Source organism: Sturnus vulgaris, chromosome 11 (genome assembly GCF_052056855.1).
Source record: "Sturnus vulgaris isolate bStuVul1 chromosome 11, bStuVul1.hap1, whole genome shotgun sequence".
NCBI classification, from domain to species: Eukaryota; Metazoa; Chordata; class Aves; order Passeriformes; family Sturnidae; genus Sturnus; species Sturnus vulgaris.
Window position 1 is genome coordinate 21,319,476 of NC_142253.1, and position 139,866 is coordinate 21,459,341.

The window sequence follows — 139,866 nt, forward strand, 5'->3', positions numbered from 1 at the left end:
CGGATGACCTTAGAGCAACAGAGTTCCATTTCCCAGCAGTGGATCCCATAAAAGCAGTTCTCGGCCTGTGGGGTCAGCAGGGACACGCTACTCACCCCTGTGATGGGAGCCGGGCTTGCCTGCTGGAACCAGCACAGGAGCTGGAGAAATGCTCCCTGCAGACACACCTGTAACTCAACAGCCACAGAAGCTTCTGTCATCTCTGCTGCTCTGCACGGGCAGCCCTGAGCTGCAGGAGCAGTGAGGGGGAATTGCACAGGGCGAGGGCACACACGCGCACGGCTCTGTCCTGGCACCTGCAGCCATGCCCCCCCGGTCGAGCTTTGGGCTCTGAGCTGGCAGCTTCCCCAGGGGGAAAGGTCTTCACCTACCCTCGCCATCTCCCCGAGGCTCATCCAGGAATGTGGGTTGGGAAGCCAGATCACCTTCACCAACAGGTTCATCTGCAAAGGAAGCAGGACAGAGCAGCTCCCAGCACTGCAGGAGATCCTCAGGCTGCCTGGGACCTGCGAGGAGGCGTGCAAAGCACAGCCCCGGGGCATAGTCCTGGGCCCTTCCCTTCCCTCTCTGCTCTTCTCCATGGCTGCAGAGAGCACATGGAAGGAGACAGTGGCATTGCACGTGGCAAGAGGATGTACAGTTAAATGCTCCTTCCTCCCACTGACTGTGATCCTGTGGGATCATCAGGGCTCCAGAAGGGAGCAGGGCAATGTTTCCAGAAACCATCAACCTTGATTTGATCTTAAGGGAAATGGCACATGTATGAGCTCTTGCCACAGTGACACTGCTTATTCTATCCGGAAAGGGCCATTGAGAACTTGCCTCCAGCATTCTCCGCGAATTTTAAGCCAGATTCCACCAGGGCTTCCAGGTAATCCAGGTCACGATCCCAGTCTAGAAGGGAGCACAGGTCAGAAGCATTTCCGTGGTGTGTTGGGATTCCCTTCTGCCTTAGGGAACTGGGCAGTGCAAGGGGCTCGGGTAAGGGTGTGGGAGCCAGATGTGAATGGACATGGCCAACACTGGGTGTTCTCTCCCTCCCACAGAGGAAAGCCTCCCTAAAGCTTTATGGAAAACCATCCCCAAGGCTTCGTGGGGAGAAGGGAGCGCTGTCCTGGGAAAGGGGAGCCAGGCGGCCGGCTCACCTGCTCCCTTCCCTCGCCATGGAGCTGCCTGGGCAGCCCTGGGAGGGAGGGCCACTGCCAGGAGGAGCAGGAGGAAGAGGCGCAGAGCAAGGGCCATGGTGCCTTGCCCTGTGCCAGTCCCGCAGCTCTTGCTGCCGCCGCTGTCCTGACGCCGCTGTCCCGACGCCGCTGTCCCAATGTCAGCACCTCTGCCGCCGCCGCCGCCGCCGCTGCTGCTGCTGCTGCCGCAACGGTTGTGCTCAAGGACTGACTGCTCGGTGGCTGTGGTGCTGTGCAACCACGGGTCTCTGGGACCTCTGTGACCTCAGAGCCTGCTGTGACCTCAGCCTGCTGTCAGCCCAGAGCCTGCTGTGACCTCATGGCCTTAGCTGTGCCCCCAGAGCGTACCCCCATCTGTACGAATGGGCTGCCCTGACTGTAAATGGTTTGCTTCATCAAAGGCCATTGCTTAGCAAAACCTTTTGTTTTGCCTGCTGACACTGCTGGTCAGGCTGTGTCCCTGGAGATGCTCCTGATGGCTTCCTGTAGCAATGGGGAGCAAAGAGACACCTACCCCCTTATGCGTCCCACAGAGATCACTTTATTATAGAAATCACCCCCCTTTTATACCTTTCATCTCAGTGAGACAAAACCAAAACTTTAGAGAAGATGGGCACCCATTGGCTGGCTCAGCTTCAGTCCGCCCATGCGTCTTTTTCCCCAGTCTGCTCCCCATTCATACGCTGTCCACACGTTCCTCCTCATTCCTGCCTCTCACTTCTCAGCCAACTTCCAGCCGTCCAGCCTGCAGCTGAGCCTTCCCCACAGGGATTTCTGCTGAACATAACCCTTAGCAACTTGAACAATTACAATCCCATATCCCACAGCTTCCCTCTTTTCCTGGGCATGCTGCTGGCGGAGGTCCAGGCGCAGATGATGCCACTGAAGGAGATGTGCCCTCAGCCCAGGGATGCTCAGCATGGGCTCCCCCAGCCCCTCGGGGCCCCGCTGCTGGTCACAGCAGCCCCTGCCTGGCTCCTGCCTGCCCGCACCGTGGGCATCCATGGCTGCTCCTGGACATGGAGCTCAGCCAGTGCTGCTGCCGTGTGGGCTTTGCTGGTGGTACTACTCGGACACTGGGGTGACAGCTCCATCGCTCCATCTCTTTATTGGAACAGAAGAATGGGCCATCACCTACCCCTGGGGGGGGGGGTGAGGGGGGGTTCACCTTCAGTGTTGTTTAGAGGGTAGGGCCAGGGGGCTTAGGGGGCTGGGTTGATGCTGGGGTCTCTAGAAGAACATGGGAATGAGCTGGGACGGGGCAGAGGGAGATCAAAAAAGGGAGTGAAGGCAGCTTGGGGATACCCATGGGGAGAAGAGATGGCAGGGGGATCTAGAGGGTCACAGGAGGTTCCCTCATAGATGGCCATTTTGGGGTCTTCTTCTCAGAGCTCCTGTAAGGGCTGCCCAGGAGCCCTCTGCTGGAGGAGCTGCTCCATTGGTCCGAGCGCCAGGTGTAGCCTCCAGCTTTCATCTGCTGTCCAGAGGCGCTCCTGTGGAGAGAGGAGTGTCTGAGGCCCCAGCTGCCGCTGGCACACAGGGACCCTCCTGCACAGCAGGGCCCAGAGCTGGCAAGGCTCCCCAGCACGGCTGGAGCTGCTGGCACACCTTGGCCCAGCTGGACAGCTGCCCCTCAAGGCCCCGGCCAGCAGGGGATGGCTCTGGGCAGGGTCCCTGGCCAGGAGCGGGCCCCAGAGCGCGTCTGCCTTCCAAGGGCAATCTGGTCCCTGCTCTTTCTCCTCCCCGCCTTGCTTTGCCTCTGCCCGCTGCTCCTGGGGCTGCTCTTGGCCCCGCAGCCTCAGTGGGAGCCAGCACTGGCTGCAGCCCCAGTGGGCTCCCCTGGACAAGGCCCAGCAATGAAGAGGCCAATGAAAGCACCGGGCAGCAGCAGAACCCTCAGCAGAGTTATGTGGACAACCACTGACCAGCCACAATTCTACAGCAACTCACTGAGAATGGTTCCTGTCTACAAGCAGCCATCCAATGAAGCTGTCTGAGGGGAAGAGCAACAAAACACTCACCGTTTTCTCTTCCAGCAATACCAGATTCCAACAGAGCACAACATGAAGATGAGTGCCCCAGCAGCCACGATGGCCATTAACTCAAGTAAACAGCGTGTTCCGTGACAGACACCGCTTCCAATGCCCTTCTGGGAATCGGGAACACGTGTTGAGGTGCCGGCTGCATCTGTGAGAGCAATGGGGAGCGTGAGCCCGGGCTCTGCTCCACTGCTGAGCTGGCAGCTCGCTGGACACGGCCAGGATGTTGTCTGCTTCCCCCAGAGCTGGGGCCTGCAGGCACCTTGGCACCCCTTGGCACAGGCTGTGCCACCCAACAAAGCCCAGAGGGCCGGGAGGAGAGCCCGGGGATGGCGCAGCTGCTTGGGCAGTCGCTCCTTCCAGGGAGCCGGGCCCACCCATCCCTGAGCAGCCAGTGCCAGCCCCGACCCTGCCTGCCCCGTGACAGCTCCCCCAGCCCAAGGGGACAGAGTCAGGGCCTGTCAGGACACAGGGCAGCCCCTGCCCAGCCGGGAGTCAGGGCTGGCTGTAGCCCTGGGCTCACAACAGGGCTCCCGCTCGGGGCTGCTCCTGTGCCTTGGGCCTCTGGGCACTCAGGGCAGCTGTGGGAGGAGCTGCAGTGGGAGGGACCTTGGTGCACGAGTCCCATTTCCCAGGGGCTGGGAAGGAACGAGCTCCGGAGGCCTCGAAGCCGAGGCGCCTCCAGCTTTGGCTGCTGCCGGGCCGTGCAAGGGCAGGCTCTGGGGGAAGAGCTGCTGCCACACAGCCCTGCCCAGGGCTGAGCCTGGCACAGCAATTACCTCCTGTGCATGTGCCCGTGCCTGGCATCGCCTTTCTTCTTGACGCAGAGGCTGCCGATGAGTGACTGCTTCCACTGGGAAATGCTGCCTTCCACAGAAGCTCTATGTCCAGGTCTTACGGAGAAAGGAAGAGAGATAGTTGGATCAGATGGAACTGTTCCCTATTTGGGTGCTGGCATCTTCAGGAGGCAATACTTGTCAACAATATGGACAAGGCTCAGGAAAAGGCCCAGGCTCTTGGGGCAGTGACAGGGCTCTCTCTTGTCCAAATCACCACCTCTCCTGATCTACCCTGAGACCAGGAAATTGCAGGGGATCTCAGGGTGTGCAAGGCCCATGGGGCACTTTGGGCTCCCAGTCAGCTGATGTCAAAGGCCTTCCTGCAGAGGCTGGGGAGAAACTGCAGCCAGGCCGGGCTGTGAAAAAGCCCCGCAGGGCGTGACAGCAGCAGTGGGGCAGCGAGGCTGCCATGGATCCCTTCCCTCTTCGCCGGGTATAGTGTGTCCAGATGTGGAAAGAAAGACCCGGGCTGCTGAATCTCAAAAAAAGGCTGAAGGAAGTGCTCCCACCTTGTCTTCTCTGCATCATTTGTTTCAGTATTTTCTGCATGTCTTCTGATGGTTCTTGGGATTTCTTGTCTGCTCTGTCCGGGATCTTTCCCGTCGGAGGACCTTAGAGCAACAGAGTTCCATTTCCCAGCAGTGGATCCCACAAAAGCAGTGCTCGGCCTGTGGGGTCAGCAGGGACACACTACTCACCCCTGCGATGGGAGCCGGGCTTGCCTGCTGGAACCAGCACAGGAGCTGGAGAAATGCTCCCTGCAGACACACCTGTAACTCAACAGCCACAGAAGCTTCTGTCATCTCTGCTGCTCTGCACGGGCAGCCCTGAGCTGCAGGAGCAGTGAGGGGGAATTGCACAGGGCGAGGGCACACACGCGCACCGCTCTGTCCTGGCACCTGCAGCCATGCCCCCCGGGCCGAGCTTTGGGCTCTGAGCTGGCAGCTCCCCCAGGGGGAAAGGTCTTCACCTACCCTCGCCATCTCCCCGAGGCTCATCCAGGAATGTGGGTTGGGAAGCCAGATCACCTTCACCAACAGGTTCATCTGCAAAGGAAGCAGGACAGAGCAGCTCTCAGCACTGCAGGAGGTCCTCAGGCTGCCTGGGGCCAGGCAAAGGCACAAGCACAAGGCACAGCCCCAGGCCCTTCTCTTCTCTCTCTGCTCTTCTCCGTGGCTGCACAAAGCACATGGAAGGAGACAGTGGCATTGCACATGGGAAGAAGATTTAACAGCTAAATCCTTCTTTCTCCCACTGACAGCCGTCCTGTGGGATCATCAGGGCTCCAGAAAGAAGGAGGTCAAGGTTTCCAGAAACCATCAGCCTTCAGAGGAACTTAAGCAAAGTGGCACATGAGCGGGCTTCTGCCACCTTGACACTGATTATTCTGTCAGTAAAGGGACACTGAGAATTTGCCTCCGGCATCTGGGAAAGTCTTCAAACCTCCATTCACCAGCAATTCCCAATAATGCATGCCCTGATCCCCATCTGGAAGGGAGCACAGATCAGAAGCATTTCCATGGTGTCCTGGGATCCCCTTCTGCCTTAGGGATCTGGGCACTGCAAGGGGGTTGGGAAAGGCTGTGGGGGCCAGATGTGAATGGACGTGGCCAAAGCTGCAGAGGGGCATGGGGAGCTCTGGGCTGGCTCTGGTCACTCTGCACACTCTTTCCACGTCCTGTGCAACATCCCTGAAGCGCTGTGCCCGCACTGCCAAGCAGCAGAGAGGGCAGCTGAAGGCTCAGCAGGGCTCAGGCCCAGAGGCACAGCAATTACCTCCTGCGACTGTGCCTGGCATCGCCTCCCTTCCTGTAGAAGAGGCTGGAACAGAACCACTGCTTCCTCTGGGAAAACCTTCCTTCTGCACAGCCTCTACTTTCATTTCTGGAGAAAGGAAAAGGGAGCGCTGGATGAGGTGGAGGCATTCCCCACTGGGGAGGTGGCACCTTCAGGAGATGGTGAAAGATATGGTTCAGGATCAGGAAAATGGCCAGGCTCTTGGAGCTGGGCCAGAGCACTCCCTCACTGAAACACCCGCCCTGCTGATCTACCCCAAGACCGGGAAATTGCAGGGGATTTCAGAGTGTGCATGGCCAGTGGGGCATTTTGGGCTCCCAGTCAGCTGATGCCAAAGGCCTTCCTGCAGAGGCTGGGGAGAAGCTGCAGCCAGGCCAAGCAGGGAAACAGCCCTGCAGGGTGTGAGAGCTGCAGCGAGGCAGCCAGGCTGCCATGGATCCCTTCCCGCTGTGCCAGGTATGGCGTGTCCAGATGTGCAGAGAAAGCCCCTGGGTTGTGAGTCTCAGGAGGAGGCTGAGGGAAATGGAACCCCCTTGTTTTCCCTGCAGCACCTCTTTCAGCATTTGCCTCATGACTTCTAATGGCTCCAGGGTTTTCCTGTCTGCCATGTGTTTGCTGTTTTCTGTTGGAGGACCTTAACAGAAAGTAGTTCCATTTCCCAGGAGTGGATCCCACAAAAGCAGTGCTCAGCCTGTGGGGTCAGCAGTGACGCACTACTCACCCCTATGACGGGAGCTGAGCTTGTGAGCGACATCCAGGCCAGGAGCTGAAGAAGCCCTCCCTGCAGACACACCCGTAACTGAAAAGCCAAAGAAACTTCAGTCACCTGGTTCTTGGCAGCCTGTCAATAATTATTTCTTGGTGGGACAGTGAGAACTTACCTGCAGGAGGTCCAGAGGGCTTCAGAACAACTTCATAGCGCCACGTCATGGGAGGAGCCTTGCCAGCAACCCCATCTAGAAGCAAACCAAGATGAGAAGAGTTTCCATTGTGCACCAGGCCTGGCTGTGGCCCTGGGCTCACGGCAGGCCTCCTGCTCAGGGCTGCTCCTGTGCCTTGGGCCTCTGGGCACTCAGGGCAGCTGTGGGAGCAGCCGCAGCGGGAGGGACCTTGGTGCACGAGTCCCATTTCCCAGGGGCTGGGAAGGAACGAGCTCCGGAGGCCTCGAAGCCGAGGTGCCTCCAGCTGTGGCTGCTGCCGGGCCGTGCAAGGGCAGGCTCTGGGGGAAGAGCTGCTGCCACACAGCCCTGCCCAGGGCTGAGCCCGGCACCGCAATTAGGAGTTTCGGCATTTTGGGCTCCCAGTCAGCTGATGCCAAAAGCCTTCCTGCAGAGGCTCGGGAGAAGCTGCAGCCAGGCCAGGCTGGGAAACAGCCCTGCAGGGCGGGTCAGCAGCAGCGGGGCAGCCAGGCTGCCATGGATCCCTTCCCGCTGTGCCGGGCACAGCATGTGCTGATGTGCAGAGAAAGCTCCCAGATGCTTCAACTCAGGAAAAGGCTGAGGCAAGTACACGCACCATGTCTTCTCTGCATCATTTGTTTCAGTATATTCCGCACGCCTTCTGATGATTCTTGGGATTTCTTGTCTGCTCTGTCCGGGATCTTTCCCGTCGGATGACCTTAGAGCAACAGAGTTCCATTTCCCAGCAGTGGATCCCATAAAAGCAGTGCTCGGCCTGTGGGGTCAGCAGGGACACGCTACTCACCCCTGTGATGGGAGCCGGGCTTGCCTGCTGGAACCAGCACAGGAGCTGGAGAAATGCTCCCTGCAGACACACCTGTAACTCAACAGCCACAGAAGCTTCTGTCATCTCTGCTGCTCTGCACGGGCAGCCCTGAGCTGCAGGAGCAGTGAGGGGGAATTGCACAGGGCGAGGGCACACACGCGCACGGCTCTGTCCTGGCACCTGCAGCCATGCCCCCCCGGTCGAGCTTTGGGCTCTGAGCTGGCAGCTTCCCCAGGGGGAAAGGTCTTCACCTACCCTCGCCATCTCCCCGAGGCTCATCCAGGAATGTGGGTTGGGAAGCCAGATCACCTTCACCAACAGGTTCATCTGCAAAGGAAGCAGGACAGAGCAGCTCCCAGCACTGCAGGAGATCCTCAGGCTGCCTGGGACCTGCGAGGAGGCGTGCAAAGCACAGCCCCGGGGCATAGTCCTGGGCCCTTCCCTTCCCTCTCTGCTCTTCTCCATGGCTGCAGAGAGCACATGGAAGGAGACAGTGGCATTGCACGTGGCAAGAGGATGTACAGTTAAATGCTCCTTCCTCCCACTGACTGTGATCCTGTGGGATCATCAGGGCTCCAGAAGGGAGCAGGGCAATGTTTCCAGAAACCATCAACCTTGATTTGATCTTAAGGGAAATGGCACATGTATGAGCTCTTGCCACAGTGACACTGCTTATTCTATCCGGAAAGGGCCATTGAGAACTTGCCTCCAGCATTCTCCGCGAATTTTAAGCCAGATTCCACCAGGGCTTCCAGGTAATCCAGGTCACGATCCCAGTCTAGAAGGGAGCACAGGTCAGAAGCATTTCCGTGGTGTGTTGGGATTCCCTTCTGCCTTAGGGAACTGGGCAGTGCAAGGGGCTCGGGTAAGGGTGTGGGAGCCAGATGTGAATGGACATGGCCAACACTGGGTGTTCTCTCCCTCCCACAGAGGAAAGCCTCCCTAAAGCTTTATGGAAAACCATCCCCAAGGCTTCGTGGGGAGAAGGGAGCGCTGTCCTGGGAAAGGGGAGCCAGGCGGCCGGCTCACCTGCTCCCTTCCCTCGCCATGGAGCTGCCTGGGCAGCCCTGGGAGGGAGGGCCACTGCCAGGAGGAGCAGGAGGAAGAGGCGCAGAGCAAGGGCCATGGTGCCTTGCCCTGTGCCAGTCCCGCAGCTCTTGCTGCCGCCGCTGTCCTGACGCCGCTGTCCCGACGCCGCTGTCCCAATGTCAGCACCTCTGCCGCCGCCGCCGCCGCCGCTGCTGCTGCTGCTGCTGCCGCAACGGTTGTGCTCAAGGACTGACTGCTCGGTGGCTGTGGTGCTGTGCAACCACGGGTCTCTGGGACCTCTGTGACCTCAGAGCCTGCTGTGACCTCAGCCTGCTGTCAGCCCAGAGCCTGCTGTGACCTCATGGCCTTAGCTGTGCCCCCAGAGCGTACCCCCATCTGTACGAATGGGCTGCCCTGACTGTAAATGGTTTGCTTCATCAAAGGCCATTGCTTAGCAAAACCTTTTGTTTTGCCTGCTGACACTGCTGGTCAGGCTGTGTCCCTGGAGATGCTCCTGATGGCTTCCTGTAGCAATGGGGAGCAAAGAGACACCTACCCCCTTATGCGTCCCACAGAGATCACTTTATTATAGAAATCACCCCCCTTTTATACCTTTCATCTCAATGAGACAAAACCAAAACTTTAGAGAAGATGGGCACCCATTGGCTGGCTCAGCTTCAGTCCGCCCATGCGTCTTTTTCCCCAGTCTGCTCCCCATTCATACGCTGTCCACACGTTCCTCCTCATTCCTGCCTCTCACTTCTCAGCCAACTTCCAGCCGTCCAGCCTGCAGCTGAGCCTTCCCCACAGGGATTTCTGCTGAACATAACCCTTAGCAACTTGAACAATTACAATCCCATATCCCACAGCTTCCCTCTTTTCCTGGGCATGCTGCTGGCGGAGGTCCAGGCGCAGATGATGCCACTGAAGGAGATGTGCCCTCAGCCCAGGGATGCTCAGCATGGGCTCCCCCAGCCCCTCGGGGCCCCGCTGCTGGTCACAGCAGCCCCTGCCTGGCTCCTGCCTGCCCGCACCGTGGGCATCCATGGCTGCTCCTGGACATGGAGCTCAGCCAGTGCTGCTGCCGTGTGGGCTTTGCTGGTGGTACTACTCGGACACTGGGGTGACAGCTCCATCGCTCCATCTCTTTATTGGAACAGAAGAATGGGCCATCACCTACCCCTGGGGGGGGGGGGTGAGGGGGGGTTCACCTTCAGTGTTGTTTAGAGGGTAGGGCCAGGGGGCTTAGGGGGCTGGGTTGATGCTGGGGTCTCTAGAAGAACATGGGAATGAGCTGGGACGGGGCAGAGGGAGATCAAAAAAGGGAGTGAAGGCAGCTTGGGGATACCCATGGGGAGAAGAGATGGCAGGGGGATCTAGAGGGTCACAGGAGGTTCCCTCATAGATGGCCATTTTGGGGTCTTCTTCTCAGAGCTCCTGTAAGGGCTGCCCAGGAGCCCTCTGCTGGAGGAGCTGCTCCATTGGTCCGAGCGCCAGGTGTAGCCTCCAGCTTTCATCTGCTGTCCAGAGGCGCTCCTGTGGAGAGAGGAGTGTCTGAGGCCCCAGCTGCCGCTGGCACACAGGGACCCTCCTGCACAGCAGGGCCCAGAGCTGGCAAGGCTCCCCAGCACGGCTGGAGCTGCTGGCACACCTTGGCCCAGCTGGACAGCTGCCCCTCAAGGCCCCGGCCAGCAGGGGATGGCTCTGGGCAGGGTCCCTGGCCAGGAGCGGGCCCCAGAGCGCGTCTGCCTTCCAAGGGCAATCTGGTCCCTGCTCTTTCTCCTCCCCGCCTTGCTTTGCCTCTGCCCGCTGCTCCTGGGGCTGCTCTTGGCCCCGCAGCCTCAGTGGGAGCCAGCACTGGCTGCAGCCCCAGTGGGCTCCCCTGGACAAGGCCCAGCAATGAAGAGGCCAATGAAAGCACCGGGCAGCAGCAGAACCCTCAGCAGAGTTATGTGGACAACCACTGACCAGCCACAATTCTACAGCAACTCACTGAGAATGGTTCCTGTCTACAAGCAGCCATCCAATGAAGCTGTCTGAGGGGAAGAGCAACAAAACACTCACCGTTTTCTCTTCCAGCAATACCAGATTCCAACAGAGCACAACATGAAGATGAGTGCCCCAGCAGCCACGATGGCCATTAACTCAAGTAAGCAGCGTGTTCCGTGACAGACACCGCTTCCAATGCCCTTCTGGGAATCGGGAACACGTGTTGAGGTGCCGGCTGCATCTGTGAGAGCAATGGGGAGCGTGAGCCCGGGCTCTGCTCCACTGCTGAGCTGGCAGCTCGCTGGACACGGCCAGGATGTTGTCTGCTTCCCCCAGAGCTGGGGCCTGCAGGCACCTTGGCACCCCTTGGCACAGGCTGTGCCACCCAACAAAGCCCAGAGGGCCGGGAGGAGAGCCCGGGGATGGCGCAGCTGCTTGGGCAGTCGCTCCTTCCAGGGAGCCGGGCCCACCCATCCCTGAGCAGCCAGTGCCAGCCCCGACCCTGCCTGCCCCGTGACAGCTCCCCCAGCCCAAGGGGACAGAGTCAGGGCCTGTCAGGACACAGGGCAGCCCCTGCCCAGCCGGGAGTCAGGGCTGGCTGTAGCCCTGGGCTCACAACAGGGCTCCCGCTCGGGGCTGCTCCTGTGCCTTGGGCCTCTGGGCACTCAGGGCAGCTGTGGGAGGAGCTGCAGTGGGAGGGACCTTGGTGCACGAGTCCCATTTCCCAGGGGCTGGGAAGGAACGAGCTCCGGAGGCCTCGAAGCCGAGGCGCCTCCAGCTTTGGCTGCTGCCGGGCCGTGCAAGGGCAGGCTCTGGGGGAAGAGCTGCTGCCACACAGCCCTGCCCAGGGCTGAGCCTGGCACAGCAATTACCTCCTGTGCATGTGCCCGTGCCTGGCATCGCCTTTCTTCTTGACGCAGAGGCTGCCGATGAGTGACTGCTTCCACTGGGAAATGCTGCCTTCCACAGAAGCTCTATGTCCAGGTCTTACGGAGAAAGGAAGAGAGATAGTTGGATCAGATGGAACTGTTCCCTATTTGGGTGCTGGCATCTTCAGGAGGCAATACTTGTCAACAATATGGACAAGGCTCAGGAAAAGGCCCAGGCTCTTGGGGCAGTGACAGGGCTCTCTCTTGTCCAAATCACCACCTCTCCTGATCTACCCTGAGACCAGGAAATTGCAGGGGATCTCAGGGTGTGCAAGGCCCATGGGGCACTTTGGGCTCCCAGTCAGCTGATGTCAAAGGCCTTCCTGCAGAGGCTGGGGAGAAACTGCAGCCAGGCCGGGCTGTGAAAAAGCCCCGCAGGGCGTGACAGCAGCAGTGGGGCAGCGAGGCTGCCATGGATCCCTTCCCTCTTCGCCGGGTATAGTGTGTCCAGATGTGGAAAGAAAGACCCGGGCTGCTGAATCTCAAAAAAAGGCTGAAGGAAGTGCTCCCACCTTGTCTTCTCTGCATCATTTGTTTCAGTATTTTCTGCATGTCTTCTGATGGTTCTTGGGATTTCTTGTCTGCTCTGTCCGGGATCTTTCCCGTCGGAGGACCTTAGAGCAACAGAGTTCCATTTCCCAGCAGTGGATCCCACAAAAGCAGTGCTCGGCCTGTGGGGTCAGCAGGGACACACTACTCACCCCTGCGATGGGAGCCGGGCTTGCCTGCTGGAACCAGCACAGGAGCTGGAGAAATGCTCCCTGCAGACACACCTGTAACTCAACAGCCACAGAAGCTTCTGTCATCTCTGCTGCTCTGCACGGGCAGCCCTGAGCTGCAGGAGCAGTGAGGGGGAATTGCACAGGGCGAGGGCACACACGCGCACCGCTCTGTCCTGGCACCTGCAGCCATGCCCCCCGGGCCGAGCTTTGGGCTCTGAGCTGGCAGCTCCCCCAGGGGGAAAGGTCTTCACCTACCCTCGCCATCTCCCCGAGGCTCATCCAGGAATGTGGGTTGGGAAGCCAGATCACCTTCACCAACAGGTTCATCTGCAAAGGAAGCAGGACAGAGCAGCTCTCAGCACTGCAGGAGGTCCTCAGGCTGCCTGGGGCCAGGCAAAGGCACAAGCACAAGGCACAGCCCCAGGCCCTTCTCTTCTCTCTCTGCTCTTCTCCGTGGCTGCACAAAGCACATGGAAGGAGACAGTGGCATTGCACATGGGAAGAAGATTTAACAGCTAAATCCTTCTTTCTCCCACTGACAGCCGTCCTGTGGGATCATCAGGGCTCCAGAAAGAAGGAGGTCAAGGTTTCCAGAAACCATCAGCCTTCAGAGGAACTTAAGCAAAGTGGCACATGAGCGGGCTTCTGCCACCTTGACACTGATTATTCTGTCAGTAAAGGGACACTGAGAATTTGCCTCCGGCATCTGGGAAAGTCTTCAAACCTCCATTCACCAGCAATTCCCAATAATGCATGCCCTGATCCCCATCTGGAAGGGAGCACAGATCAGAAGCATTTCCATGGTGTACTGGGATCCCCTTCTGCCTTAGGGATCTGGGCACTGCAAGGGGGTTGGGAAAGGCTGTGGGGGCCAGATGTGAATGGACGTGGCCAAAGCTGCAGAGGGGCATGGGGAGCTCTGGGCTGGCTCTGGTCACTCTGCACACTCTTTCCACGTCCTGTGCAACATCCCTGAAGCGCTGTGCCCGCACTGCCAAGCAGCAGAGAGGGCAGCTGAAGGCTCAGCAGGGCTCAGGCCCAGAGGCACAGCAATTACCTCCTGCGACTGTGCCTGGCATCGCCTCCCTTCCTGTAGAAGAGGCTGGAACAGAACCACTGCTTCCTCTGGGAAAACCTTCCTTCTGCACAGCCTCTACTTTCATTTCTGGAGAAAGGAAAAGGGAGCGCTGGATGAGGTGGAGGCATTCCCCACTGGGGAGGTGGCACCTTCAGGAGATGGTGAAAGATATGGTTCAGGATCAGGAAAATGGCCAGGCTCTTGGAGCTGGGCCAGAGCACTCCCTCACTGAAACACCCGCCCTGCTGATCTACCCCAAGACTGGGAAATTGCAGGGGATTTCAGAGTGTGCATGGCCAGTGGGGCATTTTGGGCTCCCAGTCAGCTGATGCCAAAGGCCTTCCTGCAGAGGCTGGGGAGAAGCTGCAGCCAGGCCAAGCAGGGAAACAGCCCTGCAGGGTGTGAGAGCTGCAGCGAGGCAGCCAGGCTGCCATGGATCCCTTCCCGCTGTGCCAGGTATGGCGTGTCCAGATGTGCAGAGAAAGCCCCTGGGTTGTGAGTCTCAGGAGGAGGCTGAGGGAAATGGAACCCCCTTGTTTTCCCTGCAGCATCTCTTTCAGCATTTGCCTCATGACTTCTAATGGCTCCAGGGTTTTCCTGTCTGCCATGTGTTTGCTGTTTTCTGTTGGAGGACCTTAACAGAAAGTAGTTCCATTTCCCAGGAGTGGATCCCACAAAAGCAGTGCTCAGCCTGTGGGATCAGCAGTGACGCACTACTCACCCCTATGACGGGAGCTGAGCTTGTGAGCGACATCCAGGCCAGGAGCTGAAGAAGCCCTCCCTGCAGACACACCCGTAACTGAAAAGCCAAAGAAACTTCAGTCACCTGGTTCTTGGCAGCCTGTCAATAATTATTTCTTGGTGGGACAGTGAGAACTTACCTGCAGGAGGTCCAGAGGGCTTCAGAACAACTTCATAGCGCCACGTCATGGGAGGAGCCTTGCCAGCAACCCCATCTAGAAGCAAACCAAGATGAGAAGAGTTTCCATTGTGCACCAGGCCTGGCTGTGGCCCTGGGCTCACGGCAGGCCTCCTGCTCGGGGCTGCTCCTGTGCCTTGGGCCTCTGGGCACTCAGGGCAGCTGTGGGAGCAGCCGCAGTGGGAGGGACCTTGGTGCACGAGTCCCATTTCCCAGGGGCTGGGAAGGAACGAGCTCCGGAGGCCTCGAAGCCGAGGTGCCTCCAGCTGTGGCTGCTGCCGGGCCGTGCAAGGGCAGGCTCTGGGGGAAGAGCTGCTGCCACACAGCCCTGCCCAGGGCTGAGCCCGGCACCGCAATTAGGAGTTTCGGCATTTTGGGCTCCCAGTCAGCTGATGCCAAAGGCCTTCCTGCAGAGGCTGGGGAGAAGCTGCAGCCAGGCCAGGCTGGGAAACAGCCCTGCAGGGCGGGTCAGCAGCAGCGGGGCAGCCAGGCTGCCATGGATCCCTTCCCGCTGTGCCGGGCACAGCATGTGCTGATGTGCAGAGAAAGCTCCCAGATGCTTCAACTCAGGAAAAGGCTGAGGCAAGTACACGCACCATGTCTTCTCTGCATCATTTGTTTCAGTATATTCCGCACGCCTTCTGATGATTCTTGGGATTTCTTGTCTGCTCTGTCCGGGATCTTTCCCGTCGGAGGACCTTAGAGCAACAGAGTTCCATTTCCCAGCAGTGGATCCCATAAAAGCAGTGCTCGGCCTGTGGGGTCAGCAGGGACACACTACTCACCCCTGTGATGGGAGCCGGGCTTGCCTGCTGGAACCAGCACAGGAGCTGGAGAAATGCTCCCTGCAGACACACCTGTAACTCAACAGCCACAGAAGCTTCTGTCATCTCTGCTGCTCTGCACGGGCAGCCCTGAGCTGCAGGAGCAGTGAGGGGGAATTGCACAGGGCGAGGGCACACACACGCACCGCTCTGTCCTGGCACCTGCAGCCATGCCCCCCCGGTCGAGCTTTGGGCTCTGAGCTGGCAGCTTCCCCGGGGGAAAGGTCTTCACCTACCCTCGCCATCTCCCCGAGGCTCATCCAGGAATGTGGGTTGGGAAGCCAGATCACCTTCACCAACAGGTTCATCTGCAAAGGAAGCAGGACAGAGCAGCTCCCAGCACTGCAGGAGATCCTCAGGCTGCCTGGGACCTGCGAGGAGGCGTGCAAAGCACAGCTCCGGGGCATAGTCCTGGGCCCTTCCCTTCCCTCTCTGCTCTTCTCCGTGGCTGCAGAGAGCACATGGAAGGAGACAGTGGCATTGCACGTGGCAAGAGGATGTACAGTTAAATGCTCCTTCCTCCCACTGACTGTGATCCTGTGGGATCATCAGGGCTCCAGAAGGGAGCAGGGCAATGTTTCCAGAAACCATCAACCTTGATTTGATCTTAAGGGAAATGGCACATGTATGAGCTCTTGCCACAGTGACACTGCTTATTCTATCCGGAAAGGGCCATTGAGAACTTGCCTCCAGCATTCTCCGCGAATTTTAAGCCAGATTCCACCAGGGCTTCCAGGTAATCCATGTCACGATCCCAGTCTAGAAGGGAGCACAGGTCAGAAGCATTTCCGTGGTGTGTTGGGATTCCCTTCTGCCTTAGGGAACTGGGCAGTGCAAGGGGCTCGGGTAAGGGTGTGGGAGCCAGATGTGAATGGACATGGCCAACACTGGGTGTTCTCTCCCTCCCACAGAGGAAAGCCTCCCTAAAGCTTTATGGAAAACCATCCCCAAGGCTTCGTGGGGAGAAGGGAGCGCTGTCCTGGGAAAGGGGAGCCAGGCGGCCGGCTCACCTGCTCCCTTCCCTCGCCATGGAGCTGCCTGGGCAGCCCTGGGAGGGAGGGCCACTGCCAGGAGGAGCAGGAGGAAGAGGCGCAGAGCAAGGGCCATGGTGCCTTGCCCTGTGCCAGTCCCGCAGCTCTTGCTGCCGCCGCTGTCCTGACGCCGCTGTCCCGACGCCGCTGTCCCAATGTCAGCACCACTGCCGCCGCCGCCGCCGCCGCTGCTGCTGCTGCTGCCGCAACGGTTGTGCTCAAGGACTGACTGCTCGGTGGCTGTGGTGCTGTGCAACCACGGGTCTCTGGGACCTCTGTGACCTCAGAGCCTGCTGTGACCTCAGCCTGCTGTCAGCCCAGAGCCTGCTGTGACCTCATGGCCTTAGCTGTGCCCCCAGAGCGTACCCCCATCTGTACGAATGGGCTGCCCTGACTGTAAATGGTTTGCTTCATCAAAGGCCATTGCTTAGCAAAACCTTTTGTTTTGCCTGCTGACACTGCTGGTCAGGCTGTGTCCCTGGAGATGCTCCTGATGGCTTCCTGTAGCAATGGGGAGCAAAGAGACACCTACCCCCTTATGCGTCCCACAGAGATCACTTTATTATAGAAATCACCCCCCTTTTATACCTTTCATCTCAATGAGACAAAACCAAAACTTTAGAGAAGATGGGCACCCATTGGCTGGCTCAGCTGCCGTCCGCCCATGCGTCTTTTCCCCCAGTCTGCTCCCCATTCATACGCTGTCCACACGTTCCTCCTCATTCCTGCCTCTCACTTCTCAGCCAACTTCCAGCCGTCCAGCCTGCAGCTGAGCCTTCCCCACAGGGATTTCTGCTGAACATAACCCTTAGCAACTTGAACAATTACAATCCCATATCCCACAGCTTCCCTCTTTTCCTGGGCATGCTGCTGGTGGAGGTCCAGGCGCAGATGATGCCACTGAAGGAGATGTGCCCTCAGCCCAGGGATGCTCAGCATGGGCTCCCCCAGCCCCTCGGGGCCCCGCTGCTGGTCACAGCAGCCCCTGCCTGGCTCCTGCCTGCCCGCACCGTGGGCATCCATGGCTGCTCCTGGACATGGAGCTCAGCCAGTGCTGCTGCCGTGTGGGCTTTGCTGGTGGTACTACTCGGACACTGGGGTGACAGCTCCATCGCTCCATCTCTTTATTGGAACAGAAGAATGGGCCATCACCTACCCCTGGGGGGGGGGGGGTGAGGGGGGGTTCACCTTCAGTGTTGTTTAGAGGGTAGGGCCAGGGGGCTTAGGGGGCTGGGTTGATGCTGGGGTCTCTAGAAGAACATGGGAATGAGCTGGGACGGGGCAGAGGGAGATCAAAAAAGGGAGTGAAGGCAGCTTGGGGATACCCATGGGGAGAAGAGATGGCAGGGGGATCTAGAGGGTCACAGGAGGTTCCCTCATAGATGGCCATTTTGGGGTCTTCTTCTCAGAGCTCCTGTAAGGGCTGCCCAGGAGCCCTCTGCTGGAGGAGCTGCTCCATTGGTCCGAGCGCCAGGTGTAGCCTCCAGCTTTCATCTGCTGTCCAGAGGCGCTCCTGTGGAGAGAGGAGTGTCTGAGGCCCCAGCTGCCGCTGGCACACAGGGACCCTCCTGCACAGCAGGGCCCAGAGCTGGCAAGGCTCCCCAGCACGGCTGGAGCTGCTGGCACACCTTGGCCCAGCTGGACAGCTGCCCCTCAAGGCCCCGGCCAGCAGGGGATGGCTCTGGGCAGGGTCCCTGGCCAGGAGCGGGCCCCAGAGCGCGTCTGCCTTCCAAGGGCAATCTGGTCCCTGCTCTTTCTCCTCCCCGCCTTGCTTTGCCTCTGCCCGCTGCTCCTGGGGCTGCTCTTGGCCCCGCAGCCTCAGTGGGAGCCAGCACTGGCTGCAGCCCCAGTGGGCTCCCCTGGACAAGGCCCAGCAATGAAGAGGCCAATGAAAGCACCGGGCAGCAGCAGAACCCTCAGCAGAGTTATGTGGACAACCACTGACCAGCCACAATTCTACAGCAACTCACTGAGAATGGTTCCTGTCTACAAGCAGCCATCCAATGAAGCTGTCTGAGGGGAAGAGCAACAAAACACTCACCGTTTTCTCTTCCAGCAATACCAGATTCCAACAGAGCACAACATGAAGATGAGTGCCCCAGCAGCCACGATGGCCATTAACTCAAGTAAACAGCGTGTTCCGTGACAGACACCGCTTCCAATGCCCTTCTGGGAATCGGGAACACGTGTTGAGGTGCCGGCTGCATCTGTGAGAGCAATGGGGAGCGTGAGCCCGGGCTCTGCTCCACTGCTGAGCTGGCAGCTCGCTGGACACGGCCAGGATGTTGTCTGCTTCCCCCAGAGCTGGGGCCTGCAGGCACCTTGGCACCCCTTGGCACAGGCTGTGCCACCCAACAAAGCCCAGAGGGCCGGGAGGAGAGCCCGGGGATGGCGCAGCTGCTTGGGCAGTCGCTCCTTCCAGGGAGCCGGGCCCACCCATCCCTGAGCAGCCAGTGCCAGCCCCGACCCTGCCTGCCCCGTGACAGCTCCCCCAGCCCAAGGGGACAGAGTCAGGGCCTGTCAGGACACAGGGCAGCCCCTGCCCAGCCGGGAGTCAGGGCTGGCTGTAGCCCTGGGCTCACAACAGGGCTCCCGCTCGGGGCTGCTCCTGTGCCTTGGGCCTCTGGGCACTCAGGGCAGCTGTGGGAGGAGCTGCAGTGGGAGGGACCTTGGTGCACGAGTCCCATTTCCCAGGGGCTGGGAAGGAACGAGCTCCGGAGGCCTCGAAGCCGAGGCGCCTCCAGCTTTGGCTGCTGCCGGGCCGTGCAAGGGCAGGCTCTGGGGGAAGAGCTGCTGCCACACAGCCCTGCCCAGGGCTGAGCCTGGCACAGCAATTACCTCCTGTGCATGTGCCCGTGCCTGGCATCGCCTTTCTTCTTGACGCAGAGGCTGCCGATGAGTGACTGCTTCCACTGGGAAATGCTGCCTTCCACAGAAGCTCTATGTCCAGGTCTTACGGAGAAAGGAAGAGAGATAGTTGGATCAGATGGAACTGTTCCCTATTTGGGTGCTGGCATCTTCAGGAGGCAATACTTGTCAACAATATGGACAAGGCTCAGGAAAAGGCCCAGGCTCTTGGGGCAGTGACAGGGCTCTCTCTTGTCCAAATCACCACCTCTCCTGATCTACCCTGAGACCAGGAAATTGCAGGGGATCTCAGGGTGTGCAAGGCCCATGGGGCACTTTGGGCTCCCAGTCAGCTGATGTCAAAGGCCTTCCTGCAGAGGCTGGGGAGAAACTGCAGCCAGGCCGGGCTGTGAAAAAGCCCCGCAGGGCGTGACAGCAGCAGTGGGGCAGCGAGGCTGCCATGGATCCCTTCCCTCTGCGCCGGGTATAGTGTGTCCAGATGTGGAAAGAAAGACCCGGGCTGCTGAATCTCAAAAAAAGGCTGAAGGAAGTGCTCCCACCTTGTCTTCTCTGCATCATTTGTTTCAGTATTTTCTGCATGTCTTCTGATGGTTCTTGGGATTTCTTGTCTGCTCTGTCCGGGATCTTTCCCGTCGGAGGACCTTAGAGCAACAGAGTTCCATTTCCCAGCAGTGGATCCCACAAAAGCAGTGCTCGGCCTGTGGGGTCAGCAGGGACACACTACTCACCCCTGCGATGGGAGCCGGGCTTGCCTGCTGGAACCAGCACAGGAGCTGGAGAAATGCTCCCTGCAGACACACCTGTAACTCAACAGCCACAGAAGCTTCTGTCATCTCTGCTGCTCTGCACGGGCAGCCCTGAGCTGCAGGAGCAGTGAGGGGGAATTGCACAGGGCGAGGGCACACACGCGCACCGCTCTGTCCTGGCACCTGCAGCCATGCCCCCCGGGCCGAGCTTTGGGCTCTGAGCTGGCAGCTCCCCCAGGGGGAAAGGTCTTCACCTACCCTCGCCATCTCCCCGAGGCTCATCCAGGAATGTGGGTTGGGAAGCCAGATCACCTTCACCAACAGGTTCATCTGCAAAGGAAGCAGGACAGAGCAGCTCTCAGCACTGCAGGAGGTCCTCAGGCTGCCTGGGGCCAGGCAAAGGCACAAGCACAAGGCACAGCCCCAGGCCCTTCTCTTCTCTCTCTGCTCTTCTCCGTGGCTGCACAAAGCACATGGAAGGAGACAGTGGCATTGCACATGGGAAGAAGATTTAACAGCTAAATCCTTCTTTCTCCCACTGACAGCCGTCCTGTGGGATCATCAGGGCTCCAGAAAGAAGGAGGTCAAGGTTTCCAGAAACCATCAGCCTCCAGAGGAACTTAAGCAAAGTGGCACATGAGCGGGCTTCTGCCACCTTGACACTGATTATTCTGTCAGTAAAGGGACACTGAGAATTTGCCTCCGGCATCTGGGAAAGTCTTCAAACCTCCATTCACCAGCAATTCCCAATAATGCATGCCCTGATCCCCATCTGGAAGGGAGCACAGATCAGAAGCATTTCCATGGTGTACTGGGATCCCCTTCTGCCTTAGGGATCTGGGCACTGCAAGGGGGTTGGGAAAGGCTGTGGGGGCCAGATGTGAATGGACGTGGCCAAAGCTGCAGAGGGGCATGGGGAGCTCTGGGCTGGCTCTGGTCACTCTGCACACTCTTTCCACGTCCTGTGCAACATCCCTGAAGCGCTGTGCCCGCACTGCCAAGCAGCAGAGAGGGCAGCTGAAGGCTCAGCAGGGCTCAGGCCCAGAGGCACAGCAATTACCTCCTGCGACTGTGCCTGGCATCGCCTCCCTTCCTGTAGAAGAGGCTGGAACAGAACCACTGCTTCCTCTGGGAAAACCTTCCTTCTGCACAGCCTCTACTTTCATTTCTGGAGAAAGGAAAAGGGAGCGCTGGATGAGGTGGAGGCATTCCCCACTGGGGAGGTGGCACCTTCAGGAGATGGTGAAAGATATGGTTCAGGATCAGGAAAATGGCCAGGCTCTTGGAGCTGGGCCAGAGCACTCCCTCACTGAAACACCCGCCCTGCTGATCTACCCCAAGACCGGGAAATTGCAGGGGATTTCAGAGTGTGCATGGCCAGTGGGGCATTTTGGGCTCCCAGTCAGCTGATGCCAAAGGCCTTCCTGCAGAGGCTGGGGAGAAGCTGCAGCCAGGCCAAGCAGGGAAACAGCCCTGCAGGGTGTGAGAGCTGCAGCGAGGCAGCCAGGCTGCCATGGATCCCTTCCCGCTGTGCCAGGTATGGCGTGTCCAGATGTGCAGAGAAAGCCCCTGGGTTGTGAGTCTCAGGAGGAGGCTGAGGGAAATGGAACCCCCTTGTTTTCCCTGCAGCACCTCTTTCAGCATTTGCCTCATGACTTCTAATGGCTCCAGGGTTTTCCTGTCTGCCATGTGTTTGCTGTTTTCTGTTGGAGGACCTTAACAGAAAGTAGTTCCATTTCCCAGGAGTGGATCCCACAAAAGCAGTGCTCAGCCTGTGGGGTCAGCAGTGACGCACTACTCACCCCTATGACGGGAGCTGAGCTTGTGAGCGACATCCAGGCCAGGAGCTGAAGAAGCCCTCCCTGCAGACACACCCGTAACTGAAAAGCCAAAGAAACTTCAGTCACCTGGTTCTTGGCAGCCTGTCAATAATTATTTCTTGGTGGGACAGTGAGAACTTACCTGCAGGAGGTCCAGAGGGCTTCAGAACAACTTCATAGCGCCACGTCATGGGAGGAGCCTTGCCAGCAACCCCATCTAGAAGCAAACCAAGATGAGAAGAGTTTCCATTGTGCACCAGGCCTGGCTGTGGCCCTGGGCTCACGGCAGGCCTCCTGCTCAGGGCTGCTCCTGTGCCTTGGGCCTCTGGGCACTCAGGGCAGCTGTGGGAGCAGCCGCAGCGGGAGGGACCTTGGTGCACGAGTCCCATTTCCCAGGGGCTGGGAAGGAACGAGCTCCGGAGGCCTCGAAGCCGAGGTGCCTCCAGCTGTGGCTGCTGCCGGGCCGTGCAAGGGCAGGCTCTGGGGGAAGAGCTGCTGCCACACAGCCCTGCCCAGGGCTGAGCCCGGCACCGCAATTAGGAGTTTCGGCATTTTGGGCTCCCAGTCAGCTGATGCCAAAAGCCTTCCTGCAGAGGCTCGGGAGAAGCTGCAGCCAGGCCAGGCTGGGAAACAGCCCTGCAGGGCGGGTCAGCAGCAGCGGGGCAGCCAGGCTGCCATGGATCCCTTCCCGCTGTGCCGGGCACAGCATGTGCTGATGTGCAGAGAAAGCTCCCAGATGCTTCAACTCAGGAAAAGGCTGAGGCAAGTACACGCACCATGTCTTCTCTGCATCATTTGTTTCAGTATATTCCGCACGCCTTCTGATGATTCTTGGGATTTCTTGTCTGCTCTGTCCGGGATCTTTCCCGTCGGATGACCTTAGAGCAACAGAGTTCCATTTCCCAGCAGTGGATCCCATAAAAGCAGTGCTCGGCCTGTGGGGTCAGCAGGGACACGCTACTCACCCCTGTGATGGGAGCCGGGCTTGCCTGCTGGAACCAGCACAGGAGCTGGAGAAATGCTCCCTGCAGACACACCTGTAACTCAACAGCCACAGAAGCTTCTGTCATCTCTGCTGCTCTGCACGGGCAGCCCTGAGCTGCAGGAGCAGTGAGGGGGAATTGCACAGGGCGAGGGCACACACGCGCACGGCTCTGTCCTGGCACCTGCAGCCATGCCCCCCCGGTCGAGCTTTGGGCTCTGAGCTGGCAGCTTCCCCAGGGGGAAAGGTCTTCACCTACCCTCGCCATCTCCCCGAGGCTCATCCAGGAATGTGGGTTGGGAAGCCAGATCACCTTCACCAACAGGTTCATCTGCAAAGGAAGCAGGACAGAGCAGCTCCCAGCACTGCAGGAGATCCTCAGGCTGCCTGGGACCTGCGAGGAGGCGTGCAAAGCACAGCCCCGGGGCATAGTCCTGGGCCCTTCCCTTCCCTCTCTGCTCTTCTCCATGGCTGCAGAGAGCACATGGAAGGAGACAGTGGCATTGCACGTGGCAAGAGGATGTACAGTTAAATGCTCCTTCCTCCCACTGACTGTGATCCTGTGGGATCATCAGGGCTCCAGAAGGGAGCAGGGCAATGTTTCCAGAAACCATCAACCTTGATTTGATCTTAAGGGAAATGGCACATGTATGAGCTCTTGCCACAGTGACACTGCTTATTCTATCCGGAAAGGGCCATTGAGAACTTGCCTCCAGCATTCTCCGCGAATTTTAAGCCAGATTCCACCAGGGCTTCCAGGTAATCCAGGTCACGATCCCAGTCTAGAAGGGAGCACAGGTCAGAAGCATTTCCGTGGTGTGTTGGGATTCCCTTCTGCCTTAGGGAACTGGGCAGTGCAAGGGGCTCGGGTAAGGGTGTGGGAGCCAGATGTGAATGGACATGGCCAACACTGGGTGTTCTCTCCCTCCCACAGAGGAAAGCCTCCCTAAAGCTTTATGGAAAACCATCCCCAAGGCTTCGTGGGGAGAAGGGAGCGCTGTCCTGGGAAAGGGGAGCCAGGCGGCCGGCTCACCTGCTCCCTTCCCTCGCCATGGAGCTGCCTGGGCAGCCCTGGGAGGGAGGGCCACTGCCAGGAGGAGCAGGAGGAAGAGGCGCAGAGCAAGGGCCATGGTGCCTTGCCCTGTGCCAGTCCCGCAGCTCTTGCTGCCGCCGCTGTCCTGACGCCGCTGTCCCGACGCCGCTGTCCCAATGTCAGCACCTCTGCCGCCGCCGCCGCCGCCGCTGCTGCTGCTGCTGCTGCCGCAACGGTTGTGCTCAAGGACTGACTGCTCGGTGGCTGTGGTGCTGTGCAACCACGGGTCTCTGGGACCTCTGTGACCTCAGAGCCTGCTGTGACCTCAGCCTGCTGTCAGCCCAGAGCCTGCTGTGACCTCATGGCCTTAGCTGTGCCCCCAGAGCGTACCCCCATCTGTACGAATGGGCTGCCCTGACTGTAAATGGTTTGCTTCATCAAAGGCCATTGCTTAGCAAAACCTTTTGTTTTGCCTGCTGACACTGCTGGTCAGGCTGTGTCCCTGGAGATGCTCCTGATGGCTTCCTGTAGCAATGGGGAGCAAAGAGACACCTACCCCCTTATGCGTCCCACAGAGATCACTTTATTATAGAAATCACCCCCCTTTTATACCTTTCATCTCAATGAGACAAAACCAAAACTTTAGAGAAGATGGGCACCCATTGGCTGGCTCAGCTTCAGTCCGCCCATGCGTCTTTTTCCCCAGTCTGCTCCCCATTCATACGCTGTCCACACGTTCCTCCTCATTCCTGCCTCTCACTTCTCAGCCAACTTCCAGCCGTCCAGCCTGCAGCTGAGCCTTCCCCACAGGGATTTCTGCTGAACATAACCCTTAGCAACTTGAACAATTACAATCCCATATCCCACAGCTTCCCTCTTTTCCTGGGCATGCTGCTGGCGGAGGTCCAGGCGCAGATGATGCCACTGAAGGAGATGTGCCCTCAGCCCAGGGATGCTCAGCATGGGCTCCCCCAGCCCCTCGGGGCCCCGCTGCTGGTCACAGCAGCCCCTGCCTGGCTCCTGCCTGCCCGCACCGTGGGCATCCATGGCTGCTCCTGGACATGGAGCTCAGCCAGTGCTGCTGCCGTGTGGGCTTTGCTGGTGGTACTACTCGGACACTGGGGTGACAGCTCCATCGCTCCATCTCTTTATTGGAACAGAAGAATGGGCCATCACCTACCCCTGGGGGGGGGGGGGTGAGGGGGGGTTCACCTTCAGTGTTGTTTAGAGGGTAGGGCCAGGGGGCTTAGGGGGCTGGGTTGATGCTGGGGTCTCTAGAAGAACATGGGAATGAGCTGGGACGGGGCAGAGGGAGATCAAAAAAGGGAGTGAAGGCAGCTTGGGGATACCCATGGGGAGAAGAGATGGCAGGGGGATCTAGAGGGTCACAGGAGGTTCCCTCATAGATGGCCATTTTGGGGTCTTCTTCTCAGAGCTCCTGTAAGGGCTGCCCAGGAGCCCTCTGCTGGAGGAGCTGCTCCATTGGTCCGAGCGCCAGGTGTAGCCTCCAGCTTTCATCTGCTGTCCAGAGGCGCTCCTGTGGAGAGAGGAGTGTCTGAGGCCCCAGCTGCCGCTGGCACACAGGGACCCTCCTGCACAGCAGGGCCCAGAGCTGGCAAGGCTCCCCAGCACGGCTGGAGCTGCTGGCACACCTTGGCCCAGCTGGACAGCTGCCCCTCAAGGCCCCGGCCAGCAGGGGATGGCTCTGGGCAGGGTCCCTGGCCAGGAGCGGGCCCCAGAGCGCGTCTGCCTTCCAAGGGCAATCTGGTCCCTGCTCTTTCTCCTCCCCACCTTGCTTTGCCTCTGCCCGCTGCTCCTGGGGCTGCTCTTGGCCCCGCAGCCTCAGTGGGAGCCAGCACTGGCTGCAGCCCCAGTGGGCTCCCCTGGACAAGGCCCAGCAATGAAGAGGCCAATGAAAGCACCGGGCAGCAGCAGAACCCTCAGCAGAGTTATGTGGACAACCACTGACCAGCCACAATTCTACAGCAACTCACTGAGAATGGTTCCTGTCTACAAGCAGCCATCCAATGAAGCTGTCTGAGGGGAAGAGCAACAAAACACTCACCGTTTTCTCTTCCAGCAATACCAGATTCCAACAGAGCACAACATGAAGATGAGTGCCCCAGCAGCCACGATGGCCATTAACTCAAGTAAACAGCGTGTTCCGTGACAGACACCGCTTCCAATGCCCTTCTGGGAATCGGGAACACGTGTTGAGGTGCCGGCTGCATCTGTGAGAGCAATGGGGAGCGTGAGCCCGGGCTCTGCTCCACTGCTGAGCTGGCAGCTCGCTGGACACGGCCAGGATGTTGTCTGCTTCCCCCAGAGCTGGGGCCTGCAGGCACCTTGGCACCCCTTGGCACAGGCTGTGCCACCCAACAAAGCCCAGAGGGCCGGGAGGAGAGCCCGGGGATGGCGCAGCTGCTTGGGCAGTCGCTCCTTCCAGGGAGCCGGGCCCACCCATCCCTGAGCAGCCAGTGCCAGCCCCGACCCTGCCTGCCCCGTGACAGCTCCCCCAGCCCAAGGGGACAGAGTCAGGGCCTGTCAGGACACAGGGCAGCCCCTGCCCAGCCGGGAGTCAGGGCTGGCTGTAGCCCTGGGCTCACAACAGGGCTCCCGCTCGGGGCTGCTCCTGTGCCTTGGGCCTCTGGGCACTCAGGGCAGCTGTGGGAGGAGCTGCAGTGGGAGGGACCTTGGTGCACGAGTCCCATTTCCCAGGGGCTGGGAAGGAACGAGCTCCGGAGGCCTCGAAGCCGAGGCGCCTCCAGCTTTGGCTGCTGCCGGGCCGTGCAAGGGCAGGCTCTGGGGGAAGAGCTGCTGCCACACAGCCCTGCCCAGGGCTGAGCCTGGCACAGCAATTACCTCCTGTGCATGTGCCCGTGCCTGGCATCGCCTTTCTTCTTGACGCAGAGGCTGCCGATGAGTGACTGCTTCCACTGGGAAATGCTGCCTTCCACAGAAGCTCTATGTCCAGGTCTTACGGAGAAAGGAAGAGAGATAGTTGGATCAGATGGAACTGTTCCCTATTTGGGTGCTGGCATCTTCAGGAGGCAATACTTGTCAACAATATGGACAAGGCTCAGGAAAAGGCCCAGGCTCTTGGGGCAGTGACAGGGCTCTCTCTTGTCCAAATCACCACCTCTCCTGATCTACCCTGAGACCAGGAAATTGCAGGGGATCTCAGGGTGTGCAAGGCCCATGGGGCACTTTGGGCTCCCAGTCAGCTGATGTCAAAGGCCTTCCTGCAGAGGCTGGGGAGAAACTGCAGCCAGGCCGGGCTGTGAAAAAGCCCCGCAGGGCGTGACAGCAGCAGTGGGGCAGCGAGGCTGCCATGGATCCCTTCCCTCTTCGCCGGGTATAGTGTGTCCAGATGTGGAAAGAAAGACCCGGGCTGCTGAATCTCAAAAAAAGGCTGAAGGAAGTGCTCCCACCTTGTCTTCTCTGCATCATTTGTTTCAGTATTTTCTGCATGTCTTCTGATGGTTCTTGGGATTTCTTGTCTGCTCTGTCCGGGATCTTTCCCGTCGGAGGACCTTAGAGCAACAGAGTTCCATTTCCCAGCAGTGGATCCCACAAAAGCAGTGCTCGGCCTGTGGGGTCAGCAGGGACACACTACTCACCCCTGCGATGGGAGCCGGGCTTGCCTGCTGGAACCAGCACAGGAGCTGGAGAAATGCTCCCTGCAGACACACCTGTAACTCAACAGCCACAGAAGCTTCTGTCATCTCTGCTGCTCTGCACGGGCAGCCCTGAGCTGCAGGAGCAGTGAGGGGGAATTGCACAGGGCGAGGGCACACACGCGCACCGCTCTGTCCTGGCACCTGCAGCCATGCCCCCCGGGCCGAGCTTTGGGCTCTGAGCTGGCAGCTCCCCCAGGGGGAAAGGTCTTCACCTACCCTCGCCATCTCCCCGAGGCTCATCCAGGAATGTGGGTTGGGAAGCCAGATCACCTTCACCAACAGGTTCATCTGCAAAGGAAGCAGGACAGAGCAGCTCTCAGCACTGCAGGAGGTCCTCAGGCTGCCTGGGGCCAGGCAAAGGCACAAGCACAAGGCACAGCCCCAGGCCCTTCTCTTCTCTCTCTGCTCTTCTCCGTGGCTGCACAAAGCACATGGAAGGAGACAGTGGCATTGCACATGGGAAGAAGATTTAACAGCTAAATCCTTCTTTCTCCCACTGACAGCCGTCCTGTGGGATCATCAGGGCTCCAGAAAGAAGGAGGTCAAGGTTTCCAGAAACCATCAGCCTTCAGAGGAACTTAAGCAAAGTGGCACATGAGCGGGCTTCTGCCACCTTGACACTGATTATTCTGTCAGTAAAGGGACACTGAGAATTTGCCTCCGGCATCTGGGAAAGTCTTCAAACCTCCATTCACCAGCAATTCCCAATAATGCATGCCCTGATCCCCATCTGGAAGGGAGCACAGATCAGAAGCATTTCCATGGTGTACTGGGATCCCCTTCTGCCTTAGGGATCTGGGCACTGCAAGGGGGTTGGGAAAGGCTGTGGGGGCCAGATGTGAATGGACGTGGCCAAAGCTGCAGAGGGGCATGGGGAGCTCTGGGCTGGCTCTGGTCACTCTGCACACTCTTTCCACGTCCTGTGCAACATCCCTGAAGCGCTGTGCCCGCACTGCCAAGCAGCAGAGAGGGCAGCTGAAGGCTCAGCAGGGCTCAGGCCCAGAGGCACAGCAATTACCTCCTGCGACTGTGCCTGGCATCGCCTCCCTTCCTGTAGAAGAGGCTGGAACAGAACCACTGCTTCCTCTGGGAAAACCTTCCTTCTGCACAGCCTCTACTTTCATTTCTGGAGAAAGGAAAAGGGAGCGCTGGATGAGGTGGAGGCATTCCCCACTGGGGAGGTGGCACCTTCAGGAGATGGTGAAAGATATGGTTCAGGATCAGGAAAATGGCCAGGCTCTTGGAGCTGGGCCAGAGCACTCCCTCACTGAAACACCCGCCCTGCTGATCTACCCCAAGACTGGGAAATTGCAGGGGATTTCAGAGTGTGCATGGCCAGTGGGGCATTTTGGGCTCCCAGTCAGCTGATGCCAAAGGCCTTCCTGCAGAGGCTGGGGAGAAGCTGCAGCCAGGCCAAGCAGGGAAACAGCCCTGCAGGGTGTGAGAGCTGCAGCGAGGCAGCCAGGCTGCCATGGATCCCTTCCCGCTGTGCCAGGTATGGCGTGTCCAGATGTGCAGAGAAAGCCCCTGGGTTGTGAGTCTCAGGAGGAGGCTGAGGGAAATGGAACCCCCTTGTTTTCCCTGCAGCATCTCTTTCAGCATTTGCCTCATGACTTCTAATGGCTCCAGGGTTTTCCTGTCTGCCATGTGTTTGCTGTTTTCTGTTGGAGGACCTTAACAGAAAGTAGTTCCATTTCCCAGGAGTGGATCCCACAAAAGCAGTGCTCAGCCTGTGGGATCAGCAGTGACGCACTACTCACCCCTATGACGGGAGCTGAGCTTGTGAGCGACATCCAGGCCAGGAGCTGAAGAAGCCCTCCCTGCAGACACACCCGTAACTGAAAAGCCAAAGAAACTTCAGTCACCTGGTTCTTGGCAGCCTGTCAATAATTATTTCTTGGTGGGACAGTGAGAACTTACCTGCAGGAGGTCCAGAGGGCTTCAGAACAACTTCATAGCGCCACGTCATGGGAGGAGCCTTGCCAGCAACCCCATCTAGAAGCAAACCAAGATGAGAAGAGTTTCCATTGTGCACCAGGCCTGGCTGTGGCCCTGGGCTCACGGCAGGCCTCCTGCTCGGGGCTGCTCCTGTGCCTTGGGCCTCTGGGCACTCAGGGCAGCTGTGGGAGCAGCCGCAGTGGGAGGGACCTTGGTGCACGAGTCCCATTTCCCAGGGGCTGGGAAGGAACGAGCTCCGGAGGCCTCGAAGCCGAGGTGCCTCCAGCTGTGGCTGCTGCCGGGCCGTGCAAGGGCAGGCTCTGGGGGAAGAGCTGCTGCCACACAGCCCTGCCCAGGGCTGAGCCCGGCACCGCAATTAGGAGTTTCGGCATTTTGGGCTCCCAGTCAGCTGATGCCAAAGGCCTTCCTGCAGAGGCTGGGGAGAAGCTGCAGCCAGGCCAGGCTGGGAAACAGCCCTGCAGGGCGGGTCAGCAGCAGCGGGGCAGCCAGGCTGCCATGGATCCCTTCCCGCTGTGCCGGGCACAGCATGTGCTGATGTGCAGAGAAAGCTCCCAGATGCTTCAACTCAGGAAAAGGCTGAGGCAAGTACACGCACCATGTCTTCTCTGCATCATTTGTTTCAGTATATTCCGCACGCCTTCTGATGATTCTTGGGATTTCTTGTCTGCTCTGTCCGGGATCTTTCCCGTCGGAGGACCTTAGAGCAACAGAGTTCCATTTCCCAGCAGTGGATCCCATAAAAGCAGTGCTCGGCCTGTGGGGTCAGCAGGGACACACTACTCACCCCTGTGATGGGAGCCGGGCTTGCCTGCTGGAACCAGCACAGGAGCTGGAGAAATGCTCCCTGCAGACACACCTGTAACTCAACAGCCACAGAAGCTTCTGTCATCTCTGCTGCTCTGCACGGGCAGCCCTGAGCTGCAGGAGCAGTGAGGGGGAATTGCACAGGGCGAGGGCACACACACGCACCGCTCTGTCCTGGCACCTGCAGCCATGCCCCCCCGGTCGAGCTTTGGGCTCTGAGCTGGCAGCTTCCCCGGGGGAAAGGTCTTCACCTACCCTCGCCATCTCCCCGAGGCTCATCCAGGAATGTGGGTTGGGAAGCCAGATCACCTTCACCAACAGGTTCATCTGCAAAGGAAGCAGGACAGAGCAGCTCCCAGCACTGCAGGAGATCCTCAGGCTGCCTGGGACCTGCGAGGAGGCGTGCAAAGCACAGCTCCGGGGCATAGTCCTGGGCCCTTCCCTTCCCTCTCTGCTCTTCTCCGTGGCTGCAGAGAGCACATGGAAGGAGACAGTGGCATTGCACGTGGCAAGAGGATGTACAGTTAAATGCTCCTTCCTCCCACTGACTGTGATCCTGTGGGATCATCAGGGCTCCAGAAGGGAGCAGGGCAATGTTTCCAGAAACCATCAACCTTGATTTGATCTTAAGGGAAATGGCACATGTATGAGCTCTTGCCACAGTGACACTGCTTATTCTATCCGGAAAGGGCCATTGAGAACTTGCCTCCAGCATTCTCCGCGAATTTTAAGCCAGATTCCACCAGGGCTTCCAGGTAATCCATGTCACGATCCCAGTCTAGAAGGGAGCACAGGTCAGAAGCATTTCCGTGGTGTGTTGGGATTCCCTTCTGCCTTAGGGAACTGGGCAGTGCAAGGGGCTCGGGTAAGGGTGTGGGAGCCAGATGTGAATGGACATGGCCAACACTGGGTGTTCTCTCCCTCCCACAGAGGAAAGCCTCCCTAAAGCTTTATGGAAAACCATCCCCAAGGCTTCGTGGGGAGAAGGGAGCGCTGTCCTGGGAAAGGGGAGCCAGGCGGCCGGCTCACCTGCTCCCTTCCCTCGCCATGGAGCTGCCTGGGCAGCCCTGGGAGGGAGGGCCACTGCCAGGAGGAGCAGGAGGAAGAGGCGCAGAGCAAGGGCCATGGTGCCTTGCCCTGTGCCAGTCCCGCAGCTCTTGCTGCCGCCGCTGTCCTGACGCCGCTGTCCCGACGCCGCTGTCCCAATGTCAGCACCTCTGCCGCCGCCGCCGCCGCCGCTGCTGCTGCTGCTGCCGCAACGGTTGTGCTCAAGGACTGACTGCTCGGTGGCTGTGGTGCTGTGCAACCACGGGTCTCTGGGACCTCTGTGACCTCAGAGCCTGCTGTGACCTCAGCCTGCTGTCAGCCCAGAGCCTGCTGTGACCTCATGGCCTTAGCTGTGCCCCCAGAGCGTACCCCCATCTGTACGAATGGGCTGCCCTGACTGTAAATGGTTTGCTTCATCAAAGGCCATTGCTTAGCAAAACCTTTTGTTTTGCCTGCTGACACTGCTGGTCAGGCTGTGTCCCTGGAGATGCTCCTGATGGCTTCCTGTAGCAATGGGGAGCAAAGAGACACCTACCCCCTTATGCGTCCCACAGAGATCACTTTATTATAGAAATCACCCCCCTTTTATACCTTTCATCTCAATGAGACAAAACCAAAACTTTAGAGAAGATGGGCACCCATTGGCTGGCTCAGCTGCCGTCCGCCCATGCGTCTTTTCCCCCAGTCTGCTCCCCATTCATACGCTGTCCACACGTTCCTCCTCATTCCTGCCTCTCACTTCTCAGCCAACTTCCAGCCGTCCAGCCTGCAGCTGAGCCTTCCCCACAGGGATTTCTGCTGAACATAACCCTTAGCAACTTGAACAATTACAATCCCATATCCCACAGCTTCCCTCTTTTCCTGGGCATGCTGCTGGTGGAGGTCCAGGCGCAGATGATGCCACTGAAGGAGATGTGCCCTCAGCCCAGGGATGCTCAGCATGGGCTCCCCCAGCCCCTCGGGGCCCCGCTGCTGGTCACAGCAGCCCCTGCCTGGCTCCTGCCTGCCCGCACCGTGGGCATCCATGGCTGCTCCTGGACATGGAGCTCAGCCAGTGCTGCTGCCGTGTGGGCTTTGCTGGTGGTACTACTCGGACACTGGGGTGACAGCTCCATCGCTCCATCTCTTTATTGGAACAGAAGAATGGGCCATCACCTACCCCTGGGGGGGGGGGGGTGAGGGGGGGTTCACCTTCAGTGTTGTTTAGAGGGTAGGGCCAGGGGGCTTAGGGGGCTGGGTTGATGCTGGGGTCTCTAGAAGAACATGGGAATGAGCTGGGACGGGGCAGAGGGAGATCAAAAAAGGGAGTGAAGGCAGCTTGGGGATACCCATGGGGAGAAGAGATGGCAGGGGGATCTAGAGGGTCACAGGAGGTTCCCTCATAGATGGCCATTTTGGGGTCTTCTTCTCAGAGCTCCTGTAAGGGCTGCCCAGGAGCCCTCTGCTGGAGGAGCTGCTCCATTGGTCCGAGCGCCAGGTGTAGCCTCCAGCTTTCATCTGCTGTCCAGAGGCGCTCCTGTGGAGAGAGGAGTGTCTGAGGCCCCAGCTGCCGCTGGCACACAGGGACCCTCCTGCACAGCAGGGCCCAGAGCTGGCAAGGCTCCCCAGCACGGCTGGAGCTGCTGGCACACCTTGGCCCAGCTGGACAGCTGCCCCTCAAGGCCCCGGCCAGCAGGGGATGGCTCTGGGCAGGGTCCCTGGCCAGGAGCGGGCCCCAGAGCGCGTCTGCCTTCCAAGGGCAATCTGGTCCCTGCTCTTTCTCCTCCCCGCCTTGCTTTGCCTCTGCCCGCTGCTCCTGGGGCTGCTCTTGGCCCCGCAGCCTCAGTGGGAGCCAGCACTGGCTGCAGCCCCAGTGGGCTCCCCTGGACAAGGCCCAGCAATGAAGAGGCCAATGAAAGCACCGGGCAGCAGCAGAACCCTCAGCAGAGTTATGTGGACAACCACTGACCAGCCACAATTCTACAGCAACTCACTGAGAATGGTTCCTGTCTACAAGCAGCCATCCAATGAAGCTGTCTGAGGGGAAGAGCAACAAAACACTCACCGTTTTCTCTTCCAGCAATACCAGATTCCAACAGAGCACAACATGAAGATGAGTGCCCCAGCAGCCACGATGGCCATTAACTCAAGTAAACAGCGTGTTCCGTGACAGACACCGCTTCCAATGCCCTTCTGGGAATCGGGAACACGTGTTGAGGTGCCGGCTGCATCTGTGAGAGCAATGGGGAGCGTGAGCCCGGGCTCTGCTCCACTGCTGAGCTGGCAGCTCGCTGGACACGGCCAGGATGTTGTCTGCTTCCCCCAGAGCTGGGGCCTGCAGGCACCTTGGCACCCCTTGGCACAGGCTGTGCCACCCAACAAAGCCCAGAGGGCCGGGAGGAGAGCCCGGGGATGGCGCAGCTGCTTGGGCAGTCGCTCCTTCCAGGGAGCCGGGCCCACCCATCCCTGAGCAGCCAGTGCCAGCCCCGACCCTGCCTGCCCCGTGACAGCTCCCCCAGCCCAAGGGGACAGAGTCAGGGCCTGTCAGGACACAGGGCAGCCCCTGCCCAGCCGGGAGTCAGGGCTGGCTGTAGCCCTGGGCTCACAACAGGGCTCCCGCTCGGGGCTGCTCCTGTGCCTTGGGCCTCTGGGCACTCAGGGCAGCTGTGGGAGGAGCTGCAGTGGGAGGGACCTTGATGCCCGAGTCCCATTTCCCAGGGGCTGGGAAGGAACGAGCTCCGGAGGCCTCGAAGCCGAGGCGCCTCCAGCTTTGGCTGCTGCCGGGCCGTGCAAGGGCAGGCTCTGGGGGAAGAGCTGCTGCCACACAGCCCTGCCCAGGGCTGAGCCTGGCACAGCAATTACCTCCTGTGCATGTGCCCGTGCCTGGCATCGCCTTTCTTCTTGACGCAGAGGCTGCCGATGAGTGACTGCTTCCACTGGGAAATGCTGCCTTCCACAGAAGCTCTATGTCCAGGTCTTACGGAGAAAGGAAGAGAGATAGTTGGATCAGATGGAACTGTTCCCTATTTGGGTGCTGGCATCTTCAGGAGGCAATACTTGTCAACAATATGGACAAGGCTCAGGAAAAGGCCCAGGCTCTTGGGGCAGTGACAGGGCTCTCTCTTGTCCAAATCACCACCTCTCCTGATCTACCCTGAGACCAGGAAATTGCAGGGGATCTCAGGGTGTGCAAGGCCCATGGGGCACTTTGGGCTCCCAGTCAGCTGATGTCAAAGGCCTTCCTGCAGAGGCTGGGGAGAAACTGCAGCCAGGCCGGGCTGTGAAAAAGCCCTGCAGGGCGTGACAGCAGCAGTGGGGCAGCGAGGCTGCCATGGATCCCTTCCCTCTTCGCCGGGTATAGTGTGTCCAGATGTGGAAAGAAAGACCCGGGCTGCTGAATCTCAAAAAAAGGCTGAAGGAAGTGCTCCCACCTTGTCTTCTCTGCATCATTTGTTTCAGTATTTTCTGCATGTCTTCTGATGGTTCTTGGGATTTCTTGTCTGCTCTGTCCGGGATCTTTCCCGTCGGAGGACCTTAGAGCAACAGAGTTCCATTTCCCAGCAGTGGATCCCACAAAAGCAGTGCTCGGCCTGTGGGGTCAGCAGGGACACACTACTCACCCCTGCGATGGGAGCCGGGCTTGCCTGCTGGAACCAGCACAGGAGCTGGAGAAATGCTCCCTGCAGACACACCTGTAACTCAACAGCCACAGAAGCTTCTGTCATCTCTGCTGCTCTACACGGGCAGCCCTGAGCTGCAGGAGCAGTGAGGGGGAATTGCACAGGGCGAGGGCACACACGCGCACGGCTCTGTCCTGGCACCTGCAGCCATGCCCCCCCGGTCGAGCTTTGGGCTCTGAGCTGGCAGCTCCCCCAGGGGGAAAGGTCTTCACCTACCCTCGCCATCTCCCCGAGGCTCATCCAGGAATGTGGGTTGGGAAGCCAGATCACCTTCACCAACAGGTTCATCTGCAAAGGAAGCAGGACAGAGCAGCTCTCAGCACTGCAGGAGGTCCTCAGGCTGCCTGGGGCCAGGCAAAGGCACAAGCACAAGGCACAGCCCCAGGCCCTTCTCTTCTCTCTCTGCTCTTCTCCGTGGCTGCACAAAGCACATGGAAGGAGACAGTGGCATTGCACATGGGAAGAAGATTTAACAGCTAAATCCTTCTTTCTCCCACTGACAGCCGTCCTGTGGGATCATCAGGGCTCCAGAAAGAAGGAGGTCAAGGTTTCCAGAAACCATCAGCCTTCAGAGGAACTTAAGCAAAGTGGCACATGAGCGGGCTTCTGCCACCTTGACACTGATTATTCTGTCAGTAAAGGGACACTGAGAATTTGCCTCCGGCATCTGGGAAAGTCTTCAAACCTCCATTCACCAGCAATTCCCAATAATGCATGCCCTGATCCCCATCTGGAAGGGAGCACAGATCAGAAGCATTTCCATGGTGTACTGGGATCCCCTTCTGCCTTAGGGATCTGGGCACTGCAAGGGGGTTGGGAAAGGCTGTGGGGGCCAGATGTGAATGGACGTGGCCAAAGCTGCAGAGGGGCATGGGGAGCTCTGGGCTGGCTCTGGTCACTCTGCACACTCTTTCCACGTCCTGTGCAACATCCCTGAAGCGCTGTGCCCGCACTGCCAAGCAGCAGAGAGGGCAGCTGAAGGCTCAGCAGGGCTCAGGCCCAGAGGCACAGCAATTACCTCCTGCGACTGTGCCTGGCATCGCCTCCCTTCCTGTAGAAGAGGCTGGAACAGAACCACTGCTTCCTCTGGGAAAACCTTCCTTCTGCACAGCCTCTACTTTCATTTCTGGAGAAAGGAAAAGGGAGCGCTGGATGAGGTGGAGGCATTCCCCACTGGGGAGGTGGCACCTTCAGGAGATGGTGAAAGATATGGTTCAGGATCAGGAAAATGGCCAGGCTCTTGGAGCTGGGCCAGAGCACTCCCTCACTGAAACACCCGCCCTGCTGATCTACCCCAAGACCGGGAAATTGCAGGGGATTTCAGAGTGTGCATGGCCAGTGGGGCATTTTGGGCTCCCAGTCAGCTGATGCCAAAGGCCTTCCTGCAGAGGCTGGGGAGAAGCTGCAGCCAGGCCAGGCTGGGAAACAGCCCTGCAGGGCGGGTCAGCAGCAGCGGGGCAGCCAGGCTGCCATGGATCCCTTCCCGCTGTGCCGGGCACAGCATGTGCAGATGTGCAGAGAAAGCTCCCAGATGCTTCAACTCAGGAAAAGGCTGAGGCAAGTACACGCACCATGTCTTCTCTGCATCATTTGTTTCAGTATATTCCGCACGCCTTCTGATGATTCTTGGGATTTCTTGTCTGCTCTGTCCGGGATCTTTCCCGTCGGAGGACCTTAGAGCAACAGAGTTCCATTTCCCAGCAGTGGATCCCATAAAAGCAGTGCTCGGCCTGTGGGGTCAGCAGGGACACACTACTCACCCCTGTGATGGGAGCCGGGCTTGCCTGCTGGAACCAGCACAGGAGCTGGAGAAATGCTCCCTGCAGACACACCTGTAACTCAACAGCCACAGAAGCTTCTGTCATCTCTGCTGCTCTGCACGGGCAGCCCTGAGCTGCAGGAGCAGTGAGGGGGAATTGCACAGGGCGAGGGCACACACACGCACGGCTCTGTCCTGGCACCTGCAGCCATGCCCCCCCGGTCGAGCTTTGGGCTCTGAGCTGGCAGCTTCCCCGGGGGAAAGGTCTTCACCTACCCTCGCCATCTCCCCGAGGCTCATCCAGGAATGTGGGTTGGGAAGCCAGATCACCTTCACCAACAGGTTCATCTGCAAAGGAAGCAGGACAGAGCAGCTCCCAGCACTGCAGGAGATCCTCAGGCTGCCTGGGACCTGCGAGGAGGCGTGCAAAGCACAGCCCCGGGGCATAGTCCTGGGCCCTTCCCTTCCCTCTCTGCTCTTCTCCGTGGCTGCAGAGAGCACATGGAAGGAGACAGTGGCATTGCACGTGGCAAGAGGATGTACAGTTAAATGCTCCTTCCTCCCACTGACTGTGATCCTGTGGGATCATCAGGGCTCCAGAAGGGAGCAGGGCAATGTTTCCAGAAACCATCAACCTTGATTTGATCTTAAGGGAAATGGCACATGTATGAGCTCTTGCCACAGTGACACTGCTTATTCTATCCGGAAAGGGCCATTGAGAACTTGCCTCCAGCATTCTCCGCGAATTTTAAGCCAGATTCCACCAGGGCTTCCAGGTAATCCATGTCACGATCCCAGTCTAGAAGGGAGCACAGGTCAGAAGCATTTCCGTGGTGTGTTGGGATTCCCTTCTGCCTTAGGGAACTGGGCAGTGCAAGGGGCTCGGGTAAGGGTGTGGGAGCCAGATGTGAATGGACATGGCCAACACTGGGTGTTCTCTCCCTCCCACAGAGGAAAGCCTCCCTAAAGCTTTATGGAAAACCATCCCCAAGGCTTCGTGGGGAGAAGGGAGCGCTGTCCTGGGAAAGGGGAGCCAGGCGGCCGGCTCACCTGCTCCCTTCCCTCGCCATGGAGCTGCCTGGGCAGCCCTGGGAGGGAGGGCCACTGCCAGGAGGAGCAGGAGGAAGAGGCGCAGAGCAAGGGCCATGGTGCCTTGCCCTGTGCCAGTCCCGCAGCTCTTGCTGCCGCCGCTGTCCTGACGCCGCTGTCCCGACGCCGCTGTCCCAATGTCAGCACCACTGCCGCCGCCGCCGCCGCCGCTGCTGCTGCTGCTGCCGCAACGGTTGTGCTCAAGGACTGACTGCTCGGTGGCTGTGGTGCTGTGCAACCACGGGTCTCTGGGACCTCTGTGACCTCAGAGCCTGCTGTGACCTCAGCCTGCTGTCAGCCCAGAGCCTGCTGTGACCTCATGGCCTTAGCTGTGCCCCCAGAGCGTACCGCCATCTGTACGAATGGGCTGCCCTGACTGTAAATGGTTTGCTTCATCAAAGGCCATTGCTTAGCAAAACCTTTTGTTTTGCCTGCTGACACTGCTGGTCAGGCTGTGTCCCTGGAGATGCTCCTGATGGCTTCCTGTAGCAATGGGGAGCAAAGAGACACCTACCCCCTTATGCGTCCCACAGAGATCACTTTATTATAGAAATCACCCCCCTTTTATACCTTTCATCTCAATGAGACAAAACCAAAACTTTAGAGAAGATGGGCACCCATTGGCTGGCTCAGCTGCCGTCCGCCCATGCGTCTTTTCCCCCAGTCTGCTCCCCATTCATATGCTGTCCACACGTTCCTCCTCATTCCTGCCTCTCACTTCTCAGCCAACTTCCAGCCGTCCAGCCTGCAGCTGAGCCTTCCCCACAGGGATTTCTGCTGAACATAACCCTTAGCAACTTGAACAATTACAATCCCATATCCCACAGCTTCCCTCTTTTCCTGGGCATGCTGCTGGCGGAGGTCCAGGCGCAGATGATGCCACTGAAGGAGATGTGCCCTCAGCCCAGGGATGCTCAGCATGGGCTCCCCCAGCCCCTCGGGGCCCCGCTGCTGGTCACAGCAGCCCCTGCCTGGCTCCTGCCTGCCCGCACCGTGGGCATCCATGGCTGCTCCTGGACATGGAGCTCAGCCAGTGCTGCTGCCGTGTGGGCTTTGCTGGTGGTACTACTCGGACACTGGGGTGACAGCTCCATCGCTCCATCTCTTTATTGGAACAGAAGAATGGGCCATCACCTACCCCTGGGGGGGGGGGGTGAGGGGGGGTTCACCTTCAGTGTTGTTTAGAGGGTAGGGCCAGGGGGCTTAGGGGGCTGGGTTGATGCTGGGGTCTCTAGAAGAACATGGGAATGAGCTGGGACGGGGCAGAGGGAGATCAAAAAAGGGAGTGAAGGCAGCTTGGGGATACCCATGGGGAGAAGAGATGGCAGGGGGATCTAGAGGGTCACAGGAGGTTCCCTCATAGATGGCCATTTTGGGGTCTTCTTCTCAGAGCTCCTGTAAGGGCTGCCCAGGAGCCCTCTGCTGGAGGAGCTGCTCCATTGGTCCGAGCGCCAGGTGTAGCCTCCAGCTTTCATCTGCTGTCCAGAGGCGCTCCTGTGGAGAGAGGAGTGTCTGAGGCCCCAGCTGCCACTGGCACACAGGGACCCTCCTGCACAGCAGGGCCCAGAGCTGGCAAGGCTCCCCAGCACGGCTGGAGCTGCTGGCACACCTTGGCCCAGCTGGACAGCTGCCCCTCAAGGCCCCGGCCAGCAGGGGATGGCTCTGGGCAGGGTCCCTGGCCAGGAGCGGGCCCCAGAGCGCGTCTGCCTTCCAAGGGCAATCTGGTCCCTGCTCTTTCTCCTCCCCGCCTTGCTTTGCCTCTGCCCGCTGCTCCTGGGGCTGCTCTTGGCCCCGCAGCCTCAGTGGGAGCCAGCACTGGCTGCAGCCCCAGTGGGCTCCCCTGGACAAGGCCCAGCAATGAAGAGGCCAATGAAAGCACCGGGCAGCAGCAGAACCCTCAGCAGAGTTATGTGGACAACCACTGACCAGCCACAATTCTACAGCAACTCACTGAGAATGGTTCCTGTCTACAAGCAGCCATCCAATGAAGCTGTCTGAGGGGAAGAGCAACAAAACACTCACCGTTTTCTCTTCCAGCAATACCAGATTCCAACAGAGCACAACATGAAGATGAGTGCCCCAGCAGCCACGATGGCCATTAACTCAAGTAAGCAGCGTGTTCCGTGACAGACACCGCTTCCAATGCCCTTCTGGGAATCGGGAACACGTGTTGAGGTGCCGGCTGCATCTGTGAGAGCAATGGGGAGCGTGAGCCCGGGCTCTGCTCCACTGCTGAGCTGGCAGCTCGCTGGACACGGCCAGGATGTTGTCTGCTTCCCCCAGAGCTGGGGCCTGCAGGCACCTTGGCACCCCTTGGCACAGGCTGTGCCACCCAACAAAGCCCAGAGGGCCGGGAGGAGAGCCCGGGGATGGCGCAGCTGCTTGGGCAGTCGCTCCTTCCAGGGAGCCGGGCCCACCCATGCCTGAGCAGCCAGTGCCAGCCCCGACCCTGCCTGCCCCGTGACAGCTCCCCCAGCCCAAGGGGACAGAGTCAGGGCCTGTCAGGACACAGGGCAGACCCTGCCCAGCCGGGAGTCAGGGCTGGCTGTAGCCCTGGGCTCACAACAGGGCTCCCGCTCGGGGCTGCTCCTGTGCCTTGGGCCTCTGGGCACTCAGGGCAGCTGTGGGAGGAGCTGCAGTGGGAGGGACCTTGGTGCACGAGTCCCATTTCCCAGGGGCTGGGAAGGAACGAGCTCCGGAGGCCTCGAAGCCGAGGCGCCTCCAGCTTTGGCTGCTGCCGGGCCGTGCAAGGGCAGGCTCTGGGGGAAGAGCTGCTGCCACACAGCCCTGCCCAGGGCTGAGCCTGGCACAGCAATTACCTCCTGTGCATGTGCCCGTGCCTGGCATCGCCTTTCTTCTTGACGCAGAGGCTGCCGATGAGTGACTGCTTCCACTGGGAAATGCTGCCTTCCACAGAAGCTCTATGTCCAGGTCTTACGGAGAAAGGAAGAGAGATAGTTGGATCAGATGGAACTGTTCCCTATTTGGGTGCTGGCATCTTCAGGAGGCAATACTTGTCAACAATATGGACAAGGCTCAGGAAAAGGCCCAGGCTCTTGGGGCAGTGACAGGGCTCTCTCTTGTCCAAATCACCACCTCTCCTGATCTACCCTGAGACCAGGAAATTGCAGGGGATCTCAGGGTGTGCAAGGCCCATGGGGCACTTTGGGCTCCCAGTCAGCTGATGTCAAAGGCCTTCCTGCAGAGGCTGGGGAGAAACTGCAGCCAGGCCGGGCTGTGAAAAAGCCCCGCAGGGCGTGACAGCAGCAGTGGGGCAGCGAGGCTGCCATGGATCCCTTCCCTCTTCGCCGGGTATAGTGTGTCCAGATGTGGAAAGAAAGACCCGGGCTGCTGAATCTCAAAAAAAGGCTGAAGGAAGTGCTCCCACCTTGTCTTCTCTGCATCATTTGTTTCAGTATTTTCTGCATGTCTTCTGATGGTTCTTGGGATTTCTTGTCTGCTCTGTCCGGGATCTTTCCCGTCGGAGGACCTTAGAGCAACAGAGTTCCATTTCCCAGCAGTGGATCCCACAAAAGCAGTGCTCGGCCTGTGGGGTCAGCAGGGACACACTACTCACCCCTGCGATGGGAGCCGGGCTTGCCTGCTGGAACCAGCACAGGAGCTGGAGAAATGCTCCCTGCAGACACACCTGTAACTCAACAGCCACAGAAGCTTCTGTCATCTCTGCTGCTCTGCACGGGCAGCCCTGAGCTGCAGGAGCAGTGAGGGGGAATTGCACAGGGCGAGGGCACACACGCGCACGGCTCTGTCCTGGCACCTGCAGCCATGCCCCCCGGGCCGAGCTTTGGGCTCTGAGCTGGCAGCTCCCCCAGGGGGAAAGGTCTTCACCTACCCTCGCCATCTCCCCGAGGCTCATCCAGGAATGTGGGTTGGGAAGCCAGATCACCTTCACCAACAGGTTCATCTGCAAAGGAAGCAGGACAGAGCAGCTCTCAGCACTGCAGGAGGTCCTCAGGCTGCCTGGGGCCAGGCAAAGGCACAAGCACAAGGCACAGCCCCAGGCCCTTCTCTTCTCTCTCTGCTCTTCTCCGTGGCTGCACAAAGCACATGGAAGGAGACAGTGGCATTGCACATGGGAAGAAGATTTAACAGCTAAATCCTTCTTTCTCCCACTGACAGCCGTCCTGTGGGATCATCAGGGCTCCAGAAAGAAGGAGGTCAAGGTTTCCAGAAACCATCAGCCTCCAGAGGAACTTAAGCAAAGTGGCACATGAGCGGGCTTCTGCCACCTTGACACTGATTATTCTGTCAGTAAAGGGACACTGAGAATTTGCCTCCGGCATCTGGGAAAGTCTTCAAACCTCCATTCACCAGCAATTCCCAATAATGCATGCCCTGATCCCCATCTGGAAGGGAGCACAGATCAGAAGCATTTCCATGGTGTCCTGGGATCCCCTTCTGCCTTAGGGATCTGGGCACTGCAAGGGGGTTGGGAAAGGCTGTGGGGGCCAGATGTGAATGGACGTGGCCAAAGCTGCAGAGGGGCATGGGGAGCTCTGGGCTGGCTCTGGTCACTCTGCACACTCTTTCCACGTCCTGTGCAACATCCCTGAAGCGCTGTGCCCGCACTGCCAAGCAGCAGAGAGGGCAGCTGAAGGCTCAGCAGGGCTCAGGCCCAGAGGCACAGCAATTACCTCCTGCGACTGTGCCTGGCATCGCCTCCCTTCCTGTAGAAGAGGCTGGAACAGAACCACTGCTTCCTCTGGGAAAACCTTCCTTCTGCACAGCCTCTACTTTCATTTCTGGAGAAAGGAAAAGGGAGCGCTGGATGAGGTGGAGGCATTCCCCACTGGGGAGGTGGCACCTTCAGGAGATGGTGAAAGATATGGTTCAGGATCAGGAAAATGGCCAGGCTCTTGGAGCTGGGCCAGAGCACTCCCTCACTGAAACACCCGCCCTGCTGATCTACCCCAAGACCGGGAAATTGCAGGGGATTTCAGAGTGTGCATGGCCAGTGGGGCATTTTGGGCTCCCAGTCAGCTGATGCCAAAGGCCTTCCTGCAGAGGCTGGGGAGAAGCTGCAGCCAGGCCAAGCAGGGAAACAGCCCTGCAGGGTGTGAGAGCTGCAGCGAGGCAGCCAGGCTGCCATGGATCCCTTCCCGCTGTGCCAGGTATGGCGTGTCCAGATGTGCAGAGAAAGCCCCTGGGTTGTGAGTCTCAGGAGGAGGCTGAGGGAAATGGAACCCCCTTGTTTTCCCTGCAGCATCTCTTTCAGCATTTGCCTCATGACTTCTAATGGCTCCAGGGTTTTCCTGTCTGCCATGTGTTTGCTGTTTTCTGTTGGAGGACCTTAACAGAAAGTAGTTCCATTTCCCAGGAGTGGATCCCACAAAAGCAGTGCTCAGCCTGTGGGATCAGCAGTGACGCACTACTCACCCCTATGACGGGAGCTGAGCTTGTGAGCGACATCCAGGCCAGGAGCTGAAGAAGCCCTCCCTGCAGACACACCCGTAACTGAAAAGCCAAAGAAACTTCAGTCACCTGGTTCTTGGCAGCCTGTCAATAATTATTTCTTGGTGGGACAGTGAGAACTTACCTGCAGGAGGTCCAGAGGGCTTCAGAACAACTTCATAGCGCCACGTCATGGGAGGAGCCTTGCCAGCAACCCCATCTAGAAGCAAACCAAGATGAGAAGAGTTTCCATTGTGCACCAGGCCTGGCTGTGGCCCTGGGCTCACGGCAGGCCTCCTGCTCGGGGCTGCTCCTGTGCCTTGGGCCTCTGGGCACTCAGGGCAGCTGTGGGAGCAGCCGCAGTGGGAGGGACCTTGGTGCACGAGTCCCATTTCCCAGGGGCTGGGAAGGAACGAGCTCCGGAGGCCTCGAAGCCGAGGTGCCTCCAGCTGTGGCTGCTGCCGGGCCGTGCAAGGGCAGGCTCTGGGGGAAGAGCTGCTGCCACACAGCCCTGCCCAGGGCTGAGCCCGGCACCGCAATTAGGAGTTTCGGCATTTTGGGCTCCCAGTCAGCTGATGCCAAAGGCCTTCCTGCAGAGGCTGGGGAGAAGCTGCAGCCAGGCCGGGCTGTGAAAAAGCCCTGCAGGGCGGGTCAGCAGCAGCGGGGCAGCCAGGCTGCCATGGATCCCTTCCCGCTGTGCCGGGCACAGCATGTGCAGATGTGCAGAGAAAGCTCCCAGATGCTTCAACTCAGGAAAAGGCTGAGGCAAGTACACGCACCATGTCTTCTCTGCATCATTTGTTTCAGTATATTCCGCACGCCTTCTGATGATTCTTGGGATTTCTTGTCTGCTCTGTCCGGGATCTTTCCCGTCGGAGGACCTTAGAGCAACAGAGTTCCATTTCCCAGCAGTGGATCCCACAAAAGCAGTGCTCGGCCTGTGGGGTCAGCAGGGACACACTACTCACCCCTGCGATGGGAGCCGGGCTTGCCTGCTGGAACCAGCACAGGAGCTGGAGAAATGCTCCCTGCAGACACACCTGTAACTCAACAGCCACAGAAGCTTCTGTCATCTCTGGTGCTCTGCACGGGCAGCCCTGAGCTGCAGGAGCAGTGAGGGGGAATTGCACAGGGCGAGGGCACACACGCGCACGGCTCTGTCCTGGCACCTGCAGCCATGCCCCCCCGGTCGAGCTTTGGGCTCTGAGCTGGCAGCTTCCCCGGGGGAAAGGTCTTCACCTACCCTCGCCATCTCCCCGAGGCTCATCCAGGAATGTGGGTTGGGAAGCCAGATCACCTTCACCAACAGGTTCATCTGCAAAGGAAGCAGGACAGAGCAGCTCCCAGCACTGCAGGAGATCCTCAGGCTGCCTGGGACCTGCGAGGAGGCGTGCAAAGCACAGCCCCGGGGCATAGTCCTGGGCCCTTCCCTTCCCTCTCTGCTCTTCTCCATGGCTGCAGAGAGCACATGGAAGGAGACAGTGGCATTGCACGTGGCAAGAGGATGTACAGTTAAATGCTCCTTCCTCCCACTGACTGTGATCCTGTGGGATCATCAGGGCTCCAGAAGGGAGCAGGGCAATGTTTCCAGAAACCATCAACCTTGATTTGATCTTAAGGGAAATGGCACATGTATGAGCTCTTGCCACAGTGACACTGCTTATTCTATCCGGAAAGGGCCATTGAGAACTTGCCTCCAGCATTCTCCGCGAATTTTAAGCCAGATTCCACCAGGGCTTCCAGGTAATCCAGGTCACGATCCCAGTCTAGAAGGGAGCACAGGTCAGAAGCATTTCCGTGGTGTGTTGGGATTCCCTTCTGCCTTAGGGAACTGGGCAGTGCAAGGGGCTCGGGTAAGGGTGTGGGAGCCAGATGTGAATGGACATGGCCAACACTGGGTGTTCTCTCCCTCCCACAGAGGAAAGCCTCCCTAAAGCTTTATGGAAAACCATCCCCAAGGCTTCGTGGGGAGAAGGGAGCGCTGTCCTGGGAAAGGGGAGCCAGGCGGCCGGCTCACCTGCTCCCTTCCCTCGCCATGGAGCTGCCTGGGCAGCCCTGGGAGGGAGGGCCACTGCCAGGAGGAGCAGGAGGAAGAGGCGCAGAGCAAGGGCCATGGTGCCTTGCCCTGTGCCAGTCCCGCAGCTCTTGCTGCCGCCGCTGTCCTGACGCCGCTGTCCCGACGCCGCTGTCCCAATGTCAGCACCTCTGCCGCCGCCGCCGCCGCCGCTGCTGCTGCTGCTGCTGCCGCAACGGTTGTGCTCAAGGACTGACTGCTCGGTGGCTGTGGTGCTGTGCAACCACGGGTCTCTGGGACCTCTGTGACCTCAGAGCCTGCTGTGACCTCAGCCTGCTGTCAGCCCAGAGCCTGCTGTGACCTCATGGCCTTAGCTGTGCCCCCAGAGCGTACCCCCATCTGTACGAATGGGCTGCCCTGACTGTAAATGGTTTGCTTCATCAAAGGCCATTGCTTAGCAAAACCTTTTGTTTTGCCTGCTGACACTGCTGGTCAGGCTGTGTCCCTGGAGATGCTCCTGATGGCTTCCTGTAGCAATGGGGAGCAAAGAGACACCTACCCCCTTATGCGTCCCACAGAGATCACTTTATTATAGAAATCACCCCCCTTTTATACCTTTCATCTCAATGAGACAAAACCAAAACTTTAGAGAAGATGGGCACCCATTGGCTGGCTCAGCTTCAGTCCGCCCATGCGTCTTTTTCCCCAGTCTGCTCCCCATTCATACGCTGTCCACACGTTCCTCCTCATTCCTGCCTCTCACTTCTCAGCCAACTTCCAGCCGTCCAGCCTGCAGCTGAGCCTTCCCCACAGGGATTTCTGCTGAACATAACCCTTAGCAACTTGAACAATTACAATCCCATATCCCACAGCTTCCCTCTTTTCCTGGGCATGCTGCTGGCGGAGGTCCAGGCGCAGATGATGCCACTGAAGGAGATGTGCCCTCAGCCCAGGGATGCTCAGCATGGGCTCCCCCAGCCCCTCGGGGCCCCGCTGCTGGTCACAGCAGCCCCTGCCTGGCTCCTGCCTGCCCGCACCGTGGGCATCCATGGCTGCTCCTGGACATGGAGCTCAGCCAGTGCTGCTGCCGTGTGGGCTTTGCTGGTGGTACTACTCGGACACTGGGGTGACAGCTCCATCGCTCCATCTCTTTATTGGAACAGAAGAATGGGCCATCACCTACCCCTGGGGGGGGGGGGGTGAGGGGGGGTTCACCTTCAGTGTTGTTTAGAGGGTAGGGCCAGGGGGCTTAGGGGGCTGGGTTGATGCTGGGGTCTCTAGAAGAACATGGGAATGAGCTGGGACGGGGCAGAGGGAGATCAAAAAAGGGAGTGAAGGCAGCTTGGGGATACCCATGGGGAGAAGAGATGGCAGGGGGATCTAGAGGGTCACAGGAGGTTCCCTCATAGATGGCCATTTTGGGGTCTTCTTCTCAGAGCTCCTGTAAGGGCTGCCCAGGAGCCCTCTGCTGGAGGAGCTGCTCCATTGGTCCGAGCGCCAGGTGTAGCCTCCAGCTTTCATCTGCTGTCCAGAGGCGCTCCTGTGGAGAGAGGAGTGTCTGAGGCCCCAGCTGCCGCTGGCACACAGGGACCCTCCTGCACAGCAGGGCCCAGAGCTGGCAAGGCTCCCCAGCACGGCTGGAGCTGCTGGCACACCTTGGCCCAGCTGGACAGCTGCCCCTCAAGGCCCCGGCCAGCAGGGGATGGCTCTGGGCAGGGTCCCTGGCCAGGAGCGGGCCCCAGAGCGCGTCTGCCTTCCAAGGGCAATCTGGTCCCTGCTCTTTCTCCTCCCCACCTTGCTTTGCCTCTGCCCGCTGCTCCTGGGGCTGCTCTTGGCCCCGCAGCCTCAGTGGGAGCCAGCACTGGCTGCAGCCCCAGTGGGCTCCCCTGGACAAGGCCCAGCAATGAAGAGGCCAATGAAAGCACCGGGCAGCAGCAGAACCCTCAGCAGAGTTATGTGGACAACCACTGACCAGCCACAATTCTACAGCAACTCACTGAGAATGGTTCCTGTCTACAAGCAGCCATCCAATGAAGCTGTCTGAGGGGAAGAGCAACAAAACACTCACCGTTTTCTCTTCCAGCAATACCAGATTCCAACAGAGCACAACATGAAGATGAGTGCCCCAGCAGCCACGATGGCCATTAACTCAAGTAAACAGCGTGTTCCGTGACAGACACCGCTTCCAATGCCCTTCTGGGAATCGGGAACACGTGTTGAGGTGCCGGCTGCATCTGTGAGAGCAATGGGGAGCGTGAGCCCGGGCTCTGCTCCACTGCTGAGCTGGCAGCTCGCTGGACACGGCCAGGATGTTGTCTGCTTCCCCCAGAGCTGGGGCCTGCAGGCACCTTGGCACCCCTTGGCACAGGCTGTGCCACCCAACAAAGCCCAGAGGGCCGGGAGGAGAGCCCGGGGATGGCGCAGCTGCTTGGGCAGTCGCTCCTTCCAGGGAGCCGGGCCCACCCATCCCTGAGCAGCCAGTGCCAGCCCCGACCCTGCCTGCCCCGTGACAGCTCCCCCAGCCCAAGGGGACAGAGTCAGGGCCTGTCAGGACACAGGGCAGCCCCTGCCCAGCCGGGAGTCAGGGCTGGCTGTAGCCCTGGGCTCACAACAGGGCTCCCGCTCGGGGCTGCTCCTGTGCCTTGGGCCTCTGGGCACTCAGGGCAGCTGTGGGAGGAGCTGCAGTGGGAGGGACCTTGGTGCACGAGTCCCATTTCCCAGGGGCTGGGAAGGAACGAGCTCCGGAGGCCTCGAAGCCGAGGCGCCTCCAGCTTTGGCTGCTGCCGGGCCGTGCAAGGGCAGGCTCTGGGGGAAGAGCTGCTGCCACACAGCCCTGCCCAGGGCTGAGCCTGGCACAGCAATTACCTCCTGTGCATGTGCCCGTGCCTGGCATCGCCTTTCTTCTTGACGCAGAGGCTGCCGATGAGTGACTGCTTCCACTGGGAAATGCTGCCTTCCACAGAAGCTCTATGTCCAGGTCTTACGGAGAAAGGAAGAGAGATAGTTGGATCAGATGGAACTGTTCCCTATTTGGGTGCTGGCATCTTCAGGAGGCAATACTTGTCAACAATATGGACAAGGCTCAGGAAAAGGCCCAGGCTCTTGGGGCAGTGACAGGGCTCTCTCTTGTCCAAATCACCACCTCTCCTGATCTACCCTGAGACCAGGAAATTGCAGGGGATCTCAGGGTGTGCAAGGCCCATGGGGCACTTTGGGCTCCCAGTCAGCTGATGTCAAAGGCCTTCCTGCAGAGGCTGGGGAGAAACTGCAGCCAGGCCGGGCTGTGAAAAAGCCCCGCAGGGCGTGACAGCAGCAGTGGGGCAGCGAGGCTGCCATGGATCCCTTCCCTCTTCGCCGGGTATAGTGTGTCCAGATGTGGAAAGAAAGACCCGGGCTGCTGAATCTCAAAAAAAGGCTGAAGGAAGTGCTCCCACCTTGTCTTCTCTGCATCATTTGTTTCAGTATTTTCTGCATGTCTTCTGATGGTTCTTGGGATTTCTTGTCTGCTCTGTCCGGGATCTTTCCCGTCGGAGGACCTTAGAGCAACAGAGTTCCATTTCCCAGCAGTGGATCCCACAAAAGCAGTGCTCGGCCTGTGGGGTCAGCAGGGACACACTACTCACCCCTGCGATGGGAGCCGGGCTTGCCTGCTGGAACCAGCACAGGAGCTGGAGAAATGCTCCCTGCAGACACACCTGTAACTCAACAGCCACAGAAGCTTCTGTCATCTCTGCTGCTCTGCACGGGCAGCCCTGAGCTGCAGGAGCAGTGAGGGGGAATTGCACAGGGCGAGGGCACACACGCGCACCGCTCTGTCCTGGCACCTGCAGCCATGCCCCCCGGGCCGAGCTTTGGGCTCTGAGCTGGCAGCTCCCCCAGGGGGAAAGGTCTTCACCTACCCTCGCCATCTCCCCGAGGCTCATCCAGGAATGTGGGTTGGGAAGCCAGATCACCTTCACCAACAGGTTCATCTGCAAAGGAAGCAGGACAGAGCAGCTCTCAGCACTGCAGGAGGTCCTCAGGCTGCCTGGGGCCAGGCAAAGGCACAAGCACAAGGCACAGCCCCAGGCCCTTCTCTTCTCTCTCTGCTCTTCTCCGTGGCTGCACAAAGCACATGGAAGGAGACAGTGGCATTGCACATGGGAAGAAGATTTAACAGCTAAATCCTTCTTTCTCCCACTGACAGCCGTCCTGTGGGATCATCAGGGCTCCAGAAAGAAGGAGGTCAAGGTTTCCAGAAACCATCAGCCTTCAGAGGAACTTAAGCAAAGTGGCACATGAGCGGGCTTCTGCCACCTTGACACTGATTATTCTGTCAGTAAAGGGACACTGAGAATTTGCCTCCGGCATCTGGGAAAGTCTTCAAACCTCCATTCACCAGCAATTCCCAATAATGCATGCCCTGATCCCCATCTGGAAGGGAGCACAGATCAGAAGCATTTCCATGGTGTCCTGGGATCCCCTTCTGCCTTAGGGATCTGGGCACTGCAAGGGGGTTGGGAAAGGCTGTGGGGGCCAGATGTGAATGGACGTGGCCAAAGCTGCAGAGGGGCATGGGGAGCTCTGGGCTGGCTCTGGTCACTCTGCACACTCTTTCCACGTCCTGTGCAACATCCCTGAAGCGCTGTGCCCGCACTGCCAAGCAGCAGAGAGGGCAGCTGAAGGCTCAGCAGGGCTCAGGCCCAGAGGCACAGCAATTACCTCCTGCGACTGTGCCTGGCATCGCCTCCCTTCCTGTAGAAGAGGCTGGAACAGAACCACTGCTTCCTCTGGGAAAAACCTTCCTTCTGCACAGCCTCTACTTTCATTTCTGGAGAAAGGAAAAGGGAGCGCTGGATGAGGTGGAGGCATTCCCCACTGGGGAGGTGGCACCTTCAGGAGATGGTGAAAGATATGGTTCAGGATCAGGAAAATGGCCAGGCTCTTGGAGCTGGGCCAGAGCACTCCCTCACTGAAACACCCGCCCTGCTGATCTACCCCAAGACCGGGAAATTGCAGGGGATTTCAGAGTGTGCATGGCCAGTGGGGCATTTTGGGCTCCCAGTCAGCTGATGCCAAAGGCCTTCCTGCAGAGGCTGGGGAGAAGCTGCAGCCAGGCCAAGCAGGGAAACAGCCCTGCAGGGTGTGAGAGCTGCAGCGAGGCAGCCAGGCTGCCATGGATCCCTTCCCGCTGTGCCAGGTATGGCGTGTCCAGATGTGCAGAGAAAGCCCCTGGGTTGTGAGTCTCAGGAGGAGGCTGAGGGAAATGGAACCCCCTTGTTTTCCCTGCAGCACCTCTTTCAGCATTTGCCTCATGACTTCTAATGGCTCCAGGGTTTTCCTGTCTGCCATGTGTTTGCTGTTTTCTGTTGGAGGACCTTAACAGAAAGTAGTTCCATTTCCCAGGAGTGGATCCCACAAAAGCAGTGCTCAGCCTGTGGGGTCAGCAGTGACGCACTACTCACCCCTATGACGGGAGCTGAGCTTGTGAGCGACATCCAGGCCAGGAGCTGAAGAAGCCCTCCCTGCAGACACACCCGTAACTGAAAAGCCAAAGAAACTTCAGTCACCTGGTTCTTGGCAGCCTGTCAATAATTATTTCTTGGTGGGACAGTGAGAACTTACCTGCAGGAGGTCCAGAGGGCTTCAGAACAACTTCATAGCGCCACGTCATGGGAGGAGCCTTGCCAGCAACCCCATCTAGAAGCAAACCAAGATGAGAAGAGTTTCCATTGTGCACCAGGCCTGGCTGTGGCCCTGGGCTCACGGCAGGCCTCCTGCTCGGGGCTGCTCCTGTGCCTTGGGCCTCTGGGCACTCAGGGCAGCTGTGGGAGGAGCTGCAGTGGGAGGGACCTTGGTGCACGAGTTCCATTTCCCAGGGGCTGGGAACGAGCTCCGGAGGCCTCGAAGCCGAGGTGCCTCCAGCTGTGGCTGCTGCCGGGCCGTGCAAGGGCAGGCTCTGGGGGAAGAGCTGCTGCCACACAGCCCTGCCCAGGGCTGAGCCCGGCACCGCAATTAGGAGTTTCGGCATTTTGGGCTCCCAGTCAGCTGATGCCAAAGGCCTTCCTGCAGAGGCTGGGGAGAAGCTGCAGCCAGGCCAGGCTGGGAAACAGCCCTGCAGGGCGGGGCAGCAGCAGCGGGGCAGCCAGGCTGCCATGGAGCCCTTCCCGCTGTGCCGGGCACAGCATGTGCAGATGTGCAGAGAAAGCTCCCAGATGCTTCAACTCAGGAAAAGGCTGAGGCAAGTACACGCACCATGTCTTCTCTGCATCATTTGTTTCAGTATTTTCCGCACGCCTTCTGATGATTCTTGGGATTTCTTGTCTGCTCTGTCCGGGATCTTTCCCGTCGGATGACCTTAGAGCAACAGAGTTCCATTTCCCAGCAGTGGATCCCATAAAAGCAGTGCTCGGCCTGTGGGGTCAGCAGGGACACACTACTCACCCCTGCGATGGGAGCCGGGCTTGCCTGCTGGAACCAGCACAGGAGCTGGAGAAATGCTCCCTGCAGACACACCTGTAACTCAACAGCCACAGAAGCTTCTGTCATCTCTGCTGCTCTGCACGGGCAGCCCTGAGCTGCAGGAGCAGTGAGGGGGAATTGCACAGGGCGAGGGCACACATGCGCACGGCTCTGTCCTGGCACCTGCAGCCATGCCCCCCCGGTCGAGCTTTGGGCTCTGAGCTGGCAGCTTCCCCGGGGGAAAGGTCTTCACCTACCCTCGCCATCTCCCCGAGGCTCATCCAGGAATGTGGGTTGGGAAGCCAGATCACCTTCACCAACAGGTTCATCTGCAAAGGAAGCAGGACAGAGCAGCTCCCAGCACTGCAGGAGATCCTCAGGCTGCCTGGGACCTGCGAGGAGGCGTGCAAAGCACAGCCCCGGGGCATAGTCCTGGGCCCTTCCCTTCCCTCTCTGCTCTTCTCCGTGGCTGCAGAGAGCACATGGAAGGAGACAGTGGCATTGCACGTGGCAAGAGGATGTACAGTTAAATGCTCCTTCCTCCCACTGACTGTGATCCTGTGGGATCATCAGGGCTCCAGAAGGGAGCAGGGCAATGTTTCCAGAAACCATCAACCTTGATTTGATCTTAAGGGAAATGGCACATGTATGAGCTTTTGCCACAGTGACACTGCTTATTCTATCCGGAAAGGGCCATTGAGAACTTGCCTCCAGCATTCTCCGCGAATTTTAAGCCAGATTCCACCAGGGCTTCCAGGTAATCCATGTCACGATCCCAGTCTAGAAGGGAGCACAGGTCAGAAGCATTTCCGTGGTGTGTTGGGATTCCCTTCTGCCTTAGGGAACTGGGCAGTGCAAGGGGCTCGGGTAAGGGTGTGGGAGCCAGATGTGAATGGACATGGCCAACACTGGGTGTTCTCTCCCTCCCACAGAGGAAAGCCTCCCTAAAGCTTTATGGAAAACCATCCCCAAGGCTTCGTGGGGAGAAGGGAGCGCTGTCCTGGGAAAGGGGAGCCAGGCGGCCGGCTCACCTGCTCCCTTCCCTCGCCATGGAGCTGCCTGGGCAGCCCTGGGAGGGAGGGCCACTGCCAGGAGGAGCAGGAGGAAGAGGCGCAGAGCAAGGGCCATGGTGCCTTGCCCTGTGCCAGTCCCGCAGCTCTTGCTGCCGCCGCTGTCCTGACGCCGCTGTCCCGACGCCGCTGTCCCAATGTCAGCACCACTGCCGCCGCCGCCGCCGCCGCTGCTGCTGCTGCTGCCGCAACGGTTGTGCTCAAGGACTGACTGCTCGGTGGCTGTGGTGCTGTGCAACCACGGGTCTCTGGGACCTCTGTGACCTCAGAGCCTGCTGTGACCTCAGCCTGCTGTCAGCCCAGAGCCTGCTGTGACCTCATGGCCTTAGCTGTGCCCCCAGAGCGTACCCCCATCTGTACGAATGGGCTGCCCTGACTGTAAATGGTTTGCTTCATCAAAGGCCATTGCTTAGCAAAACCTTTTGTTTTGCCTGCTGACACTGCTGGTCAGGCTGTGTCCCTGGAGATGCTCCTGATGGCTTCCTGTAGCAATGGGGAGCAAAGAGACACCTACCCCCTTATGCGTCCCACAGAGATCACTTTATTATAGAAATCACCCCCCTTTTATACCTTTCATCTCAATGAGACAAAACCAAAACTTTAGAGAAGATGGGCACCCATTGGCTGGCTCAGCTGCCGTCTGCCCATGCGTCTTTTCCCCCAGTCTGCTCCCCATTCATACGCTGTCCACACGTTCCTCCTCATTCCTGCCTCTCACTTCTCAGCCAACTTCCAGCCGTCCAGCCTGCAGCTGAGCCTTCCCCACAGGGATTTCTGCTGAACATAACCCTTAGCAACTTGAACAATTACAATCCCATATCCCACAGCTTCCCTCTTTTCCTGGGCATGCTGCTGGTGGAGGTCCAGGCGCAGATGATGCCACTGAAGGAGATGTGCCCTCAGCCCAGGGATGCTCAGCATGGGCTCCCCCAGCCCCTCGGGGCCCCGCTGCTGGTCACAGCAGCCCCTGCCTGGCTCCTGCCTGCCCGCACCGTGGGCATCCATGGCTGCTCCTGGACATGGAGCTCAGCCAGTGCTGCTGCCGTGTGGGCTTTGCTGGTGGTACTACTCGGACACTGGGGTGACAGCTCCATCGCTCCATCTCTTTATTGGAACAGAAGAATGGGCCATCACCTACCCCTGGGGGGGGGGGGTGAGGGGGGGTTCACCTTCAGTGTTGTTTAGAGGGTAGGGCCAGGGGGCTTAGGGGGCTGGGTTGATGCTGGGGTCTCTAGAAGAACATGGGAATGAGCTGGGACGGGGCAGAGGGAGATCAAAAAAGGGAGTGAAGGCAGCTTGGGGATACCCATGGGGAGAAGAGATGGCAGGGGGATCTAGAGGGTCACAGGAGGTTCCCTCATAGATGGCCATTTTGGGGTCTTCTTCTCAGAGCTCCTGTAAGGGCTGCCCAGGAGCCCTCTGCTGGAGGAGCTGCTCCATTGGTCCGAGCGCCAGGTGTAGCCTCCAGCTTTCATCTGCTGTCCAGAGGCGCTCCTGTGGAGAGAGGAGTGTCTGAGGCCCCAGCTGCCGCTGGCACACAGGGACCCTCCTGCACAGCAGGGCCCAGAGCTGGCAAGGCTCCCCAGCACGGCTGGAGCTGCTGGCACACCTTGGCCCAGCTGGACAGCTGCCCCTCAAGGCCCCGGCCAGCAGGGGATGGCTCTGGGCAGGGTCCCTGGCCAGGAGCGGGCCCCAGAGCGCGTCTGCCTTCCAAGGGCAATCTGGTCCCTGCTCTTTCTCCTCCCCGCCTTGCTTTGCCTCTGCCCGCTGCTCCTGGGGCTGCTCTTGGCCCCGCAGCCTCAGTGGGAGCCAGCACTGGCTGCAGCCCCAGTGGGCTCCCCTGGACAAGGCCCAGCAATGAAGAGGCCAATGAAAGCACCGGGCAGCAGCAGAACCCTCAGCAGAGTTATGTGGACAACCACTGACCAGCCACAATTCTACAGCAACTCACTGAGAATGGTTCCTGTCTACAAGCAGCCATCCAATGAAGCTGTCTGAGGGGAAGAGCAACAAAACACTCACCGTTTTCTCTTCCAGCAATACCAGATTCCAACAGAGCACAACATGAAGATGAGTGCCCCAGCAGCCACGATGGCCATTAACTCAAGTAAACAGCGTGTTCCATGACAGACACCGCTTCCAATGCCCTTCTGGGAATCGGGAACACGTGTTGAGGTGCCGGCTGCATCTGTGAGAGCAATGGGGAGCGTGAGCCCGGGCTCTGCTCCACTGCTGAGCTGGCAGCTCGCTGGACACGGCCAGGATGTTGTCTGCTTCCCCCAGAGCTGGGGCCTGCAGGCACCTTGGCACCCCTTGGCACAGGCTGTGCCACCCAACAAAGCCCAGAGGGCCGGGAGGAGAGCCCGGGGATGGCGCAGCTGCTTGGGCAGTCGCTCCTTCCAGGGAGCCGGGCCCACCCATCCCTGAGCAGCCAGTGCCAGCCCCGACCCTGCCTGCCCCGTGACAGCTCCCCCAGCCCAAGGGGACAGAGTCAGGGCCTGTCAGGACACAGGGCAGCCCCTGCCCAGCCGGGAGTCAGGGCTGGCTGTAGCCCTGGGCTCACAACAGGGCTCCCGCTCGGGGCTGCTCCTGTGCCTTGGGCCTCTGGGCACTCAGGGCAGCTGTGGGAGGAGCTGCAGTGGGAGGGACCTTGGTGCACGAGTCCCATTTCCCAGGGGCTGGGAAGGAACGAGCTCCGGAGGCCTCGAAGCCGAGGCGCCTCCAGCTTTGGCTGCTGCCGGGCCGTGCAAGGGCAGGCTCTGGGGGAAGAGCTGCTGCCACACAGCCCTGCCCAGGGCTGAGCCTGGCACAGCAATTACCTCCTGTGCATGTGCCCGTGCCTGGCATCGCCTTTCTTCTTGACGCAGAGGCTGCCGATGAGTGACTGCTTCCACTGGGAAATGCTGCCTTCCACAGAAGCTCTATGTCCAGGTCTTACGGAGAAAGGAAGAGAGATAGTTGGATCAGATGGAACTGTTCCCTATTTGGGTGCTGGCATCTTCAGGAGGCAATACTTGTCAACAATATGGACAAGGCTCAGGAAAAGGCCCAGGCTCTTGGGGCAGTGACAGGGCTCTCTCTTGTCCAAATCACCACCTCTCCTGATCTACCCTGAGACCAGGAAATTGCAGGGGATCTCAGGGTGTGCAAGGCCCATGGGGCACTTTGGGCTCCCAGTCAGCTGATGTCAAAGGCCTTCCTGCAGAGGCTGGGGAGAAACTGCAGCCAGGCCGGGCTGTGAAAAAGCCCCGCAGGGCGTGACAGCAGCAGTGGGGCAGCGAGGCTGCCATGGATCCCTTCCCTCTGCGCCGGGTATAGTGTGTCCAGATGTGGAAAGAAAGACCCGGGCTGCTGAATCTCAAAAAAAGGCTGAAGGAAGTGCTCCCACCTTGTCTTCTCTGCATCATTTGTTTCAGTATTTTCTGCATGTCTTCTGATGGTTCTTGGGATTTCTTGTCTGCTCTGTCCGGGATCTTTCCCGTCGGAGGACCTTAGAGCAACAGAGTTCCATTTCCCAGCAGTGGATCCCATAAAAGCAGTGCTCGGCCTGTGGGGTCAGCAGGGACACACTACTCACCCCTGCGATGGGAGCCGGGCTTGCCTGCTGGAACCAGCACAGGAGCTGGAGAAATGCTCCCTGCAGACACACCTGTAACTCAACAGCCACAGAAGCTTCTGTCATCTCTGCTGCTCTGCACGGGCAGCCCTGAGCTGCAGGAGCAGTGAGGGGGAATTGCACAGGGCGAGGGCACACACGCGCACCGCTCTGTCCTGGCACCTGCAGCCATGCCCCCCGGGCCGAGCTTTGGGCTCTGAGCTGGCAGCTCCCCCAGGGGGAAAGGTCTTCACCTACCCTCGCCATCTCCCCGAGGCTCATCCAGGAATGTGGGTTGGGAAGCCAGATCACCTTCACCAACAGGTTCATCTGCAAAGGAAGCAGGACAGAGCAGCTCTCAGCACTGCAGGAGGTCCTCAGGCTGCCTGGGGCCAGGCAAAGGCACAAGCACAAGGCACAGCCCCAGGCCCTTCTCTTCTCTCTCTGCTCTTCTCCGTGGCTGCACAAAGCACATGGAAGGAGACAGTGGCATTGCACATGGGAAGAAGATTTAACAGCTAAATCCTTCTTTCTCCCACTGACAGCCGTCCTGTGGGATCATCAGGGCTCCAGAAAGAAGGAGGTCAAGGTTTCCAGAAACCATCAGCCTTCAGAGGAACTTAAGCAAAGTGGCACATGAGCGGGCTTCTGCCACCTTGACACTGATTATTCTGTCAGTAAAGGGACACTGAGAATTTGCCTCCGGCATCTGGGAAAGTCTTCAAACCTCCATTCACCAGCAATTCCCAATAATGCATGCCCTGATCCCCATCTGGAAGGGAGCACAGATCAGAAGCATTTCCATGGTGTCCTGGGATCCCCTTCTGCCTTAGGGATCTGGGCACTGCAAGGGGGTTGGGAAAGGCTGTGGGGGCCAGATGTGAATGGACGTGGCCAAAGCTGCAGAGGGGCATGGGGAGCTCTGGGCTGGCTCTGGTCACTCTGCACACTCTTTCCACGTCCTGTGCAACATCCCTGAAGCGCTGTGCCCGCACTGCCAAGCAGCAGAGAGGGCAGCTGAAGGCTCAGCAGGGCTCAGGCCCAGAGGCACAGCAATTACCTCCTGCGACTGTGCCTGGCATCGCCTCCCTTCCTGTAGAAGAGGCTGGAACAGAAGCACTGCTTCCTCTGGGAAAACCTTCCTTCTGCACAGCCTCTACTTTCATTTCTGGAGAAAGGAAAAGGGAGCGCTGGATGAGGTGGAGGCATTCCCCACTGGGGAGGTGGCACCTTCAGGAGATGGTGAAAGATGTGGTTCAGGATCAGGAAAATGGCCAGGCTCTTGGAGCTGGGCCAGAGCACTCCCTCACTGAAACACCCGCCCTGCTGATCTACCCCAAGACTGGGAAATTGCAGGGGATTTCAGAGTGTGCATGGCCAGTGGGGCATTTTGGGCTCCCAGTCAGCTGATGCCAAAGGCCTTCCTGCAGAGGCTGGGGAGAAGCTGCAGCCAGGCCAAGCAGGGAAACAGCCCTGCAGGGTGTGAGAGCTGCAGCGAGGCAGCCAGGCTGCCATGGATCCCTTCCCGCTGTGCCAGCTATGGCGTGTCCAGATGTGCAGAGAAAGCCCCTGGGTTGTGAGTCTCAGGAGGAGGCTGAGGGAAATGGAACCCCCTTGTTTTCCCTGCAGCATCTCTTTCAGCATTTGCCTCATGACTTCTAATGGCTCCAGGGTTTTCCTGTCTGCCATGTGTTTGCTGTTTTCTGTTGGAGGACCTTAACAGAAAGTAGTTCCATTTCCCAGGAGTGGATCCCACAAAAGCAGTGCTCAGCCTGTGGGGTCAGCAGTGACGCACTACTCACCCCTATGACGGGAGCTGAGCTTGTGAGCGACATCCAGGCCAGGAGCTGAAGAAGCCCTCCCTGCAGACACACCCGTAACTGAAAAGCCAAAGAAACTTCAGTCACCTGGTTCTTGGCAGCCTGTCAATAATTATTTCTTGGTGGGACAGTGAGAACTTACCTGCAGGAGGTCCAGAGGGCTTCAGAACAACTTCATAGCGCCACGTCATGGGAGGAGCCTTGCCAGCAACCCCATCTAGAAGCAAACCAAGATGAGAAGAGTTTCCATTGTGCACCAGGCCTGGCTGTGGCCCTGGGCTCACGGCAGGCCTCCTGCTCGGGGCTGCTCCTGTGCCTTGGGCCTCTGGGCACTCAGGGCAGCTGTGGGAGCAGCCGCAGTGGGAGGGACCTTGGTGCACGAGTCCCATTTCCCAGGGGCTGGGAAGGAACGAGCTCCGGAGGCCTCGAAGCCGAGGTGCCTCCAGCTGTGGCTGCTGCCGGGCCGTGCAAGGGCAGGCTCTGGGGGAAGAGCTGCTGCCACACAGCCCTGCCCAGGGCTGAGCCCGGCACCGCAATTAGGAGTTTCGGCATTTTGGGCTCCCAGTCAGCTGATGCCAAAGGCCTTCCTGCAGAGGCTGGGGAGAAGCTGCAGCCAGGCCAGGCTGGGAAACAGCCCTGCAGGGCGGGTCAGCAGCAGCAGGGCAGCCAGGCTGCCATGGATCCCTTCCCGCTGTGCCGGGCACAGCATGTGCAGATGTGCAGAGAAAGCTCCCAGATGCTTCAACTCAGGAAAAGGCTGAGGCAAGTACACGCACCATGTCTTCTCTGCATCATTTGTTTCAGTATTTTCCGCACGCCTTCTGATGATTCTTGGGATTTCTTGTCTGCTCTGTCCGGGATCTTTCCCGTCGGAGGACCTTAGAGCAACAGAGTTCCATTTCCCAGCAGTGGATCCCATAAAAGCAGTGCTCGGCCTGTGGGGTCAGCAGGGACACACTACTCACCCCTGCGATGGGAGCCGGGCTTGCCTGCTGGAACCAGCACAGGAGCTGGAGAAATGCTCCCTGCAGACACACCTGTAACTCAACAGCCACAGAAGCTTCTGTCATCTCTGCTGCTCTGCACGGGCAGCCCTGAGCTGCAGGAGCAGTGAGGGGGAATTGCACAGGGCGAGGGCACACACGCGCACGGCTCTGTCCTGGCACCTGCAGCCATGCCCCCCCGGTCGAGCTTTGGGCTCTGAGCTGGCAGCTTCCCCGGGGGAAAGGTCTTCACCTACCCTCGCCATCTCCCCGAGGCTCATCCAGGAATGTGGGTTGGGAAGCCAGATCACCTTCACCAACAGGTTCATCTGCAATGGAAGCAGGACAGAGCAGCTCCCAGCACTGCAGGAGATCCTCAGGCTGCCTGGGACCTGCGAGGAGGCGTGCAAAGCACAGCCCCGGGGCATAGTCCTGGGCCCTTCCCTTCCCTCTCTGCTCTTCTCCGTGGCTGCAGAGAGCACATGGAAGGAGACAGTGGCATTGCACGTGGCAAGAGGATGTACAGTTAAATGCTCCTTCCTCCCACTGACTGTGATCCTGTGGGATCATCAGGGCTCCAGAAGGGAGCAGGGCAATGTTTCCAGAAACCATCAACCTTGATTTGATCTTAAGGGAAATGGCACATGTATGAGCTCTTGCCACAGTGACACTGCTTATTCTATCCGGAAAGGGCCATTGAGAACTTGCCTCCAGCATTCTCCGCGAATTTTAAGCCAGATTCCACCAGGGCTTCCAGGTAATCCATGTCACGATCCCAGTCTAGAAGGGAGCACAGGTCAGAAGCATTTCCGTGGTGTGTTGGGATTCCCTTCTGCCTTAGGGAACTGGGCAGTGCAAGGGGCTCGGGTAAGGGTGTGGGAGCCAGATGTGAATGGACATGGCCAACACTGGGTGTTCTCTCCCTCCCACAGAGGAAAGCCTCCCTAAAGCTTTATGGAAAACCATCCCCAAGGCTTCGTGGGGAGAAGGGAGCGCTGTCCTGGGAAAGGGGAGCCAGGCGGCCGGCTCACCTGCTCCCTTCCCTCGCCATGGAGCTGCCTGGGCAGCCCTGGGAGGGAGGGCCACTGCCAGGAGGAGCAGGAGGAAGAGGCGCAGAGCAAGGGCCATGGTGCCTTGCCCTGTGCCAGTCCCGCAGCTCTTGCTGCCGCCGCTGTCCTGACGCCGCTGTCCCGACGCCGCTGTCCCAATGTCAGCACCACTGCCGCCGCCGCCGCCGCCGCTGCTGCTGCTGCTGCCGCAACGGTTGTGCTCAAGGACTGACTGCTCGGTGGCTGTGGTGCTGTGCAACCACGGGTCTCTGGGACCTCTGTGACCTCAGAGCCTGCTGTGACCTCAGCCTGCTGTCAGCCCAGAGCCTGCTGTGACCTCATGGCCTTAGCTGTGCCCCCAGAGCGTACCCCCATCTGTACGAATGGGCTGCCCTGACTGTAAATGGTTTGCTTCATCAAAGGCCATTGCTTAGCAAAACCTTTTGTTTTGCCTGCTGACACTGCTGGTCAGGCTGTGTCCCTGGAGATGCTCCTGATGGCTTCCTGTAGCAATGGGGAGCAAAGAGACACCTACCCCCTTATGCGTCCCACAGAGATCACTTTATTATAGAAATCACCCCCCTTTTATACCTTTCATCTCAATGAGACAAAACCAAAACTTTAGAGAAGATGGGCACCCATTGGCTGGCTCAGCTGCCGTCTGCCCATGCGTCTTTTCCCCCAGTCTGCTCCCCATTCATACGCTGTCCACACGTTCCTCCTCATTCCTGCCTCTCACTTCTCAGCCAACTTCCAGCCGTCCAGCCTGCAGCTGAGCCTTCCCCACAGGGATTTCTGCTGAACATAACCCTTAGCAACTTGAACAATTACAATCCCATATCCCACAGCTTCCCTCTTTTCCTGGGCATGCTGCTGGTGGAGGTCCAGGCGCAGATGATGCCACTGAAGGAGATGTGCCCTCAGCCCAGGGATGCTCAGCATGGGCTCCCCCAGCCCCTCGGGGCCCCGCTGCTGGTCACAGCAGCCCCTGCCTGGCTCCTGCCTGCCCGCACCGTGGGCATCCATGGCTGCTCCTGGACATGGAGCTCAGCCAGTGCTGCTGCCGTGTGGGCTTTGCTGGTGGTACTACTCGGACACTGGGGTGACAGCTCCATCGCTCCATCTCTTTATTGGAACAGAAGAATGGGCCATCACCTACCCCTGGGGGGGGGGGTGAGGGGGGGTTCACCTTCAGTGTTGTTTAGAGGGTAGGGCCAGGGGGCTTAGGGGGCTGGGTTGATGCTGGGGTCTCTAGAAGAACATGGGAATGAGCTGGGACGGGGCAGAGGGAGATCAAAAAAGGGAGTGAAGGCAGCTTGGGGATACCCATGGGGAGAAGAGATGGCAGGGGGATCTAGAGGGTCACAGGAGGTTCCCTCATAGATGGCCATTTTGGGGTCTTCTTCTCAGAGCTCCTGTAAGGGCTGCCCAGGAGCCCTCTGCTGGAGGAGCTGCTCCATTGGTCCGAGCGCCAGGTGTAGCCTCCAGCTTTCATCTGCTGTCCAGAGGCGCTCCTGTGGAGAGAGGAGTGTCTGAGGCCCCAGCTGCCGCTGGCACACAGGGACCCTCCTGCACAGCAGGGCCCAGAGCTGGCAAGGCTCCCCAGCACGGCTGGAGCTGCTGGCACACCTTGGCCCAGCTGGACAGCTGCCCCTCAAGGCCCCGGCCAGCAGGGGATGGCTCTGGGCAGGGTCCCTGGCCAGGAGCGGGCCCCAGAGCGCGTCTGCCTTCCAAGGGCAATCTGGTCCCTGCTCTTTCTCCTCCCCGCCTTGCTTTGCCTCTGCCCGCTGCTCCTGGGGCTGCTCTTGGCCCCGCAGCCTCAGTGGGAGCCAGCACTGGCTGCAGCCCCAGTGGGCTCCCCTGGACAAGGCCCAGCAATGAAGAGGCCAATGAAAGCACCGGGCAGCAGCAGAACCCTCAGCAGAGTTATGTGGACAACCACTGACCAGCCACAATTCTACAGCAACTCACTGAGAATGGTTCCTGTCTACAAGCAGCCATCCAATGAAGCTGTCTGAGGGGAAGAGCAACAAAACACTCACCGTTTTCTCTTCCAGCAATACCAGATTCCAACAGAGCACAACATGAAGATGAGTGCCCCAGCAGCCACGATGGCCATTAACTCAAGTAAACAGCGTGTTCCATGACAGACACCGCTTCCAATGCCCTTCTGGGAATCGGGAACACGTGTTGAGGTGCCGGCTGCATCTGTGAGAGCAATGGGGAGCGTGAGCCCGGGCTCTGCTCCACTGCTGAGCTGGCAGCTCGCTGGACACGGCCAGGATGTTGTCTGCTTCCCCCAGAGCTGGGGCCTGCAGGCACCTTGGCACCCCTTGGCACAGGCTGTGCCACCCAACAAAGCCCAGAGGGCCGGGAGGAGAGCCCGGGGATGGCGCAGCTGCTTGGGCAGTCGCTCCTTCCAGGGAGCCGGGCCCACCCATCCCTGAGCAGCCAGTGCCAGCCCCGACCCTGCCTGCCCCGTGACAGCTCCCCCAGCCCAAGGGGACAGAGTCAGGGCCTGTCAGGACACAGGGCAGCCCCTGCCCAGCCGGGAGTCAGGGCTGGCTGTAGCCCTGGGCTCACAACAGGGCTCCCGCTCGGGGCTGCTCCTGTGCCTTGGGCCTCTGGGCACTCAGGGCAGCTGTGGGAGGAGCTGCAGTGGGAGGGACCTTGGTGCACGAGTCCCATTTCCCAGGGGCTGGGAAGGAACGAGCTCCGGAGGCCTCGAAGCCGAGGCGCCTCCAGCTTTGGCTGCTGCCGGGCCGTGCAAGGGCAGGCTCTGGGGGAAGAGCTGCTGCCACACAGCCCTGCCCAGGGCTGAGCCTGGCACAGCAATTACCTCCTGTGCATGTGCCCGTGCCTGGCATCGCCTTTCTTCTTGACGCAGAGGCTGCCGATGAGTGACTGCTTCCACTGGGAAATGCTGCCTTCCACAGAAGCTCTATGTCCAGGTCTTACGGAGAAAGGAAGAGAGATAGTTGGATCAGATGGAACTGTTCCCTATTTGGGTGCTGGCATCTTCAGGAGGCAATACTTGTCAACAATATGGACAAGGCTCAGGAAAAGGCCCAGGCTCTTGGGGCAGTGACAGGGCTCTCTCTTGTCCAAATCACCACCTCTCCTGATCTACCCTGAGACCAGGAAATTGCAGGGGATCTCAGGGTGTGCAAGGCCCATGGGGCACTTTGGGCTCCCAGTCAGCTGATGTCAAAGGCCTTCCTGCAGAGGCTGGGGAGAAACTGCAGCCAGGCCGGGCTGTGAAAAAGCCCCGCAGGGCGTGACAGCAGCAGTGGGGCAGCGAGGCTGCCATGGATCCCTTCCCTCTGCGCCGGGTATAGTGTGTCCAGATGTGGAAAGAAAGACCCGGGCTGCTGAATCTCAAAAAAAGGCTGAAGGAAGTGCTCCCACCTTGTCTTCTCTGCATCATTTGTTTCAGTATTTTCTGCATGTCTTCTGATGGTTCTTGGGATTTCTTGTCTGCTCTGTCCGGGATCTTTCCCGTCGGAGGACCTTAGAGCAACAGAGTTCCATTTCCCAGCAGTGGATCCCATAAAAGCAGTGCTCGGCCTGTGGGGTCAGCAGGGACACACTACTCACCCCTGCGATGGGAGCCGGGCTTGCCTGCTGGAACCAGCACAGGAGCTGGAGAAATGCTCCCTGCAGACACACCTGTAACTCAACAGCCACAGAAGCTTCTGTCATCTCTGCTGCTCTGCACGGGCAGCCCTGAGCTGCAGGAGCAGTGAGGGGGAATTGCACAGGGCGAGGGCACACACGCGCACCGCTCTGTCCTGGCACCTGCAGCCATGCCCCCCGGGCCGAGCTTTGGGCTCTGAGCTGGCAGCTCCCCCAGGGGGAAAGGTCTTCACCTACCCTCGCCATCTCCCCGAGGCTCATCCAGGAATGTGGGTTGGGAAGCCAGATCACCTTCACCAACAGGTTCATCTGCAAAGGAAGCAGGACAGAGCAGCTCTCAGCACTGCAGGAGGTCCTCAGGCTGCCTGGGGCCAGGCAAAGGCACAAGCACAAGGCACAGCCCCAGGCCCTTCTCTTCTCTCTCTGCTCTTCTCCGTGGCTGCACAAAGCACATGGAAGGAGACAGTGGCATTGCACATGGGAAGAAGATTTAACAGCTAAATCCTTCTTTCTCCCACTGACAGCCGTCCTGTGGGATCATCAGGGCTCCAGAAAGAAGGAGGTCAAGGTTTCCAGAAACCATCAGCCTTCAGAGGAACTTAAGCAAAGTGGCACATGAGCGGGCTTCTGCCACCTTGACACTGATTATTCTGTCAGTAAAGGGACACTGAGAATTTGCCTCCGGCATCTGGGAAAGTCTTCAAACCTCCATTCACCAGCAATTCCCAATAATGCATGCCCTGATCCCCATCTGGAAGGGAGCACAGATCAGAAGCATTTCCATGGTGTCCTGGGATCCCCTTCTGCCTTAGGGATCTGGGCACTGCAAGGGGGTTGGGAAAGGCTGTGGGGGCCAGATGTGAATGGACGTGGCCAAAGCTGCAGAGGGGCATGGGGAGCTCTGGGCTGGCTCTGGTCACTCTGCACACTCTTTCCACGTCCTGTGCAACATCCCTGAAGCGCTGTGCCCGCACTGCCAAGCAGCAGAGAGGGCAGCTGAAGGCTCAGCAGGGCTCAGGCCCAGAGGCACAGCAATTACCTCCTGCGACTGTGCCTGGCATCGCCTCCCTTCCTGTAGAAGAGGCTGGAACAGAAGCACTGCTTCCTCTGGGAAAACCTTCCTTCTGCACAGCCTCTACTTTCATTTCTGGAGAAAGGAAAAGGGAGCGCTGGATGAGGTGGAGGCATTCCCCACTGGGGAGGTGGCACCTTCAGGAGATGGTGAAAGATGTGGTTCAGGATCAGGAAAATGGCCAGGCTCTTGGAGCTGGGCCAGAGCACTCCCTCACTGAAACACCCGCCCTGCTGATCTACCCCAAGACTGGGAAATTGCAGGGGATTTCAGAGTGTGCATGGCCAGTGGGGCATTTTGGGCTCCCAGTCAGCTGATGCCAAAGGCCTTCCTGCAGAGGCTGGGGAGAAGCTGCAGCCAGGCCAAGCAGGGAAACAGCCCTGCAGGGTGTGAGAGCTGCAGCGAGGCAGCCAGGCTGCCATGGATCCCTTCCCGCTGTGCCAGCTATGGCGTGTCCAGATGTGCAGAGAAAGCCCCTGGGTTGTGAGTCTCAGGAGGAGGCTGAGGGAAATGGAACCCCCTTGTTTTCCCTGCAGCATCTCTTTCAGCATTTGCCTCATGACTTCTAATGGCTCCAGGGTTTTCCTGTCTGCCATGTGTTTGCTGTTTTCTGTTGGAGGACCTTAACAGAAAGTAGTTCCATTTCCCAGGAGTGGATCCCACAAAAGCAGTGCTCAGCCTGTGGGGTCAGCAGTGACGCACTACTCACCCCTATGACGGGAGCTGAGCTTGTGAGCGACATCCAGGCCAGGAGCTGAAGAAGCCCTCCCTGCAGACACACCCGTAACTGAAAAGCCAAAGAAACTTCAGTCACCTGGTTCTTGGCAGCCTGTCAATAATTATTTCTTGGTGGGACAGTGAGAACTTACCTGCAGGAGGTCCAGAGGGCTTCAGAACAACTTCATAGCGCCACGTCATGGGAGGAGCCTTGCCAGCAACCCCATCTAGAAGCAAACCAAGATGAGAAGAGTTTCCATTGTGCACCAGGCCTGGCTGTGGCCCTGGGCTCACGGCAGGCCTCCTGCTCGGGGCTGCTCCTGTGCCTTGGGCCTCTGGGCACTCAGGGCAGCTGTGGGAGCAGCCGCAGTGGGAGGGACCTTGGTGCACGAGTCCCATTTCCCAGGGGCTGGGAAGGAACGAGCTCCGGAGGCCTCGAAGCCGAGGTGCCTCCAGCTGTGGCTGCTGCCGGGCCGTGCAAGGGCAGGCTCTGGGGGAAGAGCTGCTGCCACACAGCCCTGCCCAGGGCTGAGCCCGGCACCGCAATTAGGAGTTTCGGCATTTTGGGCTCCCAGTCAGCTGATGCCAAAGGCCTTCCTGCAGAGGCTGGGGAGAAGCTGCAGCCAGGCCAGGCTGGGAAACAGCCCTGCAGGGCGGGTCAGCAGCAGCAGGGCAGCCAGGCTGCCATGGATCCCTTCCCGCTGTGCCGGGCACAGCATGTGCAGATGTGCAGAGAAAGCTCCCAGATGCTTCAACTCAGGAAAAGGCTGAGGCAAGTACACGCACCATGTCTTCTCTGCATCATTTGTTTCAGTATTTTCCGCACGCCTTCTGATGATTCTTGGGATTTCTTGTCTGCTCTGTCCGGGATCTTTCCCGTCGGAGGACCTTAGAGCAACAGAGTTCCATTTCCCAGCAGTGGATCCCATAAAAGCAGTGCTCGGCCTGTGGGGTCAGCAGGGACACACTACTCACCCCTGCGATGGGAGCCGGGCTTGCCTGCTGGAACCAGCACAGGAGCTGGAGAAATGCTCCCTGCAGACACACCTGTAACTCAACAGCCACAGAAGCTTCTGTCATCTCTGCTGCTCTGCACGGGCAGCCCTGAGCTGCAGGAGCAGTGAGGGGGAATTGCACAGGGCGAGGGCACACACGCGCACGGCTCTGTCCTGGCACCTGCAGCCATGCCCCCCCGGTCGAGCTTTGGGCTCTGAGCTGGCAGCTTCCCCGGGGGAAAGGTCTTCACCTACCCTCGCCATCTCCCCGAGGCTCATCCAGGAATGTGGGTTGGGAAGCCAGATCACCTTCACCAACAGGTTCATCTGCAATGGAAGCAGGACAGAGCAGCTCCCAGCACTGCAGGAGATCCTCAGGCTGCCTGGGACCTGCGAGGAGGCGTGCAAAGCACAGCCCCGGGGCATAGTCCTGGGCCCTTCCCTTCCCTCTCTGCTCTTCTCCGTGGCTGCAGAGAGCACATGGAAGGAGACAGTGGCATTGCACGTGGCAAGAGGATGTACAGTTAAATGCTCCTTCCTCCCACTGACTGTGATCCTGTGGGATCATCAGGGCTCCAGAAGGGAGCAGGGCAATGTTTCCAGAAACCATCAACCTTGATTTGATCTTAAGGGAAATGGCACATGTATGAGCTCTTGCCACAGTGACACTGCTTATTCTATCCGGAAAGGGCCATTGAGAACTTGCCTCCAGCATTCTCCGCGAATTTTAAGCCAGATTCCACCAGGGCTTCCAGGTAATCCATGTCACGATCCCAGTCTAGAAGGGAGCACAGGTCAGAAGCATTTCCGTGGTGTGTTGGGATTCCCTTCTGCCTTAGGGAACTGGGCAGTGCAAGGGGCTCGGGTAAGGGTGTGGGAGCCAGATGTGAATGGACATGGCCAACACTGGGTGTTCTCTCCCTCCCACAGAGGAAAGCCTCCCTAAAGCTTTATGGAAAACCATCCCCAAGGCTTCGTGGGGAGAAGGGAGCGCTGTCCTGGGAAAGGGGAGCCAGGCGGCCGGCTCACCTGCTCCCTTCCCTCGCCATGGAGCTGCCTGGGCAGCCCTGGGAGGGAGGGCCACTGCCAGGAGGAGCAGGAGGAAGAGGCGCAGAGCAAGGGCCATGGTGCCTTGCCCTGTGCCAGTCCCGCAGCTCTTGCTGCCGCCGCTGTCCTGACGCCGCTGTCCCGACGCCGCTGTCCCAATGTCAGCACCACTGCCGCCGCCGCCGCCGCCGCTGCTGCTGCTGCTGCCGCAACGGTTGTGCTCAAGGACTGACTGCTCGGTGGCTGTGGTGCTGTGCAACCACGGGTCTCTGGGACCTCTGTGACCTCAGAGCCTGCTGTGACCTCAGCCTGCTGTCAGCCCAGAGCCTGCTGTGACCTCATGGCCTTAGCTGTGCCCCCAGAGCGTACCCCCATCTGTACGAATGGGCTGCCCTGACTGTAAATGGTTTGCTTCATCAAAGGCCATTGCTTAGCAAAACCTTTTGTTTTGCCTGCTGACACTGCTGGTCAGGCTGTGTCCCTGGAGATGCTCCTGATGGCTTCCTGTAGCAATGGGGAGCAAAGAGACACCTACCCCCTTATGCGTCCCACAGAGATCACTTTATTATAGAAATCACCCCCCTTTTATACCTTTCATCTCAATGAGACAAAACCAAAACTTTAGAGAAGATGGGCACCCATTGGCTGGCTCAGCTGCCGTCCGCCCATGCGTCTTTTTCCCCAGTCTGCTCCCCATTCATACGCTGTCCACACGTTCCTCCTCATTCCTGCCTCTCACTTCTCAGCCAACTTCCAGCCGTCCAGCCTGCAGCTGAGCCTTCCCCACAGGGATTTCTGCTGAACATAACCCTTAGCAACTTGAACAATTACAATCCCATATCCCACAGCTTCCCTCTTTTCCTGGGCATGCTGCTGGTGGAGGTCCAGGCGCAGATGATGCCACTGAAGGAGATGTGCCCTCAGCCCAGGGATGCTCAGCATGGGCTCCCCCAGCCCCTCGGGGCCCCGCTGCTGGTCACAGCAGCCCCTGCCTGGCTCCTGCCTGCCCGCACCGTGGGCATCCATGGCTGCTCCTGGACATGGAGCTCAGCCAGTGCTGCTGCCGTGTGGGCTTTGCTGGTGGTACTACTCGGACACTGGGGTGACAGCTCCATCGCTCCATCTCTTTATTGGAACAGAAGAATGGGCCATCACCTACCCCTGGGGGGGGGGGGGGGGGAGGGGAGGGGGGGGTTCACCTTCAGTGTTGTTTAGAGGGTAGGGCCAGGGGGCTTAGGGGGCTGGGTTGATGCTGGGGTCTCTAGAAGAACATGGGAATGAGCTGGGACGGGGCAGAGGGAGATCAAAAAAGGGAGTGAAGGCAGCTTGGGGATACCCATGGGGAGAAGAGATGGCAGGGGGATCTAGAGGGTCACAGGAGGTTCCCTCATAGATGGCCATTTTGGGGTCTTCTTCTCAGAGCTCCTGTAAGGGCTGCCCAGGAGCCCTCTGCTGGAGGAGCTGCTCCATTGGTCCGAGCGCCAGGTGTAGCCTCCAGCTTTCATCTGCTGTCCAGAGGCGCTCCTGTGGAGAGAGGAGTGTCTGAGGCCCCAGCTGCCGCTGGCACACAGGGACCCTCCTGCACAGCAGGGCCCAGAGCTGGCAAGGCTCCCCAGCACGGCTGGAGCTGCTGGCACACCTTGGCCCAGCTGGACAGCTGCCCCTCAAGGCCCCGGCCAGCAGGGGATGGCTCTGGGCAGGGTCCCTGGCCAGGAGCGGGCCCCAGAGCGCGTCTGCCTTCCAAGGGCAATCTGGTCCCTGCTCTTTCTCCTCCCCGCCTTGCTTTGCCTCTGCCCGCTGCTCCTGGGGCTGCTCTTGGCCCCGCAGCCTCAGTGGGAGCCAGCACTGGCTGCAGCCCCAGTGGGCTCCCCTGGACAAGGCCCAGCAATGAAGAGGCCAATGAAAGCACCGGGCAGCAGCAGAACCCTCAGCAGAGTTATGTGGACAACCACTGACCAGCCACAATTCTACAGCAACTCACTGAGAATGGTTCCTGTCTACAAGCAGCCATCCAATGAAGCTGTCTGAGGGGAAGAGCAACAAAACACTCACCGTTTTCTCTTCCAGCAATACCAGATTCCAACAGAGCACAACATGAAGATGAGTGCCCCAGCAGCCACGATGGCCATTAACTCAAGTAAACAGCGTGTTCCGTGACAGACACCGCTTCCAATGCCCTTCTGGGAATCGGGAACACGTGTTGAGGTGCCGGCTGCATCTGTGAGAGCAATGGGGAGCGTGAGCCCGGGCTCTGCTCCACTGCTGAGCTGGCAGCTCGCTGGACACGGCCAGGATGTTGTCTGCTTCCCCCAGAGCTGGGGCCTGCAGGCACCTTGGCACCCCTTGGCACAGGCTGTGCCACCCAACAAAGCCCAGAGGGCCGGGAGGAGAGCCCGGGGATGGCGCAGCTGCTTGGGCAGTCGCTCCTTCCAGGGAGCCGGGCCCACCCATGCCTGAGCAGCCAGTGCCAGCCCCGACCCTGCCTGCCCCGTGACAGCTCCCCCAGCCCAAGGGGACAGAGTCAGGGCCTGTCAGGACACAGGGCAGCCCCTGCCCAGCCGGGAGTCAGGGCTGGCTGTAGCCCTGGGCTCACAACAGGGCTCCCGCTCGGGGCTGCTCCTGTGCCTTGGGCCTCTGGGCACTCAGGGCAGCTGTGGGAGGAGCTGCAGTGGGAGGGACCTTGATGCACGAGTCCCATTTCCCAGGGGCTGGGAAGGAACGAGCTCCGGAGGCCTCGAAGCCGAGGCGCCTCCAGCTGTGGCTGCTGCCGGGCCGTGCAAGGGCAGGCTCTGGGGGAAGAGCTGCTGCCACACAGCCCTGCCCAGGGCTGAGCCTGGCACAGCAATTACCTCCTGTGCCTGTACCCGTGCCTGGCATCGCCTTTCTTCTTGACGCAGAGGCTGCCGATGAGTGACTGCTTCCACTGGGAAATGCTGCCTTCCACAGAAGCTCTATGTCCAGGTCTTACGGAGAAAGGAAGAGAGATAGTTGGATCAGATGGAACTGTTCCCTATTTGGGTGCTGGCATCTTCAGGAGGCAATACTTGTCAACAATATGGACAAGGCTCAGGAAAAGGCCCAGGCTCTTGGGGCAGTGACAGGGCTCTCTCTTGTCCAAATCACCACCTCTCCTGATCTACCCTGAGACCAGGAAATTGCAGGGGATCTCAGGGTGTGCAAGGCCCATGGGGCACTTTGGGCTCCCAGTCAGCTGATGTCAAAGGCCTTCCTGCAGAGGCTGGGGAGAAACTGCAGCCAGGCCGGGCTGTGAAAAAGCCCCGCAGGGCGTGACAGCAGCAGTGGGGCAGCGAGGCTGCCATGGATCCCTTCCCTCTGCGCCGGGTATAGTGTGTCCAGATGTGGAAAGAAAGACCCGGGCTGCTGAATCTCAAAAAAAGGCTGAAGGAAGTGCTCCCACCTTGTCTTCTCTGCATCATTTGTTTCAGTATTTTCTGCATGTCTTCTGATGGTTCTTGGGATTTCTTGTCTGCTCTGTCCGGGATCTTTCCCGTCGGAGGACCTTAGAGCAACAGAGTTCCATTTCCCAGCAGTGGATCCCATAAAAGCAGTGCTCGGCCTGTGGGGTCAGCAGGGACACACTACTCACCCCTGCGATGGGAGCCGGGCTTGCCTGCTGGAACCAGCACAGGAGCTGGAGAAATGCTCCCTGCAGACACACCTGTAACTCAACAGCCACAGAAGCTTCTGTCATCTCTGCTGCTCTGCACGGGCAGCCCTGAGCTGCAGGAGCAGTGAGGGGGAATTGCACAGGGCGAGGGCACACACGCGCACCGCTCTGTCCTGGCACCTGCAGCCATGCCCCCCGGGCCGAGCTTTGGGCTCTGAGCTGGCAGCTCCCCCAGGGGGAAAGGTCTTCACCTACCCTCGCCATCTCCCCGAGGCTCATCCAGGAATGTGGGTTGGGAAGCCAGATCACCTTCACCAACAGGTTCATCTGCAAAGGAAGCAGGACAGAGCAGCTCTCAGCACTGCAGGAGGTCCTCAGGCTGCCTGGGGCCAGGCAAAGGCACAAGCACAAGGCACAGCCCCAGGCCCTTCTCTTCTCTCTCTGCTCTTCTCCGTGGCTGCACAAAGCACATGGAAGGAGACAGTGGCATTGCACATGGGAAGAAGATTTAACAGCTAAATCCTTCTTTCTCCCACTGACAGCCGTCCTGTGGGATCATCAGGGCTCCAGAAAGAAGGAGGTCAAGGTTTCCAGAAACCATCAGCCTTCAGAGGAACTTAAGCAAAGTGGCACATGAGCGGGCTTCTGCCACCTTGACACTGATTATTCTGTCAGTAAAGGGACACTGAGAATTTGCCTCCGGCATCTGGGAAAGTCTTCAAACCTCCATTCACCAGCAATTCCCAATAATGCATGCCCTGATCCCCATCTGGAAGGGAGCACAGATCAGAAGCATTTCCATGGTGTCCTGGGATCCCCTTCTGCCTTAGGGATCTGGGCACTGCAAGGGGGTTGGGAAAGGCTGTGGGGGCCAGATGTGAATGGACGTGGCCAAAGCTGCAGAGGGGCATGGGGAGCTCTGGGCTGGCTCTGGTCACTCTGCACACTCTTTCCACGTCCTGTGCAACATCCCTGAAGCGCTGTGCCCGCACTGCCAAGCAGCAGAGAGGGCAGCTGAAGGCTCAGCAGGGCTCAGGCCCAGAGGCACAGCAATTACCTCCTGCGACTGTGCCTGGCATCGCCTCCCTTCCTGTAGAAGAGGCTGGAACAGAAGCACTGCTTCCTCTGGGAAAACCTTCCTTCTGCACAGCCTCTACTTTCATTTCTGGAGAAAGGAAAAGGGAGCGCTGGATGAGGTGGAGGCATTCCCCACTGGGGAGGTGGCACCTTCAGGAGATGGTGAAAGATGTGGTTCAGGATCAGGAAAATGGCCAGGCTCTTGGAGCTGGGCCAGAGCACTCCCTCACTGAAACACCCGCCCTGCTGATCTACCCCAAGACTGGGAAATTGCAGGGGATTTCAGAGTGTGCATGGCCAGTGGGGCATTTTGGGCTCCCAGTCAGCTGATGCCAAAGGCCTTCCTGCAGAGGCTGGGGAGAAGCTGCAGCCAGGCCAAGCAGGGAAACAGCCCTGCAGGGTGTGAGAGCTGCAGCGAGGCAGCCAGGCTGCCATGGATCCCTTCCCGCTGTGCCAGCTATGGCGTGTCCAGATGTGCAGAGAAAGCCCCTGGGTTGTGAGTCTCAGGAGGAGGCTGAGGGAAATGGAACCCCCTTGTTTTCCCTGCAGCATCTCTTTCAGCATTTGCCTCATGACTTCTAATGGCTCCAGGGTTTTCCTGTCTGCCATGTGTTTGCTGTTTTCTGTTGGAGGACCTTAACAGAAAGTAGTTCCATTTCCCAGGAGTGGATCCCACAAAAGCAGTGCTCAGCCTGTGGGGTCAGCAGTGACGCACTACTCACCCCTATGACGGGAGCTGAGCTTGTGAGCGACATCCAGGCCAGGAGCTGAAGAAGCCCTCCCTGCAGACACACCCGTAACTGAAAAGCCAAAGAAACTTCAGTCACCTGGTTCTTGGCAGCCTGTCAATAATTATTTCTTGGTGGGACAGTGAGAACTTACCTGCAGGAGGTCCAGAGGGCTTCAGAACAACTTCATAGCGCCACGTCATGGGAGGAGCCTTGCCAGCAACCCCATCTAGAAGCAAACCAAGATGAGAAGAGTTTCCATTGTGCACCAGGCCTGGCTGTGGCCCTGGGCTCACGGCAGGCCTCCTGCTCGGGGCTGCTCCTGTGCCTTGGGCCTCTGGGCACTCAGGGCAGCTGTGGGAGCAGCCGCAGTGGGAGGGACCTTGGTGCACGAGTCCCATTTCCCAGGGGCTGGGAAGGAACGAGCTCCGGAGGCCTCGAAGCCGAGGTGCCTCCAGCTGTGGCTGCTGCCGGGCCGTGCAAGGGCAGGCTCTGGGGGAAGAGCTGCTGCCACACAGCCCTGCCCAGGGCTGAGCCCGGCACCGCAATTAGGAGTTTCGGCATTTTGGGCTCCCAGTCAGCTGATGCCAAAGGCCTTCCTGCAGAGGCTGGGGAGAAGCTGCAGCCAGGCCAGGCTGGGAAACAGCCCTGCAGGGCGGGTCAGCAGCAGCAGGGCAGCCAGGCTGCCATGGATCCCTTCCCGCTGTGCCGGGCACAGCATGTGCAGATGTGCAGAGAAAGCTCCCAGATGCTTCAACTCAGGAAAAGGCTGAGGCAAGTACACGCACCATGTCTTCTCTGCATCATTTGTTTCAGTATTTTCCGCACGCCTTCTGATGATTCTTGGGATTTCTTGTCTGCTCTGTCCGGGATCTTTCCCGTCGGAGGACCTTAGAGCAACAGAGTTCCATTTCCCAGCAGTGGATCCCATAAAAGCAGTGCTCGGCCTGTGGGGTCAGCAGGGACACACTACTCACCCCTGCGATGGGAGCCGGGCTTGCCTGCTGGAACCAGCACAGGAGCTGGAGAAATGCTCCCTGCAGACACACCTGTAACTCAACAGCCACAGAAGCTTCTGTCATCTCTGCTGCTCTGCACGGGCAGCCCTGAGCTGCAGGAGCAGTGAGGGGGAATTGCACAGGGCGAGGGCACACACGCGCACGGCTCTGTCCTGGCACCTGCAGCCATGCCCCCCCGGTCGAGCTTTGGGCTCTGAGCTGGCAGCTTCCCCGGGGGAAAGGTCTTCACCTACCCTCGCCATCTCCCCGAGGCTCATCCAGGAATGTGGGTTGGGAAGCCAGATCACCTTCACCAACAGGTTCATCTGCAATGGAAGCAGGACAGAGCAGCTCCCAGCACTGCAGGAGATCCTCAGGCTGCCTGGGACCTGCGAGGAGGCGTGCAAAGCACAGCCCCGGGGCATAGTCCTGGGCCCTTCCCTTCCCTCTCTGCTCTTCTCCGTGGCTGCAGAGAGCACATGGAAGGAGACAGTGGCATTGCACGTGGCAAGAGGATGTACAGTTAAATGCTCCTTCCTCCCACTGACTGTGATCCTGTGGGATCATCAGGGCTCCAGAAGGGAGCAGGGCAATGTTTCCAGAAACCATCAACCTTGATTTGATCTTAAGGGAAATGGCACATGTATGAGCTCTTGCCACAGTGACACTGCTTATTCTATCCGGAAAGGGCCATTGAGAACTTGCCTCCAGCATTCTCCGCGAATTTTAAGCCAGATTCCACCAGGGCTTCCAGGTAATCCATGTCACGATCCCAGTCTAGAAGGGAGCACAGGTCAGAAGCATTTCCGTGGTGTGTTGGGATTCCCTTCTGCCTTAGGGAACTGGGCAGTGCAAGGGGCTCGGGTAAGGGTGTGGGAGCCAGATGTGAATGGACATGGCCAACACTGGGTGTTCTCTCCCTCCCACAGAGGAAAGCCTCCCTAAAGCTTTATGGAAAACCATCCCCAAGGCTTCGTGGGGAGAAGGGAGCGCTGTCCTGGGAAAGGGGAGCCAGGCGGCCGGCTCACCTGCTCCCTTCCCTCGCCATGGAGCTGCCTGGGCAGCCCTGGGAGGGAGGGCCACTGCCAGGAGGAGCAGGAGGAAGAGGCGCAGAGCAAGGGCCATGGTGCCTTGCCCTGTGCCAGTCCCGCAGCTCTTGCTGCCGCCGCTGTCCTGACGCCGCTGTCCCGACGCCGCTGTCCCAATGTCAGCACCACTGCCGCCGCCGCCGCCGCCGCTGCTGCTGCTGCTGCCGCAACGGTTGTGCTCAAGGACTGACTGCTCGGTGGCTGTGGTGCTGTGCAACCACGGGTCTCTGGGACCTCTGTGACCTCAGAGCCTGCTGTGACCTCAGCCTGCTGTCAGCCCAGAGCCTGCTGTGACCTCATGGCCTTAGCTGTGCCCCCAGAGCGTACCCCCATCTGTACGAATGGGCTGCCCTGACTGTAAATGGTTTGCTTCATCAAAGGCCATTGCTTAGCAAAACCTTTTGTTTTGCCTGCTGACACTGCTGGTCAGGCTGTGTCCCTGGAGATGCTCCTGATGGCTTCCTGTAGCAATGGGGAGCAAAGAGACACCTACCCCCTTATGCGTCCCACAGAGATCACTTTATTATAGAAATCACCCCCCTTTTATACCTTTCATCTCAATGAGACAAAACCAAAACTTTAGAGAAGATGGGCACCCATTGGCTGGCTCAGCTGCCGTCCGCCCATGCGTCTTTTTCCCCAGTCTGCTCCCCATTCATACGCTGTCCACACGTTCCTCCTCATTCCTGCCTCTCACTTCTCAGCCAACTTCCAGCCGTCCAGCCTGCAGCTGAGCCTTCCCCACAGGGATTTCTGCTGAACATAACCCTTAGCAACTTGAACAATTACAATCCCATATCCCACAGCTTCCCTCTTTTCCTGGGCATGCTGCTGGTGGAGGTCCAGGCGCAGATGATGCCACTGAAGGAGATGTGCCCTCAGCCCAGGGATGCTCAGCATGGGCTCCCCCAGCCCCTCGGGGCCCCGCTGCTGGTCACAGCAGCCCCTGCCTGGCTCCTGCCTGCCCGCACCGTGGGCATCCATGGCTGCTCCTGGACATGGAGCTCAGCCAGTGCTGCTGCCGTGTGGGCTTTGCTGGTGGTACTACTCGGACACTGGGGTGACAGCTCCATCGCTCCATCTCTTTATTGGAACAGAAGAATGGGCCATCACCTACCCCTGGGGGGGGGGGGGGGGAGGGGAGGGGGGGGTTCACCTTCAGTGTTGTTTAGAGGGTAGGGCCAGGGGGCTTAGGGGGCTGGGTTGATGCTGGGGTCTCTAGAAGAACATGGGAATGAGCTGGGACGGGGCAGAGGGAGATCAAAAAAGGGAGTGAAGGCAGCTTGGGGATACCCATGGGGAGAAGAGATGGCAGGGGGATCTAGAGGGTCACAGGAGGTTCCCTCATAGATGGCCATTTTGGGGTCTTCTTCTCAGAGCTCCTGTAAGGGCTGCCCAGGAGCCCTCTGCTGGAGGAGCTGCTCCATTGGTCCGAGCGCCAGGTGTAGCCTCCAGCTTTCATCTGCTGTCCAGAGGCGCTCCTGTGGAGAGAGGAGTGTCTGAGGCCCCAGCTGCCGCTGGCACACAGGGACCCTCCTGCACAGCAGGGCCCAGAGCTGGCAAGGCTCCCCAGCACGGCTGGAGCTGCTGGCACACCTTGGCCCAGCTGGACAGCTGCCCCTCAAGGCCCCGGCCAGCAGGGGATGGCTCTGGGCAGGGTCCCTGGCCAGGAGCGGGCCCCAGAGCGCGTCTGCCTTCCAAGGGCAATCTGGTCCCTGCTCTTTCTCCTCCCCGCCTTGCTTTGCCTCTGCCCGCTGCTCCTGGGGCTGCTCTTGGCCCCGCAGCCTCAGTGGGAGCCAGCACTGGCTGCAGCCCCAGTGGGCTCCCCTGGACAAGGCCCAGCAATGAAGAGGCCAATGAAAGCACCGGGCAGCAGCAGAACCCTCAGCAGAGTTATGTGGACAACCACTGACCAGCCACAATTCTACAGCAACTCACTGAGAATGGTTCCTGTCTACAAGCAGCCATCCAATGAAGCTGTCTGAGGGGAAGAGCAACAAAACACTCACCGTTTTCTCTTCCAGCAATACCAGATTCCAACAGAGCACAACATGAAGATGAGTGCCCCAGCAGCCACGATGGCCATTAACTCAAGTAAACAGCGTGTTCCGTGACAGACACCGCTTCCAATGCCCTTCTGGGAATCGGGAACACGTGTTGAGGTGCCGGCTGCATCTGTGAGAGCAATGGGGAGCGTGAGCCCGGGCTCTGCTCCACTGCTGAGCTGGCAGCTCGCTGGACACGGCCAGGATGTTGTCTGCTTCCCCCAGAGCTGGGGCCTGCAGGCACCTTGGCACCCCTTGGCACAGGCTGTGCCACCCAACAAAGCCCAGAGGGCCGGGAGGAGAGCCCGGGGATGGCGCAGCTGCTTGGGCAGTCGCTCCTTCCAGGGAGCCGGGCCCACCCATGCCTGAGCAGCCAGTGCCAGCCCCGACCCTGCCTGCCCCGTGACAGCTCCCCCAGCCCAAGGGGACAGAGTCAGGGCCTGTCAGGACACAGGGCAGCCCCTGCCCAGCCGGGAGTCAGGGCTGGCTGTAGCCCTGGGCTCACAACAGGGCTCCCGCTCGGGGCTGCTCCTGTGCCTTGGGCCTCTGGGCACTCAGGGCAGCTGTGGGAGGAGCTGCAGTGGGAGGGACCTTGATGCACGAGTCCCATTTCCCAGGGGCTGGGAAGGAACGAGCTCCGGAGGCCTCGAAGCCGAGGCGCCTCCAGCTGTGGCTGCTGCCGGGCCGTGCAAGGGCAGGCTCTGGGGGAAGAGCTGCTGCCACACAGCCCTGCCCAGGGCTGAGCCTGGCACAGCAATTACCTCCTGTGCCTGTACCCGTGCCTGGCATCGCCTTTCTTCTTGACGCAGAGGCTGCCGATGAGTGACTGCTTCCACTGGGAAATGCTGCCTTCCACAGAAGCTCTATGTCCAGGTCTTACGGAGAAAGGAAGAGAGATAGTTGGATCAGATGGAACTGTTCCCTATTTGGGTGCTGGCATCTTCAGGAGGCAATACTTGTCAACAATATGGACAAGGCTCAGGAAAAGGCCCAGGCTCTTGGGGCAGTGACAGGGCTCTCTCTTGTCCAAATCACCACCTCTCCTGATCTACCCTGAGACCAGGAAATTGCAGGGGATCTCAGGGTGTGCAAGGCCTATGGGGCACTTTGGGCTCCCAGTCAGCTGATGTCAAAGGCCTTCCTGCAGAGGCTGGGGAGAAACTGCAGCCAGGCCGGGCTGTGAAAAAGCCCCGCAGGGCGTGACAGCAGCAGTGGGGCAGCGAGGCTGCCATGGATCCCTTCCCTCTGCGCCGGGTATAGTGTGTCCAGATGTGGAAAGAAAGACCCGGGCTGCTGAATCTCAAAAAAAGGCTGAAGGAAGTGCTCCCACCTTGTCTTCTCTGCATCATTTGTTTCAGTATTTTCTGCATGTCTTCTGATGGTTCTTGGGATTTCTTGTCTGCTCTGTCCGGGATCTTTCCCGTCGGAGGACCTTAGAGCAACAGAGTTCCATTTCCCAGCAGTGGATCCCACAAAAGCAGTGCTCGGCCTGTGGGGTCAGCAGGGACACACTACTCACCCCTGCGATGGGAGCCGGGCTTGCCTGCTGGAACCAGCACAGGAGCTGGAGAAATGCTCCCTGCAGACACACCTGTAACTCAACAGCCACAGAAGCTTCTGTCATCTCTGCTGCTCTGCACGGGCAGCCCTGAGCTGCAGGAGCAGTGAGGGGGAATTGCACAGGGTGAAGGCACACACGCGCACGGCTCTGTCCTGGCACCTGCAGCCATGCCCCCCGGGCCGAGCTTTGGGCTCTGAGCTGGCAGCTCCCCCAAGGGGAAAGGTCTTCACCTACCCTCGCCATCTCCCCGAGGCTCATCCAGGAATGTGGGTTGGGAAGCCAGATCACCTTCACCAACAGGTTCATCTGCAAAGGAAGCAGGACAGAGCAGCTCTCAGCACTGCAGGAGGTCCTCAGGCTGCCTGGGGCCAGGCAAAGGCACAAGCACAAGGCACAGCCCCAGGCCCTTCTCTTCTCTCTCTGCTCTTCTCCGTGGCTGCACAAAGCACATGGAAGGAGACAGTGGCATTGCACATGGGAAGAAGATTTAACAGCTAAATCCTTCTTTCTCCCACTGACAGCCGTCCTGTGGGATCATCAGGGCTCCAGAAAGAAGGAGGTCAAGGTTTCCAGAAACCATCAGCCTTCAGAGGAACTTAAGCAAAGTGGCACATGAGCGGGCTTCTGCCACCTTGACACTGATTATTCTGTCAGTAAAGGGACACTGAGAATTTGCCTCCGGCATCTGGGAAAGTCTTCAAACCTCCATTCACCAGCAATTCCCAATAATGCATGCCCTGATCCCCATCTGGAAGGGAGCACAGATCAGAAGCATTTCCATGGTGTACTGGGATCCCCTTCTGCCTTAGGGATCTGGGCACTGCAAGGGGGTTGGGAAAGGCTGTGGGGGCCAGATGTGAATGGACGTGGCCAAAGCTGCAGAGGGGCATGGGGAGCTCTGGGCTGGCTCTGGTCACTCTGCACACTCTTTCCACGTCCTGTGCAACATCCCTGAAGCGCTGTGCCCTCACTGCCAAGCAGCAGAGAGGGCAGCTGAAGGCTCAGCAGGGCTCAGGCCCAGAGGCACAGCAATTACCTCCTGCGACTGTGCCTGGCATCGCCTCCCTTCCTGTAGAAGAGGCTGGAACAGAACCACTGCTTCCTCTGGGAAAACCTTCCTTCTGCACAGCCTCTACTTTCATTTCTGGAGAAAGGAAAAGGGAGCGCTGGATGAGGTGGAGGCATTCCCCACTGGGGAGGTGGCACCTTCAGGAGATGGTGAAAGATGTGGTTCAGGATCAGGAAAATGGCCAGGCTCTTGGAGCTGGGCCAGAGCACTCCCTCACTGAAACACCCGCCCTGCTGATCTACCCCAAGACCGGGAAATTGCAGGGGATTTCAGAGTGTGCATGGCCAGTGGGGCATTTTGGGCTCCCAGTCAGCTGATGCCAAAGGCCTTCCTGCAGAGGCTGGGGAGAAGCTGCAGCCAGGCCAAGCAGGGAAACAGCCCTGCAGGGTGTGAGAGCTGCAGCGAGGCAGCCAGGCTGCCATGGATCCCTTCCCGCTGTGCCAGGTATGGCGTGTCCAGATGTGCAGAGAAAGCCCCTGGGTTGTGAGTCTCAGGAGGAGGCTGAGGGAAATGGAACCCCCTTGTTTTCCCTGCAGCATCTCTTTCAGCATTTGCCTCATGACTTCTAATGGCTCCAGGGTTTTCCTGTCTGCCATGTGTTTGCTGTTTTCTGTTGGAGGACCTTAACAGAAAGTAGTTCCATTTCCCAGGAGTGGATCCCACAAAAGCAGTGCTCAGCCTGTGGGGTCAGCAGTGACGCACTACTCACCCCTATGACGGGAGCTGAGCTTGTGAGCGACATCCAGGCCAGGAGCTGAAGAAGCCCTCCCTGCAGACACACCCGTAACTGAAAAGCCAAAGAAACTTCAGTCACCTGGTTCTTGGCAGCCTGTCAATAATTATTTCTTGGTGGGACAGTGAGAACTTACCTGCAGGAGGTCCAGAGGGCTTCAGAACAACTTCATAGCGCCACGTCATGGGAGGAGCCTTGCCAGCAACCCCATCTAGAAGCAAACCAAGATGAGAAGAGTTTCCATTGTGCACCAGGCCTGGCTGTGGCCCTGGGCTCACGGCAGGCCTCCTGCTCGGGGCTGCTCCTGTGCCTTGGGCCTCTGGGCACTCAGGGCAGCTGTGGGAGCAGCCGCAGTGGGAGGGACCTTGGTGCACGAGTCCCATTTCCCAGGGGCTGGGAAGGAACGAGCTCCGGAGGCCTCGAAGCCGAGGCGCCTCCAGCTGTGGCTGCTGCCGGGCCGTGCAAGGGCAGGCTCTGGGGGAAGAGCTGCTGCCACACAGCCCTGCCCAGGGCTGAGCCCGGCACCGCAATTAGGAGTTTCGGCATTTTGGGCTCCCAGTCAGCTGATGCCAAAAGCCTTCCTGCAGAGGCTGGGGAGAAGCTGCAGCCAGGCCAGGCTGGGAAACAGCCCTGCAGGGCGGGTCAGCAGCAGCGGGGCAGCCAGGCTGCCATGGATCCCTTCCCGCTGTGCGGGCACAGCATGTGCAGATGTGCAGAGAAAGCTCCCAGATGCTTCAACTCAGGAAAAGGCTGAGGCAAGTACACGCACCATGTCTTCTCTGCATCATTTGTTTCAGTATATTCCGCACGCCTTCTGATGATTCTTGGGATTTCTTGTCTGCTCTGTCCGGGATCTTTCCCGTCGGAGGACCTTAGAGCAACAGAGTTCCATTTCCCAGCAGTGGATCCCATAAAAGCAGTGCTCGGCCTGTGGGGTCAGCAGGGACACACTACTCACCCCTGCGATGGGAGCCGGGCTTGCCTGCTGGAACCAGCACAGGAGCTGGAGAAATGCTCCCTGCAGACACACCTGTAACTCAACAGCCACAGAAGCTTCTGTCATCTCTGGTGCTCTGCACGGGCAGCCCTGAGCTGCAGGAGCAGTGAGGGGGAATTGCACAGGGCGAGGGCACACACGCGCACGGCTCTGTCCTGGCACCTGCAGCCATGCCCCCCCGGTCGAGCTTTGGGCTCTGAGCTGGCAGCTTCCCCGGGGGAAAGGTCTTCACCTACCCTCGCCATCTCCCCGAGGCTCATCCAGGAATGTGGGTTGGGAAGCCAGATCACCTTCACCAACAGGTTCATCTGCAAAGGAAGCAGGACAGAGCAACTCCCAGCACTGCAGGAGATCCTCAGGCTGCCTGGGACCTGCGAGGAGGCGTGCAAAGCACAGCCCCGGGGCATAGTCCTGGGCCCTTCCCTTCCCTCTCTGCTCTTCTCCGTGGCTGCAGAGAGCACATGGAAGGAGACAGTGGCATTGCACGTGGCAAGAGGATGTACAGTTAAATGCTCCTTCCTCCCACTGACTGTGATCCTGTGGGATCATCAGGGCTCCAGAAGGGAGCAGGGCAATGTTTCCAGAAACCATCAACCTTGATTTGATCTTAAGGGAAATGGCACATGTATGAGCTCTTGCCACAGTGACACTGCTTATTCTATCCGGAAAGGGCCATTGAGAACTTGCCTCCAGCATTCTCCGCGAATTTTAAGCCAGATTCCACCAGGGCTTCCAGGTAATCCATGTCACGATCCCAGTCTAGAAGGGAGCACAGGTCAGAAGCATTTCCGTGGTGTGTTGGGATTCCCTTCTGCCTTAGGGAACTGGGCAGTGCAAGGGGCTCGGGTAAGGGTGTGGGAGCCAGATGTGAATGGACATGGCCAACACTGGGTGTTCTCTCCCTCCCACAGAGGAAAGCCTCCCTAAAGCTTTATGGAAAACCATCCCCAAGGCTTCGTGGGGAGAAGGGAGCGCTGTCCTGGGAAAGGGGAGCCAGGCGGCCGGCTCACCTGCTCCCTTCCCTCGCCATGGAGCTGCCTGGGCAGCCCTGGGAGGGAGGGCCACTGCCAGGAGGAGCAGGAGGAAGAGGCGCAGAGCAAGGGCCATGGTGCCTTGCCCTGTGCCAGTCCCGCAGCTCTTGCTGCCGCCGCTGTCCTGACGCCACTGTCCCGACGCCGCTGTCCCAATGTCAGCACCACTGCCGCCGCCGCCGCCACCGCTGCTGCTGCTGCTGCCGCAACGGTTGTGCTCAAGGACTGACTGCTCGGTGGCTGTGGTGCTGTGCAACCACGGGTCTCTGGGACCTCTGTGACCTCAGAGCCTGCTGTGACCTCAGCCTGCTGTCAGCCCAGAGCCTGCTGTGACCTCATGGCCTTAGCTGTGCCCCCAGAGCGTACCCCCATCTGTACGAATGGGCTGCCCTGACTGTAAATGGTTTGCTTCATCAAAGGCCATTGCTTAGCAAAACCTTTTGTTTTGCCTGCTGACACTGCTGGTCAGGCTGTGTCCCTGGAGATGCTCCTGATGGCTTCCTGTAGCAATGGGGAGCAAAGAGACACCTACCCCCTTATGCGTCCCACAGAGATCACTTTATTATAGAAATCACCCCCCTTTTATACCTTTCATCTCAATGAGACAAAACCAAAACTTTAGAGAAGATGGGCACCCATTGGCTGGCTCAGCTGCCGTCCGCCCATGCGTCTTTTTCCCCAGTCTGCTCCCCATTCATACGCTGTCCACACGTTCCTCCTCATTCCTGCCTCTCACTTCTCAGCCAACTTCCAGCCGTCCAGCCTGCAGCTGAGCCTTCCCCACAGGGATTTCTGCTGAACATAACCCTTAGCAACTTGAACAATTACAATCCCATATCCCACAGCTTCCCTCTTTTCCTGGGCATGCTGCTGGTGGAGGTCCAGGCGCAGATGATGCCACTGAAGGAGATGTGCCCTCAGCCCAGGGATGCTCAGCATGGGCTCCCCCAGCCCCTCGGGGCCCCGCTGCTGGTCACAGCAGCCCCTGCCTGGCTCCTGCCTGCCCGCACCGTGGGCATCCATGGCTGCTCCTGGACATGGAGCTCAGCCAGTGCTGCTGCCGTGTGGGCTTTGCTGGTGGTACTACTCGGACACTGGGGTGACAGCTCCATCGCTCCATCTCTTTATTGGAACAGAAGAATGGGCCATCACCTACCCCTGGGGGGGGGGGGGGGAGGGGGGGTTCACCTTCAGTGTTGTTTAGAGGGTAGGGCCAGGGGGCTTAGGGGGCTGGGTTGATGCTGGGGTCTCTAGAAGAACATGGGAATGAGCTGGGACGGGGCAGAGGGAGATCAAAAAAGGGAGTGAAGGCAGCTTGGGGATACCCATGGGGAGAAGAGATGGCAGGGGGATCTAGAGGGTCACAGGAGGTTCCCTCATAGATGGCCATTTTGGGGTCTTCTTCTCAGAGCTCCTGTAAGGGCTGCCCAGGAGCCCTCTGCTGGAGGAGCTGCTCCATTGGTCCGAGCGCCAGGTGTAGCCTCCAGCTTTCATCTGCTGTCCAGAGGCGCTCCTGTGGAGAGAGGAGTGTCTGAGGCCCCAGCTGCCGCTGGCACACAGGGACCCTCCTGCACAGCAGGGCCCAGAGCTGGCAAGGCTCCCCAGCACGGCTGGAGCTGCTGGCACACCTTGGCCCAGCTGGACAGCTGCCCCTCAAGGCCCCGGCCAGCAGGGGATGGCTCTGGGCAGGGTCCCTGGCCAGGAGCGGGCCCCAGAGCGCGTCTGCCTTCCAAGGGCAATCTGGTCCCTGCTCTTTCTCCTCCCCGCCTTGCTTTGCCTCTGCCCGCTGCTCCTGGGGCTGCTCTTGGCCCCGCAGCCTCAGTGGGAGCCAGCACTGGCTGCAGCCCCAGTGGGCTCCCCTGGACAAGGCCCAGCAATGAAGAGGCCAATGAAAGCACCGGGCAGCAGCAGAACCCTCAGCAGAGTTATGTGGACAACCACTGACCAGCCACAATTCTACAGCAACTCACTGAGAATGGTTCCTGTCTACAAGCAGCCATCCAATGAAGCTGTCTGAGGGGAAGAGCAACAAAACACTCACCGTTTTCTCTTCCAGCAATACCAGATTCCAACAGAGCACAACATGAAGATGAGTGCCCCAGCAGCCACGATGGCCATTAACTCAAGTAAACAGCGTGTTCCGTGACAGACACCGCTTCCAATGCCCTTCTGGGAATCGGGAACACGTGTTGAGGTGCCGGCTGCATCTGTGAGAGCAATGGGGAGCGTGAGCCCGGGCTCTGCTCCACTGCTGAGCTGGCAGCTCGCTGGACACGGCCAGGATGTTGTCTGCTTCCCCCAGAGCTGGGGCCTGCAGGCACCTTGGCACCCCTTGGCACAGGCTGTGCCACCCAACAAAGCCCAGAGGGCCGGGAGGAGAGCCCGGGGATGGCGCAGCTGCTTGGGCAGTCGCTCCTTCCAGGGAGCCGGGCCCACCCATCCCTGAGCAGCCAGTGCCAGCCCCGACCCTGCCTGCCCCGTGACAGCTCCCCCAGCCCAAGGGGACAGAGTCAGGGCCTGTCAGGACACAGGGCAGCCCCTGCCCAGCCGGGAGTCAGGGCTGGCTGTAGCCCTGGGCTCACAACAGGGCTCCCGCTCGGGGCTGCTCCTGTGCCTTGGGCCTCTGGGCACTCAGGGCAGCTGTGGGAGGAGCTGCAGTGGGAGGGACCTTGGTGCACGAGTCCCATTTCCCAGGGGCTGGGAAGGAACGAGCTCCGGAGGCCTCGAAGCCGAGGCGCCTCCAGCTGTGGCTGCTGCCGGGCCGTGCAAGGGCAGGCTCTGGGGGAAGAGCTGCTGCCACACAGCCCTGCCCAGGGCTGAGCCTGGCACAGCAATTACCTCCTGTGCATGTGCCCGTGCCTGGCATCGCCTTTCTTCTTGACGCAGAGGCTGCCGATGAGTGACTGCTTCCACTGGGAAATGCTGCCTTCCACAGAAGCTCTATGTCCAGGTCTTACGGAGAAAGGAAGAGAGATAGTTGGATCAGATGGAACTGTTCCCTATTTGGGTGCTGGCATCTTCAGGAGGCAATACTTGTCAACAATATGGACAAGGCTCAGGAAAAGGCCCAGGCTCTTGGGGCAGTGACAGGGCTCTCTCTTGTCCAAATCACCACCTCTCCTGATCTACCCTGAGACCAGGAAATTGCAGGGGATCTCAGGGTGTGCAAGGCCCATGGGGCACTTTGGGCTCCCAGTCAGCTGATGTCAAAGGCCTTCCTGCAGAGGCTGGGGAGAAACTGAGGCCAGGCCGGGCTGTGAAAAAGCCCCGCAGGGCGTGACAGCAGCAGTGGGGCAGCGAGGCTGCCATGGATCCCTTCCCTCTTCGCCGGGTATAGTGTGTCCAGATGTGGAAAGAAAGACCCGGGCTGCTGAATCTCAAAAAAAGGCTGAAGGAAGTGCTCCCACCTTGTCTTCTCTGCATCATTTGTTTCAGTATTTTCTGCATGTCTTCTGATGGTTCTTGGGATTTCTTGTCTGCTCTGTCCGGGATCTTTCCCGTCGGAGGACCTTAGAGCAACAGAGTTCCATTTCCCAGCAGTGGATCCCACAAAAGCAGTGCTCGGCCTGTGGGGTCAGCAGGGACACACTACTCACCCCTGCGATGGGAGCCGGGCTTGCCTGCTGGAACCAGCACAGGAGCTGGAGAAATGCTCCCTGCAGACACACCTGTAACTCAACAGCCACAGAAGCTTCTGTCATCTCTGCTGCTCTGCACGGGCAGCCCTGAGCTGCAGGAGCAGTGAGGGGGAATTGCACAGGGCGAGGGCACACACGCGCACGGCTCTGTCCTGGCACCTGCAGCCATGCCCCCCGGGCCGAGCTTTGGGCTCTGAGCTGGCAGCTCCCCCAGGGGGAAAGGTCTTCACCTACCCTCGCCATCTCCCCGAGGCTCATCCAGGAATGTGGGTTGGGAAGCCAGATCACCTTCACCAACAGGTTCATCTGCAAAGGAAGCAGGACAGAGCAGCTCTCAGCACTGCAGGAGGTCCTCAGGCTGCCTGGGGCCAGGCAAAGGCACAAGCACAAGGCACAGCCCCAGGCCCTTCTCTTCTCTCTCTGCTCTTCTCCGTGGCTGCACAAAGCACATGGAAGGAGACAGTGGCATTGCACATGGGAAGAAGATTTAACAGCTAAATCCTTCTTTCTCCCACTGACAGCCGTCCTGTGGGATCATCAGGGCTCCAGAAAGAAGGAGGTCAAGGTTTCCAGAAACCATCAGCCTTCAGAGGAACTTAAGCAAAGTGGCACATGAGCGGGCTTCTGCCACCTTGACACTGATTATTCTGTCAGTAAAGGGACACTGAGAATTTGCCTCCGGCATCTGGGAAAGTCTTCAAACCTCCATTCACCAGCAATTCCCAATAATGCATGCCCTGATCCCCATCTGGAAGGGAGCACAGATCAGAAGCATTTCCATGGTGTCCTGGGATCCCCTTCTGCCTTAGGGATCTGGGCACTGCAAGGGGGTTGGGAAAGGCTGTGGGGGCCAGATGTGAATGGACGTGGCCAAAGCTGCAGAGGGGCATGGGGAGCTCTGGGCTGGCTCTGGTCACTCTGCACACTCTTTCCACGTCCTGTGCAACATCCCTGAAGCGCTGTGCCCGCACTGCCAAGCAGCAGAGAGGGCAGCTGAAGGCTCAGCAGGGCTCAGGCCCAGAGGCACAGCAATTACCTCCTGCGACTGTGCCTGGCATCGCCTCCCTTCCTGTAGAAGAGGCTGGAACAGAACCACTGCTTCCTCTGGGAAAAACCTTCCTTCTGCACAGCCTCTACTTTCATTTCTGGAGAAAGGAAAAGGGAGCGCTGGATGAGGTGGAGGCATTCCCCACTGGGGAGGTGGCACCTTCAGGAGATGGTGAAAGATATGGTTCAGGATCAGGAAAATGGCCAGGCTCTTGGAGCTGGGCCAGAGCACTCCCTCACTGAAACACCCGCCCTGCTGATCTACCCCAAGACCGGGAAATTGCAGGGGATTTCAGAGTGTGCATGGCCAGTGGGGCATTTTGGGCTCCCAGTCAGCTGATGCCAAAGGCCTTCCTGCAGAGGCTGGGGAGAAGCTGCAGCCAGGCCAAGCAGGGAAACAGCCCTGCAGGGTGTGAGAGCTGCAGCGAGGCAGCCAGGCTGCCATGGATCCCTTCCCGCTGTGCCAGGTATGGCGTGTCCAGATGTGCAGAGAAAGCCCCTGGGTTGTGAGTCTCAGGAGGAGGCTGAGGGAAATGGAACCCCCTTGTTTTCCCTGCAGCATCTCTTTCAGCATTTGCCTCATGACTTCTAATGGCTCCAGGGTTTTCCTGTCTGCCATGTGTTTGCTGTTTTCTGTTGGAGGACCTTAACAGAAAGTAGTTCCATTTCCCAGGAGTGGATCCCACAAAAGCAGTGCTCAGCCTGTGGGGTCAGCAGTGACGCACTACTCACCCCTATGACGGGAGCTGAGCTTGTGAGCGACATCCAGGCCAGGAGCTGAAGAAGCCCTCCCTGCAGACACACCCGTAACTGAAAAGCCAAAGAAACTTCAGTCACCTGGTTCTTGGCAGCCTGTCAATAATTATTTCTTGGTGGGACAGTGAGAACTTACCTGCAGGAGGTCCAGAGGGCTTCAGAACAACTTCATAGCGCCACGTCATGGGAGGAGCCTTGCCAGCAACCCCATCTAGAAGCAAACCAAGATGAGAAGAGTTTCCATTGTGCACCAGGCCTGGCTGTGGCCCTGGGCTCACGGCAGGCCTCCTGCTCGGGGCTGCTCCTGTGCCTTGGGCCTCTGGGCACTCAGGGCAGCTGTGGGAGGAGCTGCAGTGGGAGGGACCTTGGTGCACGAGTTCCATTTCCCAGGGGCTGGGAACGAGCTCCGGAGGCCTCGAAGCCGAGGTGCCTCCAGCTGTGGCTGCTGCCGGGCCGTGCAAGGGCAGGCTCTGGGGGAAGAGCTGCTGCCACACAGCCCTGCCCAGGGCTGAGCCCGGCACCGCAATTAGGAGTTTCGGCATTTTGGGCTCCCAGTCAGCTGATGCCAAAGGCCTTCCTGCAGAGGCTGGGGAGAAGCTGCAGCCAGGCCAGGCTGGGAAACAGCCCTGCAGGGCGGGGCAGCAGCAGCGGGGCAGCCAGGCTGCCATGGAGCCCTTCCCGCTGTGCCGGGCACAGCATGTGCAGATGTGCAGAGAAAGCTCCCAGATGCTTCAACTCAGGAAAAGGCTGAGGCAAGTACACGCACCATGTCTTCTCTGCATCATTTGTTTCAGTATTTTCCGCACGCCTTCTGATGATTCTTGGGATTTCTTGTCTGCTCTGTCCGGGATCTTTCCCGTCGGATGACCTTAGAGCAACAGAGTTCCATTTCCCAGCAGTGGATCCCATAAAAGCAGTGCTCGGCCTGTGGGGTCAGCAGGGACACACTACTCACCCCTGCGATGGGAGCCGGGCTTGCCTGCTGGAACCAGCACAGGAGCTGGAGAAATGCTCCCTGCAGACACACCTGTAACTCAACAGCCACAGAAGCTTCTGTCATCTCTGCTGCTCTGCACGGGCAGCCCTGAGCTGCAGGAGCAGTGAGGGGGAATTGCACAGGGCGAGGGCACACATGCGCACGGCTCTGTCCTGGCACCTGCAGCCATGCCCCCCCGGTCGAGCTTTGGGCTCTGAGCTGGCAGCTTCCCCGGGGGAAAGGTCTTCACCTACCCTCGCCATCTCCCCGAGGCTCATCCAGGAATGTGGGTTGGGAAGCCAGATCACCTTCACCAACAGGTTCATCTGCAAAGGAAGCAGGACAGAGCAGCTCCCAGCACTGCAGGAGATCCTCAGGCTGCCTGGGACCTGCGAGGAGGCGTGCAAAGCACAGCCCCGGGGCATAGTCCTGGGCCCTTCCCTTCCCTCTCTGCTCTTCTCCGTGGCTGCAGAGAGCACATGGAAGGAGACAGTGGCATTGCACGTGGCAAGAGGATGTACAGTTAAATGCTCCTTCCTCCCACTGACTGTGATCCTGTGGGATCATCAGGGCTCCAGAAGGGAGCAGGGCAATGTTTCCAGAAACCATCAACCTTGATTTGATCTTAAGGGAAATGGCACATGTATGAGCTTTTGCCACAGTGACACTGCTTATTCTATCCGGAAAGGGCCATTGAGAACTTGCCTCCAGCATTCTCCGCGAATTTTAAGCCAGATTCCACCAGGGCTTCCAGGTAATCCATGTCACGATCCCAGTCTAGAAGGGAGCACAGGTCAGAAGCATTTCCGTGGTGTGTTGGGATTCCCTTCTGCCTTAGGGAACTGGGCAGTGCAAGGGGCTCGGGTAAGGGTGTGGGAGCCAGATGTGAATGGACATGGCCAACACTGGGTGTTCTCTCCCTCCCACAGAGGAAAGCCTCCCTAAAGCTTTATGGAAAACCATCCCCAAGGCTTCGTGGGGAGAAGGGAGCGCTGTCCTGGGAAAGGGGAGCCAGGCGGCCGGCTCACCTGCTCCCTTCCCTCGCCATGGAGCTGCCTGGGCAGCCCTGGGAGGGAGGGCCACTGCCAGGAGGAGCAGGAGGAAGAGGCGCAGAGCAAGGGCCATGGTGCCTTGCCCTGTGCCAGTCCCGCAGCTCTTGCTGCTGCCGCTGTCCTGACGCCGCTGTCCCGACGCCGCTGTCCCAATGTCAGCACCACTGCCGCCGCCGCCGCCGCCGCTGCTGCTGCTGCTGCCGCAACGGTTGTGCTCAAGGACTGACTGCTCGGTGGCTGTGGTGCTGTGCAACCACGGGTCTCTGGGACCTCTGTGACCTCAGAGCCTGCTGTGACCTCAGCCTGCTGTCAGCCCAGAGCCTGCTGTGACCTCATGGCCTTAGCTGTGCCCCCAGAGCGTACCCCCATCTGTACGAATGGGCTGCCCTGACTGTAAATGGTTTGCTTCATCAAAGGCCATTGCTTAGCAAAACCTTTTGTTTTGCCTGCTGACACTGCTGGTCAGGCTGTGTCCCTGGAGATGCTCCTGATGGCTTCCTGTAGCAATGGGGAGCAAAGAGACACCTACCCCCTTATGCGTCCCACAGAGATCACTTTATTATAGAAATCACCCCCCTTTTATACCTTTCATCTCAATGAGACAAAACCAAAACTTTAGAGAAGATGGGCACCCATTGGCTGGCTCAGCTGCCGTCTGCCCATGCGTCTTTTCCCCCAGTCTGCTCCCCATTCATACGCTGTCCACACGTTCCTCCTCATTCCTGCCTCTCACTTCTCAGCCAACTTCCAGCCGTCCAGCCTGCAGCTGAGCCTTCCCCACAGGGATTTCTGCTGAACATAACCCTTAGCAACTTGAACAATTACAATCCCATATCCCACAGCTTCCCTCTTTTCCTGGGCATGCTGCTGGTGGAGGTCCAGGCGCAGATGATGCCACTGAAGGAGATGTGCCCTCAGCCCAGGGATGCTCAGCATGGGCTCCCCCAGCCCCTCGGGGCCCCGCTGCTGGTCACAGCAGCCCCTGCCTGGCTCCTGCCTGCCCGCACCGTGGGCATCCATGGCTGCTCCTGGACATGGAGCTCAGCCAGTGCTGCTGCCGTGTGGGCTTTGCTGGTGGTACTACTCGGACACTGGGGTGACAGCTCCATCGCTCCATCTCTTTATTGGAACAGAAGAATGGGCCATCACCTACCCCTGGGGGGGGGGGGGTGAGGGGGGGTTCACCTTCAGTGTTGTTTAGAGGGTAGGGCCAGGGGGCTTAGGGGGCTGGGTTGATGCTGGGGTCTCTAGAAGAACATGGGAATGAGCTGGGACGGGGCAGAGGGAGATCAAAAAAGGGAGTGAAGGCAGCTTGGGGATACCCATGGGGAGAAGAGATGGCAGGGGGATCTAGAGGGTCACAGGAGGTTCCCTCATAGATGGCCATTTTGGGGTCTTCTTCTCAGAGCTCCTGTAAGGGCTGCCCAGGAGCCCTCTGCTGGAGGAGCTGCTCCATTGGTCCGAGCGCCAGGTGTAGCCTCCAGCTTTCATCTGCTGTCCAGAGGCGCTCCTGTGGAGAGAGGAGTGTCTGAGGCCCCAGCTGCCGCTGGCACACAGGGACCCTCCTGCACAGCAGGGCCCAGAGCTGGCAAGGCTCCCCAGCACGGCTGGAGCTGCTGGCACACCTTGGCCCAGCTGGACAGCTGCCCCTCAAGGCCCCGGCCAGCAGGGGATGGCTCTGGGCAGGGTCCCTGGCCAGGAGCGGGCCCCAGAGCGCGTCTGCCTTCCAAGGGCAATCTGGTCCCTGCTCTTTCTCCTCCCCGCCTTGCTTTGCCTCTGCCCGCTGCTCCTGGGGCTGCTCTTGGCCCCGCAGCCTCAGTGGGAGCCAGCACTGGCTGCAGCCCCAGTGGGCTCCCCTGGACAAGGCCCAGCAATGAAGAGGCCAATGAAAGCACCGGGCAGCAGCAGAACCCTCAGCAGAGTTATGTGGACAACCACTGACCAGCCACAATTCTACAGCAACTCACTGAGAATGGTTCCTGTCTACAAGCAGCCATCCAATGAAGCTGTCTGAGGGGAAGAGCAACAAAACACTCACCGTTTTCTCTTCCAGCAATACCAGATTCCAACAGAGCACAACATGAAGATGAGTGCCCCAGCAGCCACGATGGCCATTAACTCAAGTAAACAGCGTGTTCCATGACAGACACCGCTTCCAATGCCCTTCTGGGAATCGGGAACACGTGTTGAGGTGCCGGCTGCATCTGTGAGAGCAATGGGGAGCGTGAGCCCGGGCTCTGCTCCACTGCTGAGCTGGCAGCTCGCTGGACACGGCCAGGATGTTGTCTGCTTCCCCCAGAGCTGGGGCCTGCAGGCACCTTGGCACCCCTTGGCACAGGCTGTGCCACCCAACAAAGCCCAGAGGGCCGGGAGGAGAGCCCGGGGATGGCGCAGCTGCTTGGGCAGTCGCTCCTTCCAGGGAGCCGGGCCCACCCATCCCTGAGCAGCCAGTGCCAGCCCCGACCCTGCCTGCCCCGTGACAGCTCCCCCAGCCCAAGGGGACAGAGTCAGGGCCTGTCAGGACACAGGGCAGCCCCTGCCCAGCCGGGAGTCAGGGCTGGCTGTAGCCCTGGGCTCACAACAGGGCTCCCGCTCGGGGCTGCTCCTGTGCCTTGGGCCTCTGGGCACTCAGGGCAGCTGTGGGAGGAGCTGCAGTGGGAGGGACCTTGGTGCACGAGTCCCATTTCCCAGGGGCTGGGAAGGAACGAGCTCCGGAGGCCTCGAAGCCGAGGCGCCTCCAGCTTTGGCTGCTGCCGGGCCGTGCAAGGGCAGGCTCTGGGGGAAGAGCTGCTGCCACACAGCCCTGCCCAGGGCTGAGCCTGGCACAGCAATTACCTCCTGTGCATGTGCCCGTGCCTGGCATCGCCTTTCTTCTTGACGCAGAGGCTGCCGATGAGTGACTGCTTCCACTGGGAAATGCTGCCTTCCACAGAAGCTCTATGTCCAGGTCTTACGGAGAAAGGAAGAGAGATAGTTGGATCAGATGGAACTGTTCCCTATTTGGGTGCTGGCATCTTCAGGAGGCAATACTTGTCAACAATATGGACAAGGCTCAGGAAAAGGCCCAGGCTCTTGGGGCAGTGACAGGGCTCTCTCTTGTCCAAATCACCACCTCTCCTGATCTACCCTGAGACCAGGAAATTGCAGGGGATCTCAGGGTGTGCAAGGCCCATGGGGCACTTTGGGCTCCCAGTCAGCTGATGTCAAAGGCCTTCCTGCAGAGGCTGGGGAGAAACTGCAGCCAGGCCGGGCTGTGAAAAAGCCCCGTAGGGCGTGACAGCAGCAGTGGGGCAGCGAGGCTGCCATGGATCCCTTCCCTCTGCGCCGGGTATAGTGTGTCCAGATGTGGAAAGAAAGACCCGGGCTGCTGAATCTCAAAAAAAGGCTGAAGGAAGTGCTCCCACCTTGTCTTCTCTGCATCATTTGTTTCAGTATTTTCTGCATGTCTTCTGATGGTTCTTGGGATTTCTTGTCTGCTCTGTCCGGGATCTTTCCCGTCGGAGGACCTTAGAGCAACAGAGTTCCATTTCCCAGCAGTGGATCCCATAAAAGCAGTGCTCGGCCTGTGGGGTCAGCAGGGACACACTACTCACCCCTGCGATGGGAGCCGGGCTTGCCTGCTGGAACCAGCACAGGAGCTGGAGAAATGCTCCCTGCAGACACACCTGTAACTCAACAGCCACAGAAGCTTCTGTCATCTCTGCTGCTCTGCACGGGCAGCCCTGAGCTGCAGGAGCAGTGAGGGGGAATTGCACAGGGCGAGGGCACACACGCGCACGGCTCTGTCCTGGCACCTGCAGCCATGCCCCCCGGGCCGAGCTTTGGGCTCTGAGCTGGCAGCTCCCCCAGGGGGAAAGGTCTTCACCTACCCTCGCCATCTCCCCGAGGCTCATCCAGGAATGTGGGTTGGGAAGCCAGATCACCTTCACCAACAGGTTCATCTGCAAAGGAAGCAGGACAGAGCAGCTCTCAGCACTGCAGGAGGTCCTCAGGCTGCCTGGGGCCAGGCAAAGGCACAAGCACAAGGCACAGCCCCAGGCCCTTCTCTTCTCTCTCTGCTCTTCTCCGTGGCTGCACAAAGCACATGGAAGGAGACAGTGGCATTGCACATGGGAAGAAGATTTAACAGCTAAATCCTTCTTTCTCCCACTGACAGCCGTCCTGTGGGATCATCAGGGCTCCAGAAAGAAGGAGGTCAAGGTTTCCAGAAACCATCAGCCTTCAGAGGAACTTAAGCAAAGTGGCACATGAGCGGGCTTCTGCCACCTTGACACTGATTATTCTGTCAGTAAAGGGACACTGAGAATTTGCCTCCGGCATCTGGGAAAGTCTTCAAACCTCCATTCACCAGCAATTCCCAATAATGCATGCCCTGATCCCCATCTGGAAGGGAGCACAGATCAGAAGCATTTCCATGGTGTCCTGGGATCCCCTTCTGCCTTAGGGATCTGGGCACTGCAAGGGGGTTGGGAAAGGCTGTGGGGGCCAGATGTGAATGGACGTGGCCAAAGCTGCAGAGGGGCATGGGGAGCTCTGGGCTGGCTCTGGTCACTCTGCACACTCTTTCCACGTCCTGTGCAACATCCCTGAAGCGCTGTGCCCGCACTGCCAAGCAGCAGAGAGGGCAGCTGAAGGCTCAGCAGGGCTCAGGCCCAGAGGCACAGCAATTACCTCCTGCGACTGTGCCTGGCATCGCCTCCCTTCCTGTAGAAGAGGCTGGAACAGAAGCACTGCTTCCTCTGGGAAAACCTTCCTTCTGCACAGCCTCTACTTTCATTTCTGGAGAAAGGAAAAGGGAGCGCTGGATGAGGTGGAGGCATTCCCCACTGGGGAGGTGGCACCTTCAGGAGATGGTGAAAGATGTGGTTCAGGATCAGGAAAATGGCCAGGCTCTTGGAGCTGGGCCAGAGCACTCCCTCACTGAAACACCCGCCCTGCTGATCTACCCCAAGACTGGGAAATTGCAGGGGATTTCAGAGTGTGCATGGCCAGTGGGGCATTTTGGGCTCCCAGTCAGCTGATGCCAAAGGCCTTCCTGCAGAGGCTGGGGAGAAGCTGCAGCCAGGCCAAGCAGGGAAACAGCCCTGCAGGGTGTGAGAGCTGCAGCGAGGCAGCCAGGCTGCCATGGATCCCTTCCCGCTGTGCCAGCTATGGCGTGTCCAGATGTGCAGAGAAAGCCCCTGGGTTGTGAGTCTCAGGAGGAGGCTGAGGGAAATGGAACCCCCTTGTTTTCCCTGCAGCATCTCTTTCAGCATTTGCCTCATGACTTCTAATGGCTCCAGGGTTTTCCTGTCTGCCATGTGTTTGCTGTTTTCTGTTGGAGGACCTTAACAGAAAGTAGTTCCATTTCCCAGGAGTGGATCCCACAAAAGCAGTGCTCAGCCTGTGGGGTCAGCAGTGACGCACTACTCACCCCTATGACGGGAGCTGAGCTTGTGAGCGACATCCAGGCCAGGAGCTGAAGAAGCCCTCCCTGCAGACACACCCGTAACTAAAAAGCCAAAGAAACTTCAGTCACCTGGTTCTTGGCAGCCTGTCAATAATTATTTCTTGGTGGGACAGTGAGAACTTACCTGCAGGAGGTCCAGAGGGCTTCAGAACAACTTCATAGCGCCACGTCATGGGAGGAGCCTTGCCAGCAACCCCATCTAGAAGCAAACCAAGATGAGAAGAGTTTCCATTGTGCACCAGGCCTGGCTGTGGCCCTGGGCTCACGGCAGGCCTCCTGCTCGGGGCTGCTCCTGTGCCTTGGGCCTCTGGGCACTCAGGGCAGCTGTGGGAGCAGCCGCAGTGGGAGGGACCTTGGTGCACGAGTCCCATTTCCCAGGGGCTGGGAAGGAACGAGCTCCGGAGGCCTCGAAGCCGAGGTGCCTCCAGCTGTGGCTGCTGCCGGGCCGTGCAAGGGCAGGCTCTGGGGGAAGAGCTGCTGCCACACAGCCCTGCCCAGGGCTGAGCCCGGCACCGCAATTAGGAGTTTCGGCATTTTGGGCTCCCAGTCAGCTGATGCCAAAGGCCTTCCTGCAGAGGCTGGGGAGAAGCTGCAGCCAGGCCAGGCTGGGAAACAGCCCTGCAGGGCGGGTCAGCAGCAGCAGGGCAGCCAGGCTGCCATGGATCCCTTCCCGCTGTGCCGGGCACAGCATGTGCAGATGTGCAGAGAAAGCTCCCAGATGCTTCAACTCAGGAAAAGGCTGAGGCAAGTACACGCACCATGTCTTCTCTGCATCATTTGTTTCAGTATTTTCCGCACGCCTTCTGATGATTCTTGGGATTTCTTGTCTGCTCTGTCCGGGATCTTTCCCGTCGGAGGACCTTAGAGCAACAGAGTTCCATTTCCCAGCAGTGGATCCCATAAAAGCAGTGCTCGGCCTGTGGGGTCAGCAGGGACACACTACTCACCCCTGCGATGGGAGCCGGGCTTGCCTGCTGGAACCAGCACAGGAGCTGGAGAAATGCTCCCTGCAGACACACCTGTAACTCAACAGCCACAGAAGCTTCTGTCATCTCTGCTGCTCTGCACGGGCAGCCCTGAGCTGCAGGAGCAGTGAGGGGGAATTGCACAGGGCGAGGGCACACACGCGCACGGCTCTGTCCTGGCACCTGCAGCCATGCCCCCCCGGTCGAGCTTTGGGCTCTGAGCTGGCAGCTTCCCCGGGGGAAAGGTCTTCACCTACCCTCGCCATCTCCCCGAGGCTCATCCAGGAATGTGGGTTGGGAAGCCAGATCACCTTCACCAACAGGTTCATCTGCAATGGAAGCAGGACAGAGCAGCTCCCAGCACTGCAGGAGATCCTCAGGCTGCCTGGGACCTGCGAGGAGGCGTGCAAAGCACAGCCCCGGGGCATAGTCCTGGGCCCTTCCCTTCCCTCTCTGCTCTTCTCCGTGGCTGCAGAGAGCACATGGAAGGAGACAGTGGCATTGCACGTGGCAAGAGGATGTACAGTTAAATGCTCCTTCCTCCCACTGACTGTGATCCTGTGGGATCATCAGGGCTCCAGAAGGGAGCAGGGCAATGTTTCCAGAAACCATCAACCTTGATTTGATCTTAAGGGAAATGGCACATGTATGAGCTCTTGCCACAGTGACACTGCTTATTCTATCCGGAAAGGGCCATTGAGAACTTGCCTCCAGCATTCTCCGCGAATTTTAAGCCAGATTCCACCAGGGCTTCCAGGTAATCCATGTCACGATCCCAGTCTAGAAGGGAGCACAGGTCAGAAGCATTTCCGTGGTGTGTTGGGATTCCCTTCTGCCTTAGGGAACTGGGCAGTGCAAGGGGCTCGGGTAAGGGTGTGGGAGCCAGATGTGAATGGACATGGCCAACACTGGGTGTTCTCTCCCTCCCACAGAGGAAAGCCTCCCTAAAGCTTTATGGAAAACCATCCCCAAGGCTTCGTGGGGAGAAGGGAGCGCTGTCCTGGGAAAGGGGAGCCAGGCGGCCGGCTCACCTGCTCCCTTCCCTCGCCATGGAGCTGCCTGGGCAGCCCTGGGAGGGAGGGCCACTGCCAGGAGGAGCAGGAGGAAGAGGCGCAGAGCAAGGGCCATGGTGCCTTGCCCTGTGCCAGTCCCGCAGCTCTTGCTGCCGCCGCTGTCCTGACGCCGCTGTCCCGACGCCGCTGTCCCAATGTCAGCACCACTGCCGCCGCCGCCGCCGCCGCTGCTGCTGCTGCTGCCGCAACGGTTGTGCTCAAGGACTGACTGCTCGGTGGCTGTGGTGCTGTGCAACCACGGGTCTCTGGGACCTCTGTGACCTCAGAGCCTGCTGTGACCTCAGCCTGCTGTCAGCCCAGAGCCTGCTGTGACCTCATGGCCTTAGCTGTGCCCCCAGAGCGTACCCCCATCTGTACGAATGGGCTGCCCTGACTGTAAATGGTTTGCTTCATCAAAGGCCATTGCTTAGCAAAACCTTTTGTTTTGCCTGCTGACACTGCTGGTCAGGCTGTGTCCCTGGAGATGCTCCTGATGGCTTCCTGTAGCAATGGGGAGCAAAGAGACACCTACCCCCTTATGCGTCCCACAGAGATCACTTTATTATAGAAATCACCCCCCTTTTATACCTTTCATCTCAATGAGACAAAACCAAAACTTTAGAGAAGATGGGCACCCATTGGCTGGCTCAGCTTCAGTCCGCCCATGCGTCTTTTTCCCCAGTCTGCTCCCCATTCATACGCTGTCCACACGTTCCTCCTCATTCCTGCCTCTCACTTCTCAGCCAACTTCCAGCCGTCCAGCCTGCAGCTGAGCCTTCCCCACAGGGATTTCTGCTGAACATAACCCTTAGCAACTTGAACAATTACAATCCCATATCCCACAGCTTCCCTCTTTTCCTGGGCATGCTGCTGGTGGAGGTCCAGGCGCAGATGATGCCACTGAAGGAGATGTGCCCTCAGCCCAGGGATGCTCAGCATGGGCTCCCCCAGCCCCTCGGGGCCCCGCTGCTGGTCACAGCAGCCCCTGCCTGGCTCCTGCCTGCCCGCACCGTGGGCATCCATGGCTGCTCCTGGACATGGAGCTCAGCCAGTGCTGCTGCCGTGTGGGCTTTGCTGGTGGTACTACTCGGACACTGGGGTGACAGCTCCATCGCTCCATCTCTTTATTGGAACAGAAGAATGGGCCATCACCTACCCCTGGGGGGGGGGGGGGGAGGGGAGGGGGGGTTCACCTTCAGTGTTGTTTAGAGGGTAGGGCCAGGGGGCTTAGGGGGCTGGGTTGATGCTGGGGTCTCTAGAAGAACATGGGAATGAGCTGGGACGGGGCAGAGGGAGATCAAAAAAGGGAGTGAAGGCAGCTTGGGGATACCCATGGGGAGAAGAGATGGCAGGGGGATCTAGAGGGTCACAGGAGGTTCCCTCATAGATGGCCATTTTGGGGTCTTCTTCTCAGAGCTCCTGTAAGGGCTGCCCAGGAGCCCTCTGCTGGAGGAGCTGCTCCATTGGTCCGAGCGCCAGGTGTAGCCTCCAGCTTTCATCTGCTGTCCAGAGGCGCTCCTGTGGAGAGAGGAGTGTCTGAGGCCCCAGCTGCCGCTGGCACACAGGGACCCTCCTGCACAGCAGGGCCCAGAGCTGGCAAGGCTCCCCAGCACGGCTGGAGCTGCTGGCACACCTTGGCCCAGCTGGACAGCTGCCCCTCAAGGCCCCGGCCAGCAGGGGATGGCTCTGGGCAGGGTCCCTGGCCAGGAGCGGGCCCCAGAGCGCGTCTGCCTTCCAAGGGCAATCTGGTCCCTGCTCTTTCTCCTCCCCGCCTTGCTTTGCCTCTGCCCGCTGCTCCTGGGGCTGCTCTTGGCCCCGCAGCCTCAGTGGGAGCCAGCACTGGCTGCAGCCCCAGTGGGCTCCCCTGGACAAGGCCCAGCAATGAAGAGGCCAATGAAAGCACCGGGCAGCAGCAGAACCCTCAGCAGAGTTATGTGGACAACCACTGACCAGCCACAATTCTACAGCAACTCACTGAGAATGGTTCCTGTCTACAAGCAGCCATCCAATGAAGCTGTCTGAGGGGAAGAGCAACAAAACACTCACCGTTTTCTCTTCCAGCAATACCAGATTCCAACAGAGCACAACATGAAGATGAGTGCCCCAGCAGCCACGATGGCCATTAACTCAAGTAAACAGCGTGTTCCGTGACAGACACCGCTTCCAATGCCCTTCTGGGAATCGGGAACACGTGTTGAGGTGCCGGCTGCATCTGTGAGAGCAATGGGGAGCGTGAGCCCGGGCTCTGCTCCACTGCTGAGCTGGCAGCTCGCTGGACACGGCCAGGATGTTGTCTGCTTCCCCCAGAGCTGGGGCCTGCAGGCACCTTGGCACCCCTTGGCACAGGCTGTGCCACCCAACAAAGCCCAGAGGGCCGGGAGGAGAGCCCGGGGATGGCGCAGCTGCTTGGGCAGTCGCTCCTTCCAGGGAGCCGGGCCCACCCATCCCTGAGCAGCCAGTGCCAGCCCCGACCCTGCCTGCCCCGTGACAGCTCCCCCAGCCCAAGGGGACAGAGTCAGGGCCTGTCAGGACACAGGGCAGCCCCTGCCCAGCCGGGAGTCAGGGCTGGCTGTAGCCCTGGGCTCACAACAGGGCTCCCGCTCGGGGCTGCTCCTGTGCCTTGGGCCTCTGGGCACTCAGGGCAGCTGTGGGAGGAGCTGCAGTGGGAGGGACCTTGGTGCACGAGTCCCATTTCCCAGGGGCTGGGAAGGAACGAGCTCCGGAGGCCTCGAAGCCGAGGCGCCTCCAGCTGTGGCTGCTGCCGGGCCGTGCAAGGGCAGGCTCTGGGGGAAGAGCTGCTGCCACACAGCCCTGCCCAGGGCTGAGCCTGGCACAGCAATTACCTCCTGTGCATGTGCCCGTGCCTGGCATCGCCTTTCTTCTTGACGCAGAGGCTGCCGATGAGTGACTGCTTCCACTGGGAAATGCTGCCTTCCACAGAAGCTCTATGTCCAGGTCTTACGGAGAAAGGAAGAGAGATAGTTGGATCAGATGGAACTGTTCCCTATTTGGGTGCTGGCATCTTCAGGAGGCAATACTTGTCAACAATATGGACAAGGCTCAGGAAAAGGCCCAGGCTCTTGGGGCAGTGACAGGGCTCTCTCTTGTCCAAATCACCACCTCTCCTGATCTACCCTGAGACCAGGAAATTGCAGGGGATCTCAGGGTGTGCAAGGCCCATGGGGCACTTTGGGCTCCCAGTCAGCTGATGTCAAAGGCCTTCCTGCAGAGGCTGGGGAGAAACTGAGGCCAGGCCGGGCTGTGAAAAAGCCCCGCAGGGCGTGACAGCAGCAGTGGGGCAGCGAGGCTGCCATGGATCCCTTCCCTCTTCGCCGGGTATAGTGTGTCCAGATGTGGAAAGAAAGACCCGGGCTGCTGAATCTCAAAAAAAGGCTGAAGGAAGTGCTCCCACCTTGTCTTCTCTGCATCATTTGTTTCAGTATTTTCTGCATGTCTTCTGATGGTTCTTGGGATTTCTTGTCTGCTCTGTCCGGGATCTTTCCCGTCGGAGGACCTTAGAGCAACAGAGTTCCATTTCCCAGCAGTGGATCCCACAAAAGCAGTGCTCGGCCTGTGGGGTCAGCAGGGACACACTACTCACCCCTGCGATGGGAGCCGGGCTTGCCTGCTGGAACCAGCACAGGAGCTGGAGAAATGCTCCCTGCAGACACACCTGTAACTCAACAGCCACAGAAGCTTCTGTCATCTCTGCTGCTCTGCACGGGCAGCCCTGAGCTGCAGGAGCAGTGAGGGGGAATTGCACAGGGCGAGGGCACACACGCGCACGGCTCTGTCCTGGCACCTGCAGCCATGCCCCCCGGGCCGAGCTTTGGGCTCTGAGCTGGCAGCTCCCCCAGGGGGAAAGGTCTTCACCTACCCTCGCCATCTCCCCGAGGCTCATCCAGGAATGTGGGTTGGGAAGCCAGATCACCTTCACCAACAGGTTCATCTGCAAAGGAAGCAGGACAGAGCAGCTCTCAGCACTGCAGGAGGTCCTCAGGCTGCCTGGGGCCAGGCAAAGGCACAAGCACAAGGCACAGCCCCAGGCCCTTCTCTTCTCTCTCTGCTCTTCTCCGTGGCTGCACAAAGCACATGGAAGGAGACAGTGGCATTGCACATGGGAAGAAGATTTAACAGCTAAATCCTTCTTTCTCCCACTGACAGCCGTCCTGTGGGATCATCAGGGCTCCAGAAAGAAGGAGGTCAAGGTTTCCAGAAACCATCAGCCTCCAGAGGAACTTAAGCAAAGTGGCACATGAGCGGGCTTCTGCCACCTTGACACTGATTATTCTGTCAGTAAAGGGACACTGAGAATTTGCCTCCGGCATCTGGGAAAGTCTTCAAACCTCCATTCACCAGCAATTCCCAATAATGCATGCCCTGATCCCCATCTGGAAGGGAGCACAGATCAGAAGCATTTCCATGGTGTCCTGGGATCCCCTTCTGCCTTAGGGATCTGGGCACTGCAAGGGGGTTGGGAAAGGCTGTGGGGGCCAGATGTGAATGGACGTGGCCAAAGCTGCAGAGGGGCATGGGGAGCTCTGGGCTGGCTCTGGTCACTCTGCACACTCTTTCCACGTCCTGTGCAACATCCCTGAAGCGCTGTGCCCGCACTGCCAAGCAGCAGAGAGGGCAGCTGAAGGCTCAGCAGGGCTCAGGCCCAGAGGCACAGCAATTACCTCCTGCGACTGTGCCTGGCATCGCCTCCCTTCCTGTAGAAGAGGCTGGAACAGAACCACTGCTTCCTCTGGGAAAACCTTCCTTCTGCACAGCCTCTACTTTCATTTCTGGAGAAAGGAAAAGGGAGCGCTGGATGAGGTGGAGGCATTCCCCACTGGGGAGGTGGCACCTTCAGGAGATGGTGAAAGATGTGGTTCAGGATCAGGAAAATGGCCAGGCTCTTGGAGCTGGGCCAGAGCACTCCCTCACTGAAACACCCGCCCTGCTGATCTACCCCAAGACCGGGAAATTGCAGGGGATTTCAGAGTGTGCATGGCCAGTGGGGCATTTTGGGCTCCCAGTCAGCTGATGCCAAAGGCCTTCCTGCAGAGGCTGGGGAGAAGCTGCAGCCAGGCCAAGCAGGGAAACAGCCCTGCAGGGTGTGAGAGCTGCAGCGAGGCAGCCAGGCTGCCATGGATCCCTTCCCGCTGTGCCAGGTATGGCGTGTCCAGATGTGCAGAGAAAGCCCCTGGGTTGTGAGTCTCAGGAGGAGGCTGAGGGAAATGGAACCCCCTTGTTTTCCCTGCAGCATCTCTTTCAGCATTTGCCTCATGACTTCTAATGGCTCCAGGGTTTTCCTGTCTGCCATGTGTTTGCTGTTTTCTGTTGGAGGACCTTAACAGAAAGTAGTTCCATTTCCCAGGAGTGGATCCCACAAAAGCAGTGCTCAGCCTGTGGGGTCAGCAGTGACGCACTACTCACCCCTATGACGGGAGCTGAGCTTGTGAGCGACATCCAGGCCAGGAGCTGAAGAAGCCCTCCCTGCAGACACACCCGTAACTGAAAAGCCAAAGAAACTTCAGTCACCTGGTTCTTGGCAGCCTGTCAATAATTATTTCTTGGTGGGACAGTGAGAACTTACCTGCAGGAGGTCCAGAGGGCTTCAGAACAACTTCATAGCGCCACGTCATGGGAGGAGCCTTGCCAGCAACCCCATCTAGAAGCAAACCAAGATGAGAAGAGTTTCCATTGTGCACCAGGCCTGGCTGTGGCCCTGGGCTCACGGCAGGCCTCCTGCTCGGGGCTGCTCCTGTGCCTTGGGCCTCTGGGCACTCAGGGCAGCTGTGGGAGCAGCCGCAGCGGGAGGGACCTTGGTGCACGAGTCCCATTTCCCAGGGGCTGGGAAGGAACGAGCTCCGGAGGCCTCGAAGCCGAGGTGCCTCCAGCTGTGGCTGCTGCCGGGCCGTGCAAGGGCAGGCTCTGGGAGAAGAGCTGCTGCCACACAGCCCTGCCCAGGGCTGAGCCCGGCACCGCAATTAGGAGTTTCGGCATTTTGGGCTCCCAGTCAGCTGATGCCAAAGGCCTTCCTGCAGAGGCTGGGGAGAAGCTGCAGCCAGGCCAGGCTGGGAAACAGCCCTGCAGGGCGGGTCAGCAGCAGCGGGGCAGCCAGGCTGCCATGGATCCCTTCCCGCTGTGCCGGGCACAGCATGTGCAGATGTGCAGAGAAAGCTCCCAGATGCTTCAACTCAGGAAAAGGCTGAGGCAAGTACACGCACCATGTCTTCTCTGCATCATTTGTTTCAGTATATTCCGCACGCCTTCTGATGATTCTTGGGATTTCTTGTCTGCTCTGTCCGGGATCTTTCCCGTCGGAGGACCTTAGAGCAACAGAGTTCCATTTCCCAGCAGTGGATCCCATAAAAGCAGTGCTCGGCCTGTGGGGTCAGCAGGGACACACTACTCACCCCTGCGATGGGAGCCGGGCTTGCCTGCTGGAACCAGCACAGGAGCTGGAGAAATGCTCCCTGCAGACACACCTGTAACTCAACAGCCACAGAAGCTTCTGTCATCTCTGCTGCTCTGCACGGGCAGCCCTGAGCTGCAGGAGCAGTGAGGGGGAATTGCACAGGGCGAGGGCACACACGCGCACGGCTCTGTCCTGGCACCTGCAGCCATGCCCCCCCGGTCGAGCTTTGGGCTCTGAGCTGGCAGCTTCCCCGGGGGAAAGGTCTTCACCTACCCTCGCCATCTCCCCGAGGCTCATCCAGGAATGTGGGTTGGGAAGCCAGATCACCTTCACCAACAGGTTCATCTGCAAAGGAAGCCGGACAGAGCAGCTCCCAGCACTGCAGGAGATCCTCAGGCTGCCTGGGACCTGCGAGGAGGCGTGCAAAGCACAGCCCCGGGGCATAGTCCTGGGCCCTTCCCTTCCCTCTCTGCTCTTCTCCGTGGCTGCAGAGAGCACATGGAAGGAGACAGTGGCATTGCACGTGGCAAGAGGATGTACAGTTAAATGCTCCTTCCTCCCACTGACTGTGATCCTGTGGGATCATCAGGGCTCCAGAAGGGAGCAGGGCAATGTTTCCAGAAACCATCAACCTTGATTTGATCTTAAGGGAAATGGCACATGTATGAGCTCTTGCCACAGTGACACTGCTTATTCTATCCGGAAAGGGCCATTGAGAACTTGCCTCCAGCATTCTCCGCGAATTTTAAGCCAGATTCCACCAGGGCTTCCAGGTAATCCATGTCACGATCCCAGTCTAGAAGGGAGCACAGGTCAGAAGCATTTCCGTGGTGTGTTGGGATTCCCTTCTGCCTTAGGGAACCGGGCAGTGCAAGGGGCTCGGGTAAGGGTGTGGGAGCCAGATGTGAATGGACATGGCCAACACTGGGTGTTCTCTCCCTCCCACAGAGGAAAGCCTCCCTAAAGCTTTATGGAAAACCATCCCCAAGGCTTCGTGGGGAGAAGGGAGCGCTGTCCTGGGAAAGGGGAGCCAGGCGGCCGGCTCACCTGCTCCCTTCCCTCGCCATGGAGCTGCCTGGGCAGCCCTGGGAGGGAGGGCCACTGCCAGGAGGAGCAGGAGGAAGAGGCGCAGAGCAAGGGCCATGGTGCCTTGCCCTGTGCCAGTCCCGCAGCTCTTGCTGCCGCCGCTGTCCTGACACCACTGTCCCGACGCCGCTGTCCCAATGTCAGCACCACTGCCGCCGCCGCCGCCGCCGCTGCTGCTGCTGCTGCCGCAACGGTTGTGCTCAAGGACTGACTGCTCGGTGGCTGTGGTGCTGTGCAACCACGGGTCTCTGGGACCTCTGTGACCTCAGAGCCTGCTGTGACCTCAGCCTGCTGTCAGCCCAGAGCCTGCTGTGACCTCATGGCCTTAGCTGTGCCCCCAGAGCGTACCCCCATCTGTACGAATGGGCTGCCCTGACTGTAAATGGTTTGCTTCATCAAAGGCCATTGCTTAGCAAAACCTTTTGTTTTGCCTGCTGACACTGCTGGTCAGGCTGTGTCCCTGGAGATGCTCCTGATGGCTTCCTGTAGCAATGGGGAGCAAAGAGACACCTACCCCCTTATGCGTCCCACAGAGATCACTTTATTATAGAAATCACCCCCCTTTTATACCTTTCATCTCAATGAGACAAAACCAAAACTTTAGAGAAGATGGGCACCCATTGGCTGGCTCAGCTTCAGTCCGCCCATGCGTCTTTTTCCCCAGTCTGCTCCCCATTCATACGCTGTCCACACGTTCCTCCTCATTCCTGCCTCTCACTTCTCAGCCAACTTCCAGCCGTCCAGCCTGCAGCTGAGCCTTCCCCACAGGGATTTCTGCTGAACATAACCCTTAGCAACTTGAACAATTACAATCCCATATCCCACAGCTTCCCTCTTTTCCTGGGCATGCTGCTGGTGGAGGTCCAGGCGCAGATGATGCCACTGAAGGAGATGTGCCCTCAGCCCAGGGATGCTCAGCATGGGCTCCCCCAGCCCCTCGGGGCCCCGCTGCTGGTCACAGCAGCCCCTGCCTGGCTCCTGCCTGCCCGCACCGTGGGCATCCATGGCTGCTCCTGGACATGGAGCTCAGCCAGTGCTGCTGCCGTGTGGGCTTTGCTGGTGGTACTACTCGGACACTGGGGTGACAGCTCCATCGCTCCATCTCTTTATTGGAACAGAAGAATGGGCCATCACCTACCCCTGGGGGGGGGCGGGGGGGAGGGGAGGGGGGGGTTCACCTTCAGTGTTGTTTAGAGGGTAGGGCCAGGGGGCTTAGGGGGCTGGGTTGATGCTGGGGTCTCTAGAAGAACATGGGAATGAGCTGGAACGGGGCAGAGGGAGATCAAAAAAGGGAGTGAAGGCAGCTTGGGGATACCCATGGGGAGAAGAGATGGCAGGGGGATCTAGAGGGTCACAGGAGGTTCCCTCATAGATGGCCATTTTGGGGTCTTCTTCTCAGAGCTCCTGTAAGGGCTGCCCAGGAGCCCTCTGCTGGAGGAGCTGCTCCATTGGTCCGAGCGCCAGGTGTAGCCTCCAGCTTTCATCTGCTGTCCAGAGGCGCTCCTGTGGAGAGAGGAGTGTCTGAGGCCCCAGCTGCCGCTGGCACACAGGGACCCTCCTGCACAGCAGGGCCCAGAGCTGGCAAGGCTCCCCAGCACGGCTGGAGCTGCTGGCACACCTTGGCCCAGCTGGACAGCTGCCCCTCAAGGCCCCGGCCAGCAGGGGATGGCTCTGGGCAGGGTCCCTGGCCAGGAGCGGGCCCCAGAGCGCGTCTGCCTTCCAAGGGCAATCTGGTCCCTGCTCTTTCTCCTCCCCGCCTTGCTTTGCCTCTGCCCGCTGCTCCTGGGGCTGCTCTTGGCCCCGCAGCCTCAGTGGGAGCCAGCACTGGCTGCAGCCCCAGTGGGCTCCCCTGGACAAGGCCCAGCAATGAAGAGGCCAATGAAAGCACCGGGCAGCAGCAGAACCCTCAGCAGAGTTATGTGGACAACCACTGACCAGCCACAATTCTACAGCAACTCACTGAGAATGGTTCCTGTCTACAAGCAGCCATCCAATGAAGCTGTCTGAGGGGAAGAGCAACAAAACACTCACCGTTTTCTCTTCCAGCAATACCAGATTCCAACAGAGCACAACATGAAGATGAGTGCCCCAGCAGCCACGATGGCCATTAACTCAAGTAAACAGCGTGTTCCGTGACAGACACCGCTTCCAATGCCCTTCTGGGAATCGGGAACACGTGTTGAGGTGCCGGCTGCATCTGTGAGAGCAATGGGGAGCGTGAGCCCGGGCTCTGCTCCACTGCTGAGCTGGCAGCTCGCTGGACACGGCCAGGATGTTGTCTGCTTCCCCCAGAGCTGGGGCCTGCAGGCACCTTGGCACCCCTTGGCACAGGCTGTGCCACCCAACAAAGCCCAGAGGGCCGGGAGGAGAGCCCGGGGATGGCGCAGCTGCTTGGGCAGTCGCTCCTTCCAGGGAGCCGGGCCCACCCATCCCTGAGCAGCCAGTGCCAGCCCCGACCCTGCCTGCCCCGTGACAGCTCCCCCAGCCCAAGGGGACAGAGTCAGGGCCTGTCAGGACACAGGGCAGCCCCTGTCCAGCCGGGAGTCAGGGCTGGCTGTAGCCCTGGGCTCACAACAGGGCTCCCGCTCGGGGCTGCTCCTGTGCCTTGGGCCTCTGGGCACTCAGGGCAGCTGTGGGAGGAGCTGCAGTGGGAGGGACCTTGGTGCACGAGTCCCATTTCCCAGGGGCTGGGAAGGAACGAGCTCCGGAGGCCTCGAAGCCGAGGCGCCTCCAGCTGTGGCTGCTGCCGGGCCGTGCAAGGGCAGGCTCTGGGGGAAGAGCTGCTGCCACACAGCCCTGCCCAGGGCTGAGCCTGGCACAGCAATTACCTCCTGTGCCTGTACCCGTGCCTGGCATCGCCTTTCTTCTTGACGCAGAGGCTGCCGATGAGTGACTGCTTCCACTGGGAAATGCTGCCTTCCACAGAAGCTCTATGTCCAGGTCTTACGGAGAAAGGAAGAGAGATAGTTGGATCAGATGGAACTGTTCCCTATTTGGGTGCTGGCATCTTCAGGAGGCAATACTTGTCAACAATATGGACAAGGCTCAGGAAAAGGCCCAGGCTCTTGGGGCAGTGACAGGGCTCTCTCTTGTCCAAATCACCACCTCTCCTGATCTACCCTGAGACCAGGAAATTGCAGGGGATCTCAGGGTGTGCAAGGCCCATGGGGCACTTTGGGCTCCCAGTCAGCTGATGTCAAAGGCCTTCCTGCAGAGGCTGGGGAGAAACTGAGGCCAGGCCGGGCTGTGAAAAAGCCCCGCAGGGCGTGACAGCAGCAGTGGGGCAGCGAGGCTGCCATGGATCCCTTCCCTCTTCGCCGGGTATAGTGTGTCCAGATGTGGAAAGAAAGACCCGGGCTGCTGAATCTCAAAAAAAGGCTGAAGGAAGTGCTCCCACCTTGTCTTCTCTGCATCATTTGTTTCAGTATTTTCTGCATGTCTTCTGATGATTCTTGGGATTTCTTGTCTGCTCTGTCCGGGATCTTTCCCGTCGGAGGACCTTAGAGCAACAGAGTTCCATTTCCCAGCAGTGGATCCCACAAAAGCAGTGCTCGGCCTGTGGGGTCAGCAGGGACACACTACTCACCCCTGCGATGGGAGCCGGGCTTGCCTGCTGGAACCAGCACAGGAGCTGGAGAAATGCTCCCTGCAGACACACCTGTAACTCAACAGCCACAGAAGCTTCTGTCATCTCTGCTGCTCTGCACGGGCAGCCCTGAGCTGCAGGAGCAGTGAGGGGGAATTGCACAGGGCGAGGGCACACACGCGCACGGCTCTGTCCTGGCACCTGCAGCCATGCCCCCCGGGCCGAGCTTTGGGCTCTGAGCTGGCAGCTCCCCCAGGGGGAAAGGTCTTCACCTACCCTCGCCATCTCCCCGAGGCTCATCCAGGAATGTGGGTTGGGAAGCCAGATCACCTTCACCAACAGGTTCATCTGCAAAGGAAGCAGGACAGAGCAGCTCTCAGCACTGCAGGAGGTCCTCAGGCTGCCTGGGGCCAGGCAAAGGCACAAGCACAAGGCACAGCCCCAGGCCCTTCTCTTCTCTCTCTGCTCTTCTCCGTGGCTGCACAAAGCACATGGAAGGAGACAGTGGCATTGCACATGGGAAGAAGATTTAACAGCTAAATCCTTCTTTCTCCCACTGACAGCCGTCCTGTGGGATCATCAGGGCTCCAGAAAGAAGGAGGTCAAGGTTTCCAGAAACCATCAGCCTCCAGAGGAACTTAAGCAAAGTGGCACATGAGCGGGCTTCTGCCACCTTGACACTGATTATTCTGTCAGTAAAGGGACACTGAGAATTTGCCTCCGGCATCTGGGAAAGTCTTCAAACCTCCATTCACCAGCAATTCCCAATAATGCATGCCCTGATCCCCATCTGGAAGGGAGCACAGATCAGAAGCATTTCCATGGTGTCCTGGGATCCCCTTCTGCCTTAGGGATCTGGGCACTGCAAGGGGGTTGGGAAAGGCTGTGGGGGCCAGATGTGAATGGACGTGGCCAAAGCTGCAGAGGGGCATGGGGAGCTCTGGGCTGGCTCTGGTCACTCTGCACACTCTTTCCACGTCCTGTGCAACATCCCTGAAGCGCTGTGCCCGCACTGCCAAGCAGCAGAGAGGGCAGCTGAAGGCTCAGCAGGGCTCAGGCCCAGAGGCACAGCAATTACCTCCTGCGACTGTGCCTGGCATCGCCTCCCTTCCTGTAGAAGAGGCTGGAACAGAACCACTGCTTCCTCTGGGAAAACCTTCCTTCTGCACAGCCTCTACTTTCATTTCTGGAGAAAGGAAAAGGGAGCGCTGGATGAGGTGGAGGCATTCCCCACTGGGGAGGTGGCACCTTCAGGAGATGGTGAAAGATGTGGTTCAGGATCAGGAAAATGGCCAGGCTCTTGGAGCTGGGCCAGAGCACTCCCTCACTGAAACACCCGCCCTGCTGATCTACCCCAAGACCGGGAAATTGCAGGGGATTTCAGAGTGTGCATGGCCAGTGGGGCATTTTGGGCTCCCAGTCAGCTGATGCCAAAGGCCTTCCTGCAGAGGCTGGGGAGAAGCTGCAGCCAGGCCAAGCAGGGAAACAGCCCTGCAGGGTGTGAGAGCTGCAGCGAGGCAGCCAGGCTGCCATGGATCCCTTCCCGCTGTGCCAGGTATGGCGTGTCCAGATGTGCAGAGAAAGCCCCTGGGTTGTGAGTCTCAGGAGGAGGCTGAGGGAAATGGAACCCCCTTGTTTTCCCTGCAGCATCTCTTTCAGCATTTGCCTCATGACTTCTAATGGCTTCAGGGTTTTCCTGTCTGCCATGTGTTTGCTGTTTTCTGTTGGAGGACCTTAACAGAAAGTAGTTCCATTTCCCAGGAGTGGATCCCACAAAAGCAGTGCTCAGCCTGTGGGGTCAGCAGTGACGCACTACTCACCCCTATGACGGGAGCTGAGCTTGTGAGCGACATCCAGGCCAGGAGCTGAAGAAGCCCTCCCTGCAGACACACCCGTAACTGAAAAGCCAAAGAAACTTCAGTCACCTGGTTCTTGGCAGCCTGTCAATAATTATTTCTTGGTGGGACAGTGAGAACTTACCTGCAGGAGGTCCAGAGGGCTTCAGAACAACTTCATAGCGCCACGTCATGGGAGGAGCCTTGCCAGCAACCCCATCTAGAAGCAAACCAAGATGAGAAGAGTTTCCATTGTGCACCAGGCCTGGCTGTGGCCCTGGGCTCACGGCAGGCCTCCTGCTCGGGGCTGCTCCTGTGCCTTGGGCCTCTGGGCACTCAGGGCAGCTGTGGGAGCAGCCGCAGCGGGAGGGACCTTGGTGCACGAGTTCCATTTCCCAGGGGCTGGGAAGGAACGAGCTCCGGAGGCCTCGAAGCCGAGGTGCCTCCAGCTGTGGCTGCTGCCGGGCCGTGCAAGGGCAGGCTCTGGGGGAAGAGCTGCTGCCACACAGCCCTGCCCAGGGCTGAGCCCGGCACCGCAATTAGGAGTTTCGGCATTTTGGGCTCCCAGTCAGCTGATGCCAAAGGCCTTCCTGCAGAGGCTGGGGAGAAGCTGCAGCCAGGCCAGGCTGGGAAACAGCCCTGCAGGGCGGGTCAGCAGCAGCGGGGCAGCCAGGCTGCCATGGATCCCTTCCCGCTGTGCCGGGCACAGCATGTGCAGATGTGCAGAGAAAGCTCCCAGATGCTTCAACTCAGGAAAAGGCTGAGGCAAGTACACGCACCATGTCTTCTCTGCATCATTTGTTTCAGTATATTCCGCACGCCTTCTGATGATTCTTGGGATTTCTTGTCTGCTCTGTCCGGGATCTTTCCCGTCGGAGGACCTTAGAGCAACAGAGTTCCATTTCCCAGCAGTGGATCCCATAAAAGCAGTGCTCGGCCTGTGGGGTCAGCAGGGACACACTACTCACCCCTGCGATGGGAGCCGGGCTTGCCTGCTGGAACCAGCACAGGAGCTGGAGAAATGCTCCCTGCAGACACACCTGTAACTCAACAGCCACAGAAGCTTCTGTCATCTCTGCTGCTCTGCACGGGCAGCCCTGAGCTGCAGGAGCAGTGAGGGGGAATTGCACAGGGCGAGGGCACACACGCGCACGGCTCTGTCCTGGCACCTGCAGCCATGCCCCCCCGGTCGAGCTTTGGGCTCTGAGCTGGCAGCTTCCCCGGGGGAAAGGTCTTCACCTACCCTCGCCATCTCCCCGAGGCTCATCCAGGAATGTGGGTTGGGAAGCCAGATCACCTTCACCAACAGGTTCATCTGCAAAGGAAGCCGGACAGAGCAGCTCCCAGCACTGCAGGAGATCCTCAGGCTGCCTGGGACCTGCGAGGAGGCGTGCAAAGCACAGCCCCGGGGCATAGTCCTGGGCCCTTCCCTTCCCTCTCTGCTCTTCTCCGTGGCTGCAGAGAGCACATGGAAGGAGACAGTGGCATTGCACGTGGCAAGAGGATGTACAGTTAAATGCTCCTTCCTCCCACTGACTGTGATCCTGTGGGATCATCAGGGCTCCAGAAGGGAGCAGGGCAATGTTTCCAGAAACCATCAACCTTGATTTGATCTTAAGGGAAATGGCACATGTATGAGCTCTTGCCACAGTGACACTGCTTATTCTATCCGGAAAGGGCCATTGAGAACTTGCCTCCAGCATTCTCCGCGAATTTTAAGCCAGATTCCACCAGGGCTTCCAGGTAATCCATGTCACGATCCCAGTCTAGAAGGGAGCACAGGTCAGAAGCATTTCCGTGGTGTGTTGGGATTCCCTTCTGCCTTAGGGAACCGGGCAGTGCAAGGGGCTCGGGTAAGGGTGTGGGAGCCAGATGTGAATGGACATGGCCAACACTGGGTGTTCTCTCCCTCCCACAGAGGAAAGCCTCCCTAAAGCTTTATGGAAAACCATCCCCAAGGCTTCGTGGGGAGAAGGGAGCGCTGTCCTGGGAAAGGGGAGCCAGGCGGCCGGCTCACCTGCTCCCTTCCCTCGCCATGGAGCTGCCTGGGCAGCCCTGGGAGGGAGGGCCACTGCCAGGAGGAGCAGGAGGAAGAGGCGCAGAGCAAGGGCCATGGTGCCTTGCCCTGTGCCAGTCCCGCAGCTCTTGCTGCCGCCGCTGTCCTGACACCACTGTCCCGACGCCGCTGTCCCAATGTCAGCACCACTGCCGCCGCCGCCGCCGCCGCTGCTGCTGCTGCTGCCGCAACGGTTGTGCTCAAGGACTGACTGCTCGGTGGCTGTGGTGCTGTGCAACCACGGGTCTCTGGGACCTCTGTGACCTCAGAGCCTGCTGTGACCTCAGCCTGCTGTCAGCCCAGAGCCTGCTGTGACCTCATGGCCTTAGCTGTGCCCCCAGAGCGTACCCCCATCTGTACGAATGGGCTGCCCTGACTGTAAATGGTTTGCTTCATCAAAGGCCATTGCTTAGCAAAACCTTTTGTTTTGCCTGCTGACACTGCTGGTCAGGCTGTGTCCCTGGAGATGCTCCTGATGGCTTCCTGTAGCAATGGGGAGCAAAGAGACACCTACCCCCTTATGCGTCCCACAGAGATCACTTTATTATAGAAATCACCCCCCTTTTATACCTTTCATCTCAATGAGACAAAACCAAAACTTTAGAGAAGATGGGCACCCATTGGCTGGCTCAGCTTCAGTCCGCCCATGCGTCTTTTTCCCCAGTCTGCTCCCCATTCATACGCTGTCCACACGTTCCTCCTCATTCCTGCCTCTCACTTCTCAGCCAACTTCCAGCCGTCCAGCCTGCAGCTGAGCCTTCCCCACAGGGATTTCTGCTGAACATAACCCTTAGCAACTTGAACAATTACAATCCCATATCCCACAGCTTCCCTCTTTTCCTGGGCATGCTGCTGGTGGAGGTCCAGGCGCAGATGATGCCACTGAAGGAGATGTGCCCTCAGCCCAGGGATGCTCAGCATGGGCTCCCCCAGCCCCTCGGGGCCCCGCTGCTGGTCACAGCAGCCCCTGCCTGGCTCCTGCCTGCCCGCACCGTGGGCATCCATGGCTGCTCCTGGACATGGAGCTCAGCCAGTGCTGCTGCCGTGTGGGCTTTGCTGGTGGTACTACTCGGACACTGGGGTGACAGCTCCATCGCTCCATCTCTTTATTGGAACAGAAGAATGGGCCATCACCTACCCCTGGGGGGGGGCGGGGGGGAGGGGAGGGGGGGGTTCACCTTCAGTGTTGTTTAGAGGGTAGGGCCAGGGGGCTTAGGGGGCTGGGTTGATGCTGGGGTCTCTAGAAGAACATGGGAATGAGCTGGAACGGGGCAGAGGGAGATCAAAAAAGGGAGTGAAGGCAGCTTGGGGATACCCATGGGGAGAAGAGATGGCAGGGGGATCTAGAGGGTCACAGGAGGTTCCCTCATAGATGGCCATTTTGGGGTCTTCTTCTCAGAGCTCCTGTAAGGGCTGCCCAGGAGCCCTCTGCTGGAGGAGCTGCTCCATTGGTCCGAGCGCCAGGTGTAGCCTCCAGCTTTCATCTGCTGTCCAGAGGCGCTCCTGTGGAGAGAGGAGTGTCTGAGGCCCCAGCTGCCGCTGGCACACAGGGACCCTCCTGCACAGCAGGGCCCAGAGCTGGCAAGGCTCCCCAGCACGGCTGGAGCTGCTGGCACACCTTGGCCCAGCTGGACAGCTGCCCCTCAAGGCCCCGGCCAGCAGGGGATGGCTCTGGGCAGGGTCCCTGGCCAGGAGCGGGCCCCAGAGCGCGTCTGCCTTCCAAGGGCAATCTGGTCCCTGCTCTTTCTCCTCCCCGCCTTGCTTTGCCTCTGCCCGCTGCTCCTGGGGCTGCTCTTGGCCCCGCAGCCTCAGTGGGAGCCAGCACTGGCTGCAGCCCCAGTGGGCTCCCCTGGACAAGGCCCAGCAATGAAGAGGCCAATGAAAGCACCGGGCAGCAGCAGAACCCTCAGCAGAGTTATGTGGACAACCACTGACCAGCCACAATTCTACAGCAACTCACTGAGAATGGTTCCTGTCTACAAGCAGCCATCCAATGAAGCTGTCTGAGGGGAAGAGCAACAAAACACTCACCGTTTTCTCTTCCAGCAATACCAGATTCCAACAGAGCACAACATGAAGATGAGTGCCCCAGCAGCCACGATGGCCATTAACTCAAGTAAACAGCGTGTTCCGTGACAGACACCGCTTCCAATGCCCTTCTGGGAATCGGGAACACGTGTTGAGGTGCCGGCTGCATCTGTGAGAGCAATGGGGAGCGTGAGCCCGGGCTCTGCTCCACTGCTGAGCTGGCAGCTCGCTGGACACGGCCAGGATGTTGTCTGCTTCCCCCAGAGCTGGGGCCTGCAGGCACCTTGGCACCCCTTGGCACAGGCTGTGCCACCCAACAAAGCCCAGAGGGCCGGGAGGAGAGCCCGGGGATGGCGCAGCTGCTTGGGCAGTCGCTCCTTCCAGGGAGCCGGGCCCACCCATCCCTGAGCAGCCAGTGCCAGCCCCGACCCTGCCTGCCCCGTGACAGCTCCCCCAGCCCAAGGGGACAGAGTCAGGGCCTGTCAGGACACAGGGCAGCCCCTGTCCAGCCGGGAGTCAGGGCTGGCTGTAGCCCTGGGCTCACAACAGGGCTCCCGCTCGGGGCTGCTCCTGTGCCTTGGGCCTCTGGGCACTCAGGGCAGCTGTGGGAGGAGCTGCAGTGGGAGGGACCTTGGTGCACGAGTCCCATTTCCCAGGGGCTGGGAAGGAACGAGCTCCGGAGGCCTCGAAGCCGAGGCGCCTCCAGCTGTGGCTGCTGCCGGGCCGTGCAAGGGCAGGCTCTGGGGGAAGAGCTGCTGCCACACAGCCCTGCCCAGGGCTGAGCCTGGCACAGCAATTACCTCCTGTGCATGTGCCCGTGCCTGGCATCGCCTTTCTTCTTGACGCAGAGGCTGCCGATGAGTGACTGCTTCCACTGGGAAATGCTGCCTTCCACAGAAGCTCTATGTCCAGGTCTTACGGAGAAAGGAAGAGAGATAGTTGGATCAGATGGAACTGTTCCCTATTTGGGTGCTGGCATCTTCAGGAGGCAATACTTGTCAACAATATGGACAAGGCTCAGGAAAAGGCCCAGGCTCTTGGGGCAGTGACAGGGCTCTCTCTTGTCCAAATCACCACCTCTCCTGATCTACCCTGAGACCAGGAAATTGCAGGGGATCTCAGGGTGTGCAAGGCCCATGGGGCACTTTGGGCTCCCAGTCAGCTGATGTCAAAGGCCTTCCTGCAGAGGCTGGGGAGAAACTGAGGCCAGGCCGGGCTGTGAAAAAGCCCCGCAGGGCGTGACAGCAGCAGTGGGGCAGCGAGGCTGCCATGGATCCCTTCCCTCTTCGCCGGGTATAGTGTGTCCAGATGTGGAAAGAAAGACCCGGGCTGCTGAATCTCAAAAAAAGGCTGAAGGAAGTGCTCCCACCTTGTCTTCTCTGCATCATTTGTTTCAGTATTTTCTGCATGTCTTCTGATGGTTCTTGGGATTTCTTGTCTGCTCTGTCCGGGATCTTTCCCGTCGGAGGACCTTAGAGCAACAGAGTTCCATTTCCCAGCAGTGGATCCCACAAAAGCAGTGCTCGGCCTGTGGGGTCAGCAGGGACACACTACTCACCCCTGCGATGGGAGCCGGGCTTGCCTGCTGGAACCAGCACAGGAGCTGGAGAAATGCTCCCTGCAGACACACCTGTAACTCAACAGCCACAGAAGCTTCTGTCATCTCTGCTGCTCTGCACGGGCAGCCCTGAGCTGCAGGAGCAGTGAGGGGGAATTGCACAGGGCGAGGGCACACACGCGCACGGCTCTGTCCTGGCACCTGCAGCCATGCCCCCCGGGCCGAGCTTTGGGCTCTGAGCTGGCAGCTCCCCCAGGGGGAAAGGTCTTCACCTACCCTCGCCATCTCCCCGAGGCTCATCCAGGAATGTGGGTTGGGAAGCCAGATCACCTTCACCAACAGGTTCATCTGCAAAGGAAGCAGGACAGAGCAGCTCTCAGCACTGCAGGAGGTCCTCAGGCTGCCTGGGGCCAGGCAAAGGCACAAGCACAAGGCACAGCCCCAGGCCCTTCTCTTCTCTCTCTGCTCTTCTCCGTGGCTGCACAAAGCACATGGAAGGAGACAGTGGCATTGCACATGGGAAGAAGATTTAACAGCTAAATCCTTCTTTCTCCCACTGACAGCCGTCCTGTGGGATCATCAGGGCTCCAGAAAGAAGGAGGTCAAGGTTTCCAGAAACCATCAGCCTCCAGAGGAACTTAAGCAAAGTGGCACATGAGCGGGCTTCTGCCACCTTGACACTGATTATTCTGTCAGTAAAGGGACACTGAGAATTTGCCTCCGGCATCTGGGAAAGTCTTCAAACCTCCATTCACCAGCAATTCCCAATAATGCATGCCCTGATCCCCATCTGGAAGGGAGCACAGATCAGAAGCATTTCCATGGTGTCCTGGGATCCCCTTCTGCCTTAGGGATCTGGGCACTGCAAGGGGGTTGGGAAAGGCTGTGGGGGCCAGATGTGAATGGACGTGGCCAAAGCTGCAGAGGGGCATGGGGAGCTCTGGGCTGGCTCTGGTCACTCTGCACACTCTTTCCACGTCCTGTGCAACATCCCTGAAGCGCTGTGCCCGCACTGCCAAGCAGCAGAGAGGGCAGCTGAAGGCTCAGCAGGGCTCAGGCCCAGAGGCACAGCAATTACCTCCTGCGACTGTGCCTGGCATCGCCTCCCTTCCTGTAGAAGAGGCTGGAACAGAACCACTGCTTCCTCTGGGAAAACCTTCCTTCTGCACAGCCTCTACTTTCATTTCTGGAGAAAGGAAAAGGGAGCGCTGGATGAGGTGGAGGCATTCCCCACTGGGGAGGTGGCACCTTCAGGAGATGGTGAAAGATGTGGTTCAGGATCAGGAAAATGGCCAGGCTCTTGGAGCTGGGCCAGAGCACTCCCTCACTGAAACACCCGCCCTGCTGATCTACCCCAAGACCGGGAAATTGCAGGGGATTTCAGAGTGTGCATGGCCAGTGGGGCATTTTGGGCTCCCAGTCAGCTGATGCCAAAGGCCTTCCTGCAGAGGCTGGGGAGAAGCTGCAGCCAGGCCAAGCAGGGAAACAGCCCTGCAGGGTGTGAGAGCTGCAGCGAGGCAGCCAGGCTGCCATGGATCCCTTCCCGCTGTGCCAGGTATGGCGTGTCCAGATGTGCAGAGAAAGCCCCTGGGTTGTGAGTCTCAGGAGGAGGCTGAGGGAAATGGAACCCCCTTGTTTTCCCTGCAGCATCTCTTTCAGCATTTGCCTCATGACTTCTAATGGCTCCAGGGTTTTCCTGTCTGCCATGTGTTTGCTGTTTTCTGTTGGAGGACCTTAACAGAAAGTAGTTCCATTTCCCAGGAGTGGATCCCACAAAAGCAGTGCTCAGCCTGTGGGGTCAGCAGTGACGCACTACTCACCCCTATGACGGGAGCTGAGCTTGTGAGCGACATCCAGGCCAGGAGCTGAAGAAGCCCTCCCTGCAGACACACCCGTAACTGAAAAGCCAAAGAAACTTCAGTCACCTGGTTCTTGGCAGCCTGTCAATAATTATTTCTTGGTGGGACAGTGAGAACTTACCTGCAGGAGGTCCAGAGGGCTTCAGAACAACTTCATAGCGCCACGTCATGGGAGGAGCCTTGCCAGCAACCCCATCTAGAAGCAAACCAAGATGAGAAGAGTTTCCATTGTGCACCAGGCCTGGCTGTGGCCCTGGGCTCACGGCAGGCCTCCTGCTCGGGGCTGCTCCTGTGCCTTGGGCCTCTGGGCACTCAGGGCAGCTGTGGGAGCAGCCGCAGCGGGAGGGACCTTGGTGCACGAGTCCCATTTCCCAGGGGCTGGGAAGGAACGAGCTCCGGAGGCCTCGAAGCCGAGGTGCCTCCAGCTGTGGCTGCTGCCGGGCCGTGCAAGGGCAGGCTCTGGGAGAAGAGCTGCTGCCACACAGCCCTGCCCAGGGCTGAGCCCGGCACCGCAATTAGGAGTTTCGGCATTTTGGGCTCCCAGTCAGCTGATGCCAAAGGCCTTCCTGCAGAGGCTGGGGAGAAGCTGCAGCCAGGCCAGGCTGGGAAACAGCCCTGCAGGGCGGGTCAGCAGCAGCGGGGCAGCCAGGCTGCCATGGATCCCTTCCCGCTGTGCCGGGCACAGCATGTGCAGATGTGCAGAGAAAGCTCCCAGATGCTTCAACTCAGGAAAAGGCTGAGGCAAGTACACGCACCATGTCTTCTCTGCATCATTTGTTTCAGTATATTCCGCACGCCTTCTGATGATTCTTGGGATTTCTTGTCTGCTCTGTCCGGGATCTTTCCCGTCGGAGGACCTTAGAGCAACAGAGTTCCATTTCCCAGCAGTGGATCCCATAAAAGCAGTGCTCGGCCTGTGGGGTCAGCAGGGACACACTACTCACCCCTGCGATGGGAGCCGGGCTTGCCTGCTGGAACCAGCACAGGAGCTGGAGAAATGCTCCCTGCAGACACACCTGTAACTCAACAGCCACAGAAGCTTCTGTCATCTCTGCTGCTCTGCACGGGCAGCCCTGAGCTGCAGGAGCAGTGAGGGGGAATTGCACAGGGCGAGGGCACACACGCGCACGGCTCTGTCCTGGCACCTGCAGCCATGCCCCCCCGGTCGAGCTTTGGGCTCTGAGCTGGCAGCTTCCCCGGGGGAAAGGTCTTCACCTACCCTCGCCATCTCCCCGAGGCTCATCCAGGAATGTGGGTTGGGAAGCCAGATCACCTTCACCAACAGGTTCATCTGCAAAGGAAGCCGGACAGAGCAGCTCCCAGCACTGCAGGAGATCCTCAGGCTGCCTGGGACCTGCGAGGAGGCGTGCAAAGCACAGCCCCGGGGCATAGTCCTGGGCCCTTCCCTTCCCTCTCTGCTCTTCTCCGTGGCTGCAGAGAGCACATGGAAGGAGACAGTGGCATTGCACGTGGCAAGAGGATGTACAGTTAAATGCTCCTTCCTCCCACTGACTGTGATCCTGTGGGATCATCAGGGCTCCAGAAGGGAGCAGGGCAATGTTTCCAGAAACCATCAACCTTGATTTGATCTTAAGGGAAATGGCACATGTATGAGCTCTTGCCACAGTGACACTGCTTATTCTATCCGGAAAGGGCCATTGAGAACTTGCCTCCAGCATTCTCCGCGAATTTTAAGCCAGATTCCACCAGGGCTTCCAGGTAATCCATGTCACGATCCCAGTCTAGAAGGGAGCACAGGTCAGAAGCATTTCCGTGGTGTGTTGGGATTCCCTTCTGCCTTAGGGAACCGGGCAGTGCAAGGGGCTCGGGTAAGGGTGTGGGAGCCAGATGTGAATGGACATGGCCAACACTGGGTGTTCTCTCCCTCCCACAGAGGAAAGCCTCCCTAAAGCTTTATGGAAAACCATCCCCAAGGCTTCGTGGGGAGAAGGGAGCGCTGTCCTGGGAAAGGGGAGCCAGGCGGCCGGCTCACCTGCTCCCTTCCCTCGCCATGGAGCTGCCTGGGCAGCCCTGGGAGGGAGGGCCACTGCCAGGAGGAGCAGGAGGAAGAGGCGCAGAGCAAGGGCCATGGTGCCTTGCCCTGTGCCAGTCCCGCAGCTCTTGCTGCCGCCGCTGTCCTGACACCACTGTCCCGACGCCGCTGTCCCAATGTCAGCACCACTGCCGCCGCCGCCGCCGCCGCTGCTGCTGCTGCTGCCGCAACGGTTGTGCTCAAGGACTGACTGCTCGGTGGCTGTGGTGCTGTGCAACCACGGGTCTCTGGGACCTCTGTGACCTCAGAGCCTGCTGTGACCTCAGCCTGCTGTCAGCCCAGAGCCTGCTGTGACCTCATGGCCTTAGCTGTGCCCCCAGAGCGTACCCCCATCTGTACGAATGGGCTGCCCTGACTGTAAATGGTTTGCTTCATCAAAGGCCATTGCTTAGCAAAACCTTTTGTTTTGCCTGCTGACACTGCTGGTCAGGCTGTGTCCCTGGAGATGCTCCTGATGGCTTCCTGTAGCAATGGGGAGCAAAGAGACACCTACCCCCTTATGCGTCCCACAGAGATCACTTTATTATAGAAATCACCCCCCTTTTATACCTTTCATCTCAATGAGACAAAACCAAAACTTTAGAGAAGATGGGCACCCATTGGCTGGCTCAGCTTCAGTCCGCCCATGCGTCTTTTTCCCCAGTCTGCTCCCCATTCATACGCTGTCCACACGTTCCTCCTCATTCCTGCCTCTCACTTCTCAGCCAACTTCCAGCCGTCCAGCCTGCAGCTGAGCCTTCCCCACAGGGATTTCTGCTGAACATAACCCTTAGCAACTTGAACAATTACAATCCCATATCCCACAGCTTCCCTCTTTTCCTGGGCATGCTGCTGGTGGAGGTCCAGGCGCAGATGATGCCACTGAAGGAGATGTGCCCTCAGCCCAGGGATGCTCAGCATGGGCTCCCCCAGCCCCTCGGGGCCCCGCTGCTGGTCACAGCAGCCCCTGCCTGGCTCCTGCCTGCCCGCACCGTGGGCATCCATGGCTGCTCCTGGACATGGAGCTCAGCCAGTGCTGCTGCCGTGTGGGCTTTGCTGGTGGTACTACTCGGACACTGGGGTGACAGCTCCATCGCTCCATCTCTTTATTGGAACAGAAGAATGGGCCATCACCTACCCCTGGGGGGGGGCGGGGGGGAGGGGAGGGGGGGGTTCACCTTCAGTGTTGTTTAGAGGGTAGGGCCAGGGGGCTTAGGGGGCTGGGTTGATGCTGGGGTCTCTAGAAGAACATGGGAATGAGCTGGAACGGGGCAGAGGGAGATCAAAAAAGGGAGTGAAGGCAGCTTGGGGATACCCATGGGGAGAAGAGATGGCAGGGGGATCTAGAGGGTCACAGGAGGTTCCCTCATAGATGGCCATTTTGGGGTCTTCTTCTCAGAGCTCCTGTAAGGGCTGCCCAGGAGCCCTCTGCTGGAGGAGCTGCTCCATTGGTCCGAGCGCCAGGTGTAGCCTCCAGCTTTCATCTGCTGTCCAGAGGCGCTCCTGTGGAGAGAGGAGTGTCTGAGGCCCCAGCTGCCGCTGGCACACAGGGACCCTCCTGCACAGCAGGGCCCAGAGCTGGCAAGGCTCCCCAGCACGGCTGGAGCTGCTGGCACACCTTGGCCCAGCTGGACAGCTGCCCCTCAAGGCCCCGGCCAGCAGGGGATGGCTCTGGGCAGGGTCCCTGGCCAGGAGCGGGCCCCAGAGCGCGTCTGCCTTCCAAGGGCAATCTGGTCCCTGCTCTTTCTCCTCCCCGCCTTGCTTTGCCTCTGCCCGCTGCTCCTGGGGCTGCTCTTGGCCCCGCAGCCTCAGTGGGAGCCAGCACTGGCTGCAGCCCCAGTGGGCTCCCCTGGACAAGGCCCAGCAATGAAGAGGCCAATGAAAGCACCGGGCAGCAGCAGAACCCTCAGCAGAGTTATGTGGACAACCACTGACCAGCCACAATTCTACAGCAACTCACTGAGAATGGTTCCTGTCTACAAGCAGCCATCCAATGAAGCTGTCTGAGGGGAAGAGCAACAAAACACTCACCGTTTTCTCTTCCAGCAATACCAGATTCCAACAGAGCACAACATGAAGATGAGTGCCCCAGCAGCCACGATGGCCATTAACTCAAGTAAACAGCGTGTTCCGTGACAGACACCGCTTCCAATGCCCTTCTGGGAATCGGGAACACGTGTTGAGGTGCCGGCTGCATCTGTGAGAGCAATGGGGAGCGTGAGCCCGGGCTCTGCTCCACTGCTGAGCTGGCAGCTCGCTGGACACGGCCAGGATGTTGTCTGCTTCCCCCAGAGCTGGGGCCTGCAGGCACCTTGGCACCCCTTGGCACAGGCTGTGCCACCCAACAAAGCCCAGAGGGCCGGGAGGAGAGCCCGGGGATGGCGCAGCTGCTTGGGCAGTCGCTCCTTCCAGGGAGCCGGGCCCACCCATCCCTGAGCAGCCAGTGCCAGCCCCGACCCTGCCTGCCCCGTGACAGCTCCCCCAGCCCAAGGGGACAGAGTCAGGGCCTGTCAGGACACAGGGCAGCCCCTGTCCAGCCGGGAGTCAGGGCTGGCTGTAGCCCTGGGCTCACAACAGGGCTCCCGCTCGGGGCTGCTCCTGTGCCTTGGGCCTCTGGGCACTCAGGGCAGCTGTGGGAGGAGCTGCAGTGGGAGGGACCTTGGTGCACGAGTCCCATTTCCCAGGGGCTGGGAAGGAACGAGCTCCGGAGGCCTCGAAGCCGAGGCGCCTCCAGCTGTGGCTGCTGCCGGGCCGTGCAAGGGCAGGCTCTGGGGGAAGAGCTGCTGCCACACAGCCCTGCCCAGGGCTGAGCCTGGCACAGCAATTACCTCCTGTGCATGTGCCCGTGCCTGGCATCGCCTTTCTTCTTGACGCAGAGGCTGCCGATGAGTGACTGCTTCCACTGGGAAATGCTGCCTTCCACAGAAGCTCTATGTCCAGGTCTTACGGAGAAAGGAAGAGAGATAGTTGGATCAGATGGAACTGTTCCCTATTTGGGTGCTGGCATCTTCAGGAGGCAATACTTGTCAACAATATGGACAAGGCTCAGGAAAAGGCCCAGGCTCTTGTGGCAGTGACACGGCTCTCTCTTGTCCAAATCACCACCTCTCCTGATCTACCCTGAGACCAGGAAATTGCAGGGGATCTCAGGGTGTGCAAGGCCCATGGGGCACTTTGGGCTCCCAGTCAGCTGATGTCAAAGGCCTTCCTGCAGAGGCTGGGGAGAAACTGAGGCCAGGCCGGGCTGTGAAAAAGCCCCGCAGGGCGTGACAGCAGCAGTGGGGCAGCGAGGCTGCCATGGATCCCTTCCCTCTTCGCCGGGTATAGTGTGTCCAGATGTGGAAAGAAAGACCCGGGCTGCTGAATCTCAAAAAAAGGCTGAAGGAAGTGCTCCCACCTTGTCTTCTCTGCATCATTTGTTTCAGTATTTTCTGCATGTCTTCTGATGATTCTTGGGATTTCTTGTCTGCTCTGTCCGGGATCTTTCCCGTCGGAGGACCTTAGAGCAACAGAGTTCCATTTCCCAGCAGTGGATCCCACAAAAGCAGTGCTCGGCCTGTGGGGTCAGCAGGGACACACTACTCACCCCTGCGATGGGAGCCGGGCTTGCCTGCTGGAACCAGCACAGGAGCTGGAGAAATGCTCCCTGCAGACACACCTGTAACTCAACAGCCACAGAAGCTTCTGTCATCTCTGCTGCTCTGCACGGGCAGCCCTGAGCTGCAGGAGCAGTGAGGGGGAATTGCACAGGGCGAGGGCACACACGCGCACGGCTCTGTCCTGGCACCTGCAGCCATGCCCCCCGGGCCGAGCTTTGGGCTCTGAGCTGGCAGCTCCCCCAGGGGGAAAGGTCTTCACCTACCCTCGCCATCTCCCCGAGGCTCATCCAGGAATGTGGGTTGGGAAGCCAGATCACCTTCACCAACAGGTTCATCTGCAAAGGAAGCAGGACAGAGCAGCTCTCAGCACTGCAGGAGGTCCTCAGGCTGCCTGGGGCCAGGCAAAGGCACAAGCACAAGGCACAGCCCCAGGCCCTTCTCTTCTCTCTCTGCTCTTCTCCGTGGCTGCACAAAGCACATGGAAGGAGACAGTGGCATTGCACATGGGAAGAAGATTTAACAGCTAAATCCTTCTTTCTCCCACTGACAGCCGTCCTGTGGGATCATCAGGGCTCCAGAAAGAAGGAGGTCAAGGTTTCCAGAAACCATCAGCCTCCAGAGGAACTTAAGCAAAGTGGCACATGAGCGGGCTTCTGCCACCTTGACACTGATTATTCTGTCAGTAAAGGGACACTGAGAATTTGCCTCCGGCATCTGGGAAAGTCTTCAAACCTCCATTCACCAGCAATTCCCAATAATGCATGCCCTGATCCCCATCTGGAAGGGAGCACAGATCAGAAGCATTTCCATGGTGTCCTGGGATCCCCTTCTGCCTTAGGGATCTGGGCACTGCAAGGGGGTTGGGAAAGGCTGTGGGGGCCAGATGTGAATGGACGTGGCCAAAGCTGCAGAGGGGCATGGGGAGCTCTGGGCTGGCTCTGGTCACTCTGCACACTCTTTCCACGTCCTGTGCAACATCCCTGAAGCGCTGTGCCCGCACTGCCAAGCAGCAGAGAGGGCAGCTGAAGGCTCAGCAGGGCTCAGGCCCAGAGGCACAGCAATTACCTCCTGCGACTGTGCCTGGCATCGCCTCCCTTCCTGTAGAAGAGGCTGGAACAGAACCACTGCTTCCTCTGGGAAAACCTTCCTTCTGCACAGCCTCTACTTTCATTTCTGGAGAAAGGAAAAGGGAGCGCTGGATGAGGTGGAGGCATTCCCCACTGGGGAGGTGGCACCTTCAGGAGATGGTGAAAGATGTGGTTCAGGATCAGGAAAATGGCCAGGCTCTTGGAGCTGGGCCAGAGCACTCCCTCACTGAAACACCCGCCCTGCTGATCTACCCCAAGACCGGGAAATTGCAGGGGATTTCAGAGTGTGCATGGCCAGTGGGGCATTTTGGGCTCCCAGTCAGCTGATGCCAAAGGCCTTCCTGCAGAGGCTGGGGAGAAGCTGCAGCCAGGCCAAGCAGGGAAACAGCCCTGCAGGGTGTGAGAGCTGCAGCGAGGCAGCCAGGCTGCCATGGATCCCTTCCCGCTGTGCCAGGTATGGCGTGTCCAGATGTGCAGAGAAAGCCCCTGGGTTGTGAGTCTCAGGAGGAGGCTGAGGGAAATGGAACCCCCTTGTTTTCCCTGCAGCATCTCTTTCAGCATTTGCCTCATGACTTCTAATGGCTCCAGGGTTTTCCTGTCTGCCATGTGTTTGCTGTTTTCTGTTGGAGGACCTTAACAGAAAGTAGTTCCATTTCCCAGGAGTGGATCCCACAAAAGCAGTGCTCAGCCTGTGGGGTCAGCAGTGACGCACTACTCACCCCTATGACGGGAGCTGAGCTTGTGAGCGACATCCAGGCCAGGAGCTGAAGAAGCCCTCCCTGCAGACACACCCGTAACTGAAAAGCCAAAGAAACTTCAGTCACCTGGTTCTTGGCAGCCTGTCAATAATTATTTCTTGGTGGGACAGTGAGAACTTACCTGCAGGAGGTCCAGAGGGCTTCAGAACAACTTCATAGCGCCACGTCATGGGAGGAGCCTTGCCAGCAACCCCATCTAGAAGCAAACCAAGATGAGAAGAGTTTCCATTGTGCACCAGGCCTGGCTGTGGCCCTGGGCTCACGGCAGGCCTCCTGCTCGGGGCTGCTCCTGTGCCTTGGGCCTCTGGGCACTCAGGGCAGCTGTGGGAGCAGCCGCAGCGGGAGGGACCTTGGTGCACGAGTTCCATTTCCCAGGGGCTGGGAAGGAACGAGCTCCGGAGGCCTCGAAGCCGAGGTGCCTCCAGCTGTGGCTGCTGCCGGGCCGTGCAAGGGCAGGCTCTGGGGGAAGAGCTGCTGCCACACAGCCCTGCCCAGGGCTGAGCCCGGCACCGCAATTAGGAGTTTCGGCATTTTGGGCTCCCAGTCAGCTGATGCCAAAGGCCTTCCTGCAGAGGCTGGGGAGAAGCTGCAGCCAGGCCAGGCTGGGAAACAGCCCTGCAGGGCGGGTCAGCAGCAGCGGGGCAGCCAGGCTGCCATGGATCCCTTCCCGCTGTGCCGGGCACAGCATGTGCAGATGTGCAGAGAAAGCTCCCAGATGCTTCAACTCAGGAAAAGGCTGAGGCAAGTACACGCACCATGTCTTCTCTGCATCATTTGTTTCAGTATATTCCGCACGCCTTCTGATGATTCTTGGGATTTCTTGTCTGCTCTGTCCGGGATCTTTCCCGTCGGAGGACCTTAGAGCAACAGAGTTCCATTTCCCAGCAGTGGATCCCATAAAAGCAGTGCTCGGCCTGTGGGGTCAGCAGGGACACACTACTCACCCCTGCGATGGGAGCCGGGCTTGCCTGCTGGAACCAGCACAGGAGCTGGAGAAATGCTCCCTGCAGACACACCTGTAACTCAACAGCCACAGAAGCTTCTGTCATCTCTGCTGCTCTGCACGGGCAGCCCTGAGCTGCAGGAGCAGTGAGGGGGAATTGCACAGGGCGAGGGCACACACGCGCACGGCTCTGTCCTGGCACCTGCAGCCATGCCCCCCCGGTCGAGCTTTGGGCTCTGAGCTGGCAGCTTCCCCGGGGGAAAGGTCTTCACCTACCCTCGCCATCTCCCCGAGGCTCATCCAGGAATGTGGGTTGGGAAGCCAGATCACCTTCACCAACAGGTTCATCTGCAAAGGAAGCCGGACAGAGCAGCTCCCAGCACTGCAGGAGATCCTCAGGCTGCCTGGGACCTGCGAGGAGGCGTGCAAAGCACAGCCCCGGGGCATAGTCCTGGGCCCTTCCCTTCCCTCTCTGCTCTTCTCCGTGGCTGCAGAGAGCACATGGAAGGAGACAGTGGCATTGCACGTGGCAAGAGGATGTACAGTTAAATGCTCCTTCCTCCCACTGACTGTGATCCTGTGGGATCATCAGGGCTCCAGAAGGGAGCAGGGCAATGTTTCCAGAAACCATCAACCTTGATTTGATCTTAAGGGAAATGGCACATGTATGAGCTCTTGCCACAGTGACACTGCTTATTCTATCCGGAAAGGGCCATTGAGAACTTGCCTCCAGCATTCTCCGCGAATTTTAAGCCAGATTCCACCAGGGCTTCCAGGTAATCCATGTCACGATCCCAGTCTAGAAGGGAGCACAGGTCAGAAGCATTTCCGTGGTGTGTTGGGATTCCCTTCTGCCTTAGGGAACCGGGCAGTGCAAGGGGCTCGGGTAAGGGTGTGGGAGCCAGATGTGAATGGACATGGCCAACACTGGGTGTTCTCTCCCTCCCACAGAGGAAAGCCTCCCTAAAGCTTTATGGAAAACCATCCCCAAGGCTTCGTGGGGAGAAGGGAGCGCTGTCCTGGGAAAGGGGAGCCAGGCGGCCGGCTCACCTGCTCCCTTCCCTCGCCATGGAGCTGCCTGGGCAGCCCTGGGAGGGAGGGCCACTGCCAGGAGGAGCAGGAGGAAGAGGCGCAGAGCAAGGGCCATGGTGCCTTGCCCTGTGCCAGTCCCGCAGCTCTTGCTGCCGCCGCTGTCCTGACACCACTGTCCCGACGCCGCTGTCCCAATGTCAGCACCACTGCCGCCGCCGCCGCCGCCGCTGCTGCTGCTGCTGCCGCAACGGTTGTGCTCAAGGACTGACTGCTCGGTGGCTGTGGTGCTGTGCAACCACGGGTCTCTGGGACCTCTGTGACCTCAGAGCCTGCTGTGACCTCAGCCTGCTGTCAGCCCAGAGCCTGCTGTGACCTCATGGCCTTAGCTGTGCCCCCAGAGCGTACCCCCATCTGTACGAATGGGCTGCCCTGACTGTAAATGGTTTGCTTCATCAAAGGCCATTGCTTAGCAAAACCTTTTGTTTTGCCTGCTGACACTGCTGGTCAGGCTGTGTCCCTGGAGATGCTCCTGATGGCTTCCTGTAGCAATGGGGAGCAAAGAGACACCTACCCCCTTATGCGTCCCACAGAGATCACTTTATTATAGAAATCACCCCCCTTTTATACCTTTCATCTCAATGAGACAAAACCAAAACTTTAGAGAAGATGGGCACCCATTGGCTGGCTCAGCTTCAGTCCGCCCATGCGTCTTTTTCCCCAGTCTGCTCCCCATTCATACGCTGTCCACACGTTCCTCCTCATTCCTGCCTCTCACTTCTCAGCCAACTTCCAGCCGTCCAGCCTGCAGCTGAGCCTTCCCCACAGGGATTTCTGCTGAACATAACCCTTAGCAACTTGAACAATTACAATCCCATATCCCACAGCTTCCCTCTTTTCCTGGGCATGCTGCTGGTGGAGGTCCAGGCGCAGATGATGCCACTGAAGGAGATGTGCCCTCAGCCCAGGGATGCTCAGCATGGGCTCCCCCAGCCCCTCGGGGCCCCGCTGCTGGTCACAGCAGCCCCTGCCTGGCTCCTGCCTGCCCGCACCGTGGGCATCCATGGCTGCTCCTGGACATGGAGCTCAGCCAGTGCTGCTGCCGTGTGGGCTTTGCTGGTGGTACTACTCGGACACTGGGGTGACAGCTCCATCGCTCCATCTCTTTATTGGAACAGAAGAATGGGCCATCACCTACCCCTGGGGGGGGGGGGGGGAAGGGGGGTTCACCTTCAGTGTTGTTTAGAGGGTAGGGCCAGGGGGCTTAGGGGGCTGGGTTGATGCTGGGGTCTCTAGAAGAACATGGGAATGAGCTGGGACGGGGCAGAGGGAGATCAAAAAAGGGAGTGAAGGCAGCTTGGGGATACCCATGGGGAGAAGAGATGGCAGGGGGATCTAGAGGGTCACAGGAGGTTCCCTCATAGATGGCCATTTTGGGGTCTTCTTCTCAGAGCTCCTGTAAGGGCTGCCCAGGAGCCCTCTGCTGGAGGAGCTGCTCCATTGGTCCGAGCGCCAGGTGTAGCCTCCAGCTTTCATCTGCTGTCCAGAGGCGCTCCTGTGGAGAGAGGAGTGTCTGAGGCCCCAGCTGCCGCTGGCACACAGGGACCCTCCTGCACAGCAGGGCCCAGAGCTGGCAAGGCTCCCCAGCACGGCTGGAGCTGCTGGCACACCTTGGCCCAGCTGGACAGCTGCCCCTCAAGGCCCCGGCCAGCAGGGGGTGGCTCTGGGCAGGGTCCCTGGCCAGGAGCGGGCCCCAGAGCGCGTCTGCCTTCCAAGGGCAATCTGGTCCCTGCTCTTTCTCCTCCCCGCCTTGCTTTGCCTCTGCCCGCTGCTCCTGGGGCTGCTCTTGGCCCCGCAGCCTCAGTGGGAGCCAGCACTGGCTGCAGCCCCAGTGGGCTCCCCTGGACAAGGCCCAGCAATGAAGAGGCCAATGAAAGCACCGGGCAGCAGCAGAACCCTCAGCAGAGTTATGTGGACAACCACTGACCAGCCACAATTCTACAGCAACTCACTGAGAATGGTTCCTGTCTACAAGCAGCCATCCAATGAAGCTGTCTGAGGGGAAGAGCAACAAAACACTCACCGTTTTCTCTTCCAGCAATACCAGATTCCAACAGAGCACAACATGAAGATGAGTGCCCCAGCAGCCACGATGGCCATTAACTCAAGTAAACAGCGTGTTCCGTGACAGACACCGCTTCCAATGCCCTTCTGGGAATCGGGAACACGTGTTGAGGTGCCGGCTGCATCTGTGAGAGCAATGGGGAGCGTGAGCCCGGGCTCTGCTCCACTGCTGAGCTGGCAGCTCGCTGGACACGGCCAGGATGTTGTCTGCTTCCCCCAGAGCTGGGGCCTGCAGGCACCTTGGCACCCCTTGGCACAGGCTGTGCCACCCAACAAAGCCCAGAGGGCCGGGAGGAGAGCCCGGGGATGGCGCAGCTGCTTGGGCAGTCGCTCCTTCCAGGGAGCCGGGCCCACCCATCCCTGAGCAGCCAGTGCCAGCCCCGACCCTGCCTGCCCCGTGACAGCTCCCCCAGCCCAAGGGGACAGAGTCAGGGCCTGTCAGGACACAGGGCAGCCCCTGCCCAGCCGGGAGTCAGGGCTGGCTGTAGCCCTGGGCTCACAACAGGGCTCCCGCTCGGGGCTGCTCCTGTGCCTTGGGCCTCTGGGCACTCAGGGCAGCTGTGGGAGCAGCCGCAGCGGGAGGGACCTTGGTGCACGAGTCCCATTTCCCAGGGGCTGGGAAGGAACGAGCTCCGGAGGCCTCGAAGCCGAGGCGCCTCCAGCTTTGGCTGCTGCCGGGCCGTGCAAGGGCAGGCTCTGGGGGAAGAGCTGCTGCCACACAGCCCTGCCCAGGGCTGAGCCTGGCACAGCAATTACCTCCTGTGCATGTGCCCGTGCCTGGCATCGCCTTTCTTCTTGACGCAGAGGCTGCCGATGAGTGACTGCTTCCACTGGGAAATGCTGCCTTCCACAGAAGCTCTATGTCCAGGTCTTACGGAGAAAGGAAGAGAGATAGTTGGATCAGATGGAACTGTTCCCTATTTGGGTGCTGGCATCTTCAGGAGGCAATACTTGTCAACAATATGGACAAGGCTCAGGAAAAGGCCCAGGCTCTTGGGGCAGTGACAGGGCTCTCTCTTGTCCAAATCACCACCTCTCCTGATCTACCCTGAGACCAGGAAATTGCAGGGGATCTCAGGGTGTGCAAGGCCCATGGGGCACTTTGGGCTCCCAGTCAGCTGATGTCAAAGGCCTTCCTGCAGAGGCTGGGGAGAAACTGAGGCCAGGCCGGGCTGTGAAAAAGCCCCGCAGGGCGTGACAGCAGCAGTGGGGCAGCGAGGCTGCCATGGATCCCTTCCCTCTGCGCCGGGTATAGTGTGTCCAGATGTGGAAAGAAAGACCCGGGCTGCTGAATCTCAAAAAAAGGCTGAAGGAAGTGCTCCCACCTTGTCTTCTCTGCATCATTTGTTTCAGTATTTTCTGCATGTCTTCTGATGGTTCTTGGGATTTCTTGTCTGCTCTGTCCGGGATCTTTCCCGTCGGAGGACCTTAGAGCAACAGAGTTCCATTTCCCAGCAGTGGATCCCACAAAAGCAGTGCTCGGCCTGTGGGGTCAGCAGGGACACACTACTCACCCCTGCGATGGGAGCCGGGCTTGCCTGCTGGAACCAGCACAGGAGCTGGAGAAATGCTCCCTGCAGACACACCTGTAACTCAACAGCCACAGAAGCTTCTGTCATCTCTGCTGCTCTGCACGGGCAGCCCTGAGCTGCAGGAGCAGTGAGGGGGAATTGCACAGGGCGAGGGCACACACGCGCACGGCTCTGTCCTGGCACCTGCAGCCATGCCCCCCCGGTCGAGCTTTGGGCTCTGAGCTGGCAGCTCCCCCAGGGGGAAAGGTCTTCACCTACCCTCGCCATCTCCCCGAGGCTCATCCAGGAATGTGGGTTGGGAAGCCAGATCACCTTCACCAACAGGTTCATCTGCAAAGGAAGCAGGACAGAGCAGCTCTCAGCACTGCAGGAGGTCCTCAGGCTGCCTGGGGCCAGGCAAAGGCACAAGCACAAGGCACAGCCCCAGGCCCTTCTCTTCTCTCTCTGCTCTTCTCCGTGGCTGCACAAAGCACATGGAAGGAGACAGTGGCATTGCACATGGGAAGAAGATTTAACAGCTAAATCCTTCTTTCTCCCACTGACAGCCGTCCTGTGGGATCATCAGGGCTCCAGAAAGAAGGAGGTCAAGGTTTCCAGAAACCATCAGCCTCCAGAGGAACTTAAGCAAAGTGGCACATGAGCGGGCTTCTGCCACCTTGACACTGATTATTCTGTCAGTAAAGGGACACTGAGAATTTGCCTCCGGCATCTGGGAAAGTCTTCAAACCTCCATTCACCAGCAATTCCCAATAATGCATGCCCTGATCCCCATCTGGAAGGGAGCACAGATCAGAAGCATTTCCATGGTGTCCTGGGATCCCCTTCTGCCTTAGGGATCTGGGCACTGCAAGGGGGTTGGGAAAGGCTGTGGGGGCCAGATGTGAATGGACGTGGCCAAAGCTGCAGAGGGGCATGGGGAGCTCTGGGCTGGCTCTGGTCACTCTGCACACTCTTTCCACGTCCTGTGCAACATCCCTGAAGCGCTGTGCCCGCACTGCCAAGCAGCAGAGAGGGCAGCTGAAGGCTCAGCAGGGCTCAGGCCCAGAGGCACAGCAATTACCTCCTGCGACTGTGCCTGGCATCGCCTCCCTTCCTGTAGAAGAGGCTGGAACAGAACCACTGCTTCCTCTGGGAAAACCTTCCTTCTGCACAGCCTCTACTTTCATTTCTGGAGAAAGGAAAAGGGAGCGCTGGATGAGGTGGAGGCATTCCCCACTGGGGAGGTGGCACCTTCAGGAGATGGTGAAAGATGTGGTTCAGGATCAGGAAAATGGCCAGGCTCTTGGAGCTGGGCCAGAGCACTCCCTCACTGAAACACCCGCCCTGCTGATCTACCCCAAGACCGGGAAATTGCAGGGGATTTCAGAGTGTGCATGGCCAGTGGGGCATTTTGGGCTCCCAGTCAGCTGATGCCAAAGGCCTTCCTGCAGAGGCTGGGGAGAAGCTGCAGCCAGGCCAAGCAGGGAAACAGCCCTGCAGGGTGTGAGAGCTGCAGCGAGGCAGCCAGGCTGCCATGGATCCCTTCCCGCTGTGCCAGGTATGGCGTGTCCAGATGTGCAGAGAAAGCCCCTGGGTTGTGAGTCTCAGGAGGAGGCTGAGGGAAATGGAACCCCCTTGTTTTCCCTGCAGCATCTCTTTCAGCATTTGCCTCATGACTTCTAATGGCTTCAGGGTTTTCCTGTCTGCCATGTGTTTGCTGTTTTCTGTTGGAGGACCTTAACAGAAAGTAGTTCCATTTCCCAGGAGTGGATCCCACAAAAGCAGTGCTCAGCCTGTGGGGTCAGCAGTGACGCACTACTCACCCCTATGACGGGAGCTGAGCTTGTGAGCGACATCCAGGCCAGGAGCTGAAGAAGCCCTCCCTGCAGACACACCCGTAACTGAAAAGCCAAAGAAACTTCAGTCACCTGGTTCTTGGCAGCCTGTCAATAATTATTTCTTGGTGGGACAGTGAGAACTTACCTGCAGGAGGTCCAGAGGGCTTCAGAACAACTTCATAGCGCCACGTCATGGGAGGAGCCTTGCCAGCAACCCCATCTAGAAGCAAACCAAGATGAGAAGAGTTTCCATTGTGCACCAGGCCTGGCTGTGGCCCTGGGCTCACGGCAGGCCTCCTGCTCGGGGCTGCTCCTGTGCCTTGGGCCTCTGGGCACTCAGGGCAGCTGTGGGAGCAGCCGCAGCGGGAGGGACCTTGGTGCACGAGTTCCATTTCCCAGGGGCTGGGAAGGAACGAGCTCCGGAGGCCTCGAAGCCGAGGTGCCTCCAGCTGTGGCTGCTGCCGGGCCGTGCAAGGGCAGGCTCTGGGGGAAGAGCTGCTGCCACACAGCCCTGCCCAGGGCTGAGCCCGGCACCGCAATTAGGAGTTTCGGCATTTTGGGCTCCCAGTCAGCTGATGCCAAAGGCCTTCCTGCAGAGGCTGGGGAGAAGCTGCAGCCAGGCCAGGCTGGGAAACAGCCCTGCAGGGCGGGTCAGCAGCAGCGGGGCAGCCAGGCTGCCATGGATCCCTTCCCGCTGTGCCGGGCACAGCATGTGCAGATGTGCAGAGAAAGCTCCCAGATGCTTCAACTCAGGAAAAGGCTGAGGCAAGTACACGCACCATGTCTTCTCTGCATCATTTGTTTCAGTATATTCCGCACGCCTTCTGATGATTCTTGGGATTTCTTGTCTGCTCTGTCCGGGATCTTTCCCGTCGGAGGACCTTAGAGCAACAGAGTTCCATTTCCCAGCAGTGGATCCCACAAAAGCAGTGCTCGGCCTGTGGGGTCAGCAGGGACACACTACTCACCCCTGCGATGGGAGCCGGGCTTGCCTGCTGGAACCAGCACAGGAGCTGGAGAAATGCTCCCTGCAGACACACCTGTAACTCAACAGCCACAGAAGCTTCTGTCATCTCTGCTGCTCTGCACGGGCAGCCCTGAGCTGCAGGAGCAGTGAGGGGGAATTGCACAGGGCGAGGGCACACACGCGCACGGCTCTGTCCTGGCACCTGCAGCCATGCCCCCCCGGTCGAGCTTTGGGCTCTGAGCTGGCAGCTTCCCCGGGGGAAAGGTCTTCACCTACCCTCGCCATCTCCCCGAGGCTCATCCAGGAATGTGGGTTGGGAAGCCAGATCACCTTCACCAACAGGTTCATCTGCAAAGGAAGCCGGACAGAGCAGCTCCCAGCACTGCAGGAGATCCTCAGGCTGCCTGGGACCTGCGAGGAGGCGTGCAAAGCACAGCCCCGGGGCATAGTCCTGGGCCCTTCCCTTCCCTCTCTGCTCTTCTCCGTGGCTGCAGAGAGCACATGGAAGGAGACAGTGGCATTGCACGTGGCAAGAGGATGTACAGTTAAATGCTCCTTCCTCCCACTGACTGTGATCCTGTGGGATCATCAGGGCTCCAGAAGGGAGCAGGGCAATGTTTCCAGAAACCATCAACCTTGATTTGATCTTAAGGGAAATGGCACATGTATGAGCTCTTGCCACAGTGACACTGCTTATTCTATCCGGAAAGGGCCATTGAGAACTTGCCTCCAGCATTCTCCGCGAATTTTAAGCCAGATTCCACCAGGGCTTCCAGGTAATCCATGTCACGATCCCAGTCTAGAAGGGAGCACAGGTCAGAAGCATTTCCGTGGTGTGTTGGGATTCCCTTCTGCCTTAGGGAACTGGGCAGTGCAAGGGGCTCGGGTAAGGGTGTGGGAGCCAGATGTGAATGGACATGGCCAACACTGGGTGTTCTCTCCCTTCCACAGAGGAAAGCCTCCCTAAAGCTTTATGGAAAACCATCCCCAAGGCTTCGTGGGGAGAAGGGAGCGCTGTCCTGGGAAAGGGGAGCCAGGCGGCCGGCTCACCTGCTCCCTTCCCTCGCCATGGAGCTGCCTGGGCAGCCCTGGGAGGGAGGGCCACTGCCAGGAGGAGCAGGAGGAAGAGGCGCAGAGCAAGGGCCATGGTGCCTTGCCCTGTGCCAGTCCCGCAGCTCTTGCTGCCGCCGCTGTCCTGACGCCGCTGTCCCGACGCCGCTGTCCCAATGTCAGCACCACTGCCGCCGCCGCCGCCGCCGCTGCTGCTGCTGCTGCCGCAACAGTTGTGCTCAAGGACTGACTGCTCGGTGGCTGTGGTGCTGTGCAACCACGGGTCTCTGGGACCTCTGTGACCTCAGAGCCTGCTGTGACCTCAGCCTGCTGTCAGCCCAGAGCCTGCTGTGACCTCATGGCCTTAGCTGTGCCCCCAGAGCGTACCGCCATCTGTACGAATGGGCTGCCCTGACTGTAAATGGTTTGCTTCATCAAAGGCCATTGCTTAGCAAAACCTTTTGTTTTGCCTGCTGACACTGCTGGTCAGGCTGTGTCCCTGGAGATGCTCCTGATGGCTTCCTGTAGCAATGGGGAGCAAAGAGACACCTACCCCCTTATGCGTCCCACAGAGATCACTTTATTATAGAAATCACCCCCCTTTTATACCTTTCATCTCAATGAGACAAAACCAAAACTTTAGAGAAGATGGGCACCCATTGGCTGGCTCAGCTGCCGTCTGCCCATGCGTCTTTTCCCCCAGTCTGCTCCCCATTCATACGCTGTCCACACGTTCCTCCTCATTCCTGCCTCTCACTTCTCAGCCAACTTCCAGCCGTCCAGCCTGCAGCTGAGCCTTCCCCACAGGGATTTCTGCTGAACATAACCCTTAGCAACTTGAACAATTACAATCCCATATCCCACAGCTTCCCTCTTTTCCTGGGCATGCTGCTGGTGGAGGTCCAGGCGCAGATGATGCCACTGAAGGAGATGTGCCCTCAGCCCAGGGATGCTCAGCATGGGCTCCCCCAGCCCCTCGGGGCCCCGCTGCTGGTCACAGCAGCCCCTGCCTGGCTCCTGCCTGCCCGCACCGTGGGCATCCATGGCTGCTCCTGGACATGGAGCTCAGCCAGTGCTGCTGCCGTGTGGGCTTTGCTGGTGGTACTACTCGGACACTGGGGTGACAGCTCCATCGCTCCATCTCTTTATTGGAACAGAAGAATGGGCCATCACCTACCCCTGGGGGGGGGGGGGGGGAAGGGGGGTTCACCTTCAGTGTTGTTTAGAGGGTAGGGCCAGGGGGCTTAGGGGGCTGGGTTGATGCTGGGGTCTCTAGAAGAACATGGGAATGAGCTGGGACGGGGCAGAGGGAGATCAAAAAAGGGAGTGAAGGCAGCTTGGGGATACCCATGGGGAGAAGAGATGGCAGGGGGATCTAGAGGGTCACAGGAGGTTCCCTCATAGATGGCCATTTTGGGGTCTTCTTCTCAGAGCTCCTGTAAGGGCTGCCCAGGAGCCCTCTGCTGGAGGAGCTGCTCCATTGGTCCGAGCGCCAGGTGTAGCCTCCAGCTTTCATCTGCTGTCCAGAGGCGCTCCTGTGGAGAGAGGAGTGTCTGAGGCCCCAGCTGCCGCTGGCACACAGGGACCCTCCTGCACAGCAGGGCCCAGAGCTGGCAAGGCTCCCCAGCACGGCTGGAGCTGCTGGCACACCTTGGCCCAGCTGGACAGCTGCCCCTCAAGGCCCCGGCCAGCAGGGGATGGCTCTGGGCAGGGTCCCTGGCCAGGAGCGGGCCCCAGAGCGCGTCTGCCTTCCAAGGGCAATCTGGTCCCTGCTCTTTCTCCTCCCCGCCTTGCTTTGCCTCTGCCCGCTGCTCCTGGGGCTGCTCTTGGCCCCGCAGCCTCAGTGGGAGCCAGCACTGGCTGCAGCCCCAGTGGGCTCCCCTGGACAAGGCCCAGCAATGAAGAGGCCAATGAAAGCACCGGGCAGCAGCAGAACCCTCAGCAGAGTTATGTGGACAACCACTGACCAGCCACAATTCTACAGCAACTCACTGAGAATGGTTCCTGTCTACAAGCAGCCATCCAATGAAGCTGTCTGAGGGGAAGAGCAACAAAACACTCACCGTTTTCTCTTCCAGCAATACCAGATTCCAACAGAGCACAACATGAAGATGAGTGCCCCAGCAGCCACGATGGCCATTAACTCAAGTAAACAGCGTGTTCCGTGACAGACACCGCTTCCAATGCCCTTCTGGGAATCGGGAACACGTGTTGAGGTGCCGGCTGCATCTGTGAGAGCAATGGGGAGCGTGAGCCCGGGCTCTGCTCCACTGCTGAGCTGGCAGCTCGCTGGACACGGCCAGGATGTTGTCTGCTTCCCCCAGAGCTGGGGCCTGCAGGCACCTTGGCACCCCTTGGCACAGGCTGTGCCACCCAACAAAGCCCAGAGGGCCGGGAGGAGAGCCCGGGGATGGCGCAGCTGCTTGGGCAGTCGCTCCTTCCAGGGAGCCGGGCCCACCCATCCCTGAGCAGCCAGTGCCAGCCCCGACCCTGCCTGCCCCGTGACAGCTCCCCCAGCCCAAGGGGACAGAGTCAGGGCCTGTCAGGACACAGGGCAGCCCCTGCCCAGCCGGGAGTCAGGGCTGGCTGTAGCCCTGGGCTCACAACAGGGCTCCCGCTCGGGGCTGCTCCTGTGCCTTGGGCCTCTGGGCACTCAGGGCAGCTGTGGGAGCAGCCGCAGCGGGAGGGACCTTGGTGCACGAGTCCCATTTCCCAGGGGCTGGGAAGGAACGAGCTCCGGAGGCCTCGAAGCCGAGGCGCCTCCAGCTTTGGCTGCTGCCGGGCCGTGCAAGGGCAGGCTCTGGGGGAAGAGCTGCTGCCACACAGCCCTGCCCAGGGCTGAGCCTGGCACAGCAATTACCTCCTGTGCATGTGCCCGTGCCTGGCATCGCCTTTCTTCTTGACGCAGAGGCTGCCGATGAGTGACTGCTTCCACTGGGAAATGCTGCCTTCCACAGAAGCTCTATGTCCAGGTCTTACGGAGAAAGGAAGAGAGATAGTTGGATCAGATGGAACTGTTCCCTATTTGGGTGCTGGCATCTTCAGGAGGCAATACTTGTCAACAATATGGACAAGGCTCAGGAAAAGGCCCAGGCTCTTGGGGCAGTGACAGGGCTCTCTCTTGTCCAAATCACCACCTCTCCTGATCTACCCTGAGACCAGGAAATTGCAGGGGATCTCAGGGTGTGCAAGGCCCATGGGGCACTTTGGGCTCCCAGTCAGCTGATGTCAAAGGCCTTCCTGCAGAGGCTGGGGAGAAACTGAGGCCAGGCCGGGCTGTGAAAAAGCCCCGCAGGGCGTGACAGCAGCAGTGGGGCAGCGAGGCTGCCATGGATCCCTTCCCTCTGCGCCGGGTATAGTGTGTCCAGATGTGGAAAGAAAGACCCGGGCTGCTGAATCTCAAAAAAAGGCTGAAGGAAGTGCTCCCACCTTGTCTTCTCTGCATCATTTGTTTCAGTATTTTCTGCATGTCTTCTGATGGTTCTTGGGATTTCTTGTCTGCTCTGTCCGGGATCTTTCCCGTCGGAGGACCTTAGAGCAACAGAGTTCCATTTCCCAGCAGTGGATCCCACAAAAGCAGTGCTCGGCCTGTGGGGTCAGCAGGGACACACTACTCACCCCTGCGATGGGAGCCGGGCTTGCCTGCTGGAACCAGCACAGGAGCTGGAGAAATGCTCCCTGCAGACACACCTGTAACTCAACAGCCACAGAAGCTTCTGTCATCTCTGCTGCTCTGCACGGGCAGCCCTGAGCTGCAGGAGCAGTGAGGGGGAATTGCACAGGGCGAGGGCACACACGCGCACGGCTCTGTCCTGGCACCTGCAGCCATGCCCCCCGGGCCGAGCTTTGGGCTCTGAGCTGGCAGCTCCCCCAGGGGGAAAGGTCTTCACCTACCCTCGCCATCTCCCCGAGGCTCATCCAGGAATGTGGGTTGGGAAGCCAGATCACCTTCACCAACAGGTTCATCTGCAAAGGAAGCAGGACAGAGCAGCTCTCAGCACTGCAGGAGGTCCTCAGGCTGCCTGGGGCCAGGCAAAGGCACAAGCACAAGGCACAGCCCCAGGCCCTTCCCTTCTCTCTCTGCTCTTCTCCGTGGCTGCACAAAGCACATGGAAGGAGACAGTGGCATTGCACATGGGAAGAAGATTTAACAGCTAAATCCTTCTTTCTCCCACTGACAGCCGTCCTGTGGGATCATCAGGGCTCCAGAAAGAAGGAGGTCAAGGTTTCCAGAAACCATCAGCCTCCAGAGGAACTTAAGCAAAGTGGCACATGAGCGGGCTTCTGCCACCTTGACACTGATTATTCTGTCAGTAAAGGGACACTGAGAATTTGCCTCCGGCATCTGGGAAAGTCTTCAAACCTCCATTCACCAGCAATTCCCAATAATGCATGCCCTGATCCCCATCTGGAAGGGAGCACAGATCAGAAGCATTTCCATGGTGTCCTGGGATCCCCTTCTGCCTTAGGGATCTGGGCACTGCAAGGGGGTTGGGAAAGGCTGTGGGGGCCAGATGTGAATGGACGTGGCCAAAGCTGCAGAGGGGCATGGGGAGCTCTGGGCTGGCTCTGGTCACTCTGCACACTCTTTCCACGTCCTGTGCAACATCCCTGAAGCGCTGTGCCCGCACTGCCAAGCAGCAGAGAGGGCAGCTGAAGGCTCAGCAGGGCTCAGGCCCAGAGGCACAGCAATTACCTCCTGCGACTGTGCCTGGCATCGCCTCCCTTCCTGTAGAAGAGGCTGGAACAGAACCACTGCTTCCTCTGGGAAAACCTTCCTTCTGCACAGCCTCTACTTTCATTTCTGGAGAAAGGAAAAGGGAGCGCTGGATGAGGTGGAGGCATTCCCCACTGGGGAGGTGGCACCTTCAGGAGATGGTGAAAGATGTGGTTCAGGATCAGGAAAATGGCCAGGCTCTTGGAGCTGGGCCAGAGCACTCCCTCACTGAAACACCCGCCCTGCTGATCTACCCCAAGACCGGGAAATTGCAGGGGATTTCAGAGTGTGCATGGCCAGTGGGGCATTTTGGGCTCCCAGTCAGCTGATGCCAAAGGCCTTCCTGCAGAGGCTGGGGAGAAGCTGCAGCCAGGCCAAGCAGGGAAACAGCCCTGCAGGGTGTGAGAGCTGCAGCGAGGCAGCCAGGCTGCCATGGATCCCTTCCCGCTGTGCCAGGTATGGCGTGTCCAGATGTGCAGAGAAAGCCCCTGGGTTGTGAGTCTC